Source organism: Thalia democratica, chromosome 2 (genome assembly GCF_965202585.1).
Source record: "Thalia democratica chromosome 2, ktThaDemo2.hap1.1, whole genome shotgun sequence".
NCBI lineage: Eukaryota > Metazoa > Chordata > Thaliacea > Salpida > Salpidae > Thalia > Thalia democratica.
The window spans coordinates 96289913-96434091 of record NC_139166.1 but is presented as its reverse complement, the minus strand read 5'-3'; the positions used below and the strand labels follow the sequence as shown (position 1 = coordinate 96434091).

Below are 144179 nucleotides of genomic sequence, written 5' to 3'. Positions count from 1 at the left end.
AAATACATTACTTCTCCTCCAGCAGTTGAGATCTCTCTATTTGTTTTCTTAAAACAAAAAAAAATATAAAAAAATACTTAAAACATGCATAACGATTTTTATTTACTATATCAATAGAAAAAAGTGTTTCTTTTACATTAGATGCAAGCTTGTTCGAATTTTAAGTTTAATTTGTTTTAAAACTTAAAACATCGTTCTAGAGCTAAAAATATATGATAAATCTTAGTCGAATGTTGTTTTTTATATATAATATTTTGTTGAAGTATTTGATAGCTATTAACTATATAAAAGGTAATTTTAACATTGATGTGAAAGACTACTTTCAATTTTCTAAATAGTTTTCAACTACTAACAGTGATCGTTGATTAGTAACTTGACTTTTTTAATTTACGTTTAAGATTAAATTTCTGATTTTTTTCATAGAGTTAAATTTCAGTCTTATTATCATATTGTTCAGTAAAAATAATAAAAATTATGATTTTTGTCAACATTAGTGAAACGAATTTGATTTTAAAACATTTTTTTATTTGTTTTATTTTCTTATACTTTCAAAAACAATATACTGTTAAATCATTTATTAAGTTAATAAAGATATTTTTCAATGTTTTATAAATTTTTGTGTATAAGCATGTGCTTCACATAACTAAACCAAATTTTAGATTTTTTTTTTCATAGATGTTGTTATAAACTAACAACGATCATTTTTTAATAGACGTATCTAATATTTGATTAATTTTTTTTTTGTATTAAATCAATCCTAACTATCAACTATTTATTTTTATTGTTATAATAGAATTAGTGAATGGTTTATAATGATTAAGATTTACCTTTTATAGCTATTGTCGTAATATATTGTCTTTAAATTAAACTAACAATTATAACTTTAATGGTATACAAACTATATATTTTAAAAATATAAATGAAAACAGCAGTTTTAATAAACAACTTAACAACATTAAACAAAAGCAAATCTTCTATTTCAGTTTAATTATAAAAGATTTACATATTATACTTTTAAACATTACAACTGAATTCCAACAAAAGGTTTTTTGTATGTTTTTTATACTAAAACCGGTTAAAAAAATGTTGATCTGATTTGATCATAAATATTTGTACTGCGCAAAACATTTTGTAAAACTTAGAATATAAAATAAATATTAGTCTACAGAAAAAAAATAAAATGTACGATTTTTATTAACAGTTATTTTTCAGCTTTACCTACATATATTAATCGAAGCAATTGTATAAGATGAAATATTTAAAATATATATCCTAGTGTAAAACAATTTTATGTAAAAGTGCTTTAATTTTAATATCTTAAATGTTGTAACCGATGTCATAAAAAAATTAATATTTAATTGACCTCTACAAGGCAAGTATACTTTTATAATACTAACACAGCAATAATAAATCTATAAAATTATACTTCTGTTAAATGTGTAACTAAAAAAAACAATTTTGAAATTGTTTTGATATATAGTATATAAAGAAGTAAATAATAAATCTGTAGAAATGTCTGAAAAATCTTTGTTGATAAAATATAACTTTATTTAAAACAGTTTAAAACTGTTTAATCTATTATTTAAACGACATATACTAGATATGCAAGTTTGTAATGACGTATTGTAATAAAAATTTTGTAAAACTATAACAAAAGTTCTAAGTTTACTTTTTTAAATATTTGTGACAGTTATCATTTAATTTCCGTTATCAAATGGGTGATATTTGTACCGCATTAAGCGGTTTTATAACTGATTACTTTAAAGCTTAAGCATTACGATATGAACTGACTACAAAATATATTCAAAACTTAGTTAGAAGTGGTTTTTTTTAAGAGAAATAGATAATTAGTTGGATAATTAAAGTTATGTTTAAAGTTGTATATTTGTTGCTATTTATTTAAATACATGCATGTTTTATTTTTATGACTTTTAATACGGAAGCTTAATATTGTATAAATTTCAACCTCAATAATGATATTTAAGTTTAAAATGAAAAAAACAATAAAAACGAGCATAAACCTTGTTTTTCTAAAACAACTTACTAAAAAAAAAACCTTTTTATTTTAATTATCTGCACTGTATATGTTGTATTAAATCTGTAAATTATAGTTTTAAACATACGTATAGATTAAACAGTTCTCAGCTTAAATATTTAGTTTTAGTATATATGTTTATCTTAGTTTCAGTATATTTAAAAATAAATGTATCATTTTTATTGAAACAGGGAGCATTTCACAAGTTAAAAATATTGAACATTTTACCAGAATTTTGTTAGTTTTAAATGGGTAAGATTTAAAAAAAATGAATCAAACGCTTTCCAAGGGTAAGTTTATCGAATCTAAACATTTACGTTTGTATTGCGGAAAGTAGTTGTCTAAGAACATTTAGGAAACTGAAAATATTTTATTTTCATTCGTTTGTCTTTTATAATTCTTTGCTTACCACTACAAAATAAGTGGTAAATAAAACAAATTTGTTAATATCCCTTAAAATACAATGATAAGCAAAACTTATAGGTAAATATAAACACTAATTTGTTATTATAATATACAAAAGCATTTGGATATAAATTGATGACGTAACATGAAAATAAAATAAAATTTATTTGCATGGTTATAGTTTATAAATCATCTTAGTTTAAACATTAATGTATTGTTCTTTCTAACAAATATTTGTACTTTGCAAAGCGGTTTTTACTAACAAAAACTTAATTGTCAAAAAACTAACATTAGAACACGATTTCAAAACATAAAAAGTTTTCTATCTTTTTTTTGTATTTTCAGTAATTAATTAATTGATTGTATGTGTAAGCTTTAACAATAACCTAGTTTTTATAAATTTATTTTACAGTCAATCAAAATGCTTGATTTTAAACAAATATACTATGAAATTAATATAATAAACACATGGACTAATAAATCATTTCAATTCTTTTTTACAAACTTATTGTAATAAGCTTTAGAATAAGATTTTTATATTTGTTTATAACTTAGATTGTAAATATTTTTTCTAATATGCAAATTCTTTGTATTTAATATCTGTACTACTAAAATTGTAGTTTTAGGTGAGCTAATATCTAGGTAAGAATTCGAGTTAAGCTTTGGTAATAAGAAAAAGTACTATTTTGTTTTGACTTTGAGCATAATTAACTTCAAATTAAAAAAATGTTTGCTTTTACAAATATTAATGTGCTTTGTTTTTAGAATAATACTTACTAAACTTTATAAAATTATGGTAGTTTCATATTCGGTGTCTTGCTATATTTTCTTTTATTTGTACTGTGCAAAGCAGCTTTGATTATAAACATTGTATTTAGATTAATACTCACTTATAAGACAAAGTGATTTTTATAGTATTTGTTAAGTAAAATCTGTTTATTATTTTTAATAAAACATATTGTCAACTATGTTTTTAATGTAAATATTTGTTATCTATTAGTTCTTCACTAATGTTTTTAAATCAAAAATACTGATTTCGGCTAGAAAATAAGCAAAATATCTACACTTTTTTTATATATAATATTTTGTAATTAGAAAATTATTTTATTTTGTCCTTATAATATACATAAACTTTTAGTTTACTATAATGTTAAGTTATAAATCTGTTTTAACCTTAACTCATCTTTCTAGTTTACTTTAACTTTCTGTATTAAATAACAAGGACTTTCTTTTTTAATATTCTGTATACTAAAAAAAGTATTTTTATAATTTATAATAAACTAAAGTAGACAATCAGATAAAATAAAAATTAATGTAGATATTGTATATGTAGTAATTTTTTTTGTATTAAACTAAAACTATTATCTTTATAAATAATTCGTGATAATACGATAAAGTTAGATAACTTTATTAATATATTTATATAAAATATTGTAATGTTTATCTTATACAATATCGCCTATAACTTTTATTACCTTTTTAGATTTTTCTTTAGTTTTTATCTTTAACAGTAAATATCGTCCATATTAAGTAATTTTATGAATACCTATTGTAGTCTACATGCTAATACTTGGTTAGTTTTAAGCTGCTAATTTAGAAATATATAAATACTGAAAAACATAAATCTAGCTTTTAAGTAAATTGTTTAGAATTAATAAAAAAAAGTTGGAAATGTACTGAGGTAAATTTGTTGCAACGTCACTGAGTAGTTCATTACAAAAAATTACTATTTTGAAAAACGAGTTGATTTAGAAACTGTTCTGTCAAAATAAAACTAAAAACGTCTTTTAAGTTATAATTAAGATTAATAACAACAATTAATGAAAAATTTTATAATTTTAATATTTTGTGATTTATAATGTTAACAACCCTTTTAGTCATTGAAAACTACAACCACTCTAAGACATATCTTTAAGAAGTACTACACTATAAAAAAAGATGTCATAGTTTGTTATTTTAATATAAAATGTGTTCAGTAGAAGCTTATTATTGCTAGTTTAAAAAGATTAATACTAAATTTTCAATTTTTATTGATCCTTTTTTCAAATGTATTATTATTAAAGGGATAATATAATTTATTTTAGAATAAAACTTGAAAATATTTATTAGTAATATTCGAATTTATAATTCAGTGTTTACAAGTTTTCATAAATTTGCATAGTCATCATTTTACAATTATTAAGTTTTTAAAAAATCATGCATAGTAAAACAGAGCTAAATTTTATTATCATTTTCTAATCTAGCCTCGTTTATTTAGTTCGTGCTTCATAGCTTTACAAGTAAGTTAGTTTCCAAAGCGCTTTACGCAGTACAAATATCTTAAAACACAGGATTGATAACTTTGTGAATCTATTAAGCTTAAAGTAAAGAACTAACAAAAAGCTTTTTGCGAGACTTTTATTAAAACATAACTGAAGTTTTTACAAATGAAAAAGCTTATAGAGTATAAGTTTAAATCATATTAAAATTGCAAAAATCAATTTATATAAATACTATATAGTGACGTAACGCAAGTCACACTGTAAACATTTAAACTAAATTTTGTACATTAATGTTAGCAGATTAGTAATAAAATAGTACTAACTTTTATTTTAAAGTTTGTACTGCGGATTGCAGTTTAAAACTCATATAACTTTAATTACAGGCTGAGTGTCGCAGTGATGTTTTTAGAGCTACCGCTATATAACATTAAACATATAAATTTTAAAATTATTAGAAAATAAATATTTGTGTAAATCTTGAACTCAATTGGTGTAAAAAAAAATTAAAAGTATTAAAACTCAAATTATATTTGTAACAGATTCTTAACAAGTTTAAACAGCTTTGATAAAAACTTTTGCCTGAGACTTTAATAAAGCTTTGTAGTAAAAGTTAAAAAGAACTTTGCACTATACTTATTTATAATTACTATCTAAAGTTATACTAACGAGTTTAGTTTGTTTACGTTTTTTTTTTAATGTTACGTATCTTATTTTTATCAGCATCTGACTTCTTAGTTGATTGTTGAAAGTTTGGTTGTTCTAATAACTAAAATTTCTAATGAGGTTGATTGTACATTTAATTTATTGACACTCTTTTTCGTAACTTAATCCTAAATTATTTAATAACTATCTGACAAATACTAGATTCTATTTGAGTGAACTTTATAAAAATTATGCAATACAGTTTGGGTGATAAACCTACTATAAAAAAGAACCACACAATTATATCAGTAAATTTCTATTTCGTAAACTTATGGTATTTTTTATATTTTCATAAATCAGTTGCAAAAAGTTCAACTTAATAATTAATCAAGCTTAGTGCAGAAAACTTTAAAACAATTAAAGAACTGGTAGCTATTAACATCTAGTCAAAAAGACTTAAGTCAACTATTTAAAAATTAAGTAAAAACTTTTCAAGAGCAACAAACTATAAAAGGCTTACTAAATTATCAGTCATGTAAATAAAGCTAAATTATTAAAGCATTTTGAAAATTAAAACCAGTTTAAAAATTAACATTATATCTTAACAACCCTTACAATTATATACTAAAATGTTCAAACAGGCTTTTTCAGTTGTTAAATCTTCAGCAGTTCCTTCTTTTAGCTACAGAAAAACACTTAACTGCACACATAAAATGTATTTGTTATGTTTTTTTATGAAATATTTCATCATTAATTAATTTTCGTTTTTCATTAGCTCATTTGGGTGCATAAAGATTTTGCTTCCATATTAAGTAATTATTGTCAAGCTGTGAATCAGGGGCAGCAAACTGCAGAAACGATTTTCTTCAAATCATGGTTTTGTAAAATCAATTTGAACATAGTTATTTATTTTAGTTTGTCTAGAAATTTTAGCATGTTTACTTGTTTTACACAGATAAAATCAAACAAATAAAAAATGCTCAGTTTTAGAGCTTTCAATCATGATTTACATGCACTTTTCAAAGAAAAGCTCTTCGAAATAATACATTAGGACATAAAAATTCAAGTACTTGCTATTCTAAATAAACCAAGTATTTGAAAATTTAAAGTTTACTATTAGTTTACAAAATATTTTGTCGTACAAAAAATTTTTCTTCAGAAGAAAGAAAAGTACACCAGTCAAAATATTTTGTAGAAACAATTATATTGATATTAACTTTTTCTACACTTTGGTATAAAACATATATTTAATGAGTTTATAAATCATCACGTTTCACTGATTAAAGAAATCGTCTCTAATGATATTTATTTTTAAGTTTTAGTGCAACTAACATAAATAAACTGTAATTTCAGCAACAAACATATTTTGTCTATTTAATAAAAAACGATTTTTGTGTTATAATAAAGCATTGTTTTTGGATGTCTACTATTTATACCCATCTAAGTTTATAAACAAAAACTTTTTGGCACAAAAAAAAAACTTAATGACTTAGGTGTGAAACTCACGCTAATTATTTTTCAAAGTTTTTGGATAGAGATTGTAAGTATTAAAAAATTATTACCTCTTTGTAACTTCAAAATATTTGTACTGCGCATTGAAGTTTATATGAATTAATACTTCACTAGAATTAATTTTGTGTATAAACGTAGAATCATTGAAAATATTTGTTTTACATTAAATCTGCTAAATAACTAGTTTGAAAATTACAAAGCCATTAGCATTAAATAAGTAGTAGTTGTTGATAAACTAATGTTTTATACATTTAAATTATAATTATTCCTTGTAAAGTTTATATTTAATTACATTTTTATTCATATGAAATATACAATATCTATTCAATATTAATTTATTAGTTTAGTTTTAGCTAAAATCTCCAAAACTTTTTGGTATTTTACTTGTACTTGTATTAATTCATTTGACAAAATGTTTAAAAACAATTTAATGTAGCTGTTAACAAAGCATAATTGTGTTTTTTTGTAATAAACGTTTTGCTATACCTATTTAAATGTGTTGAAAACTTACCTCACTAAGCAGTACATGTTGACGAGTGTTAAATAGATTTAGTACTTAAATTGTAATCTAAAATTAATAGCAGTAAGGTAATACCTACAACTAAACCTACTGAGCTAGTTAAAACACTTTTTGAATCAGTTTGAAGACTCAAACTTTAAATGTGAATTCTACTTGTCATATAGTATTTATACAAGTTTTTTTTCATGTTGTTTAGGAAAAATTAAGTTACTTACCTACGTAATAGACTTAATTAATTTCAATTAAAAGTAATTCAATAAAATAAATATAATAGTTTTTGAAAAAAAACAACTTGCTAACATTTTGATTTTATTTAAGTAATAGTACTTAGTTTCATGAATTAAGTTTAAATACATTAAAAACAATAACGACTTACATTTAAAGTATAAACTTAATAAAATATCCTTTACTAAGTAATAGTTTTGTTAAATTTTACTGGTTGAGATTTTTTTAAACCATTTTTTAGTGGTAAAAAAATGAGCAGCGTACTTTTAGTAACAACATAAAAAGTAGTAATGATTTATCTAATATATTATTTAATGGCATCTTGTTTATTGTGCTTAGATGAAAATTGATTTTAATTAAATTTATTCAAGTTTTACTTTAGTTTTTTAAAGTTTTTTAATTTTTGTCGAGGTTAAACAAAATAAATTATTTTCTCTTTAAGATTTTTCAAACTAAAGCACTGTTTGAAAACTAAAATCATAGTTGAAAGTAATAAAATTAAGAACTTAACCTGCTGCAAAGTTATTTTTTATTTAACAAAACATTGTGTAAATTTCATAGTTTGATTAAATATCCAATATATGAACAGTTTAAAAAAATTGCATCTACAACATTTATGTTGCTTTACTGTTATGTACTAACTGTACTTTACTGTACTAACATATAATAAAATTGATATCAAATTTATTTTATACTTACTATACTTATTATAAAGTAGAATTTTTGAAGATATTTCAAATTTTCTGAGTAATATAACTTAATATAACAATCAAAATGAAAAAAAATTGTGTAGTTATTTAAAATTGATTTATAATTACCATTTAGATATCAATTTATCTATTATAGATTGTATACATTTAAATTTAATAGAGTTATTCGATACTGATTTTCTTTAGCTATTTGTATAAAAACTAGCTTCCAATTGGGTAGTTTTTATTGTGTCTGACACTTCTTAAATGAGTATAGTTTGTTTGTACTAAAGTAGTAATGCTTGTTCCTTTATTGATCGAAAACCAAGCTTAACTTCTTGAAATATATTATTACTAGAACTATGTTAAAAAAAAATAGTTAGCTGTTTTTAATAATTTTTAATTAATCTTTTTAAAGTTTATTATGTAAGTAGGTCAAAAAATAGTTTTGGTAAAGATACAATTAAATAAATTAGACAAATAATATATATTAATTATCATAATATCATTGCATTATACATTTAAAGTCTCATATGTTTTATACGTTGTAATTAGAATCAAATCAGATTAATTTTTTTGTTATATTTACGCACGAAAACTTACTAGTGACGTGAGAACAATATTCTAATTTTTTTTTAATTAAAAAATTAAATAATTTCTTACGATATTTTAAAATTTTGATTGAGACCATTGTATAAATTTTGCACAGCATGTAATGTTGTTTTAAAGTGACTCGAAATTGAATGTCAATAATAAATAGTTTAAAATCATAGATATATCATTTAGCTTAATTATAACCCCGCTAAAAAAATTTGACAATTATAAAAATACACAAAATAATAAAAATCTTGCAGCAAAAAGTCGGTACTCTTGAAAAAAATTAATGATACTCTTAAATGTTCGCATTCTTTTAAAAATTATTCTTTGTTATTTAATATCAAGCACTCAGTGAATTATTAAGTATTAACTGTCGTTCACTTAAGGCATAATAAAAACAACGTAGAAGATAATATAGTCTAATCTAACTTTATAAAAAGATTTCACATGTGAAAGTAAAAATAACGTAAAAACTAAACTTTAAAATAATTTTATGTTTTTTATACTAATTAAGTAATTATACTTTTTGAAATGTCGTTCTTTTCTACTAATTAGTATTTGTACTATACTGCGCCAAGCAATTTGGGATTAATTTTATTTTCAGTTAAACGAATTTAGAACTAAAATGTTTTTAGCTTCTAATTAATTTTCATTAGTATAAAAATCTAAAGCTATAAAAATGTAATTTTGTCTAAGCTATAAAAAAACAAAAGATGTCTATAACTTCTGTTTAATCAAGAGTTAAACGGGTCTAGCTTATGACTTTTGAACTGCATTACTATAAATTAATATTTTAGAGTATAAATAACACAAACCTAAATACATCACTTAAATTCCTTGTGTGTATTATGGTTTAAAATTAATCTCAATTTTACGTGCAAGTGTTGTAGCGCAAAAGTTTTTTAAACTGGTTGCAGACTTGATAAAAAATTAAGTTCTGAAAAGTTTACAAATTTGTTTATTCTGAAACACTATAGTTTTTTATAAATGCTCTTAATAGTTTTATTAAACTATAAAATAACCTTATGCAACTTATTTTATAGATTATGTCGTATACTTCGTATTGGCGTATGCACTAAACCTACAACTATTCAAGTAAATTTTTATCTTATATATTGTTACTAGTTTGGTTTTCTCATCAGATCGATTATTGTTATCACATGAAAATGTTGTTTTAATGATTTAGATCAAATTTTATCTAATCGGTTATTACTATGGATAAAATTATTAAGGGTTTATTGATAAAAATTTACTGTTTTGTTGTTTTTCAAAATAGATACTTCGGTTTCTATTATACACGAGATACAATATCAATAGTCTGTATAAAATTTAGCATTTAAGATTTTAATGTTTCTAAAAGCCTATAAAATATTGTCTGTTGTAACAAAGCATTATTCATAATCAAAAATACATTTTTTTAATGTATCTTAAGTGAAATAGCTATTTTTTAATTTAAGAACAAAGCAGTTTATAGCTAATTAGCTTTAACTAGTTTCTAATTATCAACTTTATCTAATTATCTAATTTACTTTAAACTTTTATTTGATTTTAGAAATCAACAAACAACTATAAAAAAACTGATAGATTTATAATAAAATTTTAAACTAATTTTAAACCACAGTTACATTATATATTTGGATTTAAAACATTCCAAACATTTTTTATACGTAGCTACTCTTTTCTATGAAAACGTGTTGCAAATTTCTTAGAAATTTAAAACCTAAGACATTTAAACAAAGACACTTGTTCATTTATGGTGTGTGCTATTAACACACGAAACAAAAGCGACTAGACGACTTTTACACCAAGCGACTAGACGACAAAAAATATAAGTTATATCACCAAACAAAGTTGTGGTTTTAATTTGATTTATGTAGTAATTAGGTTAGTATTTACAAACTTTAGTTGAACTTTAAATAACATTTACCAACTTGAGATAAATATTAGTTAGGTTTTTGAAACTTTATTTTATATGTAATTAGTTTTGACCAATTGTACACACTAAAACTTCGACGATATTTTCTATTTCTCTCTTTTGATTAGATATTAATTAGTAAACTTTATATTAGACAGTATTTATCTTCAATGTCTTCGTAGAAAAAATACTATGTAAGAACTTAACAATATAAAATTTATAACGTTCGGTTTATTTTCAATTGGTTGTTAAATGTGTTTCTAAATAATAAACTTTACTTAAAAAATAAAGTTGTAAGCTTTTTTGTTGCATAAGCTAACAAAACCTTTTTTGTAGTTTATTATTTTATGTTTGTCAAAATTAACTTTAAAAATATCATGTCAGGATTTTAATTACATATGTGAATACTATTCACCCATTTACAAAAATGATTATTTATAGTTTCAACTTATAGAATTAACTTCTACGATGTACAGAAGTTTTAACAATTAAAAAAAAACGATCTTTATTTATTGCTATGGTGATGCTTTATATTAATATTTTTTGAATTTTAAGAACAACTGAAAACAGTTTTATAAATGTTTCACACATAGCTTTTATTTTGAATATAAAACTGATTTAATCACTTTTAATTGAAACGCACTTTACTAATTAAAACTACTGGAACAAAGTTTAGAAAATAAGTTATGTAAATTTTATTTATAAACATCTTTGTTTTTTCATAACATAAAATATTAAAATCGTAACTAGTTAAGAAATAGTTTTTTATTTTATCATAAAAGTACTTTGTTCAAAGATATTTTGTTTTTTTTTGTAAAATACGCTGCTTAAAAACAACTACTAAAAAAGTTGCAAGATATCCTTTTCATAAATAATTATTAGATTTCAATATTAGATGAGGTGACCTCTGCGAGAAAATATTCGTACCACATATGTAATTTTAAAACTACAACATCCAAGCTTAATACTTTTATTAGTTTTGTATTTATATTATTTTTTTACAATAATGGGTTTTAAATTTGAAATAACTTTTGAAAATCTAAACTTTTTATAGTATTATTCAATATAAAATATCATCAAGTTGTTTAAAAATTTTTTGGATACGTCATAAAAAATCTTATGTCGTAATAAATCTCAATAATTTGTTTTTCATTAAAATTATCAGTAGAAGTATTGATACTGTAATATTTTTAAAAATGTCAACTTAAATTTCAAACATTTGATGTCATTTTTCATTTAAAGTTAACCCTGTTTTGTTATTGCTCTACTTTATCACATTTCAAAAATTTAACTTAACAGTTTTAACAACTCTCTTTATAAATTTAAATAATTTAAATTAGGACATTTATGTGATTTTTAAATATTACAACCTAAACTTTGTATGTCGAGAACTAAATAAAGTTAAAAAAATAAAATTATATATAGGACATAGATAATTGTTTAAACTACGGTTGTTGTGGTTGAAATTTTGATTATAAATGACAGACTAATTTTTTCATAAAATAATAGTTTATGCGAAAAAGTTTCATTAAAAGCATTCGGAATTTCAATTTTTACTTCACATAAACGCTGAAAACAAAAGTTTTTTTAAAACACACTAGCTTGATAAAGTACTAAGCTATTAAGTGTTTTTTCTTAACATAGTCTTCTAACAATTGTTCACTTTTACAGAAAACTTTAGAATTTTAAAGATTAACAATTAATTAGTTTTAATCTAAATAATGTTCTTGTCGGGTAAAAAACTAAATCGACTCAACTTTTGTTTAGAGATTTTTCGAAGAAATTGAAAGATTAAGTTTGATAAAATAATATTATCTCGTTTATAATACGGTATTTTCCAAAATAACAAGTTGTCGTTTGTAGCAAATTAAAATCAACAAGTTTAAAATTAAACTTTTGTAAAAAGTTTTCAGTGCTTTTATTTAAGAACAACTTATTTTTTCTAAGTTGTAAAAAAACTTCACGAATAAAAAGGTGCATAACATAAATCTACGGATAATTGAAAGTAAAACTTATTAAGTAGAATATTTTATATTGAATGTACTAAAAATATTTTTAGCTTTATTTTTTATTTACATTTTGTTTCATTATAAAAAACCCTGCACATTTTATCACAAGTCTTGCATCAATGAAGATAAACAATTAATACTATTTTTTAACAAACATTCAAATTAGAAAAGTAAATCAATAACATTAAATAAATACAAGTTTACAGGTAATACAAAAAAACTTGAGTAATATTTACTTAGTTTAAATTTAATAGCCAAACGACTTAAAACAATGCCTTATGGTAATTGATTTGATGGATATTTTAAACTGCTTCACGCAGTACAAATGTTAAATAAGAAAAAGATTTAAGTACTTAATATACATGTAATAATAAAACCACAAATGCAATGTAAAATATTACTAATTTAAAATTATTACGTCACTAAAAACTTAGATGTAAAAAAACTTGCTTACATTTTAATCTTTAGTAAGGAAGTTTTTCTACATCTAAGTCTAAAAGGCTTTAAGTAAATTGTAGAACATTGTTAGTTATAAGTAATACGTAAATACATCTATTAAAACAATATATATGATCGAACTTTGTTAACCGGAAAAACAAAAGATTAATCAGTAAATAGTTTTCTTTGTTATGCCACAGATAATGTAGTGAAAATATTTGATCTAAACGAGAAACATATTACTTTAAAACAAGATTATTTATAAACAATTTATTTTCATCAAAATAAGCGTGGTAAGTGTTTATACGTCACTAAATCATGATTTGCAAAAGTAATTAATATTTATATTTTAATAATTTAACTACAAAGCAATAAGCTAGATTTGAAAACAAAATTAAACAAACTTTAATTTTGTTTTTTTTTACCTACTAATACTTTTGCTCGTGCAGTTTAGTTTAATAAAATAAAAACATCAGTTTTAAAACAACTGCAGTCAAAATCATGTGTTGTATTTAAAAAAAACTTATTTGTGAAATGTTCTTTTACACTACTTATGTATAAAAATGCTAAATAAGAAAAAAACTTTCACTCAAAACATAAGCAATAAGTATATAAAGCTAGTACACATTCATAATTTATTATAAACAAACATCAAATTATTAGATACTGGGCGCCTTTATTAAAATTTTTAAAAAATAATTAAAAAGGAGATAAAAAAGCAGTTGTAAGAATTATTTATGAATATAAATATAACAAATTTTAGTTCAATGAAGATATTTATATTGTTTTTATTATAAATAAGATAGTAAAATATTAAATTTATTTATACCTATTTAATAAATCTACCTTACTAAAGCAGTTAGTAAAACTCTGTAAAATAAAATTTGTTTTAACTTTTTAAAACATAATTAAAATATAACAATTTAGATTAAAAATATGTGTTTTAGTAAAAGGCTAAATGTTTTTAAATTTATTTATCTCGCCTTAAACAATTAAATGAGTAATATAGCAAAAAAAATATGTAACAATAAACGTTTTTTTTATTTATTTCACTAAGACACTATAGATTTCAAGAAAGTATCATTTTAAAATTAGACTAATTTAAGTATATTTACAATATAAATCACAGTTGTACTAATATAAAAATTTTTTGAATTGAATAACTTCGTTTAATGGTTGACAAGTAAAACTAAAATTTGTAATAAACATTGAATAAAGTTAAAACAAATGCAAAGTGGAATTTTCACACGATAGTTTGAAATACTTTAAGTTATTTAGGTACTACGTTGCTAAAAAAGAAAATGTCTAAAGAGTTTTACTTAGCAACCCCAAAAAAAAGCCTATTTAGAGCTACTTTCATTTTGTTTGAATTCAAATATGTAGTAAAGCTTTTTATGAAATTTAATTATTAAAGCTATACTTTATTTAAAAAAAATATTCTATTTAATTTCAATAAATTTATTGATGAGGTGATAAAAACATTCAAAGTTAGATTGAATGTATGATTTATGTTAAAGTCACATTCATTGTTTTGCGAATTATTAACCTTGCTATCTGAAGTTGTTATCAAATAAAATAATAAAATACTTTAAAATGTCCAACTAAAATGTTTAGAGTTTTTTTTTATACGTCACTAAGAAGATTTTAAATACTCATTATTAATTTTTATTGGTTTATGACATCAAACATATATAATCTTAAATAATACAATTTTTTGTATAACTTTCGGTTTTAACAACTAAAACAAAAATTTTAAAATCAAGATGCATATACAGAAAGTTATGAAAACTTAAATACACCTTTGAATAAACTATATAGTTTTGTTTATTTTGATCACAGAAAATTAATATATAGTAAAAGACTGTATATTAATCTTTGCTAACTTTGTTAAGAGATAAAAAGAATTATTTCCTGCAACCCCTAACAAAACGACCACGAACTCACAAATTGAAAAATGAAAACAAGAATTGCAAACTAACACGGAAAATACTAGAAAGGGAGAAAATCTAAACCAGGAACAATAACATGCATGTTGTGCTTAAAAGAAGCTTTATTTACACTTGAATCTGGTACGAATTGCTTCATCTAAAGAATAGAATTAATGAACTTATGCAAACATTAAAACAATTTTCTATTAATAAACTTGAAAGCAGACAAAACTTAAATCAGATTACAATACTAGTACAAAATAGGTTTTGACTTTTTCATTGAGTTTTGTTCATATTTGGTTTGAATTAAAATTTTAATATAGCTCTTATTTTTATATCAGCACAGATAAGTACTTTAAATTTTATAATGTTTTTAAATAGTTCTTAATTCCCTTTAAATTTTGACTGTTACATTAACTTTATAAAAATTATTTTTTGAAATATTCAGTGACTCCGTGTTTGTTAAAGTTTTGTTCCTACTTGTCTTAAAACTCCAATTTTATATCTCAGATGTGTCTAATAACTTCTATTTAATTATATATAATTACTTACTACAAAATCCTATTTAAGTTTATCACTTATCTATAAACATTAGAAAAGATATATTTTTTTTTTTCGACGACGAAAAAAACTTTGGTATTTTAGTTAGTTATAGTTTTTATTTTTTACGTTTAAATTTAATCAGTTATATTTGCTAGGTGTAATTGTCAAAAGTTGGACCAAAGAAGTCCTTAATAAAAGTTCAGATTTTATAGACAGTTTTTGATCTTTCACCATTTTATAAATAAATAATCAAAAACTTTTATATTATTTTCATTTTCAAGGGTTTAATTTAAAATGTAGTTTAAATATTTTATTTTTAGTTATATAATGTAATTATGAAAATAAATTGTATTAGTATAAACAAACTTTACATTATAAATAAACATTTCATAGTTTTACTTTCATTTTAGTTAGTTATAAACTGCTTTGCGCAGTAAAAATAATATTCACACTAATCAAGTATTTTTTCAAAATTTAATAATACCAATAAAAATATTGACCAATAAAGTTGCAAAAGTTTTGTTATTATGTCATTGTTACTTCTACATTTAGTAGTTTTTTTTTTGAGTTAAATTTGACTAGGCTTCTCTATTGATATATCAAAGTTTAAATGTATTTTGTAATACATTTTGGCCAAAGACAAATAAATAGTTAGTTATTTACAAAAAACATGCTTATTTCTTGAAAACTAAGAAATTATTGAAACTTGATAAAATACATCTAAAACACTAAATTATGTTTCTTTATAAAAGTCATTTTTAGTAAAGTGTGCATTAAAATGTCTTTAAATATTAGTTTAATGATACACTTTAAATAAAAGCTATGTGTAAAACATTTGTTAAAATATATCTGTTTCTTTAAAAAATGTAGTGGAGCTTAGTTTGGAAACTAGCTTATAAGGTGCTAGTTTGGGTATATAGTACTTTTAAAATAACATTTTTTGTAGTACAAATATCGAGGCGATCAAATAATAAAAAAACTGTAATATTGAAAGTTTGTGGGAGGAACTGCAAAGAAACCAATTTTAAGTAAAAAAATTTCGGTTTGCAACGAAGAATAAAAAAAAATATGAGGTAAAAGTCTCAGGCGATTTAATATAAAACTGAAGTTTTCAAAAATATTAGCAATAAACAAAATACTTTTATCAGGCTTTGACTTTTTACAGCAGTTTACAAAAAAAAAACCAAAGTAGTTGCTTAAATTTAAATTCCAAAAAGTAAACGCCTTAGATCAAATATTAAAATTTTTTTGTCTCAAATTAAACTTTAAAAAGTAATTGACTAAAATCAACCTCTAAAAAGCATTGCCCAAAAAAAATCTTTAGGAAAAACTTTTCTAATATCAACCAATCAACCAAAATTAATTTAAAGTTACTTGCTTAAATTATACTTAAAAAAAAACTTGCTTAAAAGCGTGTTTTAATTTTTCTATTTCTTATTTGATCTTAGCATTATGTAAATATTCTGCAAAGTGCGCAGCTAAAATTTTTTTATTTTTGCATACTTTAAAGACGTAATGAAAGATTTTTTTTCTGTATTTGTTTTGTATAATTTAAAGCAATTTTTTGAAGATAGATTTGTTTTTCGTACCTCCAAATATTTTCACCCCTGATTTAGCCGCTTAAAATTGATTCCTTAAATCTTGAAAGTATAAATTAGTTGAGTCAAACATATTTTCAAACCAAAGTTATGAAGCAGCTTTACTTGATTTAATAATATTGTATGATAAACAATTTTCTAATTTGAACAGCTTATTTTTACTTAAAAAAAATATTTGAATAGTCTATAAATAACATTTATTTTTAAAAGTTTTATACTAGTAAAATAAAACATTTTAATGATATTAAAAAAAACTCTTATAGAATTAGAAAAATTATACCGTACATTACCTTTCACTCGACATATATATTTCTATTCATAATTATTTAAACAGCTTAAAATGTGAATTCAATTAAAATTTTTAAATGTTTAATTACAAAACTTTATATTAATCAGTATCATGCGTTCAAATCTGTACAAGAATTTCATAAGAATAAGAAAAATATCATAACACAACAATTCAGGTATAAAATCCAAAATTTTAATGAACCAAATTCACTCTAGTCTTTCTAGATTATTGTAGAAACATAGTTGTTAGTTTGAACGATTCTGTTAGTTTCATCTACTTGTATTTTTGATGCGTAAATCAGTTTATAATATGTCTCGCATAAACTAATAATAAAATTTTAGCATGTATTTTATTAAAACGTACGGAAAATTCAAAAGCTTACTTATGTTGATCTACTCACATGCATGTATTGGAACGATGAAAAAGTATAATCAATTTTTGTTTATTAATTTTTGAAGTCAACAATTTTTTTAATTTTTTTTTAAGGAACAAAGGTAAACTTTGTTGCTTAAACATCTATAATTTACACTTTGATAAAACGCTAACAAAGTATTGAGATAAATACGTGTAGATATATTATAATTTTAATCTGATTGCAATTTATTAAATTAGCTGTTTCAAAATAAATATAATTTGTTCGTTTTATACGGAAATATTGATTTTAAAATTACTTATAATAATTATTTTACATTTTTAATACTCACATTTAAATTAAAAACAGCTTTCTTGATCAATGACTTATTCCATATAAAATTTCCTGAAAACAACTAATGATAAAAAATAGAAATGAATTACTCACATATGTACTACTTTCTACAATGCTAATACATTATTATTTTAAATTTGTAACTTCTAGATAAATAGAATATTACAAAGAAATTTTTATTTAATAATGATAATTGCAGCTTCATAATGTTTATGTTTGAAAAAGATATTCAAAATACAAACATTTTTACATTAACAGTAACAAAGTATTTTTTAGTAAACTAAGGCAATGATTTTTCTCGTAGTTTACTAGTGACGTTATAAAGTAAACCTTAAAACTTTGTAGAAAAGTTTTAAAATATAATATAAGTAAAACTCTTAGCCATCTAAGTGAACGTTGTTTGAACAATTTTATCACGTAAAATTGTGGTTTAAAAATAAATCATTGAATAACATTTATCTCAGGTTTGTAAGCTACATTAAATTGTTACTTTAAGTTTTTTAACACAACCTAATATCTTATTTAAGCTTTTAATCACTGAAAAACTTAATTACCAAAAAATTCGTCTTTATTAGTTTTTCAGTAATTAAAAGCTTCAATAAGATATTAGGTTGTGTTTAAAAATTTAAAGTAACAATTTAATGTAGCTTACAAACTTGAAATAAAGGTTTGATAGTTTTTAAAACTAAATAAAACGTTATATAGTTTTAACAAACTTTATTTAGTTATTAGATAGTTTAGATCCATTATGAATAAAATATCAAACACGAAATTAGCTTAATAAGCCAAGTCATAGAACTTGTAACATTTAAATTCTTGATACAGTTTCGGGTTTTTTAGAATTATTATCCGTAACAATCATATAAAAAAATCTAGCATTCATTTAGAAATTAATATTAAACGAGACACAACTTTAACCAATGTTTTTACATACATTTATAATTAAACATTTAAAGTAATTATTAAACTTTAGCAAACCGAAAATTATCAAACTAAATTTAATTGAATTATTAATTTTTTACGTCAAATCAAGATAAGACCTTAATTTAATAAACAGTTTTAACTTTAGTGAATTAAGATAATAGTTATTCGATATAAGGTTCTTTTTATAATACGATTTTTATATTGCGAATTCAAAATCTATACTAGAACTGTGTTAAATAACAATATGTTTTAAAATAAATTATAACTTTTGGAATTTTAGAAATTTTTGATATTGTTACAAAATTTTGATTATACCATTAAGTATATTAGTTAATAGTTCAATAGTTTAATAAAATAATTAAATAAGAAAGTTTTTAAAAGTGTACACTTTGTTTTAAAATTTGAGCTTTTAATTTTTTTTATTTCAAACAAGTTATAAAATAACATGGACAAAAATTGCATTATATAATTCTTTATTTACCATTAAAAATCTGTGAAACAATCTTATGAATATTTTTTTAACACACAGTTTCAAACAGAATGTTTTAAAACGTCTAATTTAACTTGTTTAGTGATTTAAATTTTTAGTTGACATTTACCCTAACGTTTTATTATGATTATTGTTAAAAATATAGTGACGTAATAATATATTTCGAAAAGTTTCGATGTGAACGTTTTTACTTAGTAGTTCTAAGTTTTAACTAATATTATGTTCGAACTTGAATATTTGTACTATTTAGTGGTATTACAATTTATTTAGATTATAGAAAAACAAAAATATATTAAAAATATTGCCTTTTCCGATATTTTACATTTAAACACATTAAACATCAATTATTATTATAAGTCTAAATAAATAAAATGTATGAACGATAATCAGTCGTTTTTTTTCTACTAATTGATTAAAATAGTAAGTTCAGAAAACTTAGGAACTTAAAAGAGTTCTTAGTAATTTTTATTCACATTTATAATAGTATTAGAAATACTATTACTGTAAGTTTTATTAAGACTCGTTTTGAACATATCTTATGCTTACATGTTATTTAAAAAAATATTTCTAATTGGAGAAAAATTAAAAAGATTATTTAGTTGTAGAACTTTTATATTTCTTATTTATTGTATTGTTTGTACTAACTTATAATTTTAAAGCATCAAAAGTATTGAAATTAATAAGACTAATAACTATTAATTTACCTATTATATACCGTTGTCAAAAAAAAAAAAAAGATATATAAAAAATTTTAATTAAACAATTTATTACAACATTGCTATGAAAAATTCCTCTGACGTAACACCTTCAACAAAGCAATTAATTAGACAAGTTTGAACATAGATACACATGAATGTTAAAGATTCACTCGCTTTTTGTTGTGCAATATTTTACTGCTGATGCAGTAAAAAAAAATCACATTAATTCATCAATGTAAACTGTTATAAGTTTTTTTTAATTAAAAAAAATATTGTTATTTTTTACTTTAGAAAGTAAACAATGAAATTCGAAAACTTGTACACTATATAGACGATTAATATCTTGAAAATAAAAAAATTTAATTTAACTAACCTCTAAAAAGTTTGTTTTTCAAAGATTCATCGATATATATATAAATACTGAGTATAAGTTTTTAGCTCAATAAATGTTTTTATTATTTTATAAAAATACATAACCTACCTTGTTTCAGTAGTTTTATAGTTAATAATAAAATTTAATTATTAAATATTAAAAATTGAATAGTAACACTCTTAAACTAACTATTTATGTTCTACTGTACTAGCCTTTAACCTTCAAGCATCAAAGTTACTTCTTTTTAGTAAATTATCAAATATTAGTTTACCTATTATTTTTATTTGTTCAGTAAGAAAAAAAGAACTTTACTATTACATATTCTTTCAACGTTACTATAATAAAATTATTCATACATAACACCTTCATTTCCAAGCAATTACTTAGAAAAGATTGTGTATAAGATATTGTAAATTATAAAAATAATACTTAACTGTTGCTCTTCAATATTTGTACTGCAGATCTAGTTTGGAACTTTTCTATTCTTTATTAACATCAACAGTTTTCAGTCATTTTGTAATAATTTGTTTTTTTAATGCTAATATTTCTTTTAGAAACTTAGTCAAAGTTAGATAATAGCACTAAAGCATGTTTTATGTGGTATACTGTTTCACCAAACAAATACTGTTTTATTTTAAATGTCCGGTTTTCAAAATTATGGTTTATTTGTGCAACACTACGTTTTGATTTACTGTAGAATTTTATTTTATCACTCCGAGTTTTATAAAGTTATACGTAAAATGAATTGTGTCGTAGATTTTAAAACTAATTTTGTCTAGAATTGCTTTATATAAAACTGAAAGTTATTAGTTAAATTGTTATACATTTTTGTTAAAATTGATTTGTTAAAATTGTTACGTAGTAACTGGCATACTAGTACTTGTTAAGTAGATATATATTAAAAAATATCAGTGATTATAAAAAATAAATAGTTCTTACTGTAACAACAATCAATGTTAATGATTGTGTAATGGTATTAAGAAAATTAGAAAAAAAAATCTAGTCAAAAACACGAACAACAAAACTTTTGAAAACATCTATATAAACTCTTACCAAATCGTTAATATTCACTCTCTCAGTTTGTACCACATAAAAAAAGTCTAAAAAAAACTATTTAAGGCAATTAAGATCATAACAAGTAGATGTTTGATGAAAATAGTCATAACTACTTATTCCAAGTTTTGACATAAAATCAGGACATTGTTTAATCATTCTTTCAAAGAACGCATCACTTTACTAAGATGAGGATTTACAATAATTTGTAACAAACTAATCTTTGTTCGCTCGGTAGATTTCTTGCAAATGGAAAATTCCGTGTACTATTCAAATGCTTTCTTAAATCACTAGCATTTTTTTAAAATACAAAATACTTCCATGTATTTGTATTTGTCAGTCAGAATTCGAAGCACTTATTTACCAGAATAAAAGAACATCTACCTGAATAAAAACCTGAAATTAAGACAAAGGCAAAAAAAAACGCATCAAAAAGATTATTTGCCAAATGACGTGTCACCAAAGGATTTTTTTTCAGTTAATTAGATAGCTTTGCTTATTTATTTATTGAATTTTAAGTTTTTTGCTTAGTTTAATTCTAATTTTAAAAAAGGAGGTAGCATTACAGGTGATAATTGCATATTTATAAAGTCAGCTTTTTTATTTCAAAAAACTATTATTTTTTAAATTTGTCTATTGTTATGCACAAAAGTGATGAAAACATACTTAAGTAGTTAGTAAAGCTTAAAGATATATGTATCTGTTTTGATTTATTTGATTAATAAATCAAACTTTTCTTTAAAAAATATAAAAATATTCTTTGTATCAGAAAAAAAATAGATTTTTTAATTTTCATTAGTATTTTAAGTCTTATAGTTATTAGAATTCCTGGAAGTTTTATAGTTTCACTCAAACTATCAGAAATAATGCTACTATTCATGTACAGTAGAGTTTTAATTATTCCAATTTGGGCATTTTTTGTCGATTGTATAAACCGCTAACTCTATTTGTAGGTTTTTACAATCCATAACAGGATAAAACTTGTTAACTGCCTCGATAAGGTCACAAAGAAAATATTTTTATTAAAGAAAACGACTGGGATATTCTTTAGTGTGCTGGAAAGTTGAATTGTTTAGCAACATTTACCCTTCAATTGTCAAAAACTTCTTCTGTGGAAGAAGAGATTTTTTCATTATCTTTAATAGTACAACTACTAACTCTATTTAAAAGTATCCTGAAAGTTTTTCAACTATTATTCAATTTTTTGGACAGTTATTTTAGTTCTTTGCATTACATTATACAACATCTACATCAGGCATAAGCTCAAAAAAAACAATTTGAAAAAATAATATTTTTTTTACTATGTTTCTACAGCAGCTAGAATTGAAAGTCCGTAATAGTCAGTATTACTAACAAAATATTTAAACCTTGTAAGTAAGTAGTATATTTTTTAACTTTGCAAACAGACTTCGAATCGTAGTTCCATCTAGTTTTGCTAACATAAGAAAAATTCACTAGTTTCTAAAATGCTTTGAAGCCGCTGATATAGCAGTAAAAATACTGTATCATAAAAAACAAGTCGCTCTGTTAAGTGTCTAGAATTTATAACTAAGGATTGCAAGAAAAAATACAGAATTTTTGTTACCACATCACTACTACTAAATTAGTTGCACAAGTAACTGAGTTATAATTATTTTTTACTCAATTATGCAAATTTTTTTTTAATTTATAAAAATAAAATACTGCTGTGCTTTCAAGTATTATTGCATACAGCTATATAAATGAAGAACAATTTTTAAGTCTAAAAAGGATTTTTAATATAAATTTTAACAAAGTTTATTTGTATGACTTTACAAATCAGAATGGTAAGTTTATTTTTAAGTATTAAATAAGTAAGTAATGTAGCTTATTTATCATTTATTTTTTTTTCCAGTTTTTATACTATAATATAGATTGTATATTAATTTTTGTGGCAAGAAGTTCTTTGTTACTTGCACTTATGCTAATTTTTAAAATATATAGTATAATCTTTAAGTTTAAAAATATATCAAAATTCATAGTTCATAGAGTGTTAAAAATCAGTATTAGTAAAGTATAGTTTAGAAAGGTAGATAAATATAAATAGATATACTACTGAAATAATTTTTCACAGGACAGTTTAAAGTTTAATCTTACATTAGAACTATTATAAAAAAAATGCCAATACAATTTAAAGGTAAATTTCAAACAAATACTTTAAAATCTATAAAGTTTAAACAAACACTATTGAGTAGAAACTTTATTTATTTTTCTTATTTTTTTCTTAATTTAACAAAATAAGTCAAAACTAAAATTATTAAAAACTATATGTTTTAACTATGGTGAATATGAATGATAAGAATAATTTATTTTCTTCCATGTACAAATTAAGCACAACAAATACTGAAGATTTTATAAATTTTATTCATAGTTAACTCTACAAAAGTATTTTTACATAACAGAATTGTATTGACGTAATTGTAGAAAAAGAATATTGACGCGAATTTTAATTAACTTTATTAAATATAAATTTTAAATTTATGTAGAAGATTATCAACTGTCTTTTTAGGTTATTTCTACTGCGCAAAACAGTTTTAACAAACTCATAATGCAATTTAAATATTATTATTTAAGCAATTCAATGACTAATTGATTTTATTATCTATACTTAATTAAATAGTTGCTTAAAATTTAAAAAAAAAATTTCAGCAACTTTAATTAAAGTTTAAAAACAATTATATCACCAGTAGACTTTTATAAAAACTAACCAATAGTTTTAAAGTTTGTTTTTTGCACAAATTAACTAATATAATAAATATTAACTATTTTAAGGTCATTATATAAATTTGTTATTAAAACAGTATCTAGTCATAAAAAATTACTTTAAGCTTTAAGCAACTTATTTATATATACCACCTAAAAATAAAATGTACAAAATACATTAATTGCAATGTGAAAAGAAGAAAAACAACGAGTTTTTATTTATTTTAATTTAGTTTTAAAACATCCATGTCTAAGAATACTGAGATGCGGGACCTAATCAATTTTTTTTTTTTGTGAGAAGCAGCTTATTCGGATTGTCATTTGCCGAAAGAAGCAGGGGTTTTTACTGAAAAAGAAAACAGTTTGCGGATTTAGAATTAAAAAAATATACTTTTAAAAATATAAGCATAATATGAAAATATTTATATAAATTTTTAATTAAAATTATAAACAAATGAACCACAATCATAAAAATTTAACTATAAATTTTAGCGTCTTATAAAGTTTAGGTAAAACTTTAAAAAAAAAAAGTAAATAAACATTTTTTTGTTAAACTTAGCAGTTGTTGACATCAAGAGAAATGTAAAGTAGGTTTAAAAGAGGACATAACTATTTACATTTTTATTGTCTTATTGGTTTGTTTTAAGGAGAATATGGTTTCAAGTTTTTAATAGATAAAATATTTGTTGTTGAAAAATTGCCGTGTTACAGAAACTAGAAGTAAACAATACATTTTACTTCACAAGACAGTTTATAAAAAAAGTTTAACAGAGTGCGTAAATTTATATTTTTAAATAAAAAAAACCATTAGTAGCAAAAATATACTATAAGTGTTGTTGAAATTAAGTGATAATAGCTTAAACTTTATCACTCATTCTAGATAGAATTATACACTTTTACTATGTTATTTTATTGTAAAATTTTTAATTCCACACATAGTATATTTGCTTACAAAAAAAAAAAACTAAATTTATACTATTTTGCACTAAAGTTACCTTTTTGTATTTTAAACAGTTTTAAATTCTAATATATATTAAAAAAATAAAAGTATGTTTACTAAGGTTAATTTTTATTCAAAGTTAAAGAATTAAATTGATAACAATCAAGTGTACCTAGAAATTTGTGACATATTTATTAAAAAAAAGAATTCCTCTTTTGAAAAAGATTTATACTAAATATTAATTAATTTTTAGAATTATTTCATTTGTAGAAAACTTTTTTTTTTGCAATAAGTTAGTTAAAATTCATTTATAAATTAGAAAATTTAAATCAATTTTCTTAATAGTTGAATAAAATTGGTTTTCTGATGACAAGTAAAGGCTAAAAACATGTAAAGTATCTAAATTATATTTCAATAAATGTTTTAACTTCAGCTAAAATTGTTGTTTCAGTGAGTCAACAAACAAAACTTAACGTTAATATATAGTAATAATAACTAATTAATAATTAATAAATAATTAGAGATAATATAAATTTGCTACTTTACATTTATTTGTTGTATTGAACTTATGAGATTTAAAATGGTCCTCAAATCAAATCAGTAGAAAAATAAACCTTTTTCTAGATATTTATTTTTTTGATTATAAAATGACCTTAAAAAAGTATAAGTAAAACGCAAATCAAAATATTCTTAGCTTTTATAATTATAAGAAATTAAAAACTATGTGTTGATTTTTTGTTTAAAGTTAAATTTAGAAATTAAGAATATATATTTTTGCAAAATTTAGCTTTTATCTTTGTTAAATTTTGTGCCCTCGAACAATTTTTTCCATCGTAGAGTTTTGTACGCTTGTTTTGTACAGCTATCCATCAATAATACTACATAAGCATATTATTCAATTTCAAGCTAGTTAAAATGATTAAGTTAAAATGATTAAAAATGATTAAGTATTATATTTATTTTAATAAATATTACATTCCATTTCGCCCTATTTGTATTCAATTTGTTAAAAGAATTGTTAAAAAGGAATTGAATGTTCAAAAGAAACTTTAATTTAAACACATTAATTAACTTTTTAAGTTTTATAAACTTTATTTAAAGCTTTTTAATTACAACACCAAAATAAAATAATTTTTGAACAGAAAATTTAAGTTTTGAACAGAAGTTGTAAAACCTTCGTATTTCATTTTAGTTTAAATTAAGTAAATCGAAAAATAATCTTTATAAAATCTTTAAAAAAATAATCTTAAAAAAATGTTAACTATCTCTTTTGATTAATTTATAACAGATTTATTATCACATTATCAAAAAAGATTATATTGTTTCACAATATTTGAATCTAGATGTTTTGGTATTTCAATAAGGTAACTGTAACTGCGATTTAGTAGGTAAAGTGTTGTTACATAAACATAATCTATGATTAATTGAAACTAAATAAATCCGTTTAGATAGAAACACTAAACATAAACAACTTTTAGTTTTTGTAAAAATATTAATAAATATTTTTACCATTAGCGCTCAATAAAATCTTCAAACATGTTTGAATTCCATTAAGTTTTATTGTATTTGTACCACAGCTTTTTGTTTTAATATACCAGAGCATAATTAGAAGAAAACTTTGATCTAACTTTAATTTATCCTTACAAAAGCTCGTTTTTATGTTTTGAATTGTGATAATATTGTGAATGTTTTGAGTTTGATACGCTTTGATGCACTAGCCAAACAGAATCATCTGACATGTTTCAAACTAATTCTGATACAACTAAACATCAGAAAATGACAGTCAGTTTATTTGTAAGCAGTTGGTTAGTTTGGTGTGCAGTTGGAAACAACAACTACCTTAAAGCGATTTGTGACTGTGTATTGTAAGTATTGTTTTGTTTTAAAATTGAATATTTTAACTGGTATTTAATTGTTTAAATATTTAAGCCAGGTTTATAGTTAAAAGTTTATTCTTTTACAGTATCTTCTTTACTAAAAGTTTTATTTAAATTTTAGTTTATTGTTTAAAGTATTTTAAATAGATTTAAATAGGTTGTAGTTTCTAAAAAGTTTGTCATAGTAATTTATAGTTTTGTATAGACAATTATTTCTTGTTGTGTTTTATATAAAAGATTCATCACTTAAAACTGTCTGTCTGATTTATATAAAGTAGCCTAAAGTAGCTTTGAGTGTTTTATATATAATGTCCACTGACAATTACAAATTAGCACTTATAAATTAGTTATAGTACTATGTCCAACTTAGAGAACATTAATGATAAGTTGCCTGTAGCGGGTCCTGAAAATAAGCCTGTTTGAAGGTCATCCCGCTTGCAGGAAAAATATGAACAAAAAGGTCAGGTTGACTATCTGCCCACAGTAAGTCACCCTGACCCAACTGAGGCTTTAGATGTTGGGTCACCAACATCGATAGCCCACAATGGCGTCCTTTTAAATGTGAGAACTACCGATCTTTTAACCAATAGTTAAACAAGTCAGAATGATAAAAATAATCAGTATTCTTATATGGGTAATTACAGTCAGCACACTATACATGAAAATGTGCAGGCCAATAGACAGAAACAATCTGTAGATTATGAAAGTTCACTAGAAGTGAAAAATGTTGATATAGAGGAACTTACAAAACTAGTAGCCCAAGCTAAAATTTTAGGAAAAAAGGCCATCTTAAAAAAGGAATTAAGTTCTATTTATAATAGATTAGATGAAGGTCAAAACAAATTCCAAAGTAAGATAAGTTATAGTGGCAGCAGTCAAGTATGTAATTCTTCCCACACTGTAGGGGCTACATATAACAGCAGTTTAAAACAAAGGACTCTAGAAAATTGCAAACTATTTTGCCACATTGAGGCCATAAGGGACCCTGTCATTGAATTAAAATTTTTTGAGGAAAGGTGTAGTACTTATGGCATTAAAGTTTATACTGAGAAGTTTGAAACACTTCAAAGAATACTTCAAAGGTAATAACAGAACAGTAAAACACTGTAAGTAAGCAATGACTAAGACTAATTCAGTACATTCAACCAGAAAGGCACAAAAATTTAAACCTAAAGCTCCCAGAAAAATTACAGCCTATGGAGTAACAGGCCGAGTTGTGTGGTTTAATGTTAAAAAGGGCTATGGATTCATTCATTGTGATAATAAGGAGATTTATGTTTTGTTCATCACGCTGTAGTCACTAAACCCAACCCTAACAAGTTTTTAAGGTCACTTGCTCAAGGTAGGATGTTCAGTTTGATGATGTAATAAATGAAAGAAATTTACCAAAGGCTGTGAACGTAACAGGTCCTAATAACAAACGAGTTAAAGGTTCCAAAAATTCCCAAGACAGGTGGTCATGCTATAACCAGAGCTTTTAAAGGCAACAGAGGCCTCAACAAAAATGTTATTTTGTCAGTGATTGTAAAGTAAGAGACAAACAGCAGAGAGAAAAGCAAAACAGTTATAACATAAAACACAACCACCAATTAACCCATCGGGTTAAAGCAACTGATTATAGAAAATTTGCAAAAGGAAGCACTCATACTAATTCTCCAAATGATTCATTAAAAATTAGCTCGACAGGCTACCAACCTATTAGCAATAAAAAAGAACAGGTTGAACCTCAGAGTGAAATTTTAATTAATTTCAGAAAAAGATGAGTTAATTAAAGAAAATGTTGAAAGTATTAAACTTAAAATTGACAAATTAAGAAATAAAGTATTAGAAAGGCTGACTTAAAATTCTTTGTATTCTAGGGTTAAGTTAGGCATGACAGTTGAGTGATGATTCTATATGACTAAACAAATGTTTTTTTTTTGTGAAAATATTTTGATTTTAAAACCAATTGATACTATATTGCCAAAGATCTTTTTTTTTTTTGAGTTTAATATTTTGATTAAGAGTTGCTTATCTATTAATAGTAAAAATAATATTTTGAATTGTAACCGTAAATTTATTGATATTTCATTTTATTTATTGTGCAAATACTATAATGTTAAAACCATTTATTTTTTTTTACCATGTTGTCTAAGATTTTTTTACTGAGTTTGTTATTCTGATAAAACTTATGTTCTTATATAAAAAATTTTTTTTTTGATATGTGAAAACCAAATACTTGAATTTTTTTTTCCTAAAAATATTCTACTTAAGTTTGATTTTTAAACTAGTTCATGACTATTTAGAATTTATTTGTTCTTTACACTGTTCCTTTTATTTTGATTTTTGCTGTTTACCAATTAGATTTAGGTTATCATCACCTTATAATTCTGCTAGCAGGAGGCAAGCAGAGGATAAAGTGATAATCCTCTTCAAAAAAGGACTACAAGAGAAGATGTAATGAATACGTGCATTATTCATTATTCAAATGTAATCTCAGAGAATATTTTGAGTTTGATACCCTTCATTGCACGAGCCAATTAGAATCATCTGACTTGTTTCAAACTAATTCTGATGCAACTAAACATCAGAAAATGACAGTCAGTTTATTTGTAAGCAGTTATTCAGTATTGTGTGCAGCTGGAAACAACAACTACCTTGAAGTGATTTTTGATTGTGTATTGTAAGTATTGTTTTGTTTTAAATTTGAATATTTTAACTGGTATTTAATTGTTTAAATATTTAAGCCAGGTTTATAGTTAAAAGTTTATTCTTTTACAGTATCTTCTTTACTAAAAGTTTTTTTTAATTTTTAGTTTATTGTTTAAAGTATTTTAAATAGATTTAAATAGGTTGTAGTTTCTAAAAAATTTGTCATAGTAATTTATAGTTTTGTATATACAATTATTTCTTGTTGTGTTTTATATAAAAGATTCATCACTTAAAACTGACTGTCTGATTTATATAAAGTAGCCCAGAGTAGCTTTGAGTGTTTTATATATATTGTCCACTGATAATTACAAACTAGCACTTATAAATTAGTTATAGTACATTGTCCAACTTAGAGAATATTAATGATTAGTTGCCTGCAGCGGGTCCTGAAAATAAGCCTGTTAGAAGGTCACCCCGCTTGTAGGAAAAATATGAACAAAAATGTCAGGTTGACTATCTGCCCACAGTAAGTCACCCTGACCCAACTGAGGCTTTAGTTGTGGAATACCAACATCGATACCCCACACATTAACACCATAAAATATTTTTTGCTTGAAGGCTTGCTTAGACAATGTTAGCATTTTTCCTTGTAAAAAACTCTATTATAATTGTTATAGTACTGTGGTGCACTACGAGACAGTGCACTTTTTGAGTCTTCTTGCTTTGAATGATAGGGATTTATAAAAAATTTATTCAAGGAGATATTCATCAAAGCCAGTACAAAATTATTTCCACGTTACGGAACCAAGCTATTTTGTATTTGAAAGTTCGTTAAACATTTTGAATATTGCATAAACATAGTTGAAAAAATAAATTAAACCAGGGAAATAAAATTATTAAAAGCTAAAGATAATATACTATCTTTTTCAAGTGACACGCATGCACCAATACACCTTCTAACTTTACGCCCTTGCTTTATATATTTTAAAAACTATTTTACCAATCAAAGGGTTTAGTGATGAAATTGTCATTTTAATGTCAGTTTTAAACCGCTTTACGCCGTACAAGTATCAAGAAGGTAGTGATATATGATTTAACTATTGGAGAAGTTTATATACTAAAAATTATTAATTTCTCTTACTAAGGTTGTTGATACGTCATTACAACTTTTATACTTCAATACTATACTTAAATTTGTTAATTAAACTGTTTATAATAGTAACTATTCTGTGTTTTATTATTATAACTTAGATGAGTAGAAAAAAAATGATAGACATTTTTTTTACAGGAGAGCAATACATAGATTTTTTTAGTTACTATATTTGCTATACATTAAATATTTTACAACTGTTGATTAAAAAATAAGATGTTTTATTGCAATTTTTCAAAGGATAAATATAAACAAACTTTTTGTTATAAATTTTTTTGATAAAAAACAAAAAAACCGAACCTTCTGAACATAATAATATAGAGTTGTAACATCAATCAATATTAAATGTTTCAGCAAACATATTATAAAAATCTTAAGAATTTTGTAATAAGTGGGAATAAAAGTTTTGCTTGTGAAAGTCTTGTTAACCAAATTTGGTCGGAAAATATTTAAACAAATATTACATTAACATGTTAAAACTTTTTTACAAGTTGGTTTTTTCGTTTAAACTTTTAAAAAGTTACCGTCTTTATCTATAAACGATTAACTAGATTATGTACTTAATATTATTGTTAAAATAAATTTTATAAAACTAAATCCTTATCGATGTTTTAAAGATTTTTCTTGTTATTGTATGATGTTTTTTAAAACTACTTTGTTTTTTGGTTCAGATATTAGAATAAATAGAGTGTCTAACAAAATTAATTTCTTACTAATATAATTAAGAACTTTAATACGACAAGCTTATTTTGTTTTAAAGTAGTAATAAAATATTACTTCATTTTAAAATAAGATATATTATAAACTTGAGTCGTCTCTTAATCAGTTTTTGTATTTTTTTTGTTAATATGTGAAAACATACTACTTTTGTTAAAAAGTGATTAAAATTATAGTTATTTATAAGTATAGCATTAATATAGTTTTTAACAACTTCTGAAATAAATAAGGTATATAATAAATCTGTTAGGTTTCATAATAAATGTTCAAAGAAAAAAAAATAAACAGTTGAAAAAATATTGTATAAAAAATTTTATTGTAAACTGATAAATCTTTTAAAACTGCTCTAAGCACTAAAAATTTTCAACAATGCTTATGATAGCATCTTATTTAACTAAAGTGACATGTATAGAAAAATTGAAAATATTCGTATGGTTATTATATTGTTACGTAAATTTCAAATTTCTAATTTAGTTTATGTTATAAAAACAGCAGTTATTTAAGTTGTTAAGTTTGTACATAATAAAAATTAAACTGAACTTAGCTGTGTGAACTAAAGTACGAATTTAATACTTATTTTCCTGGCAATTATTTAAAGAAAGTTTTGAAGTATAATTTAACTTTATGAAACTTTTCTTAAAATTTAAATGGGAACATGTGAAAATCGCACAAAGACAAAACTACACGAGGTTACTAAAATGCTCGAGGACACTAAATTGCAGGAGGGCACGAAACTTTACAAAGAAAATTTTGCACCAAGGGTCAATTATGCACCAGTTACAATTTTTCATGGACGGTCGTTTATGTACGAGAGTAAAAAAAAAGACTGAAAAAAAGAATTAGTAATAACAAGTTGAAAATGGAAATACTTACTTCTTTCTAGTTATTGTTGTACCACAAAATCGGCAGCTAAAGAATTTGACCAGAATCTATCAATCACACCAGGATTTTCCTATGTGAACGATATCGCCCATAATGGACATATTGGCTACCACGGCCAAGAGTTGATGACAAATCTAAAACGTATTTAAACATTTAAAGGGAATTATTTAGTAATAGGAGGCCAATTGTTTTTTTTTTTACCAATGAGACGATTAAAAAATATCAATTTCTAATCGAAGCTCGAGAAGTGGAAAGTATTGCTTCCTTAGTTTTTAGAGAGAAACAATTAGTATGAATGCAAGAAAGTAAATGGGTAAATAACAGAAAAGAGAACTATTTCAATAATGAGGATCGAATATTAGTTAAAATCGACTATTTAAACGATTTTGATAAATTATTTGGTAAACCCTTTTATTTTATTAATCACTCTGAAATTTTAGAAGTGTTAAATATAATATGTAAACTTACGCAGCTGCTACTTATGGTTTTAAAACTGTTTAAATTTTACTAATTTCAAACTAGATAATTGATTAGTCATGGTTATTTCGAAATCTTAAACTTTTAATCACCATATTTTAATTTTATTTGAGGTTAATTTTATAAACATTATCTAGATATTAATTGAGCAATAAACTTTAAGCCATACTAAAGGTAAATAAATTGTTTGCTACGAAAATGGGAAAATTTGTTTAAAACTTAAAATATGTAATTAACTCAACCTAATAAATATCTTTGAAATTTTAAAACTTTCATGACGTAATAACAAAATAATAGCAAAAACTAATTATATATTTTTTATATATACTAAGAAAATTTTCATATATTTATTATTTAACTCTTTTCCAGGTATTTGTACTGCGTAAAGCGGTTTTAAATTTTGTTCTTAAAACTGATACTTCATATGCTAAAATCAACTTATAAACCCTAAATTTAAAATTCATAAACGTAGTTTAATAAAAAACTTTTCTGTAATAATTTGCTTCAAACAATTTTTTTATTTTTCCTTTAGACGTTTTTCTTGATATCAAGAAAAGTTTAGTAACAACTTCAAAAAATCGTTTAAGATACCTTTTAAAAAAATACTAAAATATATTCATACATAAAAATAATGAGTTAAACAAAACTAGTATTTTAAGTTAAACAAAACTCAAAACGTGTTAATTGTTTTGCTTCTAAATTTTATAAACTGGTTGAACGTTTTTTTAAATTAGTCTTTTAATTTTTTTGGCAATTTTCAATTTTTAGAATTTTTGTTTATTTGTTGTGTCTATATTCTACTGATAAATTGGCTGCTTTATCACTTCTACTTTCATTTACATTAAAATCACATATTCAATAAACTCACTTCACTAAAGAAATCATTTATATTAAGTTTAAACCATACTCATTAATTACTAAGTTAAACCTTATGAGTAAGGTGAATTCTGTAAAAGCCTTAAGAGCTAAACTCTCAAATCATTTAGCACAAAAAGAGGACTTCCCTAAGCTAAAGGTAATTCCTACCATAGGCCTAGGCCTACATTATAGGATGCAAGCCTCTAGGCTTTTTTTAATGTTTTAGCACAAACCTCACTAGTATTGTAATAAAATAAGTAAACTCTAAAAAACTTTTTGTTGTATTCAGTAAGTTAGAAATGGTACTAAAAATGTTGTTTATTCCAAAAACATTAAAGCATTGATAAAATATTTATAAACCTGTTTATCAATTTTATTTTTTTTTTAAACTTTTATTAAAAAAAGTCGTATTATTTAAACTTCAATACAATTTGTTTTCTTTCAAGATTTTACTTGTATAGTACACTATAAAATTTAAAATAAGCATTTGAAAAAACATGCAGTAAACTTCTCTAAAATATCTAGACAAACGGTTGTAGCAACAATAAATTAACAAGTTTGCTACAACTGTTTGTCAGGAAAAATAATTTACTTTCTTAATAGCATAAGTCAAATAATTGAAATAAGTTAAACTGTAAAATTTAAAAATGTCTACATAAGCTAACAAAATAAATTAATTACAAACATTTTAAAATTTTTTAAATTTAGATAACAAAGCTTCAAAATATAATTTTGTTGATATTAAATTTGATAAATTCTAAACCTTTTCTTTTATAAATAACTTTAGAGTATTTTTTCCACAAAATAAGTTATACATTTTTTTCTACTATGATTATTTTTTAGTGATACAGTATATAATTTGATTTTGTAGATAATTCATAAAAAATTAAGCTATTTAACTTATCTAGTCATTTGTTTTCTTAAATTAGTACGAAGTAAACCACAAACTATTATCTAAACCTATTAGTATTATAACACAAATTAATATAACTAATCACAACTAGTATTTAAATAATTTTTAGTTTCTGAAAATGAAATTCAGTTTTTAATTTATTTTAAAGTAAGTTACTTTTCTAGTAAATTATATTGTTCACCATTAATGTTTATACCATGAGCTCAACACTAAGTAAGATACTAAGTGTAAGTAATTAATATAAAATTAAAGTTTAGTCAGACTTTGATACGAATAGACAAAATTCAGAAACATATTATACTATAATTATTAGTTGACTAACTGCGAACTAAGAAATTAAAAAGTTAAAAAACACTTTAAAATATGAAATTTTAATTTAAATTGAACTTTTACTTTTGTATAAAAAACTCTAACATTAAAACACACATAAACTTAACTAATAAACTATATAAAAAAGTAAAAACTAGTCAGATTTAATTTTAAGTACCCAGAATAAAAAAAATCGTATTAAAAATTTCTATAATTTTAGCTAAAAGTATATTATCTATATTTGATGCATTAGTTAACTTTAACTTTTTTAATTTTACAGTTGTATGGCCAAAAATACAGGTTTTAAAAATTCTTAAACACAACTAGCATAAATTTTAGCTCTTACCTGTTTATGTTTTAGTCATTAAAGTACTTTTACTTAGTTTTTAACATATTCATTTAAGATAAATTTTAGTTTAAGAAAAAAAATCTTAGTCGTAGATGTGCATCGAGAGTTTCTTAAAATTTAAAAGATATTCTGAGTTTTTGTTTATACATAACTGAGCTGTATTCAGTTAAGTTTCTTTGTTAATAAGTTCTTTTGCATGAAATCTTACTAGTATAGCAAAAAAAAAAAAGATTTAACATTTAAGCTAAACACATTTAAATATATTTAGGAAGAGTTTTGTAAACAACACTTTGCATATATATAAGAATTTTGTCAACAAAATTAACTGATTTGATTTAATTTTAACATAAAATAATTCAAATAGTTAAAAATTATCATAACTTCTTACATTAAAGTTTATATATGTGAAGTTACTTTTGGATAAGTTTACTTTATTATAATTAGCTTTGCATTTTAAAAAATAATAATGACATGGCATCAAAAAATATGACATTTTTGCATTAAACTTTTCACATATATTTTTACTTAATTTTAACAAAATCATTCAAGATCTATTTCAGAAGTTTGTATCACAGATAGTTGTGGTTTCAAGTAAGTATTTCAAAGTTTGCACTAATTTCAGTTGTGCCTAAGCTAGTACTAGAACATTGGTCACGTTAACAAACTTTTTGTCAAATAAAGTTGCTTCTAAAACTTTATAAACTTTTTTAATTTCTAATTTAGATATATATGGATACGAACTTTTTATCTTCTTCAAAAGAAAGAAAATTAAAGTTAATAAACACTACTTTAACAATACTCAAATAGTGATGCAGAGTTTTTTGTCACTTTTTTTTCAGATAAGAAAAAATTTTACCACCAATTTTACCAAGTTGCTTAAAATTTTTTTTAAAGTTCTAAATAGTTAAAAAGTGACAAAAACCTATAAACATTATTTTTGTTTCAATATTTGTTTCAAAAAATAAAAAAAAAAGGTTTTTTATAACTATTTAAGTACTTTTGAAGTAAGTATAAATTGTATCCGACTAAATAAAACTGAGTTAAACTTTAAATAAAACTAAATTGTAGTTTAAAGTTTTAAGATATAAATTAATGTAGTAATTAAGTTTAAAAGTTAACTAAATGCTTAACAAGGAAAAGAACTTTGCAGTACTAATAACACTTGTTAGGTTAAAATTAAACTGAAATAAAGTTACCATTTTTAAAATTTTACGAGAATAGTACTTTAACTTAATCAATAAAACAAAATTAATAACTAAAATAGCATTCACGAAATATTGTTATTTCTAAGATATTAATACAGATATTTTTAAGTTTTTACCTACAGTTGATTGTTTACTAAAATTATTAGTGCATTATTAACGAAAACTGGGTCTGAGTATATATGTATATATGCTCAAGTTTTTGTTTTAATATGTTCATACTACTACTTATTTTTTACAAATGAAAAAAAAATTAAAACTTAAAACTTTATTTCATGCTTATTAAATTTTATTTAAGTATTTTTAAATAGTTCATACATAACAAATGATTTTATTTAAGAACAATATTAGTATTTGTTAGTTATTTGTTGTTGTTACAAAATTATAAATAACAACAAAAGTTAGTTTTGTTAAGGTTACGTAATTTTTTATGCGTAATCAATAACAAAAATTCAAACGTAAACATCAAGCCGGTTTTAAAAACAATGTTAGGTTTTTACCTAACTAACTAATAATTTTATATAAGGTTTTGTGTTAATTTTGTTAATATGAAATCTTTTGTCGGAGCAAAACTACTTGTATTTTTTATTTAGTTATTTTTATATATCGAAATTTTTATCAACTTTTGTCATTTTCTTAGTCTAACGTGCCTTAATTGTAACAAATTACGTTTAAATTTATAGTTTTTAAGTATTTTATAAAAGTATTTTCTAAGAAGTTATTTTCTTAAATTCTATTTAAACTTTTAAACTTTAAATTTATACATCACAAATTAAAAACATTTTAAAGTTTGTTTATATTAACCAAAGCTTGTTTTATGCATTGTAAGAACTTAAAATAGTGGAAATTTTTCGCATACCAACAATTTAATGACGTAATGAAAGAATTCCTGAATTTCTTTTTAAACTAAATTTTTTACATTTAAAGAATTTTAACTGTTACAGCTGGCGTTTACTATATCTACTTTTTCACTGCTTAATAAGCGGTCTAAACAATGTATAAAAAATTATGAAAATCAAAATTGTAAACCTAAATTTAAGTCGGTTTTTAATAAAAATTAATTACTACACAATACCAATTACTTATTTATAAATTTTTGTCTTAATTTTAATACAGATTTTAATACAGACTTTTCAGTTTCACGTTTCTAAAATTCAGTGAATTATAGTACAAAACTTTACCAAAATATTTATCAAAACCGCAAGTTATTTAATAATAGACTATTATTAAATAAAGATGCTTTACTAGTAAGTTATCAATTTACTGTTTGCCACTTCTATTATTTATTGCCTCCTAAAAGTCAAAATATAACCAAAGAAAGCTATGTTTTTTACTTTATAATGTGGAAAAACGACAAGAAATCTTTTTTTTTTTTTTACAATTGCCCTCTCTACACAAACTTTTTAAGCATTTACCACGTTTATATTAAATCAATACTTTTTTAACATATTTTATCTGTTTATATTTCTCATCAACCTTTGCTTTTTATTGCAAATGTAGCAATATTTCTGACTTCTCGGAAAGTCGGTTATAGATTTTACGCTAGTTTCTGTTTAAACTTCAAGTCACTTATAAAGCGGTACAAATACTTCAGACCAGCGAAGGAGGCTTTAGAATTCATACACAATAGCTTGATAAAAAGTTGTAGTGTTTAAGTTTAAACATCACTAAGTTGTTAATTTAAAAAAAAATAATTAAAAAAAATTAGTTGTAAAAAATATTTTTTATCAAACTGAAAACTTACAATTATTAGAAAGTTTCATAGAGAAAACCTGAAAAAATATTCAAGTTTACTAAAATAAGTTGCTAAATTTAGTAGGTAAAAGCTTATTTAGAAAATAAAATACACTTTAATTTTTATAAAACTTTGTGCAAAGTTTAATTAAAGTAACAATAAGGTTAAATTATTATTTATCTTAAGTATTAATTATAATTAAAATTGAAAGTTTATTAAAAACCACAATTTTATGTGGTACAAGTATTTTGCTTACTTGGAGATATGAATAGAAGTAAAAGTTTTAAGTATATATAATATTGTTTTGAACAAAAATAACGATATTTAGCTTACGTCACTAAGCTGTTTACATACAATAGTTTTTGATTTTTTGTTTTTGTTTTCAAATTCTAATAAATATTCTTTAAATATCATAGAGTTTTACTTTAATTACAATAAATTTCTATTTAAATAAAGTCTACCTGACGTTATGTTACAAATTGTTTTTTCAAGGCTAATAAGTAAAATAAGATAATTAATGCATTATAACTACTAAAAAGACCAATTTTTCTATAATAAGTTATTTGCACCGCAGGCATCAAATACTTAAAATTGTTGTTAAATTAAAATTATGAAATATTGTTTTAAACAAGAAATATGAAACATTAAGCTTAATAAAACAGTATATTTTCCAAAAATTGCACTTAAAAAAAATATGCCGAGCAATATTAATTTCTATAGGCGTTACAAAGGTAGATTTAATTGGACATAAATCAGTTACCGTAGAATAATTTGTTATAGAAAATAGTTCGGATACTAAAAAAACTTGAATTTGCTTTGAACCTGATTTGGACTGAATTGTATTAGCCGGAAAAGCATTTTACAAAAGATAGGCCAATGTTCCTTGCCGGCCGTAATTACTTAAAACAATCTAGTAATCAACGAACAAAAGTAATTTAGGTCTAGAGTTTAATAAAATAAGCATTAATATAATTTTCAAATTCCAAAGTTCTTCTTAAAGAAAAATATGTTGTACAGTACTATATTATTTTGTTATTTTAACTAAAATATAATTAAGTGTCAATGTCAAATGTTCCAACTCTTACAAAAAATAATAGTAGGACATAAATTAGTTACCATGATAGAAAATGGTTCCAATACTTAAAACTTATTTATTATTTAAACCTGATCTGGATTAAACTTTAGTAACAATGGTAGCATTTTACAAATAACAATAAAACTTTCTGTTGATCGCAAGTCGTAATTATTTAATTATCGTAGTTATCAACAAACAAAAATGATATTAAACTAAAAAAATGATAAAATAAGCAACAGTAACAATTTTAGATTAAATAAAAAAATCGTTTTTACCTTACTAGTTTCATATTTCAAATTAATTAAAAAAATAAAAAAACAAAAATTTCAATGTGAGATCCAAACGTATTAGAATTTTTTATTCGTACATGAATAAATATAAACGGGTTTGATAATATACTGGGAATTAAACGGTTAGGAGTTATGTGGATGGGAATTGATTCAGGTGGGATTTGATCGGGTCGGATTTGATTTGGGTGGGATTTGATCGGGTGGGATTTGATCGGGTGGGATTTGATTCGGGTTGGATTTGATCGAGTGGGATTTGATTAGGGTGAGAATTGATCCGGTGGGATTTGACTCGGGTGGGATTTGATTGGGTGGGATTTGATTCGGGTGGGATTTGATCGAGTGGGATTTGATTCGGGTGGGATTTGATCGAGTGGGATTTGATTCGGGTGGAATTGACCGGGTGGGATTCGATTCGGGTAGTATTTGATCGGGTGGGATTTGATTCGGTAGGGAAATGTTCGGGTGGGAAATGATCAGGTGGGACTTGATGCGGGTGGGATTTGATTCGGGTCGGATTTCATCGGGTGGGATTTGATTCGGGTGGGATTTGATCGAGTGGGATTTGATTCGGTCGGAATTGACCGGGTGGGATTCGATTCGGGTAGTATTTGATCGGGTGGGATTTGATTCGGTAGGGAAATGTTCGGGTGGGAAATGATCAGGTGGGACTTGATGCGGGTGGGATTTGATTCGGGTCGGATTTCATCGGGTGGGGTTTGGATTGGGTTGGATTTGATCGGTTTGGAAATGATCGGGTGGGATTAGATTTGGGTTGGAATTGATCACCGGGAATTGTGCGCGGGTTGGAACTGAACGGTTTCCCTTTTTTACAGTGGTTGCACAATTCTCTATTATTTTAATCTAGGTACGCATTTCTTAGGTATGCTCTTGTTTTTGTTTGCTTTATGTTTTTTACTTAGAAGTTTAAAATTGAACCTAAATGTTAGTAATACAAAGGATTTTTTTAACGTATAATACAGTAAATTTATTTAATAAAACCCTAAAAAAACTTATGCAGTTAATGATTGTATACCAAATCCTAACAAATCAAATAATAATAACTAAATATCACTTTTACAAACAAACTTATTTATCTATAAGTTCAAGACATACTTGAATAAAAGTTTTTAATTTTAAATTTTTTTTAAATTAGTTTTTTTTTTGTAGGTTAATACCAAAAACCTTAAATTTTACTTCTAAAAAGTATTAAATATACAAAATAATAAAAATATATTTAAATTATTTAAATGAGTAGCCTGATGGTATATAAGTTCTTAAGATGGTTTATAACATTTTCTTAGTTAAATATATTAAAATCTAAACCCTGTGATCAACACATATACCAAAAACAAAACTTAAATAGTAATGTTTAAATGTTATCAAGTGATAATTTTATCCGTTGCCTTTCTTTGCCTTTAAAGTTTTATCCGTTCATTCAAAATCAATATTTAATTTAGACATTGAAAAAAAAAATAGTTAAGTTAAAGTTATGAAATAAACCTATCAATAGTTTGAATTATAGAAGAAAAACTATGTATTATTTATGTTTAATAAACTTTAATAGATTTCATATTTGCAAATGGGAATATGCCAAGAGTTTGTTTTCACGGACTAAAAATTAATTTATTTTGCGACAATATAAGAAAACGTATAGTAACTATTTATTTAAAACATTTTTTCTGTTTATAATTTGTTAGTGTATTTGTAAACAACCTCGTTTAATTTTCTATTTTTCAAACAATTTCATTTCATTTTCTATATTTCATCTGTGTGAAAAAAATAATAGTTTAAATATATCTTTTTGCCAGAAAAAAGAATGACAAACATTTAAACCATAAGCTAAAGTTACTGATTAAATATAAAACTAGTAATTGGTTAACTTGTTTTATGATTATTTTAATTATAGATATATTTATGACAAAACTTTCAACCACAATTAAACCGTTTAAAATAACTGAAAAGAATGATTATCAATTTAAATTTTTTACCAACTAAATTATTTATTTCTTAAAGTGAAAGTACATACTAACTTATTAAAGACATATATGCTAAAGGCATTGTTTTGCTTTATTACTTAATTTTGTTTATATAGCTTTGTAGTATGAATGTACTTTCTACATCTAAATGAGTTTTTATTTAAACATTTAGTGCTTTAAACAGTGCAAAAACAAAGTTTTACTAACTAAAAGATAATTTCTACAAAAGAACAGCCGTTTTCATAATATTAATAGGGAAATGTACTTAAATGAAGCTAATTTGGTTCAAGTTATATGAAATTGTGTGTCGTAAGCACATTAAAAACACGATGAAAGAATGTGGTTAAAGATAAGCTTATTAAAATTTAGCTATTTAATTTTGATATGTTTACTATGTGTTATTTAATTTTAAGTATATTTGTACAAAAAGATAATGCTTTGCGTATAAATTATATTTTGCTTGTTAAATTTTTTCGAAATAAAGGAAGTATTTTTTATTGTGTGAAGAAAACTATTTGATGAAAAAAAATGTTATAAAGTTTTGTTTAATAACAACAATAAATGACCGGCAAAACAACACTAGTTTAAATTTCCTCAATTTTGCAGACAATTTCTTATTAGAATATATAGGCGTAACTTAATCTAAATAAGTTTTATTAACAAAAGATTTATTAAAACAAAACATAAATTGATAACAAGAATATTCTGAACATATACTTTTAATTAGAGTTTGTGTTCTTAGTATTAAATTTCACCATATGTATTTAAAAATACTTAGTTTAAAACGAAGAAACTAGTTTTTATTAGAATAGTGCTTATTATAGATAAAGTCGATTGAATAAAAAACTATTATTGTATATTAGATTTGTCCACAATCAATTAGATTTTGTGAAAAAAAACAAGGTTTATTTAGTGGTGGAATGAGTTTTTAAAACAATTGATGTAGTTTAAACTTTGGTCCATTTTATCTAATTAAATATGACCTATCGGTTTAAATGAAGTGTCTTAAAAACTTTTTTTTAAACCAAGTTGCTTTCACAAAAATTTTATTCTTGTAAGTTTTATATACGTTTGATTTAACTTATTTATGTGTTTAGCTAAAAAAATAATTTTTGACTTAATAATTAACATAAAATATTGTTTTTCAACTATTTGTATCTTCGAAAAGCAACAACAAAAAAAGTTTAAATTTAAATACCTTAATGCAAAATAAAATAAACATATAAAAATAATATTTAAATAAATTAAATGTTATTTAATTCATTTAGTACGACTTATATTATAAGTTAAATGAATTTATTTTATGAGTTTAATGAAAACTATTGTAATTTTTTTTTTCTATTTAAAGAAGTGAATTTTAATTTAACTGAACTTAACTTTTGTAAAATATGAAGATAAATACTGTAAAATTTATGTTTTTATTAAGAAAAAAGATAAAAAACTATAGTAATTTTAACAATAATGATATTAACTACAACAAATTTCCTTCTATTTTAAAATACTATTTTTATTTTTATTTTTTCTGAATACTTTTCCTAGTCTAAAACTGTAATAATAGAAAGCAAGCAAAATTTTCAAACAAAAAAAGAAGAAATTTTTCTTTTATTTCCTCAAAAAAAAAAATAGAGTTTGCTTGGAACAGTTTACTATTTTACTATAAATTAATCCTAGTATTTTAGTACTAGTTCTTCGCAAATTACTTTATAAAAGTAAGTTTTAGATATATTTTGAACAAAAAACAAGCAAAAACTAACATATTAAGAATTAAACAATAAATTTTTAGAGAGTTTCACACTTTAAGAGCGTTTATATGATTAAACAAAACATTAGTTTTACTGAGTTTACTGCATTAAAATTGTTACTCACTTACACGATAATCACAATCTAACAAACTTTCAAGTACCAATTGATAAACATTCTTTGCAGTTATAACTGAATGGTTAGAAGATAAGATAATTAAGTGATTTTTTTTAAACAACTTTCTCATATAATCTTGCTGCTCTCCAGTAAAGATTTACAAACTAGTTTTTATCTTTCATGTAAGTTTGTAAGTTACCAACAAAAGTACTTTACTATATATGTTTTTTTTTTGTGAAATAGTAAAAAAAATACTAATGTGTTAATTTGATTAATTACTAGTTTTTTATTAGCTAGTTATTAGGGAAGCTGTCTAAATTGCGCGAGCGTACAAAACTGAAAACGAAAACAAAATTGCACGAAAATACTTTTGCACGAGGGGACAAAATTGCACATGGATACTTATGCACGAAGGGTCACTTTTGTGCGAAGACATTTTTGCACAAGACGCTTTTGCACTAGTCGTTTTTTTATTTTTTTATTTACTAATTTTCTTAAAGTGTTTTATTTTTAATTTTAATTTTAATTATTTTTAATATTTTTTGTTCTATCAATGTTACCCCTAACCCTTACCCTCAGTTGATAAGTTATTTTTTTTAATTCTTCATTTATACTATCACTGTTATCCCTAACCTTTACCCTAAATCGGTTGCTTATTTTTATAATTATTTTTAACTTTTTTTGTTTAACATATTTTTATTATTCATTTTTCTATTTTGTTTTTACTATACTGTCACCTCTAATACTTACCCTCAAAAAGTATTTTTTTTCTATTTTATTTAAATTATTTTTTATATTTGTTTTCATATTTTTTAAATGTTTTCACACGTGCAAAAATGTTACTCGTGCAAAAATTACCCTTAGTACAAAATCGTCTGCGTGCAATTTTGTTCCCTCAAGCAACTTTGTGCCATTACAACCTATGTAACTTGCTAAAATAATATTTTAAGTAACACTTAAAATAAATGCAAAACCAAATGTTGAAAGGTACAAGAACATAAAAGTATATCACTTATGTGAAAAATGCTTTATATTAAACCGCTGTTAAAAATGATATTTTTAAATCACTTGTTGAAAATCAACAGAGCTATAAATATGTACAGTAAAAGATATACAAAACTTACTTTAAATAACAATCTTAAAATCTAACAAATACAATTTTAATTATTTAACTAAAACTTTATAAAACATATCAATACCAATATTTAAGTGTATTTCTTGTAAACAATCTTTGCAACTTCTGGCGGTTATAAACACAACTCCGTCTGTCCTATCAGCTTGCGACCAAACATTACAAAAAAATATTTCGTCAGTAAGTTTTGATAATACGTCATAAAAGAGAAATGTGCTCTTATTCTAACTTTTTGTTTTATCAGACTTGCCCGGGAAAAAATTATAACTGCAATAAACTCTTAATTTTCTAATAAAAACAAAACGGTTTTCAAGTGAGACTTGGAATAGGCGTTACAAAAAAAAATATTTAGTTACATCATATATCTTTACAAAGCATAGAAATTTAAAATTTAGTTACTATATTTGCACTTTAGAAAAAATCACCAAAACTATTTCTAAACTGTCATATCTTTTTGTAAAGAAACAAAGCATTAAATCAAAGTTAAAATTAATTATAATCTTAAAAAGTGTTTAAGAATTAAATTAAGTGTCCTTTATGATTATAGTTTATTTTTCTTATAATGAAACTTATACAACGTAAAACAAAATGTATTTAAGTACTAAGTGTTTAATGTTAGGAATTGTTATCTTTAATGTCCTTTCTAATTGTTGATTATAACTTGTGTTTAAATTAAATTTAATATTTCTTATAAATATAAATAAAGAAACATTAAAAAAAAGACATGAAAAACTGTTGTTTTACTAATGTAATTAACGAATCAATTTTTCAGTTTTATTTATTTTTATTTTTTAAACTTATATATCTTACCTATATCTTTGAAAAACTAGCAACGAGTAATTCATTCATATTGTTTCTAAATTATTCTTAATTTTTAGTATTTTCTTATTAATAGTCTAAAGATAAACTGATTTGCGCAGTACAAATACAAAAACTTTGACAAAATTAAAAGCTTAAGTACTGACACGAATTTTTTTAAATAATTGAAACAAAGTTTGCTATAATGATGTCGTGACGTCATTAAAAATTTTAAACATAAAACTAAATTTTTATTTTGCAGATTACATAGTTAAATAAAATAACCTTAATTTTTATACAATAAACTAATTTAAATATTTATTATGTTAAATGCAAATAAACAAGTTTTGTTTGTAACTTTAACTTTAAATGATTAGTAAATAAATGAAAAGAAATTAAAAAAGTAGTATAAAAAACCTGTTCAAACAATATATATATAGTACTATTTCGTTTAAACATTCTCTAAATTAATTAAAAAATGTTAAGAAAAAAACTTCAATTTACTTTTAGTTATGTTAGTTGTTCAGTTTAGTTATGTTAAACACCTACTATGTGGTTTAAACTTTGGAACAATTTTTACCACCTTTGACCGAGATCTTACTAACTTTATAAAAACCTAGTCAACGTCAAAATAGTTTTTTTTTTTTGTGTAAAATTAAAGTTTCTTAAATGTATTATCACCGGCTGATAAAATAACTGGTATAGTTGTATAAAAGGTTCCACAACTTTTACAATTATCATTTATTGTTTACAACTAAAAATAGATAAGTAATGATTTCTCACTTAATTGGTTAAAACTAATTTAAAATATTTTAAAATATTTTAGAGTTTTATTTGTTTTTTTAAACAAATATTAGTTTACTTTAAAACAATTGTAGTCAAATTAAATTCATTTCAAATTTTATATAGTTAAAATAAAACATCTATAAAACAGAACTTTATTCTTTGTTTTTTCATGTGAGAGTGATTTTAACGTAAAATATAATAACAAATCGAAAACTATTTTCGGTTTAAATTAGTAAGACTTTAAGAAATTACTACTTCAAAAATAAAATAACGAAAATTAATGGTATTTTTTTATTATCTTATTTCTTTAGTAGTTTCTGCGAAGAACTAAGGCATTTAAGAGATATTAATTACGATAAGGTACTTTTAAAAGAAAACTTGAAATACTTTTTATTAGTATAAATATAAACATTTTATTTAAACTAAATTAAATTAAGTATTTTTTTATATAATGAAAAGGATTAGTGTAAAAGAAAGCTTTAAGCAAAACTAAATTCATCCAAAAGCTAAGTTTTCTGGCTGTACTGTTTGATATTAATTGATAAAACATATTTAAAATTCTTCTAATCATTAAAGGCTTAAATAAATATAATGAGATTCGATTTTAGTTTTAATAAACGTAAATATTTTAGATATTCACTTGTTTGGGTGTAACAATATTTTGAAACTTTGAAATTAAATATACTTAGCTTGTGCTAAAAGTATAAAATTTTCAAAACAAATAAAATTTAGTTTTTTGATACTTAATATTTCAAAATAAGCTTTTATTTTTATTTTCAATTCAAAGTAACACTTCCTAGATCACAATAATCATTATCCTAGATCACGATAGATCGTTTTTATAAATTTTGCTCGAGAAAGAAATCTAAATTTTTTAAAACTAACTTTAAAAATTGTATAACAATCTATAGCTCATCTTTCCTTTATATAAACTAGATAATATGGTCTAAAAATGATTGCTAAAAGAAGCTCATTAATTTTAAACTTAGTTTTTTTTTTTGACTAAATCGAGTTATTTTTTTAAAATTTATATCTTTATTCTAATAGCTTTTAAAATTGACCTCGCTTTTTCAAATAGGTATTTGTACTGCCAGAAGCGGTTACTAACTAAAATCAATCATTTAATTGAAATTTAATCACCGCAAAACTAAATTGAACGTTCATTTTTTTTCAACATTACAAACTTTTTACAAGTCTTTGTTTTCATGCATAATAATTAGTGGTGTAAAATAACAGATAATGTAACACTTAAATTATTACAGTTATATTCAGTATTTATTCAAATATTTTGTTAATCACACTAAAAATATAATTTTAGACGACTATAATGTAGATATACATATTGATTTATATTATTAAAGATGTTTGGATTATTAACCAGATAAATGTTAATGGTTTCCAGTGCACTTTTTTCCTCGTCTTAAATTACATGGTGTTTATGAACCTCTAACTTTTTAAAATTAATTTACCTAAGGAAATCACCAATAAAATATTTATTTATAGCTTTTATGCTAGTTAAGTAAATAATTAACTTAATAACTTTGTATTTTAAAATAAAATGTTAGCCCTTTTTTTTATTAAAAACGCTTTTTCTAAGTTTTTTAACAGTGTTTTAAAATAACAATGTTTTTAATCTTTAACTTGTACAGCAACTAATGTTTTTAACTTAGAGTGCGAATTTGTAAGAAATTAACTAATGTATAAGTCTCATATTGACGTAACAACTTAATGTTGAAACACTGTTTTTGTTTGATAAAATTTTTTTTTATAAATCAAGTCGATATAGATTGCATGCATTTTTAGTATAAAACAATATTTGTCAGTGTAATACTACAGTTTTAAACTTTTACATTATTTTATCAAATGAAAAATTAAGCAAATAGTAATTAGGTCTTATTTTTAGAAGTTATACTTAGGTCTTAATATTAGTGACAAAATGTTAGTATATTAAGCACGTTTGGTTTCAAAGATTTTTTTCTTTTAAAAATTTGCTACCAATATATCTGTTAATTTCATTTAAGTCTGTTGTAAAAGTAAACAATAATTCGTCTAGCTACTCATGTATTGTACTAATATCACTATTAAGCAATGTTAGATATGGCTTGTTGTGTTTTTGAGGAATAAATGAAACATGTATAAATGATATCAACGTTTTCATACACAGAGCACTTTGGTGCATCCATTATAAAAATCATTAGCAGTTTATAACAATTTTATTAGTAATAAAATATTGTCGAGTATTATAAATAACAATTAACAAAAATTTTTATCTTATTTTGAAATTTTTTTCTCTGTTTAGTAATTAGTTATAGTTGTATTTCTCCTTTTGTTTAATAGATAATTGTAAGCCTAGTTTTTTTAGATATAAGAATCAATTAAAGGAGCTTGGTCCAACTTTTTGGCCAATTCCTTTAAAAGTTTAATTCAATAGTTCATATCTGAGTTTCGGTTCCAACTAATAATAAAAAAAATATTAGTATTTTAAGAAGAATTTATGAGAGTGAGAAAGCAACTGTTAGTAAAATAAGACTGAGAAAATAATTATATATTCTTTACTAATAATAATGTTCTAATAAAACTTTTCTTTAAGTGTTAATCAGTATCTAACGCAGAATTACAAATATTACTAATATTATATTAATAATAATTACTTTTAGTAACATTGTTTAAATATAGTCTAAAATATCGACATTTTTATTCAAAATAAAATGTTTTTAGTTTAAATTTAGTATTAGAACATTTTAAGTACAATTTTTAACAAAATGATTTTAAAAATTGACATATAATGTTGTTAAATGTAAAACTAAAACACCTTGTAAGTAGCGTTCTACTTAAAAGTTTTTTATTTGATCCACATAACAATACAAGTCTGTTTTTACAATCAATTCTAAACAAAATGTTAAACATGAAGTCACAGGTTTAGGAAGTTTTATAACTGTATTAGTATGAAAACATTAAGCTTAGTACTTTTTTTTTACAGATAAACTAATTATAATTTTTTTTCATGTTTATAATGACTTTAAACTAAATCATATACGTAATCAAAAAGTCTTCGAAAAAGTTTCGTTTTTGAAAAAGTTTCGTTTTTGAAAAACTAATTAAAGTTAAGTTAGTCATAAAATAGTCGACTAATAACCTTTTTAACAAATAGTTGTCGTAAAAAAAATTCACGTAAAAAGCTTTTGTAATGCTAAGGAAAAAATGTAAGTTACAGTTAGTATGAGTAGTATGATGCTTTGATTACTAGACAGATGTTTATTGCTAATAAAAACTACTTTGCGCAAACGTTTAATTATTTTTTTGTTTTTTTAAAACTTATCTGTCAATCTTTAACATTTCAATTAAAAGAATTATATCGAACTTAACTACAGTTGAATAATTTTACACCTCTAACTTAGACTAGATTTTTGGAAGATAAAATGATTTTACAGTAGACAACATGATTTAATACTATTACTTGTAACCATGTAAATGATACAAATTTACCGTTTTTATTTGACTATGAACATGTATAAAAGCTATAAAATAATGTAATATCAATAATTAACAAATTTTAATTTTGCACTTTCATCAGCCAGTTTATTTAGTTAAAAAGAAGTACTTACTGTTATAATGCAAATTTATTGTACAATTTATTTGAAAAAATATAATATTTTCAGTTTTTTCGAATTTTGTTAAATATTTCTATACCATTTGAAAAGAATTAGATAAAAAACATATAACACTTTTGAACTGAAATCAACATTTAATAAGTAATTAATCTCAAGTAAGAATACTTTTGTATTAAGACAACTAAAGTATTTAATTAAAATGAATTGTGACTTTAAAATATTTTTGCAGTAGAGTAGTAGTTTGTTTGTATAAGTTTTTTGTAATATATTAAATGTAGTTTAAAAACAATTTAAAAGTAGTCATTTATAAACTTCTTTATGCAGTACAAATATTGATTGTTGAATTCGAAAAAAAACTAAGTTATAATTATTTATAACGAAAATAGAAGATAAAAATTACAAGTAAATACTTTGTTACATCAACAAGATTTTGAGATGTTAAATATTTTTTTCTTATTTCAATAAAAGAGTTTAAACAAATAACATAACTTGCTGTAGTTTCATACAGTACGTTGTTAATAAAAAAAAAATTGTCTATGTTGTAACAATTTTTACATACGATCAACTTATCGCTTAAAATTATTAAATTATATTTATTCAAGTTTTAATTATAAGATTTCAAAATTCTTACTTATTTAACTGCTATATTGATATGTCATGAGACTTTAAATTTATTTTTTTAAAAATATACTAGTTAAATAGAGGTGTGCTAATTAAATATAATATTTACGCCCCGTATACGATGACAGAAAAAATTGCGACCTCTTCAAGTGAAAAGTATTAAACTCTATTTATTTTACATAATAAAAAAAAATTAATTAATTAAACAGTATAATCCTTTATTTTACTTAAAGAGGTCGCAATTTTTCTGCCGTTGAAACCGGGAAGTAATTAATATATTTAATTTGCACACCTCTATTTCAATAAGCTCATGACATTCCAGTAAATTGAGCGATTTTAAGTTATGACAAATAAGTATATAAACTATACACTCGAAACATATTCTAATTATTGATCACTTGAATAAAAGTAGTCTTTGTAAATTGTGAAATAAATACAAAATAAGAAAACAAAACATATAATCCTAGTTGAAATGTTATATGAATTTACTTTTTTTAATATAAAATTAAAACTCTTAGTCAAAGATTTCGGTATTTGTTATCATGTACTATAGGATTAAGAATGTTATACCTGGTTTTATTCACTATAATTTATTTTCATATGAAAATGTAGTAATGACGTAGTTTTTAAAAGCCTTAAACAAAATTACTTTAAATTGGATTGATACTGACTCAGGTCACACACTACAGTAACTCGCCAACTTGGTTTTACGAGTTGGCGAGTACTGTAGCTTAAGAAAAACTCATGCAAACTATGCTTGACATGAGGTAGTATCTAAAAATCTTAAAAAAATTTGAAAGTTTTTTTATTAGGATTTCGTTTTTTAAACACTGTACTTTTAAACTTTTAATGGGTTAAATAAAATCACTTAAACTTATTTTGTATAGGTAAATATTAAGTTCACGTTAAAAGTATTGATAAAATAATATATTAACTGCTGAAATGTTTTTATTTTTTATTTTTATTAATTTTTTCTAATATTCTTATTCGGTTGCAGCATATACATTTGAATTATTTTTACATTTTACAACAAAATTTAGTTTTAAGTAAACTCATAATTCTTTTTCAAATTTAACTATTAGCTTATAAACGTAATAACTTTTTTTTTAACTATAAATTGCTAAAATTACTAAATAAATCGATTCTTAGATAGTTAAAGAACTTTTTGAAACAAGAGTAATTTTGGATATTTTTTAGTTTTCCACAACAATTTATATACCGCAACATAGAAAAGTCAAGAAAAAAACTACATTATGTTCAATTGAAACAATTTGTAATAGTAGTTATTTTTTAACAACAGAATATTTTTGAGCACCAAACAAAAATTATAACTATCTACAATATAATTTCTTCCAAACTTACTAATACAAGCAAAATTAAAAAATACGTAAAAGCACTAAACTAAAACTTTTTTGTATAACTTTTACGATAATCAAGTAAAAAAATTTTCTTCGATCTCAAAAATTTTTATTGTGAAAAGCAGTTTTAATTTATAATAACCTATATTTTAAGTTAATAAATAATTATTTTGTTTATTTTTCATGTTGTTAACGTGTTAGAAACTTTATTTCCTCTGATTTGTATCATTAATAACACCCTTACTTTTTATAAAGAAATAATAATAAGAATCTACTAGAAGTCTTTTAAATTCATGCTTTAGTAAGTTGTTACTTAAAAAATTTAATAAACAACATTTTAATTTCTATACGGAGATATTCGTTTGATATTTAATTTATAAACACTAAGAATATTTTTCTTTTATAATTAAACAAATGCACATGTCTTCTTGTTTAAATAAGATTTTAAACATCAGCGTACAATATAAACATAACATACTAATCAAAAAAACTAACAAAAACGTTAGTTGTTTTAATGTTATTTATTGCAGAACTTATTTTAATAATTTTAAAATAGACTTATTTTGATATTTTATATAAAAATTTCAAAGCTTGGTAGTTGTAAACAGGTTTTTGTCATTCACTAATTAGTTATTTTTTACTAAAACACTTATATCCCCCAATGCTTTTAATATACAACATTTTCTTATTTTGTTTTGAAGTGTTTAGTGCATAAATAATATTTTTGCAAACACCTTAGTATGAATAAAATTTAAAAAATAAACAACATTTGTATATTCAGTTTTATTTAAAATATTATTAATAGTATGTTAATACAGTAGTTGCTGATCAAAGTTAAATTAAGTTGATGAAAAAATAAATCAAGTACATCAAACGTGCCACTTTTTTTCAGTATAGACGGTATAAACTGCTTTAAGCAGTAAAAATACTTTGTCATGTTTCACAACTAAACTTTAAAACTATCATTGAGAAATAGATAAGTTGAATAAGTTCAATAAGTTCAAACAGATAAACTGCTATATCTTATGTGATTATGATATTCAATAAAGTCTAGGTATGCTTTATTTTAAACTTATTACCATGTTACTCAATAACTAAAACGAAGATAGAAAAGTAAAAAATGTAAGTTACAGTTAGTATAATGATTTGATTACTAGACAGATGTTGATTAATAATAAAAACTACTTTGCGCAAACATATGATTTTTTTTTACTTTTTGTTTTTTAAAACTTATCTGTCAATCTTTAACATTTCAATTTAGAATACTATATCCAACTTAGCTACAGTTGAATAGTTATACACCTCTAACTTAAACTAGATTTTTAGTAGATAAAAAGAGTTTACAGTAGACAACTCTATTTAATACTATTATTTGTAAACATGTAAATGATACAAATTTACAGTTTGATTTGACTATAAACATTTATAAAAGCTATAAAATTATGTAATAAAAACAATTATTAAATTTTAATTTTGCATTTTTATCAGCCAATTTATTTTGTTAAAAAGAAGTACTTACTATTATAATGCAAATTTATTATATAATTTATTTGAAAAATATAATATTTTCACTTTTTTCCTATTTTTTTAATTATTTCTATACCCTTTGTAAACCATAAGATGAAAAAAAATATAGAACTTTAGAACTGAAATCAACATATAATAAGTAATTAATCTCAAGTAAGAATACTTTTGTATTGAGATAACTAAAGTATTTAATTAAAATGAAAATTGACTTAAAAACAATATCCCGTAGATTAGTAGTTTGTTCGTTTGAGTAAGTTTTTTGAAATATTTTAAATGTAGTTTAAAAACAATTTAAATGTAGTTATTTATCATCTTCTTTTTGCAGTAAAAATATTTATAGTTGAATTCAAACCAATATTTGAAATTATAATTGTTTATAATAAAAACTATGAGATAAAAATTACAAGTAAATACTTTGTTACATCAACAAGATTTTGAGATGGTAGATATTTTTTTCTTTTTTCAATAAAAGAGTACAAACAAATAACATAACTTGCTTCAGTGTCATACTGTACGTTGTTAATAATAAAAAAAAACTGTCTATGTTGTAACAATATTTACTTACGATTAACTTATCGCTTAAAGTTATTAAAATTATATTTATTTAAGTTTTAATTATTAGATTATAAAATTCTTACTTATTTAAGTGCTATATTGATATGTCATGAGACTTTAAATTTATTTTAAAACTATATACTAGTTAAATAGAGGTGTGCAAATTATATATAATATTTACGCCTCGTATTCGGTGACAGAAAAAGTTGCGACCTCTTTAAGTAAAATAAGGTGTTAAATTTCATTTATTTTACATAAAAATAAAATAAAGTATTAAACAGAATAATCCTTTATTTTACTTAAAGAGATCGCAATTTTTCTGCCATTGGGTTGTAAATAATATATTTAATTTGCACACTTCTATTCAAATAAGCTCTTGACATTCCAGTAAACTGAGCAATTTTAAGTTATGACAAATAACTATACATACTGTATACTCGAAACATATTCTTAAACTAAATGATCACTTGAATAAAAATACTCCTTGTAATTTGTGAAATAAATACAAAATAAGTAACCAAAACATATATTCCCAGCTGAAATAATGTATGAATTTACTTTTTTAAATATAAAATTAAAACTCTTAGTCAAAGAATTCAGTAAATATTATCATGTACTATAGGATTAAGAATGAAAATTTCTTTAAATAAAAACAGTTATACAAAGTAAATTGATATAAAAATTGATTTACTTAAGTTACTAAACAAAACTTTTTTGTGAAGAAACTGTAATATACATGAAAGTTGTCAATGAGTACTATAAAACTATTTGCTTTCCGTCATAAAATAGGCTTCAACTAAAAGAAAGTTATTATAATCCATTGAAGTATAATAATATGTAAAACAAATATGTATATATTAATTAACACATTGATTTGTTATTATAACATACTAACGTATTTAGATATAAATTGTTTTGGTGACGTCAGATGAAAATAAAATAAAATTTATTTCATAATTACAGTTTATAAGTCATATAAGTTTGTTTATTAGTGTATTGTTCTCATGGCAAATATTTGTACTGCGCAAAGCAGTTTTTACTAACTAATACCTGGTACCAAGCTTAATTGTAAAATGACTAACATTAGAACTCGATTTCAAAACTATCATAGTAACATTTTGTATCTTTTTTTATGTATTTTAAGTAAATAACTAATTGATTGTATGTGTAAGACTTAACAGTAACTTAGTTTTAATAAATAAATGTTACAGTCAAGTGAACAACCATAATTTTTAACACATGTCCTATAAAATGGTTATAATAAATACAGGTGAATTATAATTAAAAGTTTATAAATAACTAATCTCACATTAAATAAAAATAGTTTAAAGCGTAGTGAAGTAACTAGATCATTTAAGCGAACTTTTTTGTAAGAAATTTACGATACAGTTTGTAACAGTTTTTATGTTCAGTTTCAGCTCAACTTTTTGTATTTATACTGTGCAAAGCAGTATAACTAAGATTTTTTGATTAAACTTAACTGTCAATATATAATTTAATATAATTAGCTTTAAAATAGTTAAGTTATACTATCTATTTATAAGTTACTTACATTTTAAAGAAAAAAAGACAATGCATTTTTTTTTCTACTTAAAAACTATAGTTTAGAAACATTAAGTGAATTAAAAATTACATAATGTTATATATTAACTTTTTAAAGTAATTAGTTAAGTATAATATAAAACACAAGTAAAACTAATTACATTTTAAATACATACCTGGTTTTATTCACTATAATTTATTTTCATATGCAAATGTAGTAATGACATAAAAACAATAATTGCAAAAATACTAAAACTCCTAAATAATTCTTAAAATATTTTAGTTGTTGTATTTAGAATAAAGTTTTTATATAACTTCAAACTAATGTTTTAAGTTAGGGACTTTTTTGAAAAGAGTAAATTCTGCCCATCCCCTTATAAAAATACCACGCTAGCCACTGGTCCTTAGCAAAAAATTTTGTCAAAGAATTTAGTGGTTTTTGAAAACCTTGTAAAGTTAATTGTTTTAGTTAAAAGTGAATAAATTAAACTGTTAACTTTTTTTTTATTTCTAAAGCATTAAACACTCAATAGAATCAAAAACAAATTACTTTTTCAAATTTAGTTTAAAAAACAACTCATAAGAATTCTTATTTTTAGTCGAAAAATTTAATTAATGGTACTGTTATATGATTTTTTCATTTATGTTTTTGAGTAATAAAACTTTTGTATTTTATATATTATTCTAGTTAAATTCATCTATACTAAAAATTCAAGTAACCATAATTGTCATACTATTGCATCTTTAATTTAATCTGTGGAATAAAAAATTACTTAAAATATTTAATTTTAAACTTGTATAAGTTTATTTCGTTTAAATTATTTTTTAATTTTTTAGTATATAAAAACCTTACTTTAAAAACCTAAAAATATTAACTCAAATACTAATTGCTTTTTAAAAAATTTGATTTGATTTTTACGTATAATAAAATTAAAAGTTTATCTAAAAACGGCCTAAAAATTACACAATACTGAATTCATGAAGAAGTTCAATTAAAGCCACTTTTTACAGCAGTACAATTTTTAGTTTTGTAACTAGCTGACATCAAAGTTCAATTATTACACCAATTAACACAAGTTAAAACTTTGTTGTTATAAATTAGAGAGTTATTATTTAAACTATATAATATACACTTTATGTTGTTACAAAACGTTTGCTTCATTTTCTTCTGCGCATGCTTTTACCTTGAAATGAATATTTTGACTTATTTTTTAACCATTAAAAGAATGCAAATAACTTATGGTAAATTTTAACTTCATAAATTTTGTTTTAAAAAGCAAAACCAACTAGTATTTACTATGTAAGTTAGATAGTTCAAATCTTTAAAGAAATATTTAAAGAAAAACATAAGTGTTTTCAGATTTAAATTTAATATTCTTATCGATGAAAAATCTTTACTAAAAACTTAAAGGTGATAATACCTATTTGTGTTATATTATAACACCTTAAAACTGTAGTTCTCTTAAAAATAAAAATAAAAGATTTTTACTATATATTTAACTACTTAATTTACATAAAAAGAAAAGCAGCTAATGTATACTTAAATTATATTGTGCGTTTTACATTAACAAGTATTACGATCTGTGTATGTATTTTATAAATAGCCTCATATTGACTTCTTTAAAATTGTGTAAATATGTAAATATGTAACTATAAGCAATTTTATTGTGGCATAACTCAATTAGTTCATTTGTTGAAAAATAAAGTGTTGTTAACTGAAACTCCCCAGTTTTGTATTTTTTTAATTACTAAGCTGTTGTTTTAAGTAGATTGTTAAATACAAAACTTAAAATCATAATGTTTAAACAAAAATTAATAAATTTGCTAGTTCCGTAAAAAGTTTTCTTTGTAACCACATTTTAATGGTACAAATATTAAGGACAAGTTATAAAGAGCTAAGAAATATTATACCATAAATATAATTATAAATTTTAGCAAAATATAACTTAAATTTCAGTAATACGTCAATACTACTAGTTTATGTTAAAATGATTTTAAACTAATTAGCTTTATCTGAGTAATAATAGTAATTTATTGAGACAAAATATTTATTTATAATAAAAGAATATTTTTTTTTTCAACCTGCTAAAATGTTTAAATGTTAAGATTTTATTAAAATAAAAACAGCCATTAAAAGTTTTTTTTGAGAATATGATTCTCACAAACCTGTAAACTTTATTATTATAGTTTTAATTTAGTTTATTTCAACTTTATAACAAAAATCATATTAGTTTTTATTAGTTAAGTGTTTGAAATAACGTAATCAGAAGTGTATTTCAAAGTGAAATTTTATATAAAATAGTTTTAAAGTTTTATTTAAAAAACATATTCAAACTAAATATTAGACCATAGTTGTTAGACAACAGTTTCAAATTTGAAAATTGTTTTATTATTAAATCCAGTAAAGCTGCCTCGTAATTTTGCTGTTTGGTTTGTAAATATGTTTGACTGAACTAATTTATACTTTCAAGGTTTTAGGATTCAATTTAAAGCGGCTAAATCAGGGGTGAAAATATTTGGAGGTACGAAAATCAAATTTATCTTCAAGAAATTGTTTTAATTTATAGAAAACTAATACAAAAAAAAATTATTCTTTCATTACGTCACTAAAGTATACAAAAATAAAAAAACTTTAGCTGCGCACTTTGCAAAATGTTTACATAATGCTAAGATTAAATAAGAAATAGAAAAATTAAAACACGCTATTAAGCAAGTTTTTTTTATAAGTATTATTTAAGCAACTAATATAACTAATTTTAAATAGTTGATTTTAGAAAAGTATTTCTAAAGCTTATTTTTGGGCAATGCTTTTAAGAGGTTGATTTTAGTCAATTACTTTTTAAAGTTTAATTTGAGGCAAGAAATCTTTAATGTTTGATCTAAGGCGTTTACTTTTTTGAGTTTTAATTTAAGCAACTACTTTGTTTTTGTTTTTTTTGTAAACTGCTGTAAAAAGTCAAAGCCTGATAAAACATTTTTGTTTATTGCTAATTTTTTCGAAAACTTCAGTTTTATATTAAATCGCCTGAGACTTATACCTTATATTTTTTGTTTATTCTTCGTTCCAAACCGAAAAACTTTTATTTAAAATTGGTTTCTTTGTAGTTCCCGCCCACAAACTTTCAATAATACAGCTTTTTTATTATTTGATCGTCTCGATATTAGTACTACAAACAAATTTTATTTTCAAAGTACTATATACCCAAACTAGTACCTTATAAGCTAGTTTCCAAATTATGCTCCACCACATTTTTTAAAGCAACATATATATTTTAACAAATGTTTTACAGATAGCTTTTATTTAAAGTGTTACATTAAACTAATATTTAAAAACATTTTGCTGCACAATTTACAAAAAACAATTTTTATAAAGAAACACAATTTAGTGTTTTAGATGTATTTTATTAAGTTTCAATGAATTCTTGTTTTTCAAGAAATAAGTATGTTTTTTCTAAATAACTAATTATTTATTCGTCTTTGTTAAAAATATTACGCAAAACACATTAAAACTTTAATATTTCAATAGAAAAGCCTAGTCAAAAATATCTCAAAAAAAAAAAAACTGCTAAATGTAGAAGTAATAATGACATAGTAACAAAAGTTTTGCAACTTTATTGGTGAATTCTTTTATGTTGGTGTTAATAAATTTTAAAAAAACACTTGATTAGTGTAAATAGTATTTTTACTGCGCATAGTAGTTTATAACTAACTACAATAAAAGTAAAACTAAGAAATGTTTATTTATAATGTAAAGTTTGTTTATACTATTATAATTTATTTTCATTGTTACATTATTAAAGTAAAAAAAAAATATTTAAACTACATTTTAAATTAAACCCTTGACAATGAAAATAATATAAAAATTTTTGATTATTTTTTTATAAAATGGTTAAAGATAAAGAACTCTCTTTTAAATCTGAAAGAAATTTATTATGAACTTCACTGACCCAACTTTTGACAATTACACCTGGTAAATATAACTGATTAAATTTAAACGTAAAAGATAAAACTATAACTAACTAAAATACCAAAGTTTTTTTTTGTCGATGAAAAAACAATACAATCTTTTCTAATGTTTATAGAAAAGTGATAAATTTAAATACGATTTTGTAGTAAGTAATTTTATAAAATTGTATAGCAGTACAAATATTGAAATAAACAAGAATAGAAGTATTTGGCATACATGTAATATTATATAGACAAGTGTAATATAAAAAATTACGAACTTTACATTTTTACGTCACTGAAAACTTAGATGTAAAAAAATTCCTTTCTAATGTTTAAAAGTATATGCAAATTTTAATTCACTTAGAGTTTATTTATGTTTCGAATTAGAATAAATTAGATTCTAAAGTTTTAACTAATTATGATACATAATACTTTTAAGCTACTTAAAATTATTACAGCTATTTAAACAAACTATGAGGTTACCAGTAAAAAAATCTTATAAAGTATGGTGCTTTACGCAGCACAAATAGCAAGACTTATTTTTTTTTTCATATCACTGTTTCAATAGAAATATTTACATAAAGCTTTTAGTATTAATTTGTGTTTGCGTGATTACAATTTGAAATTTTAAAACTACTTATTCATGTTACAAATAAATTATAGACAATTAATAACTATTAGTTGTTATATAATGATAATAATAAACCGATCAAATCTAATGTGCCACTTTTTCAACATTAGTGTAATCGGTTTAATATGTTTAAAGAAAAAAAATATTTAACTCTACATCCTTCTAATAATTGAAAACAATCGCTAGATATACAGAAGATTTCATATTATAAGTTTTTGATAAGGTTTTTATTACGTCATCACAGATTTAAAACTTGAAAAAATATTTTAAGATTTAAACTAAGTAGAGGGTATAGGGTGTATTAATTTTTCTTAGGTTATAAATTAAGATTATCTAATTACCTAATTTATGTGATACACGAACAAATTATTATGTCTACGTCCATTCAACTTGTATACTTCAATTATATCTATGTTTAATAGAAAATAACAATAAAATAAGCGAGCTTAAACGAAACTTAAAAAACTATTATAATTTAAATATTAAATTTTACAAGATAGGTTACTAAATGATGTCGTTACGTCATTACGCTTTCAGATGTAAAAAAAATATTTTTTAGTTTCAAACTACACCGATGATTAAAATGAAGTTTGCTTTTGTTTAATTTAATGTGTTTTTAGACCGATGTACTGACATTAAACATAGATATATTTTATCATTAGTTTAAGGACACCGTTATCTTTATTCCTGTATAAGTAGGTTAGATAGTTACAACATTTAGATGACTTTTCAAACATTTCAGGTTAAAATAGTTTCTCTTTTATACCTAGTTATAAGATTTATTTTAATATAATTTATATACAGCAACTCTAGCAAAATAAGTATGAAGTCTACTAAAATACCATCCGACTCACAAAATTCTCCATTTTAGAACATTAATGAAAAATATAGTTTATTCTAACCCTGTGTTGTATAAATAAAAATTTATTTTATGTAAACGGATAAAAAAAGTATGATTACCATTTTAACTTAAATAGTACAATCAATATAAATAGATTACAGTTAAAGTAGAATTAAATAAGTGAAAAAAAGTAGTTTTTTATTTATTAACTGTACATTTGATGCATATCAGAACAAACAAACATTGAATCGAATTTTAAATAAGTAGAGATAAAAAGTTTAACACAATAACTTATGCAGTACAAATAATAGAATCGTTTTTATTGTGTCAGTAGTAAGTTTTCATGTGTAATAAACTTTGTATGTATACGGTTGGTTTGATTACCAGTACTTTTTATAAAACTGTTGAAAAATTAAAATAAAATTCATTAAATTTTTTTTGTTTAAATTTGTATCAATATAATAGTGTCTTATAACAATTGGATAATTAGAGTAAGTGTATTAACGTTTTAATTATTGTTTGGCAGTGCAAAATATTAAATAAACAACCAAACTTATAATTTTTTTCTCTAAACATTAGTAAAGAAGCTACGGTTTATAAAATATTTAACTAAGCATATTTTGATAGTTTAATTTTTTTTTAAATTAATTAACAATAATCCGTTTATTTGTTAAATAATCTATGATTGCATTGAATAGATAAAACATATTTTTATGAAGTTATGATTTTTTATTAATAAACATTTACAACATTATCTAATTTTACTATTAATCAAAATTTTTGTTTTTTATAAATGTATGCTTCAACTGAAAATAATGTTTAACAACAATACTATATATTTATACTTAATTCTAGTCAGTTAAGAAGTATGTTTTTTCAACAACGGGTGTTGTAGTACAAATATCAAACAGAAAATTAAGTATACTAACATGAAAACTGACTTAGATTTATAAAATATTTTTATCAAAAGTTTCTTGTATAAATATGCTTACGTCATAAAAAGTTTTTACCTGTGTAAATAACCAAGTAAATCCAGTTTCTATAAGGTGTATTATTTTTTTTTTAAACTTTATCAAAACTTTTAAATCTTCTAACTTTTCAAGCAATAATGTTAGCAGGTTGTTTCAGAAAAGTAAAAAAGCTTAATTATCTTAACAAATATGTTTTAAAACCAGTTTAGAATTTGAAAGTTGTCCAGAGTTTTTTGTCATACACTACATATATTTTCAAGTTTTTTAGTTGTATATTTGAAAAAAAATCGATTATAAGTAATTTATAAGTAAACCATCATGTTTATTTTAAATGAAAAGTAATTTTGAAAAGAAAAATACAATAGAAATATATATCATTAATAAACTATAAGCTTTATATAGCTTTTACTTTCAAGAAATATATTTAACTTTTTGTTAATGAATAAACTTTACATTTTTTCTTTGTAAACTTATTAAGTAGATATATAATGAATAGGCTTTTTTAGGACAGTTTATAATATATTTTTGACCTGTGTCGCTTTTAAACTTTTAAAAGTATTTAATAATAGCATTGCTTTTACTGATTTTATTTGTTCACTTTTTGTTTTAACAGAAGTTTTCAATAGAAACTTATATAATATTTTGCTTTATTATCTACGATAATTAATAGATACGTGTACACAAGCAGCTATATAGTAACGATATCTAAACTAAAGTAAACTGTATGAATACTTGTTTTGCTAATTAATTAGTTTATATAAATTTAACGATAAGCTTATACATTGCTCTTTAAATTAGTTATTCATCTGTTTAGCAGGTTTGGATATCATGCTGCGTCAAATACTTTTAAGATAAAACATTAATTTTGTTTATAAACTTAACTCTAAATGATTTAAAAAGTTTTTGTTATAATTTATAGAAATCATTAAGAGATTGAACTTAAGCTCAACTACATCATATCGTTCTACAATTCGTAAGTAATTTAACATAATTTGACTTGTAAATTTATCAGTTTTTTTAATAATACTAGCATAATGCTACAGTAAAATTTGCGCAACACTAGTTAATAGTTGTTTTAATTAAAAGTATATGTTTTTTTTAAAATGTAACAAAAAATTAGACCGAAACAATAAAAATCTATATTATTTTTATAACATACACAAGTGATTTTACATGTAAAAACTGTAATGACGTAACAAATAACCTTTTATAAAATTAATCAAGTTTTTCTATAAATATCCTAGTAGTTTCATAACACAGTATAACTTTCCCATACATGTGTGTTTGTACTGCTCAAGGCAGTTTGTTCGAAATTATTTATTTATCGGATTAAGTAACCCTAAAAATAGAAAATTTTTGATTATTTTTTTAACATTAGTAAGTTTTTAAGATTTTGTCTTCTTGCAAGTATTGTAGTTAAATAAATTTCTTTTTTGGTTAATTTTATCATCAACAAATAACCAGAATATTAAAAATTGAAACAAATCAAAACATAATGAAAGCTAGGTAAATTCTTATACGGAAGTGATACATTAAGAAAAGTATTATTGTTTAAAAAAAATTCCAATATAAAAAAGAAAAAACAAAAATGTTACTATGTAAGAAAGCCTTCTAAATTTCTAAACAGATTTTTAAAACATTATAATAAACACGTTAGAAATTAAAAGTTTTAGGATAAGTATAGTAAAAATAAATCAATAGATTAGTTTCAATCAAGTAAACTGGTCTATTAATCACATTAGTAATAATTTTTTTCAACTTATTCTCTTTCTATATTTGATTTACAGGTTGTTCATTATTCTCTGAATTTTTGTTTATGTAAATTATCTAGCAAGAAATTGAAGAATAGCTCCTTGTCAATTAAGTTTAATAATTTATTATCAATGTAAAGTATGAAATGAAAACAAGTATAAACATAAACATAAAAATGAGCTATAGTCTAATTATTCTACATCCCCTCCAGCTCATTAAAGATGATATCAAGTTTAAAGCAATGACATAGCTCGTCAAGAGGGGATTTAAATAACTAACGAAAATATTTTACCAAGATGAAACTAAATTTTATTCTTTAACAAAGCTCAATTAACTTAAACAGGGGATTTGTTTGAGAGAAAAAAAAAAAACTGCAATAAAACGCACTAAATAAATCCTAAACAATTCAAATTCATGCAATTCCACGATGAATCCTTCCTGGCTCAGCAATTATCACTATCAGCAGCAATTGAGCACTCAGCACCAACTGTTGTATAAATAGGAACAAACAGACTTCACTTACGGTGATTTCTACTTTGGAGTACTCCAATCTCAAGCTTCTCTGGCGCATTGAAGTCTTTCAACGTACGCAAAGCAAGCGGCACCTTATTAGTTTTGGGAACCATATGAGCAGGAATGTACTCTTCCTCAACTTCTTCATGATCCGCTTTAACCTCACTGGTTTCACCAGTATTGGCACCGTTGGAATCCTCTGTAAATCTTCACAGAAGAATCAGGACGTTGATGATCAACATTGCACTCATGTGAGCTTGGTAGATTACTGCTCCAACCTCGGGAAGTTTTTGCTTCAATGCTTGTTGAGGCTGGGTTGTACATCCTTAAAAACTTTCTGTTCCTCCGAGTAAGTCTCCGTGAACCATCAACTCTGACTACATACTGATCATGTGCAAGCACCTCCATTACATTTATCACTCCGTTTGGCAGGTTCCGATATACTAGAGCACCTCAAGGCTTTGTATCATCTGATGATGGTAACAATCGACGACTTGCAGCTATCTTATCTGATTTTGAAAGGAAGGAGAGATGTGTTGATGACACTTCAATTTTTTGATTCAGATTTAGAGTGTCACTGGTGGCGAACAATAGATTTTCTGTCAAAAGTTGGCAATGCAGGTATCATTCTAAATGCCAAAAAGTTCCGGTTTTGTCAAAAGTTCGTTGATTTTGCTGGATTTAGAGAACCTTTGCTCAAATATCTGGATTCCATTCGCAATTTTCCAACCCAAAAGTCTGCCACAGATATACGTAGCTGGTTTTGTGTGATAAATCAAGTCGCAAATTATGCTAAATTTTCTAAACTTATGGCACCGGTTAGAGATTTTCTCAGTCCAAAATGTAAGTTTATGTGGACAGAAAAATTAAATGGTTCATCATAGTCCTAATGTAGGTTCATAAATTCTGCTCTCTTTACACCAATAGCAACTTTTATAACTGCAATCGATTTTATTAGTTTAGCAACGTAACTTTCTGATTTGGCCATCAGTCGAGGATCACTTGCTAACATAAGATTGCCAAGCTTATCCTGCGCACACTGAAAAAGCTATATGCTTGCATTTTGGTTGCTTATATTCAAACCAATCTTGAATGCCTCCCACCTCCGAATAAAAGCAAGCCATGTCTTTTGGCTGATCCCCCGGTCAACCCTTGGTCGTATCAATTGAGGTGCTTTTGGCATTACTCCATTATTGGATAACCCAGAATCATGCTGATGCTCCACTTTGTGGAGATTGAGAAGGGTACTCACTACATCACTGGATAGAGCTGGCGTCTGGAACTCACATCCACGGATTGTGCACTTTACTACAACCATTTTACTTTCTCAGATTCTTAATATAAAAAAAGATTTAACATGAAGAATAACTCCTTGTCAGTTTAGTTTAATAATTTATTAACAATGTAAAATCTGAAATGAAAACAAGTACAAACATAAACACTAAAATGAGCTAAAGTCTAATTATTCTACAGAAATCACTATAGTAAACACGTTTAAATCAAATTATAAATTTAGATAAGGCCAGTCTGAGTAATAATCTCTAACTTGAGGCAAAAAAAAGCAATAAGTTTAAAAAAATATATAAACATATTATACACAAAATAGAATCATAAAAATAATAGTTTCATTGTATCAGTGGTTTTATAAAGTTATTTCTGCTAGATTAGAATTAATTAACTCTGCTATTTGTACAAAAATAAAATTAAACTGTTGAAAACTATCATATATAGAAACTTATTAGTGACGTTAAAAAACTAATTCAATTCTTCGCTATGATTCAATATAATTTATAAACAATTACCGAAGCGAAATAAATAACAGCTTAACTATTTGTACCACATAAACTTGTGGTTTTTATGTATCTTATAGCATAATTAGCTGCTAGTTTTGTTTGACAAACTTTAATATTAAATGAATAATATATATTTTAATTGAATAAGTAAAAATATTTCTGAAGTTTAAATGTTGACGTAACTAACCCATGACATTCTGCATCAAATTTTAAAATATTCATGTAACTTACTGCAACCTTTTTGTTATGAAGCATAAATTTTTAATTAATTCTTAATTTATAGTGTTAAATTTGTATTTGTACTTCTTAATTGTAATTTAATACTGTGAAAATCAATTTACATAATTAGACTCATTAAAAACTTAATTTTGTAAGCAAAAAGCGAATACTATAATTAATTTTAAACAAGAAAAATTTTTCAAAAACTAAGTAAACCACTTATTTATAGACGAAATCGTTTAATGTCTTCATTAAAGTTTTAACTTACAGTTTTTGTTAACTATATATGTATATACCCTACGATATGTAATAATTTTACCCGCTAACAAAATTCATGCAAAAGAGATAAATAATATAAACAGTACGAATCGTTAACATTACTTTTTTATAAAAATAAACTATGAATAGATAAAGTGTGAAAAAAAAATTTTAATTTAGTAAATCTTCTTCAAAATTAAGTAAAATAGAAGTATTAAGTGTACAAAATTGATTTATCTATCATGTCTCAATACATTTCAGTTACTAAAATGTCCAATCACGAAGCCTTGTTAAGCTTTAAAGATAGTAAAAACAAGGAAACTCGATGTATGGAGCAAATGCTAAACTTAGATATATAAAAAACTATTTCTAACATTTTAAAACGTTTAAGATTTTTGTTTTATACTAAAATTTTGTTAACAAGCAGTTAGCTGTAAGTGTAGTTTTTTTAAATCTCATAAAAGTAATTATTTTTTATAAACTTAAAGTATTTTGCTACGAGTAAATTTTCCACAAGCATATCTATCATACATTTCCTGCTTAAACTTAAATATAGGTTTCTAATAATTTAAAAAACCAGTAATAGTGGTTTTATTACTTGAAAAAAAAAATCACAAATCGATGATAAATCTAGTTGTGTTTTCTACACCTTAGACATTAACTTTAGCAAAGTTTTTAAATTAAACATTAGAATTTTTTTATTTAAGTAGAAAAACTTTAATGACGTAACAAAAATTTTTTTTTTTTGGAAAAATTCTATAAAAACCCTGATAGTATTTAAATTTTGTATAAGGGGTTGCTGTAACGATTTTGTACTGCGTATAGTAGAATAGAATCAAAAAAATGTTTAGAATTAATATTGTGTTATGATTTTACTTTATTTTGTTACTACAAACTTTATAAATCTTGTATTTTAGGAAAATATCGTAGTTGTTTAGCAACATATGTAACATTAATATATTTGTATAAACATTATTTTTTGTCAGTCACCTTTAATAAAGTAAAAAAACAATTTTCTGATGCTTATACGACTTTAGTTATTTATTATGCTGAAAAAGTTTTGTCAAATATTTCTATATTTTAATATATAAACACTTTAACTATAAATCTAACAGATTATTCTAAATTTTCTAACAATCTTTAAACAAATATTTCAAAAGTTTTACTTTTTTATTAGATAAAATATAGTATGTAAAGCAAATCAAAAACTATTTTTCTGTTATACAATTAAATCTAAGCGAAAGAAAATACACTTATATGCTAATTAATCTAAGTAGTAGCTTATAATTAGTGATATTTAATTTTAAAGATCGTGCACTCTTGATTCTTTAAGTTTTCATATATTTCTTTTTGCTTTTAATAACAACCAGGTTTTATTTTGCTTTAACAATTTTTTATCCCTTACAGTTAAACAATATATTTGATAAAAAAAATCAGTGCTTAAGTTTTACTTAAAAATAACTATATATAGGTATTAATTCATAACATACAACAAAATACATATAGTGTTTATCGTTCTAAGAAAATCTACACCAATCCTTTTTATATTTTTTTTTACATGTAAACGTAGCAATTACGTAGTATCAAAATTCCATCAAAATTTGTATTTAAATTTTTCTGCAAAGCTAGCTTAGTTTTGTGAAACTTGTCCAAGTTTTTTAATTAATTATTTGTACTGTACAAAGCAGTTTTAATATGATTACCTTTACATTGAAATTAAAATAGCTTTATATTCTTTTTTATTCACAATAAGATTCGATCTCACTTTTACATGGAAAATTTTATTTAGTTTCTATTTTATTTGTAAATTTAGTTTTAGCCTTAAGTTCAGACTTAGTTAGTTTCTGTTTAATGTAAGATTTTAACTGTTTTACATAGTACAAGTATAAGAATATAAAAAATATACAATTATAGAATATTGAAAAGAAAATAAACAATAACTTTAAAAGAATTATTTTATAAAATGTTGTTAAAACTTTATTGAAACTTGTATATTTTAATACTATTTTTAAGTTGTAACAAAATTTTATTTCAAAATTTTAATCACTTTTGCATTTAATTGTATACATCTTTGAATTTTAAAAGATAAACTAAAAAATTTTATTCTAAAAATAATTACATGTAGAATAGTATAATGCAGTTAAAATATGTATAATATTGAAAGCTTCTTTGGTATTAAAAGCTAATGTTTTGTCATTTTTAAACACTATCATAACTACCACATTTTCAAGTGATTTTATAAAGTTTTAAAATGTATACCAATTAAACCAAATATATTATTACTTTTAGACTATCAATTTTTGCTCAGTGGGCCAAATTAAAATTTTTACTCAGCAGGTTTAATATATTAATATTTTCGAAAACACAAAAAGAAAATTTTAGTGTTATATTTAAAGAATATTCTATCGCCAAATTTTTTTTTGTTCAAAAAATTTGTCTTTAAATATGTTTTTTAAAGCACATAAAAAAACGTTACTTTTTGACCTGCCGACACCTGGTTTAGGTCAACGGTAAGACATATTTGTTTACCAGTAAAGACTTGTTTAATTACATAGTTTTTTTTCTATAAAATAGTTAAGCAATACCAAACAAACTTTATTTTTTTTTCTATCAAATGCTAAGTTGATTTCGGTGTTAATTGTTTTCATTGAATTTTTTTAAACTAAAGTTTTATTGTTGAGCTACTTGTCTCCTTTGACTGTTTTATTTCCTAAAAACATTATTAATGTTATTTTTTAACATTAACTCTTTTCTTTTTAACATATCAAACATTAACATTAGCTAAAAAACTTAAAATAGGTAGACTACTAAAAGTAAAAATAAGTATTTTTATTATTTTTATCTAATTATAATTTAAAATAAAAGCTTGCGTATTATGGTTAGATTAGTGAGGACAGACATTAATAAAAAAAACCTAATTTAACTATAAGAGTTTTTAATTCGTTTTTAAACAGCTTTACGCAGTACAAAGTTTAATGAAGTCGAAATAAATGCTGAATTTAGATTAAACAAAGTATTTATAATAAACAAATCACAAATTTTATGTTAAAGTTGTATAGTTACGTCATTGATTTGTTTACTTCTAAGTACAAAGTTGTTGTATAATTTTAAAACTTATTGTTTAGTTTTTAACATTTTTCAACTTACTTAGTTTCAAGCTTAAGTGGTGAACTTTTTAATTGAACATTAAACTTAGTAATTTTTACCAGAATATGTAACGAAATAGATTGTCGATTTCGGTGTTTTATACTTTTGCGCTAGTTGGATCCGGTGACATCAACTCAATACTTATTGCTTTCAAATGAATAATTTAACATTAAAACTTTTTATCTCGCTGAGCCTGTGTCACCGAGGAAGCATAAAACCACCGTTCTGAACCTAACATCTCTTACAGCACATTTAGAAGTCGTGAACTGTAGAAGTCTTCCAAAGTAAATTAATGTAACGAATGATTACTGTGTTTGTAAATTCAAGTTTTATTAGAGCCTATATAACCTTTTAATTTATATTTAATTTTTTTTTTAATAACATGTTTCTAAAAGAAAAAATGAAAAGGTTTTAACCTCCAACTGTGTCGCTAACCGAGAGTTTGAAAAAAAAATCAAGATTGCCAATTGCAAGAAACAACTGCGATTCTGGCTCGTGATCAAAACTATTGAAACCGCCAAAAACCTGTTACAAAAGTAATTTCACATAAAACTTGAAAAATAAGTAGCTCGGAGAGCATCTTATTTTTTTCTACTCTTGAGTATTAATTAAACATATAGTTTCAAACTTAAACTACCTCTCACTGGGTTGCATACCGAGAGTTCAATGAAAAAACAAGATTGCCAATTGTAAGATACAATTGCGACTCTGGCTCCTGATCAAAATTGTTGAAACTGACAAACCTGTTACAAAGGTAATTTCACATAAAACTGAAGAAGCAAGTAGCTGGGAATGCATCATAATTTTTCTACTCTTAAATGTCAATTAACATATAATTTCAAATAATTTACTAACTAGAATATATAATGTAAATGTTTGAACCAGATCAAAACAAACTATTAAAACTGGTTTTATGATTTAAACAAAAGTTCAAAATAAATAACATTTGTTTTTGTTTAATGTTGTTCAGTTGTTTTTAAAATATGCAATTATCTTATATTAATATCTTTTTTAACCGTTGTTTAATTATGAAAAGTTTTAAAAAAGACACTAGAATAAACAAAAACCGAGTATTTCTAAATGATTAATATTTCGTAGTATATCTTTACCATGTTTTTTCAAAAAAAGTTGTTTGTAAGTGAACTTATTTCTTCGAAGATTATACTTTATAAACTAAGAGGATCAATGAACCAAAAAATAGTAACGTCGTTATTAAATGAAAAGGTTCAGTAAAAAAAGTAAAGCATCGTAAGAAAAAAAAAAGCCCGAACTTTCTAATTTTACAATTAAAACACTATTATCACTTAAGCTTTATGATTTAAATCATAAACTCTCTACCTAGATACGAATTTAATTAAAGCGAAATATATTGTAGTACAAATATTAAAACTTTGATAGATCACTAAAGTTTACAAATGTTAAAAATAGTTTATTTTTTTGTTAACTAAAATACCTTGTGTTTACATACTATGCCATAAGTAAGTTTTAATTAAAGTTTATTAAGCTACTTTTTTTAAGAAATGGATAATAATTTTTAAAAGTCTTAAAAAAAACTTCAGAATTAAGGATTGCTACAAACCCAGGTTTCTGTAACATGCCAACTAATTATCGATTTTTATTTTTCGAATTTTAATCAGTATTAAAAACTAGTGCCAATCATGCTTGACACGAGTTAGTACAGTTTTTAGTGTCACTTTTCGTAATTAAGCTTTAGATTGTAAATATGATCTACAGATTTTTCAGAAATTTTTTCAATTAAGTTAATAAACATAAAATCTATGTCTTAACTGATAGAAAAACGTTTGTCAGAGCTAACTAAGATAATATTAATTATATGCTACTTAAGCCTATAATTCATTTAAACCTCAGTTGTTGTGGCGCAGAATCGAAGCTCTGGGCAGCATACAAACTGAAAAATTAGTAAATAGTTATAGAAATATATTTTTTTAAATTTGGGGTATTGGTATGCCTACGTTGTAGAAATACATTAACTTTCTTTGTATAAATAGTAAAACTACTAGGTAAACTAGCAAAAAAAGTTTTTTTCTGATATAACTAATCATTGATTTATGATTTTCTACCAGTGATCTTAAATTTTACTATTAATATGTAAACTCAATAGCTATTTTATTTGTTAACTACAAACTATTAATAAAAAACTTTGGCTTTTACATATTAAGGTAGTTTGAATAAATTATTTAATAACTGAGAAAATAATAGTTAAAGCCACTAGCAAAATTAATTAGTTATGTTGAAAAAAAAATATCAACTTAATAATTATTTTTGAAAAATAAAACTGATATGACGTAGTCAGAAAACTATTAAGAAAATTATTGCTTGTTTTTATATAAACTTTGAAAATTTATAATTATATAGTTTGATCTATGCATTTTAGATATTTGTACTGAGTAAAGCGGTTAATAAGATGTTTATCAAACCTGATATTTTTTGAGCATAAATCAAGTTGTTTAACGTTAAATTTGATACTAAAATGAAAGTTTTATCTTTAAACTGTAAGTAATGTAACATAAAAAAATATTATTAGATTTTGATTACGTGAATTTATTAAAAATGACTAAAGAATGTAAAATAAATAAAAAATCAAAGTGGGTTATAAATGGGACATATACTTAAATATATATGTGGGTTTTATGTTTTAAATTCATTAAGTTTTAACTAATTTAATATTTTTAATCATTTCAAATTCTAAGTTTTTACTAAGACTTTAAAGTTTCGTCTGTATTAATTATTTTTTTACTGTGTTAATTTTCCCTTAAGATATAATTTTATATATCAAAAATGTTTTGTAACTTAAGCTTTCTTATTAATAAAAAAGGACTAACCTGTACTCATACGTGAAAGAAACGATTTAACCTAAACTAGTATGTAAGCAGCTAATCTATTTTCAGAATTTATTTACTATTTTGCTGATAAATTACTTCTACTTTTAAAAAATGAATGTTTGTTTTTTAGATAAGTCTTTTTTTAACAATTACGACATTTTAACTTTAAAAACTCATTTATAATATGCTTAAAAATACTTTTTTGAAAATTCATAAAGCAATTAAATTAGTTTACTCATTACCTTAAGTTGAAACAACTTTAGTATCTTGTTACAGAAAAAGAAAAAAAATGTTTAGAGCTTTTTCGAAACAATACTAAAAAAACGTAAGTAAAAATATTATTAAACGAACTATTTTGTTCTGTAAAAATAACATATATAATCGATATTTTAAAAATAATTTTTACAAAACCACGTTAATGCTTTTTTTTTAAGTTGTTGTTGATTAAATTTGTTTTTTACACAAAGTATGCGTTCTTACAATCAATTAGTATATATACTATCCAACAATTTTTTTTATTACAATTTCAAATTATTAAAGAGTTATTTAATACCACATTATTTGTGATACAATTGACGATGAAATAACTTTAGAAAACGAATGTATTTAGTGACAATATACCAAAAACAATCTTAGTTATAAATCTCGAATTTAAAAAAAAGGTTGATAATACCAATTCGATTATTAGACCACAGGATTAGGTAGACCGAGGTAGCTAAGATTAAAAAACTATTACTAAATTTATAAAAAAATTAACAAAAGAAAATTGTGTAGTTTTTCTATTAATGTTGTTACTACCTTCACATGAACAAATTTTTTATTAATAGATAGGAAAAAATTTTCTTAAAATTTATTTTTTTTAACTATTTTGTTTGAAATCAATATATAGTTATTTACTAACCAAAATTTACACACACAATAATTTTTGGCAAAACTTAAAAAGTATTTTGTGTTAATATATGAGATCGTTTACAATTCAATATTAAAACATGTTCGTTATCTTCTCTCAAATATAGCCAAAAATTTCAAGTATTAAATAATCTATAAAGTAAAATTTTATTGAATTAGAGCTACTTTGAAGTCTAACAAGCACAAGAATATTGTGACTTGTTATAAAAAACTATAAAAAAAACAAAAAAAATAAACAATTCTAGATGTGCTTCTTTTAACGTTTTTAATTTAGAAAAATGCTAATTTGCATTAAAAAAATTGGAAAAATTTTGCGAAATAATCCTTAAAATCTTTGATTTTTAAAAACTTTCTATTTTAATTGAATCTTGTGCTTTTTAGATGCCAGTGCTTATTAATATATTTTATTTTTTAGAGAATGATCATAAAAGTTTAGAGATGTAATAAAGCTAGTTTAAAACAATTTGTTTGGTATAAATACTATGTTATTTCAATAAACTTTTATCTTAACCAGCTATTTTTTGTATAAAGTAACTTAGCTTTATATTTAAATTCTTTAAATATACTTTTTACTTGTGTAATTCTATCAACTTCATATTTTTTTTAAGATATAACATCAATTAAGAATTTATAAATCCTTTTGTATAGACAGTGTCTTAAATAATTACGATTAAAACAGCAAAAATGTAGTAAACATGCAAACAATACTTAAAAATTTTATATAGATACTTTTTTAATTTAAAGAATTAAAATTTAAAGAATATTTTGTGTAATGGAAGCTTTACTAGATTTATAAAAATTAAATCTCATGGTAATATTTAAACACTTTAGAATTTTAATTTCTTATAAACAAATATTTTATTCTTTTTACTTTATACTTAACAATTTAATATTAAAGTTTTATTTGTGTGAATCAAGTACTAATTGTTTTGTTAATTCATATTCTTTTTTTCTAAATATTGATTTTTTTTAAAACACGGAACTACCTTAGTAAAAGTAAATCTATTATTATCTTTAAAATTTTTTACAGATATTTTTTAAAATAATTTGAGTGTAGTACTTTTAAATTTCTTAATTATTCTTCTATTTTTATAAGCTTATAGTCTTGAAATATCAAATGAAACTTTACAAAACTAATAACTATCTATTTATTATCACATCAATTGTGAACAAAATGGAAAATAAAAGCTAAAGTAACTTTGATTATAGATATTTATCTAACGTTGCTTTATAAAAACTTCTGACGTAACAAATTTAACAAAGAAATTTAGATAAGTTTGTATATAAATTACTATGATTTATGAATATTTACTTACTTTGAGATGTTCAATATTTGTAAAAGAGATGCAGTTCAAAACTTTCACGTTATTTGATTTCATTTTTGCATTATAATGTTTCTTACATTAATGTTTAATCACACAAAACAGTGGATTAAAATAAACTTAATCCTGGCATGTACTTTATTTTAGTTCAACCATTTTTTGTGCTGAAATAGAAAGCTTGAAATTTTTATTGAAAAATGAGTGTTTTTGATTAGTTACAAATGTAGAGTAGGCTAGTACAGTAAAGAAATTAATAAATGCTTAACTATGATTACTTTTTAATGACTTTCTTACTAAGGTTTGCCTGAATTTTAACAGTCGTGCACTCAAATAAACAGTAGAAGTCCTAAGTTCATTATTATGATGTTTTTGTAAAAATTTTTATTATGTTTTAAATTTATGGCACGAAGAACTTATTTATTTGAAAAAAAATACTATGATAGCTAAAGTTTTATACTTTTTATATGATTTCAACTAAATTTATTTTTAATTTAAACATTTTTTTATTTTTTTTTCAATTTTGAATAATTTTTTCTAAATAATCTATCAATATACATTTTTCATAAATAAACAGACTATTTAAGAATAAATTTTAGATTTTACACAATGTAAATTTTTCTAAACTGTGTACTTAAAATCATTAAAAAAAAAATTAAGCGAAAATACATTATTGACGTGACAAAGGAACTTTTGCGTTTTTTTCCTAAGTTTACTATAAATACTATCTTAGATTTAAACATAGACTTGGCTTGCATTCCAATATTTGTACTGCACTAAGCAGTTTATAACAGAATAAATTTAAACTAAAATTAAATCAGTAAAAAAACTGACGACAATTTTTAAACTTTTTGACTATACAAAACTTTTAAAGTGAGAATGAATTAAAATAATAATTTCATTTTGATTACAAAAAAAAATAATACAATTCTAGATATAATTTAATAACTAAATAAAACGGATTAATATGTACGTAAAAAATGTTTTCAATTAATTTTAAATATAAATTTTAATGGGCTTAAACAGATAAAAAGCAATAATTTTAAATGGTTAAACCTTAATTTGTTTATAATGAAATGTTTTTCAAATTTTCAAAGAAAGTACAAATAACAAACTATTAATTTTTTTTTTTTATTTATGCATAACTCATGAGCACAAAACGTTATTTTTAAAACAAACGCTTTGAAATTTTCAAAATTTGCTCCTTCTTTTCAAGTTAAAACTCAAACTCATCCTCTTAAAAACAACAATATGAGTATAAACCTTTCATATACAAGTAATAAAAATAACTGAGTTGGTACATGCTACTTTAACAACAAAAAGAATTATTCGTATTTAACAACAAATTGATTTTCTGAAATATTTTTGCAGTAAAACTTGAACACTTAAAAACGTTTTAATGTCAAAATAAACTAATAATGTCACAAAAAAAAAATTCTAATAAAATTTTCGAAAACTATTTACATATATTTTATCTGAATCGTATTAATGTTCTAAACATTAACTTATCAATTTGTACCACGAGAAGTTCTGATTTAGAACAACTTTGTTACTAAACACAAAAAAACCTTACCAAAATATTACGGTGAAATTTGTACTGCTAAATGAAGTTTAAAAAAAACTAAAATTGAATTTATCACTAATTTTTTATAGTCTTTTGAACTAAGTTAAACTATTTTTGATTAAGTATATTGTGACTAAAATAATATTTTTTATTTTTAAACAGAATAGACTGATAAGTAACAAATAGTAATTTATTATTACGATCCTAACTAAGTCATACAAAATAAAAACTAAAAGACTAAGTTAATAAAGTTATTTAAACACAGTACTAATCTTCTTGATAATTCATTATGTAGGTACAAATTTTCTGTTGAGAACACACAATTAGACTGTTTTAAAGTAAGTTATAAAAAAAAAATTAATAAACTACTAAATACAAAACAGTTCGATTTGTAAATTTTAAACATAACTCATAGACCAAATTATAAATTGCCTAAATAATTACAGTTTATTACAAAACTGATAAAATTTATTTGATATTAAAATTTTGGTTGTAGCAAAGTTTTAACTTTGCTATGCATAATGGGAATTAAATTTAACTAAAAATATAGTGATATAAAGTAAAAAAGAATTTTCAGTACTAACATTACTAACTAACTACTGACATTAGTAAATTATTTAAATTGTTTTCAACCGGAGCACTTAGGTCAAAGTATAATAAGTATTTGTTTTGGTAATAGCGTATTTAACGTCATTATTTTACGTGGCAAAAACATCTTACAGAAAATCATCTCGTAACTTACATTATCAATAAAAAAATATATGAAAAAATTCTTAAAATTGTTTTGAGTTTTGTTAAAACGTCAAAAAGAACAATTTAAGTTAATATGTTCATAAAAAAATTATCTAATATTAATAAAACTTCATATATTATTGATATTAAGTTAATAACAACTTTTATATAAAACAATATATTAGCTTAATGATATGAATTCCTCATTTAACATGAAATATGAAGAAAAACTTTAAAATATGAAAAAGTCGTAAATACTATGAATTATGCATAAAATCACCTAAAAATGTTTTTCAACCTCGCTTTTTATAGAGAGTTAAGCTGTAAGTAAAATTGTAAAAATATTTAACTGAACTTATAATGTGTTAAAGGTGGTACATTGATTATTTAGACTTAAGTATAAAAGTCAGTGTAAATTATATTACAACAAATATAATTTGAATAGGCATTCTATGTGAAGTTAAAATTCATTCAATATAAAAAAATTAATTGTGGTAAGACTTTTTTTGTGAAATTAAACTAAAATCAAAAATTATTTAAATGTCATTAAAACGAAATCTGCGGCCCGCGTATTTTTGAAGCTTAAATTTCGGCTTGCAAGCACCAACTAGCTGCTGATTCCTAAAATAAGCATGAACAAATAAAAAAAACTGTAATTGTTCTTCGTTGAAGTGTTTGTAATCAAAGATAGCCGAAAGTTATTATGCAGATTTTTATAAAGTTTTAAATAAATTTGAACAACTTTATTTTTGAATTATTTAAAGTATTAATTTATAAAAGACTACTAATCTAAAAAATGACATGACTTTGTCATGAAGTAGCAAAAAGGTTTACTTCTTTATATGTTTAGAACGTTATAATAATTGAATTTTTTAAAGAAATGGTCAATTAGTAAAACAACTTGTAGTTAAGAAAAATTGTAATATTTTAAACTAAAACATTGTTTTTTATGTACAGTTTGATGACGTCTTAACAAAATCTTAAAATTTTTAATGACGTCTTAACAAAAATACTGCTAAACTTAATCTATTCTTATTGCATAATATTAAAACAAAAATTTTTTATTACTCATTGGAACTTCGGATAAAATTTTGACTGCTGAATCAGCGGTTCTAAACTTATTTGTAAAAAAGCATAACAAATACTCTTTACTACTGTAGTTTTTAAAACAACATACAATATTACAATCTTATTTAATGTAATAATTACTTTGACATTGCAGATACAAATTGTTTTATAAGATTATTGCTTTGAGTATAAGGGTTCTTTTTTAATTGTTTACACATTAGATGTAAATAATTTTAATTTTTGATCATTCTTTACTCACATTTAACAAATATAAAACCATAATTTTCAAAAACTAAGACTGTATATTACAGATTGATGATATAAAAAGTATAAAGCTTTATTTACAAGTTATAGCAATAACTTTTTTTATCATTTTAATTGAGTTTTTTTTAATTTTTTTAATTTTAGTTGGTTTTTTAATTTTAGCTACAATCAGATTTTTTGTAAAAAAAAATATTCTTATGATATGAAATTAAGTTCGTAATTTTTAAAGTATACCATTTATATCAAAGTAGCTAATTAACTATAATTTTTTAGATTTAAACTAAATTTTAAATTTAAATATACTCTTTCTGTACAATAACCTTTATAACGTGATTCCTAATTAATCATTATATAACGTGTCTTATACAAAAAAATTAATCACGTTTTTAAAAATTTTCATCAATTTTTTTATAGATTTTCATTTTAATATTTTATTTTTGCAGTATCATAGTTTGAAAATTCGTTTTGCGGTGATTTTGAGTAACTGTAAATTCTTTAATTAATAAATTAATAAATATTTTAAGCAGTGTTATGTTTAATAATACTGTTCTAATATATTTCATTTAGGAAATTTGTATTTCAAGTGATGTTTATTAGATTAAATTTTTAAGGCATTTTTTACTAATTTATTTATTATTATACTATTATCTAATTGATGTTACTACTATAAATAAGTTAAAACACAATTATTTTACTATACGATTAGACATACTAAAATTAAAGTTCATAAGAAAGTTTTTACTTAAATAACATTAATTACGTGCAAAAGTGACCAGTTATATACATTTTGTTATACACCCAAATTTAATCTTAAAATTTTAAGTTAGTAATGACGTAACAGAATTGTTGCTAGAATAACTTGATTTTTTTTCATTTATAATAGTTGTAACAATTTTGTTTTTGACTTCTTTGAATAGTTTGTTATTATTTGAATATAAGTTATTTTGTTTCATATTGTGTTGCTAGTAAAGTGTATAGAATTTTTTATCTTTTTGTGTTAGCTTATCATGATTTTCTCATATATTTATTCACTGAAAATATACATTTAACTTACAGACTCCATTTCAATTATACATCAGTTTAAGTTCAAAAAACACTTATACACATATTAGAACGATAGTTTTAAGTTCAATAGACACTTTATAAACCTACTTTCATTTAAACATTAGTACAAGTTCACTAAACGGTTTATAAACCTATCTTAAGTTAAAAAGTATTATAAGATCTATAAACACAATTAAACCAATTAGAATAATAGTCAAGTTCATTAAACACTTTATAAAACTACTATTTAAGTTAACTAATTAAACAATAGCTTATGGACTAACCTATGATTGGCTCGTAATAGTCAGTAAACCGCTATACCCGCGCTACATATATATCCAAGCAAACATCTTAAAAAGTTTAAAGTTATAGTTTAAATTTAAAGGCTATTTCATTTTTTTTAGTATTTAATACCTACAGTACCGTATATACACTACATGCTAGAAATACTGCTAAACTAAGTGCTGGCAATATGATTCCTCTTAATTTTTTTAAGTATTTTTTTTATGTTTTTAATTTCAAGTTAAAATGTATTACTTATCAGTTTCCTTAGAAAGTTAGAAATTTTTTAGAGTTTTAATCATTTAACGCAGTTTAAAAGAAATCAAAATTATGCTGAAGATAAACGTAAGTTGCTTAAAAATTTTAATTTAAAAACCCAATTTTCTGTAATACAAACAGTTGAAAATGAAGAAGCTTGATGTTAATGTTTAAAAAGTAGCCAAAAATTTAATAAGTATTTTTTCAAAACTTGAACGATTTATTATTCATACGTAACAAAAGATTTGTTGTTCAAAAGTAGGTACTATTGTTTTAATTTTTCTGTAGAGCGATAAGCTAGGTTAAGTAAGAAAACAATTTTTAATATCTTCTTTTCTTTTACAATTTTGTGCCTAACTTTAAGCAACAATTTTTTTATTGATTGAAATTTATTTAATCAAAACTTTAATTAATATAAGAAACTGCAAACAAATATAAAACAAAGCAGCAAATAAAAATAAAAAAATGAATCCGGTACATCTTTTGTAACTTATCTATTAATGACAGACAAACCAAATTGTACCCATTAAAACATTTGATAAATTTCTGTTTAAATTAAAATTTTTCAGGAAAATATTTTGTTATTACAATCTCACACATAAAGATTTTAAAAACTGACAAAAATATTTCTAAAAAATTTTTATCTAACATGACAGTTATACAAGTTTGACAAGTATCAGAAACAGTCAAGTTTTATGATAAACTAGTTTACACATTGTTTCGTTCGAATCTACACTTTTTGTAATAAATTAAATAATTTTCAAACTAAAGCCCATTAAATAAAAACAATTATGATCATAACTGTTGAGCTTTGCCCAAAAATCTGAAATACAATTTAAATGTGATTAGTTTACTAAGAAGCTTTAAAGTTTTTGTTTTTCATTTGGTAAACTTTATAACATAAGTAAATAAAAACTAATTAGGTTACCAACAAGTATAAACAGTTTTAACTGCTATGAGCTATAGTAGTATACATAAATCAACATAATGAAACGTGAGTTGTTGTTAAAATTATAACTTAATTTAAGCTTAGGCTTTAAAATTGTTTTACAGCAATTTCGTTGCTACGCCATTGATTTAAACGTGTAAATAAAAGACTTAATGTTTCATGAAATTACTTTTAAATTTTTTCTCAAAATAAGATAAACAGGATCTAAGATTACTATATAAGTATTTGTAATTTAAATTAAATCATTTTAAAAAACGTTATACTAAATAAGATTCAATGCATAACGTCTTGAACATTAACGTTAAGCAATATCCAAGTGGTGAAACGACTATCGAAAGATTTTTTAATTCAATTAGATCGTAAAGCCAATTATTTTGAGTTTTTTTTTAAATTCAATGGACAATTGACTTTTCCGAAATACAATTTGTTATAAAATATAAAACGTCATTTAAACATAAATTTGCTTTTTGAAGAAATTTGTTTGCTTTTTGATAACGACTGTTTTTTATTTCTTAATTTACAGAAAATAAGCGCTTAAATACAAACTAGCATAATCATTATAGTAAACCAAAAGTTCAAAATTTTACAAGTTCAAATTTTTGTAGACACCAAAACTTTTAACTGTTTAGGTTTAGTTAAGGTCGCAGGGGTGCACGATAGTTCTAATTCTGACTATTATATTTAAACAATTAAGATTCTGATATTTTTTATAAATGGACGAAAATTATAAAATAAAAATTATTGAAAAAAACAAACGTATGCAGGTTTAATAAATACTCCTCACCATTTTTATTTTATTTTTCAAGCAAACAATTCAAATGTAACATCTATTTAGTACTAGTTAAGGTTTATTTCGAGTTTTTGCTTATTACGTTATATTTTTTTTAAACCAAAATTTTATGTGGTACAAATTTCGTGTATATTTGTGTGAGTAACATTGATCAAATTTAGAAAGAATTTATGTTAAATGATTATGAAAAGTGATTGAACTGTTGATACTACGTTATTAGTAGTCTTTAATATAATAATATTTATAAAAATAAACTTATTTGAAAACCCCTACCCAACGTATAAAACTAGTGTAAATTATTAGGAAGATAATTAATTGTTAGTTACGTTACAATAACATAAACTAATATTTTTTTTAAACAAATTAAATTTACTTGTGCTGATTTTTTTTTTTTTAAATATATAGAACATATCAAACGATGTTGATCGAATGTGTTTAAGTTTGTACATTGCTTCACTAGAAGTTATTTTGTAAAAGTGTTAACAAACAAAGCAACTTTACGTAAATACAACTACTTTAAATATTTTCATAATGTTTTTTATTAAGATTAATGTTACATCAATAGTATATGACGATACGTTTTTAAACCTAAATTTGACTTGTTTAAAACTTAAAGTTTTCTAATATAGCTAAAGTACAAACAAAATATAAGTACTTCAATACTAGCTTAGATATAAGTAGTTAGTTGTATACAAAATACATAATATATTTAATATTTATAAGGTTTAGTACAAATTAAAATTAAATTGTTATTTATAGATACATATAATAGATTTACTAAGTAAGTATTATTAAAGTTAAAAAAATCAACAAGTTAAGTAATATTTAAGTATAGTTTATAACTAAAATATATGGAAATATATATAATCAAATGGTTTATTTATAGTGGATTATAAACAGTTCTTAAAGTTTTAGTTTATTTGCTTGCTAATAAAGATTTTTAAATTACTTTAAGTAGAATAACTTTTAGAATATAGGCTTAATTGGTTTTTATGCAAGTCGTATCTTTGATTTTAAATATATATATATTTAAAAAACTTCATTACATGTGGTTTAGTAAAGTTTATTCTGAATCTAGCCTCGTAATTAGGTTAGTATTTGTTTATTTTGAGGTTTAAATTTTATTAATTACAAATTGCTTTACGCAGCACAAACACTTAAAAATAAAAATTAACAATGCTTTTAAGTTGTTAAATTATTATAAAAAATTTTAAAATAGCTTTAAAATTATGAATACGTAATTACATTTTTAACATAACAAAATGTTTTTAATTAAATTTAAAGTTTAAAGGACATTTTGAATAACCTTTTAAGAAGATTATCTAAAAAAAGATCAAAAATTTCTTTAGTTTTTGGTAGTTTAACTGCTACTATTTTGCATCATAGTATAGTTATTTTTCATAGCATTATTAGCAACTAAATTTATTTTATGTAAAAAAATGTACCGCACAGATTATTTTTAAACTTTAAGATACGTTCATATGGTTTTGTTCAATGAACAGTAATAATTAAAAACTTCTAATCATACAAAATTGCAAGAATAAATTTATATAATTACTTTATAGTGACGTAACGACTGTCATACTGTAAACATTTAAACTAAATTTCGTATATTAATGTAAGCAGATTAGTAATAAAATAGTGGTAACTTTTTTTTTAAAGTTTGTACTGCAGATTGCAGTTTAAAACTCTTATAACTTTTATTACAGGCTGATTGTCGCACTGATAAATTTAGAGCTACCGCTCTATAATATTAAACATATAAATTATAAAGTTATTAGAAAATAAACATTTGTGTAAACTTTAACTTTCTTAAACTCGATTGTTGTTAAAGGAAATAAAAATATTAAAACTCGAATGATATTGATAACAGATTTTTAACAAGTTTTATCAGCTTGGATAGAACTTTTGTCTGAGACTTTAATAAAGTCTGGTAGTAAAAGTTAATAGAATTTTTGAAACATAATTGAAATGAAACACTATTATTTTATGATTACCATCTAAACTCATACTAACAAGTTTAGTTGTTTTACGTTTTTTTTTATAAAGTGGTACGTATCTTATTTTTATCAGCTTCTGACTCACTTAATTGATTGAATTTTATGGGTTGGTTTTTCTAACTGCTTTGGATGTTATATAAGGTATGGTCGATGGTACATTTAATTCATTGGTACTCTTTATCATAACTAATTCCTAACTTATTAAATAATTATCTTATAAGTACTAATTTCTATTTGAGTATAGTTTAAAAAAATTAGGCAAGACAATAAATAAATATTTTTTTCTTGGTTGAATTTCACAGTCTAATTACAAGAATGATAAAGTCTGTAATACAAAACATAATTAAAACTAGGTAAATACTTATACATCTCCCCACAGATTTTATCTACGAAGGAGATAAAAAGATAAATTTACCTAGCAAAATAAAATTATTATAAAACCATTGGTTACAACTTAAACACATTTTTAAGGTCTAAAATTCAACGAAATTAAACTCAAAAACACAAAAACATTAAAAAAATTACGATTAACTTAGTTCACTATTAAATTATTTTTTTAAACAAACTACATCATAAACAAACAAACTATAACAAAAAGTTTGAGACTTAATCTTTACTTTTCTTCACTCAGTTGCTGAACACAAGCATTCAAAAACATAATTGCTACACCGATTTGAACTTTTCAGCTTTGAAGAACGAAACCACACGCCATTCATCTAGTTACCTTGAAACTTTACTTAAGTTGCCGATAAACATCTTTCTCATAATTTCTACTTCAACCAAAGTAGAAGGTGCATTACTGATAGTATTAAACACTGAGGAAATACTGCTACATTTGTTTTCAAAATGCTCGATACCAACCAACATTTCGAATTTTTTAAAGTCAATCTCTGCGTCCTCATCCAAGAATACTTTGAAGAGTAGCTCTTGGACAAGTCTGCTGCTCTTTTTTTTCAATTAAAATAATTTTTTATACTAAAGTCTTAAAATATTGTTTGAGAAAACATTTTTATAAAGTTAAAACCTCAGAAAAACCTTATAAGATATTCATTAAAAATAATAAAATAAAACTGTAGTTCTAAATATATTTTCTCGCGACCTACTTATCTCTCCTATTGTTTAAGCCTCCATGTCAGCGGCTTATTAATTAGCCAGAATCTAGCATGAAGTCAACACCCGATATTTTATAGAGTCAACTTATATCACCTATTGTGGGGGATACTTGCAATTACGGGGATTAATTACTGAGAAATTTAATTAGCAAATAGGTAACTAAACTGTTGGGTATTGATATTTAGTTTAAACATGCCAATGGCTTTATAAGTAAAACATTTTTAAAAGAAAGGATAATGATTTCTACTCAACGCCGTATATCAGAAAAAGAAAAGTATCGATTCACTTTGTTTAATTTTGGGTAGCAGGGAGCAAAAGATTAAGTATATAACTAATTAGTGAAGAGTTATATCTCATTTTCAGCTGCGATATTTCCGTTAAATTTTTTCAAATGGAAATAATCTTAATTTTTTTTACAGATACATAACTCTACTTGTGAAAAACTACATATTTTTGAAAATTAATCCGCGAAGTTGCGCAGCAGGATATTATGTTTACTTAGACATATATATTTGTGAGTTAAAGGCAAATTTGTCAAAATTTAATTCCTAAATGCAAATATTTAGCTTATTTTTGTAATAATAAAATAAATTTATTTAACTAAAAGTAAAAAAAAAAGTAAAAAAAGGTGTTGGTATGATAATATAAATTTATTATAAAACATTTAATAACTTACTTATATAGCATATGTGATTTTCGTACATACAGACTTTTTTTTTTTTTGATTTATTGTTTGTATAAATTCAACTAGAAGTTTTGATTTCAAGTATATTGTAACGATGTGTTTTTCCACGAATCTGTGGTAAACAAACTTTTGCTCAAACAATTTAGAAAAGAATGTCCCTAAATAAAAAAATAAAATATTCTTATATGTTTATTAAATCAAAACAGTTTACAGTAACAATGTACACGTCAACGAAATTATACAAAGATACGTTTGTTTCTTACTACAGTGGAGGCTAGTAATTTTTTAGTGTAATTATCTAAAACACAGCGCTAAACAGAAACAAATTTTATATCTCGATATCTTGAAAACTTTCCGCAATATTTATACGAAATTAATTTTAGTTTTAAAAAAAATTTAAACGAGCACTTAACTTTAGTTAAATATTTGATCTGATACATGTTTTTTCGTTATTAGCATAAATTGTTATAAAAAGAGTAAAATCTTTAATTCATTCATATAACAAATGATTTCATATGGTTGCAAAATAAACAAATTTTTTACACCTACTTTCTTATTAAAATAAAAATATTAGTGACGTAAGTACAATATTCCAGGTTTTTTGATAAAAAATTTTAGATTTTTTAAACTAGGTTGTTCTAACTAGTTTTTATGTTGATATTTAGTATTAGGCCTTAGCTGAAAACAAGACTTAATTTATACTATAATGTTTAAAATAACAAAACCTTACGTAATAAAATTTAATTTATAGTTAAATTAAATTAAGAAAAAAAATCAATGCTAAGTAAACACTGTTAAGGTAATAGATTACTAGTTTTATATCTAATTTTATAGAAAAGAAAAAAGAGAATAAAGTATACAGAATACTTCTACCACATTAATGCTTATTTACAATACTAATACAGTGTATAGTGCTAGCTGTTTAACATGTGTTTTGAACTTTTTTTATAAGAGTATTCGTTTTAATTTATAGAATTTAAATAATAAATAGATTAACTAAATAAATATCATTACATGCTACTTAATCAAACTACGTGTCTGCTTTGAAATAATAAAACAAAAATAAAATATGAATTAACGAATGTTTTAATACCTTAAAAAACCTAGTACAATTAATTTATACTATTTGTTAACTTGTATAGTAAAATAAAATTAAGAAGTTATAAGTAATGAGTGGCCAATCGTAAGTATTTAATTTAGGTAGCATGATCAAAATATATGAATAGTTGTACAATAAAAAATATAGTAAAAATAAAAAGAAAAATGACTAATTGTTTAATTTTATTCTTTATAAGCATTGTGCACTAGTGGCATATCGTGGTCTTATTGTTTGGGTAATGCAGATTGACATGGGCAGTTTAAAAAAATTTTTAGTTTGAAATTCTTTTGTGCTATATATAATATGTTAGCTTATAGTTTTTATCGAAATATTGTTTATATGTTACTTCTTCTATAAACAAAAGTTTACTATAATTAAATATTTAATTGGTTTATTGGTTAATCCAAAATAAATTTATATATATATAACGTTTACACATGTTTTTTGTCAAATAAAGTTGACAATAGATATCAACTGTGTTTTAAAAAAATTGGTATTACACTAAATTATCTTTTGATGTTTTTTTACATTTATTTGATCAAAAATCGGGATTTTGTTATGTTTGAAATCGTTTTTAGTAATTTGTTATGAAAATTATTTAGTTTTGTAAATTCAATTGATCGTAAATTTTTCAAGTAAATATTGATATAGTGACATAAATAAAGTCACATAAAGATATAAAAACTACATATTTTTCTTTAGAATTCCATTTAGTTTGGCATTAAATAATCATCATATAAATTGATTTGTACTGCTAAATACGGTTTTGAACTGTTTCTATAACTCAAAGTTAAAGTATGTGAATTAAGAAAGCATGAAAATATAAAACTGTTAATAAAATAACGTTATCAAATAATTTTTTTGATGTATGAGTTTTGTGGTTGATTAACAAATCAATATCTGTAATTTTTTTACAATTAATTTTATTTAAAAAAGACTATTATAATATATTTTTCTTTATAATGTAAAAAGGTTTTTAAAATATGTTTACATACAGGTTTGATTAATTTAATTATTTATTGTCACTCTCGTGGTAATTGTCTCTCATTTACTTTCTTCTTTTTCCTTTAAGCGCAGTATAAATTAAAAAAATCGCACGTGATTTAAGCTTTTAGTTTCTACTGCGCTGCCGCAAACTGAAGTCATTGCGGCTTTTCGCTGCACTTAAGTTGTTAATGGTTTTAATGTTGTTTGTCGAGTTTATTTCGATTTTAGAACACTTTGTTGAGTTTGGTTTAAACGTTTAGTTTTTAGTTTCTTTGATTCAAGTATTTTTGTGTTTTTAAGAATTGATAATTTGATTTATTAGTTTTATGTTGTGCATTATTTTATCATCTTTTCGTTTCGCAATTTCATTGTAAATATTATCATTACCACAGATTCGAACTACGTTTAAATTAACATAAATAACTTATTTTTTAAACCTTTAGTAAATAGTAAGTAAGTCATATTAGTTTATTTACGTCAACTAAAATTTAAGTGTTATCTTGGGGCATCTATTATACAAGTAAAAGCGCATATTGTGTTATAAACCAGGCACGTAATAGTGTATAAGTAGAACGCCCCGGTTAGCGACATGGTGACCCAGACGGCCAGTTAGTAATAGCTTGAAATAAATACAGATACCTTCATTAAAAATTTATACGTTTTGTAGATGGTGGTTTAAAAATAGAGTAGAATAAATCTGATTTAATAGTAGTATAAATTCGATAAACTTTATGGCATTTATTTTACCTAGTCATCAGGTCTGTAAAGTTTATAAAAATAAGTTTAAATTTTCTAATTGGTAAAATAACCAAGTAGTTCGAGATTGTGATAGATTTTAGTTGTTTTTTGCAAATGGTAATTAGTTTTATTGTGTTTAATTTAATGTTAAAGTGGTTTGGGAAAGCCTAATCAACATGTGTTAGAATTAAAAACTTTTTGTGGTGTATGATATTTTTGCAATTCATCGTTTAAGCGTTTTTTTAAGGGAATTTTAAATCTTGTATGAGCAAGTTGAAGCAAAAGTCTTGTTTTCAAGTTGTTTCGCCGTCTCGTCAAATAAATTAATCATCTTTTTATCGTTTTACACATTTTATTTAAAGAGAAATGTTCACTAAAAATTAGAATAAAATTAAAGGCTTCTAACAATACAACTTTTCTTATAACATAAATAGTTTTAAACGTCTATAAAAGTTGGCAACTGTATTTTGAACTCAGTACAATTACAATAATAAGAACCTGACAACATAAACATAAACTTGATCTAATAGCTCATACAGTTGTAGTCTACACTCAATATGTTGTAGTCTACCCTTGTTTTATTCTTTTAAAAGGGTTGTTACTAGTTTGTATATTACAACTTTTGTTTTAAATTACAGTTAAATATAGATATAAAAAGTCGATTGTTTTCAATATTTACAAAGTTTATAGAGCACTTATCTTTAAGTCTACGCTTACAAATTAGTACATCAAAGTTAGCAAGTTATAACAAAGATAGTAAAGATTATTAAAAGTTTTTTTATTTTAAGATAAAACTAATCTTTACAATATTTTTACACATATAAGCTACATAATTTAAAAATAAATATGCTTTTACCATTAAAACTTGATTAATTGTAAAAGATAATACATTGTATGAACAAAATCTTCAAGTAAAATTTTATTAACCAGTTTATTGTAAATAAACTTACTAATGTAAACAAAGATAGTTATTTATCCAATGACTTCTTATGTTTTAGTATTGAAAAACGTTTGTGTGCCTAGAAATTTTAAATTAATACTAAATAATCAACTTGAACCGCTATCAGCAGTACAAATACTAAAATTTATACTTAAAATAGTCTTTATATTTATAAATGTAAATTTAATACAAAATTTACAAAATAATGCGAATTTTCTTTTGATACGTCATTGCGATTTCACCATGTTTTAAGTATTTTAATTTATAAGTATATTTAGTTAGATACTTTTATTTTATTTTACAGTTTGAGGCTTTAATGAATTAGGCACTGTTGAAATTATCGGCATTAGCGACGAAAAAGTATTTATAATTTAGTCAAATTTTGACTGCAAAATACAGTCTGTAATAATATTCTGTTATAAATGAGTAGCACTTTATAAATCAATATAGTGAAAAAAAACTGCATTAACCTTGATACTTTAATACTAGTAACTTCTTTTATTAAAAACTTTATTTAAAGTTATCTATAACTATGTTCTCAAGTACTAAAAATAAGTATGTCGTTTTATTAAATTTTACAGCATTAAGAAACAATTTGAAAAAAACTTTTAATATACCACAATGAAATTTATACTTATATATAGTTTCTTATGTCAATATTGTAATGACGTAATTACAAAAATTACTAAGAAAAAAATAATTGTTTGTAATGTGCAAAAAAGTTTACATCAAACTGATGTTTTGCTTAAGATAATTTTTGATTTTCAGGAGGAACAAACTAATAAAAGTGCCAAAATAAAAAAACTAAGACAATATCAATTAGAGTAAATTGAATCAAACCACGGTTGTTGTGGTAAAAACTGGGATTATAAGTGCTGACTAAAGTTTTTAACTAAATAAGAATATATACAAAACGTTTTCAGCAAAAGTATCAAGCATTATTTTTTACGTAATAAAATTGTTTCAAGTAAAAATTTAGTTTTAATCAAACTATCTTGAATTAAGTAAAATGCCTTTATACAATTACTTTTATTAAAGTCTGATAATAATTGTTCATTTTTACAATATAATACAAAACTTAGATAATTAATAACTGTTTTGTGTTAATTCATTTAATGTTTTTGTCAAGTAAAAAATTAGATGAATTTAATTGTTTTTCTTTTACGCATTTAAAATTGCAAGTGACATTACAAATTTAGATAGAATCATAAAATTTTGAATAGTTGTTATAGTTTTTTGTTGATTCAAAAGTTTTATGTTGAAAATCGATTTTTAGGTTAAACGTATGTGCAATGTTTTTTTATATAGGTTTACTATGTAGAAAATTAACAGCACTTTTCAACGTCATCAAGCCTGTTGATAATCTTTAATAAAAAAATCAGTAAGCTAATTTTCGTGGTTTTAATATTTCAACACATATAAAAATAGTTAACTTCAACACAGTAATTTTTACCACATTTTATTTTTTCAGTACAATCACCAATAAGTCAAAAAGAAACCGCTCTGCGCAGTACAAATACTTATAAAAAATACAAGTACAATGAAAAAATTATTAAGGTATTTATTAAAAAATTTTCACACTTATTGATAAAAATGTTGTTGGTACGTCATTACACGTTTTATTTTTATAAAAATAATTTTTAGATTGTAACCAAACTGTATAAAGTAATATCAGATCCTATTTTAGATGTTTTTAATTTTTTATACGTTCCTTGTCATAATCAATATAACAAGCAAATGCAGTATTAAACTCTTTTTGGGGATGAGTATTTGTGTTAAAAGTTAGTTTTAGCCTTGTCAGTCAGATTAGACTTAGTTAGTTAGTGTTAAATGTAAATTTTAAACTGTTTAACGCAGTACAAGTATAAGTATACAAAAGAAGTACAATTGTAGAATTGTGAGGGGAAAATGAAAGAAAACTTTATAAATTATTTCTTTGTGAAAATGTTGTTGAAACATCTATGAAGTTTTTATAACTAAAATTGATTTTTGACTTGTAACTAGATTTTTTTTCACAATTTTGTTTACTTTTGCATTTACTTGTATTACAGCTTTGATTAGTAAAACATAACTACTTAGGAAATTACTAAATAAAAACTACTTAAAAGTATACAAGTAGAACAGTATAATGCAAATATAACATGTATAATAAAAGTTTATCTTATATTAAAAACTAATAGTTGGTAGATTAACTATTTTAACTACCTCATTTTCAAGTGATTTTATATAAATATAAAATTTATACCAACTAAAAGCGATAATATTATTACTTGGAGCTTATCACTTGACACTTTTTTTTTAGTTATAATTCGCGTAAAATTAATCAATTTTTCAGATATAATCAAAATTTTTATTCAGCTTTTTTCTTTAAACAAATAAATTTGCACATTCTTTGTTTCAAAATTATGATAAACATTTTAAAATTTGCGTGTATATCACGCTTACTATTCATTATTTCTTAAAATTTTTTTTGTATAGTTTCTTTTTATTAGTTTCATGTTCAAATTTGCTTTGCACGGTATAAATATAAGTTTAATAAGACAACACTAAATAAAAACTATCACATTTTAGATAAAATTATTTACAAAAATAAGTACTTATTTTAAATAACGATATTACGGTTTCTTATTTGTTAATTCAACTTTTTAAGTTGTAAACTACATCGTTCAATTTACTATTTTTGCTGGTATTGAATACTGTGCCACAGGAAAATTAAAAAAAAACTAAAATTATCTAACATATATTAAAAATCATTTAAAAAAAAAAAGTTTTTTAAATTGAAGAGTTTTAAAATTTGAATAATAAATAAAAACTTGATTAAGTTTAATACTCTGTTATAATTTTTTAGATGGATCACTGGTTTAATGTTTTATTTCACATGGCGTCACTGCTTAGTTTAAGAAAATTTAAATCATAGTTATCACTACGCAAATATTGTTATGATTACTAAATGCTGTAAATTTTATAAACTGCCGTTTTAATTTTATAAAGAGTATCTATGAGGCTGATTTAATTCTGGTAATTATGCTATGAAGTGAACTGTGTAATTGAAAAATATTTTCAAATGTCTCAATATATATACAATTATAAAAAGTTAGAAATTTTTTTGAAGTAGAAATAATACTTTTTAGAGCTAAAAAACAAACTAACCTAAATAACTAGAAATAATAAGTAAGTATATGAATCTTATATTTGAGCTTATTTCTGTGTAAAATGTGTTTCAATTACAAATTCAATATAAAAACACACTTGTTATAGAAACAAAAAAAAAATTTAATAATTAGACACTGAAAAATTTTTTCTAAGTGTATTATAATAAAAATGTTATTATTTGTATCAAACTGTTTTGCGTAGCATAGATAAATAAGAAAAAATTCAATATTACCTTACCAAAATATCAAAACTATACGAAAAAATCTACAAAATAATTTACTGGAATTTAGTTGTGATCTTATTACGGTTTTATTTGTAAAACGGATTGGTTACTCTACAATAAATAAATTTAAAGTTATCAATATTTGCTTAGTTTAAACATTATGCTACAGGTAAAAACAATACACCTACCTTAATTTAAAGTACTGTGAATTATATAATACCTGTAATATTTTAATATAGGTTGATAAATATTTGCCAAAACAAAATAAGTTTAAACAAAAATATATACTGGAATGTTTAAATTTGTGTTTGTTTTAAATTGATTTTGTAACGCTAAAGTAAATAAAGCAATGTCTACATCAGTTTAGAATAGGGGTGGGCAACGTAAATAGTTAAAGGGCCGGATCCAAAAAAATTAGACCTATGCGGGCCGGAGCATTTCGAGTTAGTGATCTACCGGATTCAGCTGGATCCTTTTTAAGATCCGGATCCTAATTTCAAAATCTTAACCTGATCCGGCTAAATACTAATTTTAGACATAGATCCGGATCCGAATGGAAGCTAATTTGAAAAAGATTTAGATCCTGCTGGATGCTTATTGATCGGGTATTTCTGAATTTTGAACCAATTTTTTAATTACCAAGGTTTTTTAGTATGTAAGTTATATTGATTTTTATTAAGTATTCATAACTCTATATTTTTTTTAACTATGGACCAAATTAATACTAGTTTGTCGTATAAAAACAATAACTTACTTAATAAAAGTTACTAGCGCATTATATTTAAAGCTAAACATCAAATAATTGTTAACTATTCGAAATTATTTAACTTTAGCAATTCTTGGCTGGAGTTTTCATTAATAATATTATTTAGAAGTTAATTAACATTACAATATTAAACTACTACCTTTTAATTCGAAAAAATTGATAAAGATTCATTACATATTTTTGCACGTATATAAGAAACAAAACAACAAATAATTCTGATATAATAAATAATTTACCATAAAAGCGAAAAAAAAATTAAAACATCTCGATGAAACACTTAAGGTTAATCATATATTACAGTTGTTTAAATCTATTTGCATGACGGTTTGGGAAAATCTGCAAGTTCACTGGAATATTGATTAGGTTTGAAATTAGCTAATCCTTGTTGATGTTTATAGTCGGAAATATTTGTTTTCAAATGTACGAACAAAACAACTAGTTTCATGGTCATATTTTGAAGTTGAGAAACTTTTGCTCGTTCAATCATACATAAAATCTTTCTAAAAATCTACTAAAATCAACGAAAATTATATGTAAGATTTAAATTTTCAAATCAACATAAATTAAAATAGTTAAACCTAGATAAGAAATCAATTTGACTAAATATTTTAATATTTTTATTTTCAAAATATCAAACAGTAATGGTCAACTTATGAAAACAAACTGAGTTTTGTACTTTAAATACTATATTATCAAACAATTCATTTAAAATACTTTTATAAAAGTACAAACAAAAAATAACGAAATACTAAAATAAAAAAGAGATTAGTTTATTTTAAACATGATAACCATATAATTTAATATACTCTTATATTAAGATAAATTTGACTAATATAAATATTACTTAACGAAAAAATGACATACAAACTGTCATATATTATTTTAAATATAAAGATTAAAGAGTTAGCATGAATAATTACACTGAAAATAAGTCAATAAGAAATTTGTGGATCATTAAAGTTTTAAACAAATTGTTTGAAATATGGAAGTATATTTGAAGTAGATATTCTCAGTAATGACTGCAGATTGGTATCAGTAAGGTTTGAACGCAGTTTACTTTTCTTTATATCCATGGTTGAGAATGTTTGTTCGAAAATATATGTAGACCCAAAAGGAACAAGTAACTTCATTGCCATCTTTTTTAAATTAACAAACTTTGACTTGTTAACTAGGGCATAAAATCTGTCAAGTTTTTAAATTTAGAACTTTTCTTTTAGTGTACTGTCACATTAAATTTTAACAGTTCTAAGTGTATATTACTAAGTGCGTTTTCGGTGTCAAACGTCAACTATGATGATAAAATATCAAATTCTTCTATTAGTTGTTTAAATTCTGCAAAACGACGACCAAACTGATTATTAAGTGAAACTATTGTCATCAATTGGTTACTACTAAACTTAACCATATAATTAACCAAAAAAAAATTAATACAAAAATCAATAGCAGAAAAGAGTGCAAATTGTAGTCTTAACTTGAAAGACTTTACTAAAATTTAATGTTGAGCAGTTTGAAAGAAAATAATTGTCAATGTTTAAAAAGATTATTTTCTACTTTTTAAACAAGTATAAAAACAACTATCTACACATCTGGGAAAGAGAGCAATTTTTAACACGTCCATTTTTTATGAAAGTCATTATGGTAGGTAAGATCATCAAAATTAATTCAGCAAACAACTGTTTTTGGATAATTTGAGAAAGGATTACTTCAACTGATTCAAAACAGAAAAAGATACTTTAACAAAAGAGTTTTTTTATCACCTAAAAAATAAAAACCCAATTTTACAAACTTTTTCAGGGTCAAAGTCTTACATTTTAGTTTTATGAAAATAATTCTGAAAGGTTTTGTACAAGTTTTGTAATATTTATAATGGCTGGCCGGATTTCATAAAAATTTTGAAAAATGCTTAGCGTGCCGGATCATCTACTCGCGGGCCGGATCAATTTTGTCCGCGGGCCGGATTCCATTTAAATTTTAAAAAGGTTTGGGGGCCGGTCATTTTCACTCTGCGGGCCGGATCCGGCCCGCGGGCCGTACGTTGCCCACCCCTAGTTTAGAAGGATGCTGTTATGAGTAAACCTTTTTGTTGATATATGTTTTTGAATTTGTGATAGAACAATATCACCAGGCATCTTTTGAATATAATAATTAAAATTTAAGCTTAATATCATTAAATAAAAGGCGAAAATAAAATAAAGTAATAATAGATAATTTAAATATTAATAACTTTATTAAAAGTAAAACACAAAAATTCATTGCAAAGCTGAGAATTATTAACAATACTATCATAATTAAGAATAAAATATTTTAGTAGCAAACCTAATTTTACTTATTTTCACTGTCTTAATTATGGGTGGGTGTCAATTTTGCACGAGGGAATACTTTTGCACGAGGTTCACTTTTGCACGAAGAGTCACTTTTGCACGAGGGGACACTTTTGCACGGCGTCACTTTAGCACGAGAAACACTTTTGCACGAGGGGACACTTTTGCACGCAGGGTCACTTTTGCACGAGGGGACACTTTTGCACGGCGACACTTTTTCACGGAGGGTCACTTTTGCACGAGGTGACACTTTTGCTTGGAGGGTCACTTTTGCACGAGGAGACACTTTTGCACGGCGACATTTAATCACGATGACAATTTTCTACGGTAGCATTGTTGCACAACGTCACATTTTTACGATGAAATTTTTGCACAGCGACATTTTGGCTCGATGACTTTTTCGCACAAAAAAACAATTTTGCATGCAGGCCGATTAAAAGTTTTTTTAGCTACTACCAAGTCTGTAACATAAAAAGAAACTGAAAACAAAATTTTTGGTAATATACCTATACTAAAGGCAAAAAATGAAAGGTCTAAAATCTTAAACAGTAAAAGTTAATGTTAGAAACAAACTCACGAAAAGATAAAATAAAATCATTTTTTAAAGATTCATACCAGGGACAATAAAGTTAATTCATTTAAAAACTAGGACAAAAAATACTTTAAATGTAAATAAGTTTTTCTAGTTTATTTTTAATTTTAAATATTGATAAACAACTAAGTCTTTTTATATATTTTACTATACGGTTACAAGTTTATTGTTCATATGATGAACCTAGGCATCAAAACCTAGACCACTTAAACTGGAAGACAAATATATAAAAGATAAAATAACACATATAGTTTATTCATTATCACAAATATAAAATCATAATTTGATATAAAATTTATAGCTTAACATAAAAACCAAAATTTTAATCACAAACTTATATTGATTTACGATTTGATGTGGAACGATCAACATCAAGTACTTAAATGCATTGACTAACAAAAAATCAAAATACTAACGCTCCAAGGACATTAACATTAGGCTCTCATCGGCTTATTTCATGTTCATGGAATGCTGGTGTAAGCATCTCTTGATATTTTTGATGAACATAAGTTCAAACTTCCAAATGTTACTCTCTCATTGGCTTATCATGATCATGCAACATTATTGTTATGAAATAACCTAAGTTTAAACCATGAAAAATGCGCTATTTTATTGCTTATTTTATTCTCACGCTAAATTAAAAAATAAAAATAAACAACAAGTAAAATCTGAAATACCTTTACACTTCATAAACTAACTAAATCTTTGTTTTTTATTTAACTATTGTTTGAAATTAAATAAATTTAAAATATTTGTTCAACAACTATATCATGCTAATTATAACATTAAGTGAAAACAAGTAAAAAATAATATCAAAAGTTCTAAAGCCTTACTAAGTTAAGTTTATTTTCCTGTTTGAAAAGTAAAAAAAATTCAGATTATTTTCATTTAGTGTATTCAAAACTGTTTTTATTAAAAATTAAAAATGTGTATTCATCTAGTTTATTTAATATAAGCTAAAAAATATAAATTAATGAACTGTGGTACGTTATTATATTTTTCTACGTAAAATTTCAAACAAAGTCTTTGCATTAAATTTTCATTAAAAAACTACCATATTTTATGTTTTCAAAACAACTTAAGTTTAAAAGCGAATTTTATTCAAGTAAAAAAAAAAATAATTTTTAATTAAATGTCGCCGTGCAAAAATGTCACCTCGTGCAAAAATGTCACCTCGTGCAAAAGTGACGCCGTGCAAAAGTGTCCCCTCGTGAAAAAATGACGCTCGTGCAAAAGAGTCGCCGTGCAAAAGTGTCCCCTCGTGGAAAAGTTACCCTGCGTGCAAAAGTTACGCCGTGCAAAAGTGACCTGTTCCCCTATATTATAGCAGTTGAATTAACATTCAGCTTTTTGCAACTTCCACAAAAAACTCTTTAAGATCTAAAATTTTTCGTGCCTTAAAAAGAACAAATACATTAATTAGAAAACGCTTGGCGCAGTACAAAAAATCAAAATAAAAGTGGCAGTGTATTCTTAATATTATCAAAGTGTTTGCAAAAAAGTATCAAATTTATTAATAAAAATGTTGTTGATACGTCATTACAAAATTTAAAAACAATGAACTTTTAGGTTGTGAAATAATCTGTATAACGTATTATCATATCCTTTTTGATATGTTTATAAATGTTCATACATTCTTTGTCATAATAAATATAATAAGCGTATGAACTAATTCAAATTTATGGGATTGAGTTTAGTTTTTGGTTAAACAATAGTATAAGTACTATTTAAAAACATACTGTTAGAAAAGTATAATGCAAATAAAACATTTATAATATTAAATGTTTCTCTAATAATAAAAGCTATTAGTTGGTCGTTTTTTTTAACTACTTTAATCACCACATTTTCAAGTGATTGAATATAATTATTAAAAGTATACTAACTAAAAGCGATAATTTTATTGCTTGGAGTCTATCACTTGACACTTTTCTCAAGATGTAATTTGTATGAGATTACTCTAGTTTTCAGATATAACAGAAAAATATTGTTTAGCTTTTAAAATATTAAATAAATTTGCACATTCTTAATTTACAATTGTTATAAACATTTTAAAACTTGCATAAATATCATTCTAACTTTTCATTAATACTTATAATTTTGATTATAAGTTTTCCTTTTATTAATTTTATGTGTGAAATTACTTCAGACTACTTTACGCAGTACAAATATATTTATTTTAGATGTGTAATCATAAAAATTTATCAAGCTTCAAAAAAAAACTTACCGAAAATTTTTGCGATAGTTTTGTTACTACATCACTGTAATTTCTACTACTTAGATTAACTGGTTAAGTAAGTTTTGAACATTTACTAAGTTTTTTTTGTAAAAGTATTTTCAACTCACATAATACTCTTTACAATCTAAACAGTTTTTGCTTATATGTATGAAGATTTAAAAACATCTCAAAGAATTAAATACCACTTTATACAGGAACATGTCTAAATTGCTGGATGAGAAAGTTAATGCTCGAGATTACTAAATCTCACGGGGGGACAAAATTGCACGAGGGAACAAAATTGCTCAAATATAAATTTTCATCAAGTCAATTTTTCACGATAATATAAAAAACCGAAAATGATTGAAGAAAAAATAACTAAAAGAAAATTAAATAATACTCACCGAGGATAAGGATTAGGGGTAATAGTGACAGTAAAACTGAAAAAAACTAATAAGTATTAATATATAAAAAAACTAGTTTAACAAAAATAAATTAATAAATTAAATAAAACAAAGCTACTGACCGGAGGTAAGGGTTAGGGGTAACAAAGATAGTAAAAAAAAATCATTGGAAGTTAAAAAAATAATAATAATAAAAAATAAACTAAAAAAAAAAAAGTAGAGAAAAACATAAGAATTAAAATTAAAAATAAATAACAAAAAAAAATTACCCCGTGCAAAAATGTCTCGTTAATAAAGTGATTCATAGCCGGAGATCTTTGGGAAAATTGGTAGCTATATATAAAAAATGAGAAACTTTATTCGTTTCATTTAGTTAATTTTGGTTTTCAGGGAAAATTAACAGCACTATCATATTAAAAACTTTAGGAAACCCGGGAAAATAAACGTATAAAGTTAGTACACAGTCATAACTGTTAATAAAAATATTTCAATTTTAATTTAGATTTTAAAAATACTTAAAAGAAGGACAAAAAACCGTTATAAAAAAAAATTTAATGAAAATTTACAAAAAACATTAAGGTTTAAATTCTCAGGTCATTAGGGCTCCAAATTTGTTTTATATGAAAGACGAACTTTATACATTTTTTAATCAAAAGTTAATGATAAAAACTTTTCAAGTAATTTAGTAAAAACATTTATGCTATCAAAAATATTACTTAACTAAAAACAGCCTTAAAACTATACTCGTCAGAAACTTTCTTTAATTTAATGCTTACTTAAAAATGTTATCTACTAATTTTTTTATTGATTAAAGCATGCATTTTAATGTATAAATTATTTTTCTTTTTTAAACATATAATAATTTTCAAAAAAAAAAACAAACTACCATGTAACTTGCATTTTAAATTTAGAAACATATACGATAGGCTTTTTAAAATATCTAATCTGCTTATTTTTGGCTAAAATGTATAATAAACAATGAACTTTACCGCAAGATCAACAACAACAGCATCCGAGACAATCCTACGACCGGTTTCGTCCTTATTAGGACTCATCAGGCAGGAATAGTCGCGAGAAACCGCTATTGTGATCTTAAACAAGCGGGCTTAAGTACTAATTACTGAAGCGAACGTTTGTGGGTAAAGTTGAAAAAATGACACAGCTATATCATTCACAGCTCAACGTCTCAGACATTGTCAGCTTGTTGTGAGATTGTAGTCTGCGCTCGTTTGATCAGTTTTAGCCAATATTTATTTCGGCCATCATCAACAATGTTGAGATGTTTTATGCCATCGATAATAAACAATGAACTTTACCGCAAGATCAACAACAACAGCAAACAACGTCTGAGACGTTGAGCTGTGAATGATATAGCTGTGTCATTTTTTCAACTTTACCCACAAACGTTCGCTTCAGTACTTAGTACTTAAGCCCGCTTGTTTAAGATCACAATAGCGGTTTCTCGCGACTATTCCTGCCTGATGAGTCCTAATAAGGACGAAACCGGTCGTAGGATTGTCTCGGATGCTGTTGTTGTTGATCTTGCGGTAAAGTTCATTGTTTATTATCGATGGCATAAAACATCTCAACATTGTTGATGATGGCCGAAATAAATATTGGCTAAAATGTATCAGTTTTGAACTGTTAGGGCAGTATAAATACAATTACAACAGTCTAAAGCTTAAATTTACACTTTTTATATTTATAAACAAAATTAAAGTTAAAAAAAAATATTTTTTTTCACTACTACATCATTACGATTTCTGTTTCTTAAATTATTTTTTTTAGATGTAAAATACATCATCTAAAATAGTTCTTTTGCTGGTGTTTAATATTAAACTTTAAATTTGCTAAACAAGTAACAACTTTTTTGATTTTTCCTAGAAAATACAGTATTTAAAAACATCTAATTTTGATATTTTTTATAACTTACTTAGTAGGATCATGTACATTAAACATTTTTTTGATTACAAAATGATAAATACTGTTTTTTACAAGACTACTTAGTTTTGTTACTTATTAAAAAAGCTTTTATTAATTTTCTAAACATTAATACTTTCAAACAAAGTTTTGTATATAATTATTTATTTTGCAATAATACATCTTAAAGTTTATTAAAATTTACAAAGATTGTGAAATTTTAAAACTTATTTAGAAAAAAAAAGTGATAGTTTAAAAATAAAGTGTTATTGTTTTTGATAACATGTTTAAACTTTAAAAATTCTTTGATACATCTATTTTTTGAAAGTTTCTTATTTTGAACAGTAATATTTTTAAAAACAAAAAAAAAAAATTTTAGGCTAATAATCTATCCAATTTTCGAGCATTAGCCATCATTGTTTATTATATAAGCTTAAATAAAGTTTTGTTTATTTATACGAAAACAAAAACAAGTTATTTTTATGTATAAAACTATTGCTTTAATTAAGAAAACTTTAAAAACATTTTTTAAATTGCTAAGCATACTGAACGAACTCAAAGAGCAAAACGCAGTTATTTAAATGAGTGCATAGAAAACAAATGTTTTGACCGTAGTTTATAAAACTTCTATGTCAAAAAAAAAGATAAATATTATTTACAGTAAAATTTTTGCGTCATAATGACGTAAATGAAAAAATCCTCATATTTTTCCGCAATTTGTTTAATAAAATCTGTTATAGATTTTAATTTCAAGCTTTGGTGTGCTCATGTGTATTTGTACTGTTCCAACAGTTGTATAATATATCAAACAATAACATTTGCAAATATTAATGTTTAATGTATGTTTCTCAAATAAAATATTAAACGAGATTTTGCAACGACTATTATATTTTGTTTTATATAAACTTTATTATAAAAATTCCTTTTTTTTCGTTAGTTAATGTATTTAATATCATTGTCTAACCAGATTAATAAACCGTAAAATTTACTTTTGAAAAGTACAGTTTTTTCGTATCGTTTTACATATGTTTTTATACACATTATTTACAACTAATCGTAAAACCTGATAGATTTTTTAAACGTAAAAAGTAGCTTAGTAAAAATTTCAGTTAAATATAGTAATTCAACATTTCAAGAACCACTACTATTCATAATCATAAAGTAGTGATAAAACTCACTATTTATTTTATCAATACGTCATTATTAATTTAAAATGACATTACTTTTGTTTAAAAAGTTGTAACGTTTTAGCATTTTTAAGGTCTCTAATTTTATATTCTAATCTAATGTTAAATAATAAAATATATATCGTAAAATGTTAATAATTAACTGTTCACAAAAAGATTTTTTTTAATCAAACTTTTTTAGATCTTAAAAGCCTAAAATGTGTTTTAATATCTTCCTTCAGTAACTGTGTACTTATTAAATATTTTTTTTGAATCTTTTAAACAATAAAGCAGCAGACTGATTTGTTTACAATTTTTATGTTATCTTATTTTTTAAGTAAATCAACTTGTAGTGATAGTTTGAAGACTTTAAAATTTTACGAGTTGTATTACTTTTTTGTAATCAGTTAGACTAAAGTAAACTCTATTATTTTCTAAATAAATATGTGCTAATTTAAGTTTACTTATCTGTGAATTATATAAACTTTATGAGTACTTTAGTTTTAAATGAAAACGATGTTTAGAATGAAAATACAATGACAAATAAAAGCTTAATTTAATTTAAAGTAATTAATTAAAAACTATTAAGAACAAAAATTTTTGAGTGATTAACAAAATTTAAGATTTGATTTAAATAAAGCATCACTTATTTAATAAGATAAGTTGCTATTTTAATTCCATCTTTTAATAACTGTTTGCAAACAAAAATATGTTAAATTTGCTTGTAGTGAAAATAGAAAATTTTAAGATTAATATATATGTTAAAGGCAGATTAATGTTAAGTAATAAATCAGATTGAATTAATTTTACAAAATCAAATTATAAAAGTTTTTTAACTATTAACTTCAGTGATATACTTAAATATTTGATTTTTACATTTTATTGACATTTTAAGATTATTCATGTTTTAACTTACTTTTGTTTTCTTTTTTTTAGGCCATGACCAATAATGTCGACATGTTTTGCTCTATCAATAATAAAAAGAATTATAGTTAGACTTTTATTAGTAAAGTTTTTTTTTACTAAGTGTTTATACTTTTAGTTTTTACACAACAATTTATAATTTTTTAATTTACAGACTCTTAATACATAATGTGTAAATTAGAAAAAAATAATTGAACAAGATTTATTGTTTTAAAAGTTTTACTTTTTTTTAACTGATTATTTTTAAAACATATTAACCAAATATAAATAAAAAAATATTAAGAACATTTTTAGTTAATTAAATAGTACTTTTAAATCTATAACTAATGCGACAACTACAAAATGTTTAAAGAACCATAAAAATTTAAATATATATTTCATAATACTTCTTATACTTTAAACACAAAATACACTAACAAATTTTTTTTGTATATTTTACTTAGTAATAAAGGTCTAAATTTCAGTCTCTAAATTTAATATACTGTTTCGTATCAATACTATAAGGTTTGTTTTATTAAATAAAAAAAACTAAATTTTTAACATAGCGTTTTTTAGTTAAAAAAGCATAACATATCATACTGTATTTTCATCAATTTATAAGTCGAAAAAATTATTATACAGTTTAATAACTATTATGTTATTATCCACGATATTTGTGGTGAAAATTAGACTTTTAAAAACATCGCATTTTTACATTTTTTAATTAGACTTGTGTTTTCAATTTATTGTCTAATAATGGATAATAATATTTACATATTATATATTAATTAAAAATATATTAAGTTCGATTTATTATAAAGAAAGACTAAATCATTTAAATAGCATTTATTCTTAAATATATAGATCAAACAAATTAAAAAATTATAATCAAAGAAATAAACCTTTAAAACATTTTTGTTTTATAGATAAGTATAGATATTTTCTTTTAATATCTATTACTAAGCTTTAATTTAATTTTTTTTTTATCAAATTTAATAAATAAACTTAATAATTAATAAATTATTTAGTAAAAAAAACTTAAAAACTGTTTTATCAAAAATAGTTCTAATCTTATCAATAATGTTACTAAGATTGCAAAAATGTTATGAGAAGTATAAAATGTTTATTGCAGCAATAATTTAAATACGATAAATATATCCGTAATCTACCTTTATATTTGGCTACTTTAAGACAAAAGTTATTTTTAAAATATGAATAAACTTATTTGTTACGTCTTTATAAATTTTTCAAGCTTTCTTGTGCAATTTTTGCACTAATCATATTGTGTTTTCTAACGGTTAAAGCCTTTAAAAGAGCTTATAAATAGTTAAAAATAATAAATAATAATTAATATCTTAATAATATTTTTTTAATCTTAATAATAGATTAAAAAGATAAAAATATGTTTGAACTGCTATTAACAGTACAAACTTATAATAAGAACAAATAACAAATATTGTAGTCAAATTATATTTCCCCGCAATAAATAATGAAACTATCTTAAATATATTACGAGATTTAATCAATTACGTCATTGTAAAGTTTTCAGTTAACTTATTAATACTTATCGACTTACTCAACTAAATCTTATTCAAAATCTACTAAAAAGCAAACTTGAAATTAACAAAAAAAATCTAAAACTGTTCTGAGTTTCTTACATAAAAATAAACTATCCTGAATCAACCTGAATTTAAAAACAATAGACTTTAAAGTATCCTGAGTTATCCTTAGCTGTAGTAATTCATACTAACATTTACAAAACCAAAGGTTTTGATAAATAGTTTATTTACAAAATGTAAGCAGTTTTACTTTTAAAAAATCAATCATAGCTACTAAAACCTTCGGTGTACTACAATATCTGCATTTTTTTCGAGTCTAAGTTCTTATGAATTTTATATGATGAAAAAATCTTATTAAGTTTTTTATCAAAACCGGTACCGATAATCTTTACGCACTAAAACCAGGCTTTGTATTTTTTGTATTAAAAAGTTGTCTAACTTTTTGAGTAATATAAAAACATACTTAGAAACAAATTAATTAAGCAGTGAAACTAAATGTTTTAAGGTTTAAGATAATACATTCTTTTTATTATCATTATTTATTTAGAGTTTATTATAGGTTCTACACATGCACTAGTGTCCTTTTCTGGACACTGGTATGATTTTTAATCTATAGTTAGACTAAAACAAAACATTTTGGTGTAAGTAATATTAGTTTGCTATAACTTTGAAATAAACAGTTAAAATTGATTAAAAGAAAATTTAATATCTCTTATAAAAAACATAACTTATTAGTTTAATAAAAATTACGTTTAACTTTTAGTATTTTTGGCCACATTATATGTGGTACAAATTTTGAATCAAATATAAACTGCAGTTTTCCAAAATAATGTAAGATTTAAATTTAAACACTTTTATCGAAAATTCCCTTAAATGTTATGCCTACGTCACTAACAAGCTTTCATGTGAATTTTTCTATATAGTTTTATGTTGTTGAAATAATCATACTAATTACTAATGATAAACTATTTTATGGCAGTTTAAAAAAAACTTTAGAGCAAACAAATGCACTCTAAACAGTTTAGGGTCTTTTACATATCCCTATAGAGTTTTTTTTTTTTGTAGACTATAAGAAATAAGTATTTAAGCGTAAAGATATTTTAAATTTATTGCTAGTTATTATGGGAGTTTATTTAGAGCCACTATATTTCGTTATACTAATGTAAAAAAAAAACATTTTTCAATCAGTTTAAATAATATTAAAGAAAATTATTTAAGCGAAAATGTTTGAGATATACTTATTACGTAAAATAATCTAAAACTTCTTGTGCAAATATTTCTAAACAAATTATGATGATTTAGTTACAATTAATTCTCTAATATATTAACTATTGTAACGATTTGTATTTAAATATCTTTTGAAAACACGGTAATGATTTTTAGATATTATGTGTACTTAAGAACATAAAGCATAATACAAAAATAATCAAGCTTTTTGAATTTAAAGCTATTAAGCTAAATCATGACATAAAATTAAAAGAAAACAGTTATAATTTGAAAAGCTTAAAATTTTTATAAGTTTATATCTAGATTCTCTACTTTATAATTACCCTATAACTTAATAAAACGTAAGAATAAATGTATTTAAAGTTGTTTTGTTTGATAAGATAATTTGTTTTTACGTATAGTTTAATATTTTTTCTATTTTCGACTTTCAAATAACTAATTTTTTGAGTAATTTTTACAAGTTATTATTAATGTCTAAAAACTGTTTGAAGCATTAATCAAACAAGCATAGTTTATAAAGTATTTTATAAGCAACTAGAACAATAAGTTTAAAGAGTCAGAACTAAACATATTTTTTTTTTTCCAAGTATAATATTTCGAGCTTTGAAGTAAGTATTTATTATTTTTCTTTAACAATGTAACAAATAATAGGATAAGTAAACTATATTTATAATAATAATAAACATTAGTTCTACCAGTTTAAAAAAATAGATACTTTAATAAAATCTAATATTTGACAAAATATACTACAGAAATAATTCTAAAATATACAATTTATGTCAATCGTAGTATAAAATAAATCTAAACAAATAGTTGCACTAACAATCACCTCAACCTTTGTACCTATCATAAATGAAGTGTGTATATAGTATATACTACATAGCAGAGTTATCATAACTTAAATTATGTTAATTTGATTAAGAGGTTATAGTTGAAATGTTTTAAATAAGTAAACTAACATGCATCTAGTAATAATAAATTAGCTGTAAAAAATTAAGAGATATCGAACGGCAAAAACTAATGAGGCTTAATTTATTAGTGGTTCTGTTTAGAAACAAGGTTAATAATTTTTGCTAATTGAAATTTATTATAAAGCGATTTTTAACTAAGGTATATGATAACATGTCTTTATTTATTTACACATTAAGCATAATATTAAACTTCAGTAACTTTATTTTATGACATAAATTAAATTACTTTATTTAAATCTTATAACGATTTTAAAAGTTTTATATTTAATTTATTTAGTGGTTATATAAACTAATTTTTTTTAAGACATGCTACTTTTTAAAACAATTTTATAACTCTAAAAGTTTTATTTTTCAGTTATTTTTGCTTAGAAAATGACATATTTCAACATTCTACATCTTATATTAGTCAACTAAAAGCAAATTTTTCTATACAACGTCATTTAGCTTTCGAAATTCAAAATTGTATTTATAATAGTTGTATGGAAAGTGTTGTTAATCTAGTGTTGATGAAAAATTTTATTGTGTTTAAATAAAATATTTAGTTTGTAATTAGTTTTACATACTTTTTTGTAATGACTTTATAAGAAGTCACCAAGCTTTTTTTCTGATATCCTTTTACATACATCCTTACTGCATTTATAAAGGAACTCCTGCACATTATTATTTTGTATTTTTTTCCTAAACCGCGTATATATAACCAAGCATGTCTCTTAGATTGGTTAAAATTATGGAAAGATATTACCTCTGATTTTGAACTAAACAAAATATTACTACAAAAATGGTGTTTTTATCATTATACATAAATTAAAATTTAATTTTAAAAAAGTATTCCTTTTCAATTCTTTTTCAGTCAAATTCTTACAGTTTTTTTTTTTTTTTTGTAAAACTTTGATATAAAGTGTATTAAAAGTATGTAAATGTTAACTTTAGTGGGCCGGTCATTTTCTCTCTAAGGGCCGGATCCGGCCCTCAGGCCATTAATTGCCAACCCTACTCTATAACAAAAGGAGATTAAAAGCCAAAATAAATTTGAATTGTTGTAGTTTGAAATATCCGAGTTTGAATTGTCGAAGTTTGAATAGTCTGAATTCGAGTTGTCGGAATTTAAATTGTCCGAAATTGAGTTGTCAGATTTGAAGTGTCCGAATTTAAATTATCCAAATTTGAAATGTTCGAGTTTGAATTGTCGGAGTTTGAATTGTGGAATTTGAGTTGTCGAAATTAAAATTGTCGGAATTTGGAAGTCGTATAACCATAAAAAGTTTAATTGTCCACATAACAAGGTTAAGATATAAAGTTATAAGTTATAAGATATAAGGTTAAAAATAAGTTAGGTGTTCATTAAATTAATAACCTAAACAAAACTACAAATCCGTACCTTTTAAAGTTTTTAATGCATAAATAAATTTATATTAACTGTTTATTATACCATGCTTTAAAATTGATTGGTTAAATTAAACGATTATTATTTTCTAGTAAAAGATTTCAATTCATATAAATGTTATAAAACTTTTTTGGGCAGGAAAAATATTTGATGACGACTCAATTATGTTTTATTGAAATTAAAATATTATTTAAAGAAAAATATAATAACACAAAAACAATAAAAAATCTTTTGTTAGGTCATGACGATTTAAGTAAACATTAAATTTTATAATTAATTAAAATATTAGTTTATGTTTATTTAAGTTAAGTTCTATGCTTTACCATTAAAAAAAAGGTAAAAATTTAATATAAATACATTTTTTATGACTGTAATAATACTAACATATTGTAGTTTGAATCGTGTTTATAATAAAAAAATCTATAATGAAATACAAATTGAATTCAAAGATACTATTTTTTATAAAAGAAATTAGTTTTAAGTCATTAAGCATGTTTGAACTATTACGCAATTAATTTATGCAACATAAAATCGTAATTATTTTAAAAGGTATGATATGAGACGATAAAAAAATTAGTATTTGTATATTTAAAAATTAAGAATCTTTTATTTTCTTACAACAATATTTTGTAAAATATTTAGAAATTAATTTTTGGTTTTAGCGTATTATACATAAATATTTTTTTTTTTTTAATTTTCATTTATTAAGAGCAAACCAACCGAGTGCACTATTGTGTTAAAACAATTTTGACCATTGATAGTCAATATCTTCCATACTAATCAACTTTTAGAACAATTATTGTACACTTCATGCTAGTACTTGGTTAATTTTAAACCGCAAATTTAACGGTAAAAATACTGAATGAGTCAATCAAGTTTTTATGAAAATAGATTATAACTAATATTAAATTTTTTTAGAATATACTGCGTTATATTTCTAATTACGTCACTAAATAGTTTAGCACAAAAATGTTCTAATCTAAAAAACAATTTATTTAAAGTTTTCGTTTTTAAGAATCAAACAATAATATCTTTTAAGTTACAAGTAAGCTTAAAGTATCAACAATTGATCAGAATTTTGATAAATTTACATTTTGTGAACAGTAGTTAAAATTATGGGAAATTTTTCATAAATAAAACCTTACAAATATCAACGGTTTTTATATTTTTAATTTACTATATTTAATTCTATTTATTTATACGATTTACTATACTTGTAAGGTTTAATTTATGTTAAGTTTCCCATAATTTCTGAATACTATTCACAAAATGTAAAATTCTCAAGATTCTGATCAAACGTTTTGTAATTAACATACAAACACAATAATTACACTTTAAGTTAAAATTATCACTAAAATATTTATAGTGAAAAATGGTTTTTATGTATTAAAAATTTTGAATCGTTGTTTTAAGGCAAATATCGTAGTAATGTAGCACCAAAAATAATATTTTTTTTTAAACACAATACAAAACTAAGTAAGTGTTAAAATTTTTACTGAATAAAAATATATCAATAAATACTAGATTGTTTGTATCATATTTATATTGAGTAATGTGATGATCAGTTGGCATTTTAAGTTTTTATGTACAATTGTAATAAGTTGATTTTATTTTAAATTTCTTTAGTTAACTAATAATAACTAATTCTTAATAAAGGTTTAGTACTAAAAAGGTTTTATACTTTTTGTAATCATTTACAAAGAATAACCTAGTAATTACTACTTAACAATATTTTTTTAAGTAATTTATTTTTCTGAAAATAAAGTAACCGATCTAATTTAAGCTACCAATGTTTAACATTCATGTTGATTATTTTTAATCCACCAATTTATCTAAAAGGGTTAATTTTGAATTTTTTTTATTTTTTATTTAGAAATTAACCTATTTGTAACATAATATTTATTTATTAATTTTTTTTATACCTATGTGTATTGATAAAATTTGTTTATTCAACTTTTAACTATACATCAAAACTACACATTAAAACAATATCATAATCTTAGACGATCCATAAACAGATTAAACAAATTTTAAATAACAATCAGTGTTTTAAATTTTTTTTTTACAGTAAATATAGAAGTTTCATCAAACATTTTTATAAAGTAATAAAAGTTTAAGAAAAAATTATTTTTAATTTATGCTTTCTTTAGCAGCTTTAATAATTAGTTTTTATTTAATGTTCATCTGAGTATTTAACTGTTTATAGTTTGTACTTTGTAAAAGCAAATGTATCTGATAAATAATGTTTAGTTTAGAATCCAAAAAAAGTTAGTATTATAAAAGTTTTAATAACCTTAGAGCAATGATTTCACAATGGTTTCTTTATATACCTTGATAGTTGTATAATTTAGTTGCTGTTTTGCTCTGACAATAATCAGTTGTAGAAACTAAGTACAGTAGATGATAATAGTAAGCTTTAAAATCTACCTTAACTTAATCAAAATATTACTTCAACAGGACCAAAAGTTGTTTTATTATTTTTCATATAAAAAGTTATTATTATACTGTAAAATAACATTAATGCCGATTTTTTTTAAATTTACCTAATAACTTTTTCAACATGTAAAGTTAAAGCCTGATAACAACTTAAAAACAGTTAAAAACAAAATCTATATTAATTGACATCAACTTCTAAGTTACAGGTTGTTACCAACTAATTATTTTTACACTGCATGTTGATTTATGAAAACAAAACTTCTTCACCTAGTAGTATAAATTCAATGTAAAGATTATTTAAAGTTTGGATACACTACCTTTTATTTATTACGGTCGGGTGGTGAAAACTATTTTTTAAGTTGTTTTGAAAGTATTTAGCTATCTTACAAGTTCATTTATTGATTTATAATATACAAAATTATAATTTAGATAAAGCAAGTAAAAGTACGAGCTTCTGTTGGTTGGAAAATCAAAATAATAAATTTAAAAGATTAAAAACCTTTACCTTATTTTATTATATAAGCTATCAACCTAAAAACTTAAGAAAATATTCCTAGCTTGACTAAAAAAAAGTTTTCTAGACCAAGTATCTAGGTTGAAAATATAAAGAAAATTGGTTATTGCAAATAATAAAAAACTTTTTATTTAAACCGAAAAAAAACTTTACTTTAAAAACAAATTAACTTTGATTTGACCAAAATATTGTTTATAGAAAATGTTGTTATGAAAATATTACAATTTTAGTTATTATATATACATTTAAAAACTTTTAAGATAATTTTACCCTAAGATTATTTTAAATATTTTGTTGTTACCTATACAAAGAATATAATTTAAAAATAAATAAAAATAGTTAAAACATTAAAACTTTTTTTTTTCACACCAAAAAATGTTGATGACTTTTTTGTCGTATACTTTATAAAGAATAAATCATGTTTATATATATAAGATGTAACGTTATAAGGCGTTAAATCCTGGAGATCCTGATAAGCTAAGCTTATCGGAATGTATATCACAGATGTTCTTGTGCTAAAACTTTATTCCGACTAACGGCGTTTCACTGCTCTCAAATAAATTTAAGAACAGATCTACGGAGTCTATAAAATGTTAACACACATTAGAAAAAAAGCAGAAAAAAGCATGTATAATTATGTATAGATAAACACTATACATAATTATACATGCTTTTTTCTGCTTTTTTTCTAATGTGTGTTAACATTTTATAGACTCCGTAGATCTGTTCTTAAATTTATTTGAGAGCAGTGAAACGCCGTTAGTCGGAATAAAGTTTTAGCACAAGAACATCTGTTTATATATATATTTAATATGGATAATCCTAAAAAAAAATAGTAGTTGAACATTTAGTAAAGCTATAAAAACAAAAAATTCTCGTAACAGTAATATTTTTATTTTAGTATTTAACTTTTAACTTAGAAGTCTAATTTTAATTATTTTATTAAAACGGTTTTGAAAAAATTAATCTTTAGCGCAGAACTAACACTTGTTAGAAAAAAAATATTTCGATTAAATACAGTCTTCATTAACATAAACGATTTTAAATCTAAAAAATATAATTAGTGATACTATAAGCCTGAACTATATAACTACTGAAATATACCTCCTTAGTGTTTAAAGCAGACGTTTTAATTAGAACGATTTTATACTGAAATTTTATACTAAGCTTAACTACAAAATTATTAACAATCACACTAATATAAAAAAAAATTATGTATACACTAAAACGTCTTAAAATTAAATATTAAGGATATAAGTTTATAAATTCGTACAGTCAAACTAAATTAAAAACTTTAAGATGCTTTCATTAAATTTAACTTTTGTCAGTCGTTAGTAATTAAGTTTAGTTTTTTAATTATTTTGCTGTTATAATTTACTATATAAATTTAGAAACATTTGAAAATAGTATTAAAGCATACTTATATATTCCTAATTAATTAAGTAAAAAAAGCAATTATACTTACTTTTCCCGTATATTAAAACTTTAAATTTATTTATGCAAGACATAACTAGAGTGTACTATATTCTATTTAAATGTAATGAAATAAAAAGGTTGTAAGTTAGATGGTGTTTTTAGCTGATCTTATATCTAATTTTACCTAGAATTTCTATTTATAAGTCATAGTAGTATAATTTTATTAACCTGGTCTAAAGTTAAATAATTCAATTCTGAAATGGTTAAGTAATCATCATGAAGTAATCCTTACTGGTGTAAGTATCTGACTCATTTCTACACGAATATAGACAATGTGCCAGAAAATAAATGATGGTTAAACTAGATTGAATAAGTAGGTTTACTATTTTTCCAACTGTTTATAAAACACGATGATATTAAATACAATCAAATATTAATCTTATAAAATAATATTTTTGCAGTACAAAATTGTTAGATGCTTAGTATAGTTTTGTACACATAGTCAAATGCCATATATTTTAGTTTTAAGGTTATGGTATTTAAACTGCTTTACGCAGTACAAATACCAGGATGTTCAATATAAGTAATTTTTATAATAACTTTAGAAATTTTATACAAAAATTTGCAACAAGTGTTTGTGGTGATTATTTTGTTTTGTAATAATTTTTTTTTTCTACTATATGTATTTTTAATGATTATAGTAGTATAAATCAAAACTATTTTTAACAAAAAAATTGTATTTAATCTCTCATGCAAGTTTATATATGATTATTTTAAGTTTCCCTATAAAAGTGGTTATATTTAAGAGTATTTTAAATATTTTTATTTTATTTAAATTATCAATTAAAATATTTAAGTTAAATACCTGATATATATATCGAAAAGTGTCTAAATAATAGCTACTTTTTATGATAATTTAATTATAAATATATTAAAACCAAATTTAATATTACAATTACGAACATTTGTTGCTCAATTATCCTGTTGGTAAGCAAAAAAGCGTATAACAATTGGAAATTTATATTAAGTTTAAGTTGTCAGAAAGTGGTACTTAAAAAACCGCATAACTTTTGTTATAACGTTATTTAATAAACTAATGTTTATAATAAACTAATTTATTTCATTTTATTTCAAAGTTCAGTTATATTTATTTAAATCTATGTAAAATAACTTGTGTGAATTTTCTTCTACGTCATTATAATTTTAACATTTAATTATTTATTGTTTATTGTAAATTGTGAAATTGTGTAAACTTCCTTTAGGATACTAGTTTACAAAAACTCTTTTATTTAGAATACACTGTATAAATCTACAAGCTTTACATGATTGAGGTTGTTGGTGTGTCAAGAAATGTTGTTACGTTTTTTAAGTCGTCTAAAGTATTACAAAATATACAAGATTTGTTTTATTGTTAACCACGTTATGTATGAAACATAACTATGCTATATGTTTTGTACACTTTTTGACAAATCAGAAAAAAAAGTTAACACCTCAAAATATTTGTTGAAGGAACAAAGTATCTATTTATAAGTTTTATCTCATATTGTTTTATATAAATAATTATAAATTAAAAATTAGTTTTAAATTAAACATCAATATTTGTACTGCAAAAAGCTGTTTATAACTAATTACATTTAAACTGTTTTAATACTACATTTAAACTAGTATAAAAAACTTACAAAAACAACCAGATTTTTCTTATGCTGTGAAATGCTTTAAAGTTAAATTTTATTTTAAAAATATACTTTGTTTGCTTTAATACAACAGTATTCTTACTTAAAACATACTACTATAAATTTAATACTATTGTTGCTACGTAAATAAATATCTATCTTAATGTAGCTTTAAAATGTTTAATAATGATGGTAATTAAATTTAAATCTTAATGTAGTAAGTTACAAACTGCTTGTGCAGTAAAAATAATAATATTGAATGTTATAAGATTACGTTAACATTCATAGCTATTTTTAAATAAAAAAATTTAAATAAATTTGCAAAAATTTTGTTGTTACGTCATTAATACGTTTTTATAAAACATATTGGACTAGCTTTAAGAAACAATATTTTGATATTCTTTGTTTTATGGATTAGATAAATACTAATAAATATTATAACTTTACAAAAAGATAAACACTAGATATTCTTATTAATATGCTTGTACTTTCAATGTGAAGTTAATGAGAACTACTTAAATCAGAAATAAAACTTGACTGTTGTTATATTACAAAAATACCTCAAAACTCCTAAATTTTTATTGTGTTTATTGTATATTATCGTATTTTATGTTATTGTAGTTTAACTATCAGTACAAATGTGCTCAACTTCAAAGAAAAAGTCAAAACAAAAAAAAAAACTTTATTTTAAACTAATTTAAATGAAATGCTTTAGACAATTAAATATTATAAAACAGTTCTTGAAAGATAATGAATTTAACTCAAAAATATCAATTAATGCTCTTCTAAAAAAATTTCGTTATTTAATTATTTTTTATACTAATGTACTTTATAATAAAAGTAAAAATAAGTAATAAATACAATTTAGAGTATAAAATAAATAAAATTTTTCGAATTTTAAAGATATAGTGACGTATCAAAAAAATAATTTTATAAGTGAAAAGTTTTTTTTTCTAATAGTTACAACAGTTATATAATCATGTTGCACTGATTTTCTGATGTATGTACTGCAATAAGCGGTTAAACAATGTACTTAAAAAATAAAATATGTTGAAATCAAATTAAAGACCAAACAATGTTTAACTAAAAGATCAACTTATATCTAAGTTTTACAATAAACTAAATAAGTCATTAATAATACTTAGAAGTATCATTGATCAAATAAAACTAATTTATAGATGATTCTTAACAATTGTTAAAATTATTTGTTATTATATATAATAATAAAAACCCTTCGTTAATAATTAACACAGGTATTAGTATGTAAACTTTTTTATAATTCAAGTAAGCCAAATTGTTTGCCTTATTATTAATATCATATTCAATTTAAACAGTTTGTTTTAATTTAAAAAAACAAGTTATTTTACTTTACACGTTTTTTAGAAGCATAAAACTACTGTTTATTTAATTTTTGAAATAGAAATATCAAATTGTTAAATATTGAAATTAATATGTGCACTTTTTTTAATAAAAAAAGTTTGTGTAAAATTATTCGATTGATTAAATACCCAATAAAATAAAGTATCCAAAAGAAGTATTTCTACTGAAATTGTGCTGCAAATGTAATACACCGAATATATAAAAAGAATTAAATAAAACTTTTTAAAACCACTATGTTTAACGTTAAGGCCCAGTTTCTTAAATTTTCACCACAAAAACTCTAGATTTATTTAAACTAATTAAAAATTTTTAACTATAAAAGGCCGTATATAATATTTAGTACTCATACTTAAATTGCTTAAAAACCATAAAAAAATAGATTAACTTATGAACTATTTTTAAGTTTAAAGTTTTTTTCATATGTCTATAAAAAAATTTAGATTTGTATGATCAGTCTAATTTGCAAGCTTTTTTGTACTTTTTAATTTGATAAAGTTATTTTGTATCTAAACTTAGAAAAAACAGTTTTTTAAGTAAAAAATGTATTATTTAGATAAGTAAATTGTATGTTTTCTTTTTATTCAGTAGATTTCGTATTTCTTTTTATTTAAAATACAAGTTTATCATGCTCACTTCTTTTATATAACCTTGTTTTTAAGAAATAATTATGATAAGAAATATATGAGTAATAAAGGGATAGAATATACTATTGTCATATTTTTAAGAACATTCGCCAAATTTATAAATTTGAAAAGTGGTTAAAAAAGGTTTTAATTAGTTTTGTTTAAAAACATAAAATTTATGTCTAAAATTAATTTTTATATATAATATTATTGAACTTCTTACTGATTTACTTAGAGTTTGCCAAATACTATTAAGTAAAAGTTAGCACACTATAACTTATAAATACATAAAATAAACTCAATAATTTATTTTGTAAAAATACATTGACGTAATACCAAAATTTAGCATAATTTTTTAATGTACGTTTTTTAATAAAAAATTGACAGTTTGTCAATATTACTCAACTTTTTTGAAAAAACTATTTGTACTGCCTAAAGCGGTTAAAAATTAACCTAGATATAAACGTAAACAAATCTAAATTAGGTAGGTAATATTGAAATTTAAGCTTCATTATACAGGCAAGTTTTGTAATATTCTTATTTGTTTTAAAGTGATGCGACTCCTTAATTGTTTTTGTCCACTGTTTTTATTTGTAAACAAACAATGGACAGGTTTTTTTTATTTTTTTATTTTTAATTTTTATTTTAATTAATAATTTTATCACTGTGATATTAAATTTTTAACTAAAAGTTAATAATATAATAGTTTTATTATTTAACAAATGTTGTTAAAGAAGTTTAAAAAAATATTTTCTATTTTTACACAACATATTAAATTTATTTTATAGGAAAATGTTATTAAAAGTATTGTAGTAAAAATAACTAAACATTAGTAGTTAAGTTTTTGGTAATCAGTTTAAGATAAAACTGAACTATCGAGTATAAACTTTTGACTTAACATTATAAGCAGTACAACTAGAACAAACATTGCATTTGTACTGCTTAAACTTTCTAAAACTATATACTGAAAGCATTTAGTACGTTTAATCGATGTTGAAAAAGTTTTTTATACTATGACAAATTCTAGTTGTTATTTAATTGAATTTCCTAGTTAAATATCACTACTAAAACTGGTTAGTACATTTTTGTCGTTTCTTTACATGGAGGACTTTATATACTTATTTTGAGCAATGGTTTCTGATAAACTCGTTTTTTTACTTCATTTTATTTTTAAAATTAATAAAATTGTTAATTTGTGTTAAAAATATTATAATTAACTACTTTACTGTGCTTACTTACTTTTATATGTAAATAATTCTATACTGTATAAATTTGTATACTTTTTAAATTTAACTTGTCAATCATTTTTATGTGAACTTTAATTAAAAGAAAAAATCCTTTATAAGTAAAATTATTTATTAGTTTATTTTTTAAATTTTACTGTTGTCCTGATTTATGTCTGCATTGTTATTATTAAAAAAAACTGTTATCGAACAACTGTTTAATTATAACAATTAGTATTTTTTCTATTTAAAACTTTTCTCTTTAAATTTGTTCAGGTTTTCAAAATAAACTATTTTTTTATACTGTCTTCATTGTATAACAATATCAATTAAAAATAAAAGTTAATTTATAATCTTAAAAATTAGTTGTGCAATAAAAAAATTAAATAACTTTTCTTTATTCCATGAGCTAAAGTATAATATGATACAATAATTCCAATGACCTAGAAATAGTTATATTTACATTGACGTAAGAAAATCAATAAATATTTTTTCTTTAATATTCTAAAAGTTATAAACATAATCAATAACAAATTAAGACTCTTCTGCAGTTTAAACTTTTTTTGTTGCTTTATTAGCAGCTTTAAACTAATTTATCAATATTTATGATTGAATTTACCTTTCTTTTAAGTTTCTATCAAAGCAAACATACTTCATATAGTTTCTTTAAAAAAATTATATTCTTTAAAATATAACGAAGATGAAAACAGTATTTTCATACTTATTATAACTTTAAAACGGTTTAATTAGATTCGTCCTTAGTTTATTTTTACTACTTAAACATTATACTTACGTAAATAACAAATATAGTAAAATATTCTTTAGATTATTTTATTTAAAAAAACTTTAAATTTAGTTATTTGTTTCACAGGTAATCTGTTTGCACTGCTTGATAAGTTTTTAATTACACTAAAACGATGCACTTTAAGAAATTAAAAATCTTAATATTTTCTTTTCAAAATTTTAACACCAACGTTAACAATAGAAAATTTTATACATTATTTTGTGTGAAACAAAATATACATGAAAAAATGTGACAATACTTGTGGTTTCTATTAAAGTTTGTTTTTATCAAAATAAATAATCAAAAAATAAAATGTCTGATTATAGTTCTTAATTTTATTGTCAAATTAATTTTAAGTATAATACATGAAGTTCTATGAGAGGATATTCTTATGAGCATTGACATTAATTATAAGCAATATGTATTGATCTACCAAATCAAAGATTTGGACACGGATTCGGATCCAGCCGAATCCTAATTTAAAAATGATATTTGAATCGGCAAATTCTTAAATTTCAAAAAAAGACTTCGCCAAATCCGAAATTTTCGACCGGCTTAACCACTTTAAATTTTTTGAACTTTTAATTTTTAACAGTTTAAATTATATAAACTAAAATAAACATTAAAAATGCTGCCTTAAATTAGAGAATTAAAGATCAAAGTTATTATTTTTTTTTTACAATGCGCTTGTATAACTCTGTGGTCTTAATTTTAAAAATTGAATTGCACTATATTATTAATGAATTATTAAAACTCTTAAAACTAGTAAGAACTCAATTGAATTCATTCAAATTGAACAAGCTGTTTTTTTACTTGATAAAGTGTTGTAATTAAACAAAAAACTTGTGACAAAAAGCGTGTTCTGTACATATTTTAAAGACAGCTGAAAAACACTGTTACGATTTTAACAACTTCTCCTCAACTTTAAATAATTAATTCACTGTCTAAACACATAGTTCTCATCTATTTTTGACACATTGAAAAAACGGTAAAAAATTTATCCTAACACTAATTAAATTTAAAACATCATTAAAACACGCGTTAATAAAATATTATATAAATATATATACTGATTAAAAATTAAAATCAATATTTAGTCATACAGAATAGTTTTGCTTTAAAGTATACAACTTTTAAACAAATTCTGAATCAAATTTCTGTTAATGACAAATACATTTCGTAGTTTTTAATATGTTTTTAAATGCATACCTACTAAAAGCGATAGATTAACTTTGTCGTAATACGTTACTTTTTTATTAGTATATAAAACATTTTACATAAATAAGTTAGTTTTGAAACTTTTTCAAGAATAATAAGAAATTTCAAATCAGTCTTTTATAATAATAATATTTTATAAAATTCGCAATGCATTATCTTCCAATTAATAAATATGAAATAAAACTTGCTTTTTAAATGAAGCATTGGTTTGATTGCATTTGTTTCTTATATAAACTTATTTATTTAGCTAGCGCTTTTTTAGTTTTGTTTTAAAAGTTACTAAAACACGCGTTACGTAGTAAAAATAGTTTATTCCAGTAGCTAACTAGTTTTGTAAAACTATTAACCTTGAAATAAAATATTAATTTTTTATTCGTTATTTGTTTGTTTATTGAATATAAATCTTACTTATATCACCAACTTTTGATTTTAAAATTAACTGCTAAAATTTAATATCTAAACTGGTTGAAAAATTAACAGTAAAACTCAACAAAACTCGTTTAAAGTCAGAAATCAAAACAGATTGGAATTGAAAAGAAAATGCTCAAAACAACTTTGACAAAATAACAATAAGATTTAACATCACTAGTTTAAAATTATAAATCAGTAAATAATTATGTCAACAAATAAAATTTTTCTTTATAATTTACCTTAAATTTGTTGTGCTTATAAAAGAAATGTATTTGTGTGACGTAGAAACACCATTTGCCTTAATGTTTAAAAACAACTATTTCTATAAAATATTTACTAATTTTGCAATTGGTATGCTGTGTCCAACTTAGATTTTTGCACCACAAGAACAGTGGTTTAGAATGAGATAAAGGTTCAAGTACTAAAATATTAGTATTATCTTAATAAGTTCTCAAAAACATTATTTCATTAGTTAAAACATAGATATTTTGTTTATTAACTTAACTTAAAAACTTTTTGAAAAATTTGTAGGATACAATTTATATTAACTTTTTAAACATAATTGGCATGAGTTTTTTTCAACTACATTTAACTCGTAAAAAAAAAATCAAGAACTAGTTAGGAGGTTGCTGTAATTTGTTATTTAAGTGTGTAGTAAGCCTAACCAGAGTAACCTTTTTTTAGCTTTAGAATTTTAAAAGTTATTTTTAATTTCTTAGTAAAACTTAGTTAATAAACTTTTATTGAAACTTACTTGCGACGCAGAATAAGCAATACTAATAACTAAATAACAATCTAATAGAAAAAGAGATCATTAAGTGATTCTGAAAAAAAAAATCTTGATGCAGACGCGAGACGCAGGGAAATCGCGCATGACGACGCAGAAACAAGTGGAGCAGGCAAAGCGAATTAATTTGTATTAACAATTACTTGTTTTAAACTTCTTTTAACTACTGTTTTTATTTATTTTAAATATTTACATTTTTAGGAGCATTTTTCGAGTTAACCACTCCAGTTTTTATTTTAATGTGCAAACATCTAAGCTGTTTAAAAAAAACATATGCAAAACTTTTTAAATGTTGATGTCTAAACCGTATATACTTTTTACAGTAACTTTCTCTAAATGTATCTTAACTTTAACATTTTATTTGGATTTGTTAAAACTAATATTTATATAAAAAGTATATAGTGTTGATGATTAACTGTGCTTAATGTAGTTAAACCAAGAAAAGTTGGTAAAAATAATCTGATATTTTCTTAACGACGTACTGGGAAGACTCCAAACATTTTACTTAAAACTATTTTGATATAATGTTGTTAATTTAAAAACTAATTTTGATGCGAGGACAAAATTTTCACCACATGAAATGTAGTTTTAACATACAATCTAAATCCAATCTTAATTAGAATGTGTTTAGCACTTCTATAATATACTATGTGAATTTAAAGAAACTTATTTTATGAAAAGTAAACTGTAGCTATAGTTTAACTTCATATAAAATTAATTATTAGAACTTAAACAAAATGAAGGTAGCTTAGAGTGTGCAATTTTCTCAATTTTGCTAAATAAGAAACTTTAGATGTTTTTATTTCTTAGCAACGTAATATTTCAAAAACTTGAGTTAAATTAAAACTATCGTGTAAAAAATTTGATTTTGCAAATGTTTTAGCTTTATGCAATGTAAATTTAAAATTTCATTTTTATTTTTAAACCATTAATCGCAGTTGTTAAAGTTCAAAAAACTTTTATATTAATAGAACAAAAATCAATTAAGTTAAACAAAAGTCAACTTGCGATGTCATTTTAGAGAAGTTTTAAAATCAACCTCTGGTAAACATTTTTTCGTCTGTAATTGTTTTGATTTTTTTTTGGTACTACTATAATTTATTGTCGGTAAAAATAGACACTAAAAGGCTTAATTTTATGTATCTGAAAAGCTAAGTGTTACCTATAAATTACTTATAACGATATCCATATGTTGCGAATTAAACACATGCAGTATTTTTATTTTTTTAAGTTTTGAATCATTGTTCATAAATAAATAAACTACATAACTTATAAAAATTGTGTTTCGCAGTCCAAAATTGTAAAATGCTTAATGTAGTCTTGTACACATTGTCAAATTTATCATTTTAAAGTTATTATTTTTAAAACACTTTACGCAGTACAAATACAAAGATAACTCTTATGAAGTAATTTTTATTAAAGCTTTAAAGAAATTATACCAAAATATGCAAAAAGTGTTTGTGGTAATTATTTTGTTATGGCATATTTTTTTTTCATCTATATGTTTTAGAATTGGTTATAGTAGTATAATTCAAAACTACACTCCTTTCGGTTATACTATAAATTTTTAAAGACAACTCTCATAATAAGTATAAACTATCAAACAGTTGATATTGTTAAAAAATAATCTCAAGACTTTACCTTTTATAAATGTTCCTACAAATATGAACATTGTGAACGTAAATTTACAAACTTATTACACTTTAATTATACGTTTCTAATAAACAACAAAAAGTTTAGAACTTCATCACAACAACAATCGCTTCTTACATCAAAGTAAAAAATCATGTTTACTAGTTTGTAACGTAGTATATTACACACTGTAATTATTTTAACAACCATTTTGTTTTAATTTACAATAATTTTACTGTGTATAATTGGTTTTAATTCTTCTACATAATGTTTTGACCAGAAACCTAGCAGCTTTAAATTTATTTAAATAAAAAAATAAAAGTTTCTAAATTAGTTTGATCAACACCAAATGTTGTTTTTTTTTAATTTTTACTTGAAGTTGTAAAAAAAAAAACAAAAACAGTTTTATTTTTACCTAAACTATTACTGATTAATTACGGGAATGAAAATTGATTTAAGCTAACTTTTAAAAAAATTTTCATACAAACTAATTAAGATGGTTTTATGACATAGGCAAACTTACACTATTATCTTTTAATTAATTAGTTATATCTTTTACTAATTTTCAAACTTGAAGAAAGCTCTAAGGTTGAACAATTGTACCACAACAACTGCAATGTTTAAAATAAACCAATGGACTAAATTTCAAAAAATTAATTGCATCTTAATTAGTTCTGACCAAGTTAACATAGTCAGGTAATAAATCAGACACAGAATAATAGTGTACAACAGGGACGTAGTTTAGTACGTCTGTATACTTATGTGCGAAAAAACTTGCTTTTATATTTAGCTTGAAAAGACTCTGCTTTCTTACTTTAAGTATTCATTTATACCTAGTTACGAACTCCTGAGAGATAATTTTGACAAATATGTACTCTTTAGGATTTTTAGTTTCGTAAAAAATTTAACGAATTATATACATCCGAATTGTAAAATTTAGCGCGTTAAAGCTTTAATTTGTCAAAAAGCTGCATTGCAAAATTGATTCTAATGAAAGCTGTTGCTTCAAAAATCAAAATCATACATTTTTTTTTACAAAAATTTGCATAACTTGATGTTACTATTGACTACGTTAAATGTATGATTTTCAAAACAATACAAATGTTTTTGAGTTAAATTATGATTTCTGTATACTTTTTTTTAATGAATGTTTTCCGGGTTTACCCAAGTAGCATCACAAAAAGATTCATAGGGGTTGTCGAGCAAAATAAATTGCCTTGTATACAGTTATTACTCGTACTTCAACATCCCATTTTTTATGTTTCAACTGCATATTTTCAGATTAAATTCAATAAATTAAAAGTAGTTTAAATAGCTGTGTTGCCGCTAGGACGTTATCACGCGTAATTTCAGATGTTTTAGTTTTTGCAGATTTGTAACTTTTTTGAGCTAGCTACATCCTTGGTGTAGAATATAATTTATTTTGTACACTTAGTTAACCGAAAGTAACACTAAAACTATTATGAATCTGTATTACAATCAAAATTGATACATTGTAATGTTTAAAACTTTGCAATGAAGTTATAAATACAAAATTGCAGTCACATTTCAAATTTATAAAAATTAGATTCGATTATAATTGATCTATGCTAACTAGATTTTTTTATCAATTACAAGAAAATAATAGGTTTTAAATTAATACAGGTTTTTTTGAACACGATTTGTAAATGTTTGCTGGTTTTTAATATGCAGTAGTTAGGAATTTTATTTTTGTTTTAATTTACCAATGAACATAAATTTAGAATATTTATAATTAAGTCATTTCTCATTTTTTTAACCTCATAGATTTTTTATCTTTACTTATCAAATATCTTTTTGATTTAGAAAATATGTTTATTCTGACTAAATTCGTTTAAATGTATATCAATTATCATTTTTTACATGTAAAAACTTCTTAAGCCTTCCAATTTCGGTATATGATCCAGTAAATATAAACTTGCTGCTTGTGAGACTAATTCGTTAACTTAAGAATAGTTTGGAGTTATATATTTTAAAACAGTATTTACTATATCTCCCATTATTTTAAAATTTGAAAAAAAAAATTGCAAAATAGACCGACAAAACTCTAAATTTAACAATTAATAAGTTTGTATTTGTAATTACTAAAGTTAAACTGTTTTATCATTGTATATGTCAACTTATAATAATATGAAGAAAATTGTTTAGTTTAATATATTTAGAAAGTAGTTTTTAGTCGAAAATTTTTTTAACTTATTAGACTTTAAATTTACGTGATAAAAAATTACAAAAAATTTAAATTTCATCACAACAACAATCGCTTCTAACATTAAGAATTAAAATTAGAAAAATATATAGAATAATAAGTAACGTAGTATAATACACACTGTATATATTTTATGCAATTTTTTTAATTTTAATTTATAATAAATTTACTGCCTTTAATTAGTGTTGACTCGCCTAACTAATGTTTTGACTACAACCTAGCAGCTTTAAATTTGTTATGAGGTATAATATATTTAATGACTAAATACTTTAAAATAATCTTACTTTTTATCATATTGTTTAAATTTTTAAAATAAAGTAACAAGAGTCATGAACCAGAACCATGTAATTTTACCACATACAGTTGTAGTTTTTATGTATTTCATATCTTGAATATAAGCAATATTTATTCTAACTTAAACTGATTCTGACGCCCAGGTTATTTAAAACTTTAAAATACTTTTATGTTGTTTTGTTTTATGAACTATAACAGTAAAAATTGAACATTATGAATCAATCAAAATTAGAACAAAAGAAAATTCACTTAAATATTATAGTGACGTAACAGCTTGAGTCATTTAATTAAATTAACACAATATCGTTATTTAATTTAGGCAAATATTCAATAATTTCTGTTTCATTTCTAGAGTAAATTTGTACTGCTTTTCGCAGTTTTAAATCTAACATATTTTTTAAAAGCAAAACATATTATTAATAAAATGCATTTTTTGCTTGAGGTTTTAAAAGTTTTATTTATATTGATTGTTGTTCTCGCTGATAGTTTTTATTTATAGTAGTAAATTTTCATTAATCATTTGTTTAGTGTTCTTATATAAGATTATTATTTTAACTTCATTAAAATTTCACATTCATTTTATAAAAGATTAAAAATTAATTTTTATATTGATTTTATTGAGTAGTATAACTTTTTTTCATGAGAATATCGATTACTTCAAACTCAAAAGAGACTTTTCTTGAAAAAATTTCTGTAATTATATGCATAAGTTATTTAATAACACTTCAAAATATATATATATATATAAATATATACTTTTTAATCTGTATTTAGTTTAAGCATACTATGACTGTTCTTACAACTCTTATAAAGTTCTTTTTATTTTAACAGAACAAAATTTTTTAGTTACTTATTTATATAAAATTCTGTAAAAAACTATGTTCTTTTCATAAATAATATCAAATGACATATATATTAAATTCTTTATGGTTATACTCTACGCCAAACTATATCATTTTTTAAAAGCTCTATAAATGAAAGGATAATTATAAAAAGAATTGACCCCTAAGGGGTTATGACGACATTTTGGGAAAATACAAAGTAGTTAAAGATTCGAAATATAAAATAGAAAGAAAATTAGATAAATTCCAATTAAATTACTTAAGTACCATTGAATACACAGTTAATAAATGATGGCAAGTTTTAGAATAAAATAAAATAGTTATTTAACTTTTGTCGTTTAGTGTAGGAAGCTACATTTAAGTTTAACTAATTTAGTTAAAGTAATTGTATTAAATTAATATGTTAAAATTTATGTTAACAAGTTATTAATGTAGTATTACATACTATAGTTATTTCATGCAAATTTTGTTCTGATAATTTAAAACAAATTTTACTACGTTTTATTGGCATTGACTCGCCTAACTAATGTTTTGACCGCCAATTTAGCAGCTGAAAACTTATTTAAATTAAAAATTTTCCAATAAATTTTTTGACCAACGCTTATTGTTGTTCTATATTACTTTTTACTAATAGTTCTAAAAAAGACAAACTGTATTCTAGCAAAAATATAACTGATTTTATACGTAAGTTAAAATCAATTCAAATTATTTGTTTAAAATGTGTATATAAAAACTAATTAAGCTATTTGTGATGTAAGCACATAATATATCGCAATTTTAAATAAATTGTTTGAAACTTTAAAAATTATGAAAATTTTAAAAAGCTTTGAGGTTGAAAATAAGTACAATAACCACAGTCCTTTAATCTAAGTTGCTTGCCTAACTTGCAAAAAAAATATAGCATCTCACTTGGTTCTAACAAAGTTATATTAATTAGGTAACAAAAAGTTGCACATAGAATATTACAATAGAATTTGTTTCTTTTAAAGGTTTACCGAAAGAAGCTATAAAAACTATGAAGAATCTATTAATAATCATAAATAAGACGTTATAGTTTTTTAATCTCAGTCACATTTTAAATGGAAAAATGTTGTTTACTTTTATATATTCAGAAAAAATTAATGGCTTAAACAATAGTTCTTATATGAATTAAAATCCATTCCGTTCCAATGATTCTAAAAAGGATTTGATATAATTTTAATTCATCGAAGGTCATTTAAAATTCTTTTTAAAAGAAAATTTTCAAATAAATTACTTATTAATTTTAAACATCTATGTTGAAAATAGTCCAAAGTTTTTTTTTTAATTTTTAATCTAACTGCATAGTCAGCCACTGTTATTTGTATCACAAAAAACTGTGGGGTTAGAAGTAATTTTTTATTACACAGCCAAAAAATTTGCTTCTAAACTATTCTTAATAAAATAAAACAAATTTAATATCAAGTACCTTTTCATTTTTTTTTTTGTTGTAGAGTAAAAATAAATAATATTGAGAACAGTATAACACTATAGGTTTTGTTTAAATTTAAAAGTTAATAAAAAATAATATTTATTTACTGAGATTCAAAGTTCCTAAATTTACAAAATAAGTACAAAATATAAAACAATCTCAGACAAGTCTTTAATATTAAAATGTGACTCAGTTGAACTTATATGTTAATTAAAACGTAATAAAATAATACTTATAATAATAATGATTAAATAATACCAAGATGGTAAAAGCATTCTAGAGTTTTTTTTTTGTTGACAAACCACAGCTAATGCCTGGACTTCTGTGTGGTATCAAAAAGTTTGAGTTAAAATTTATTTTGACTGTTAATATTATCAATTAATTACATAGTATATTTATTCAAATCAATCGGACTTTTTTCTGAAAAAATTATGGTTATATTTATAAGTTGACAGCCTAATATTTGTACAATAGAAGTTAAGTTTCAAAGTTTCATACTAATGCTTTAAATTAGGTCAACATAGGATTTTTCAAAAACATGTAAAACTAGTTTAGCAACTTTATGCTATAAGTTGTTGTTTTGCTTCTTATAAATCAAAAACAAACTATATTGTATAAAATTTGGTAAAGTAAACGAAGTTGTTATGTAGAAAATTACATTCGTGCTTAAGCCTATTGATAATCTTCTGAACTAAATTTAATGAAACGTATAAATGGTAAATTTGAAAGTTCTTTATGAACTTTTATTCATAGACACAACAAATAACATTCTTATAGTAAAAGTACTGTTTTAAAATTTTATTATTTTTCTTTTTTTTTTCTGTATTTTAAATGGAATATAAATTTTTGATAATTTTTTATTTGATTAGTCTATGAAAAAAAAAACTTAAGATTTTAGAACAATCAAATATTTTTTTATCATTTTTATTAAAGTTTTAAAGCTATTCTTGTACTAGGATTTAAAAAAGCTTATAAAGTTTTGATCTTAGTTAAATTAATGTTACTTACGAATGGAGTATAATTCAATCCGGACTTTTGCTGGTTGTTTTTTAATTCAACGACCGTATAATAAAACATTTAAAGCAATATGTTTCAAACTTTTGACACAACGTAACTGGTATGATTTCTCAGCAATAATTTTTCAACGAATAAACTTTATTTTAGTTTACTTACATGAAAAATCATTATAAAAATAACTTGAACAAAAAATTGTTTTAGAACAAGTAGATGTATGTTGGTTAACTTGTCACAGCTGTTATTCAGTGTTTGATAATAGAACTAATTAATTAAAATTAAGCTGAAACATAAAAATTGTTCGAAAATTTCCTAACAAACATACTGCAGTTTCAACCTTTTATTCCTTATCAAAGTATTTAAACTTTAAATTCAAAGTTATTCATCTAAAACCGTGGTTAAAATAAGTTATCTGAAGTTTTTGGTACAATTCATTATAAATGATAATCGTTGAAAAATAATAAAGAAAATTTTAATGAAGAATTACATATAACTTTTATTAACGTTAGTACAATATTCTCAGATATTTTTAATAATAAAATTTTAAATAAATTTTTACTACTTTTGTACAAACCAATATCAAATAGCCAATGGCATTAACTTTACCACTATAAACGTTGTTTTACATGATTTGATATCCATACTAGTACTTTGTTTAAGTGAATTTTTTAATTGACTCTTATTAAATGAGTTTAGTACTAAAAATTAATTTTTTTGTTCTTTTAGTTGCATTTAAAACTTAGTTGCTTATAATTTTTTACTTAATTTCTAAAAAAAACAGAATTTTAGCAATAGGTTTATATTGAAAACTTGATATATCATTTTGTTTTCTAAGTATTTTTAATTTACTTAGTTTATATTTTTTATGTAAGTAACTGCTACAATTGTTTTTTTTTTACTTTCTAAGATAAAAAAAAAATGATACAAGTTTACAGATTATAAGAAGCCTAAATATTTCAACATTTTTTTTATTTAATAAAAGTTAACGATAATTTTAAAATTTTATTTTGCTTATCATTTTTGGCTTAGTCAACGTAAAAAGTTTTTTTGTAGGAAATAAAAGTAAGAATAAGTATATAATATTCTACACAATAATTTTAATTAGGTTTATATGTTCAAAAAGGTTTGAATGATTGAACAAATACTTACGTTTATGTTGCTAAAAAAATGCACTGGTTTTAAATTTCCTGAATATGTATATTCAGGGATAGTTATGACATTTTAATTTTTGAAGACATTTGTTAAATAGATTTTTGTAAATTTTAAACCGTTTTTTTTTTCAGTATCCAAGAAAATAAGAACTTCTTTGTTCAGACAGCAAATAATAATTTATAGGTATAACAAAATTATTGTGAAAAATACAACATGGCTTCTACTGTCTTGAAAATGAACAAACAACACACTTTCAATTCACTAGTACTTTCGTTTATTAAAACATTATCGAGCGATAAACGGCTGAAAATATAAAGACAATTAATAGTAACTTATATAGAAAACAAAATCAAATAAAAGTTAAAACCTAAACTTTTAGACTCTATAAATTTAAAAATATTTTATATTATCAAACAATTAATTATCATACAAACTTTAATTTTAAACTAAGATTCTACTAACTAACAACTCTTAAATGCATACAAGTAAACAAGCCAAAACACAATGTACAAAAATGCTCTTTTATAAAAATCCTAAAATATCAAGTTCTAAAATATTAAATCTTTATAAACTGTTTTATTTAAGTTAATTTTTCCATTAAAACATTTTCACTGGTGAAAAGGCGGGTTTAAACTTAATTAGAAAAAGTTTAGACAGTATAATTTACTGTAGATATTTTTTTAAATAACTTAAAATGTTAGACTCTTATTAAACGTAATTATAAGTTTCACAGTACATATACAAGTTGCTATGTACGATCATTATTTAGATTAAAAGGGCTCTAATCTATTTTATTTTCTTGATGAAATTATTTTTAGTTATTTAAAATTCGATAAGTCCATACTAGCACTTGGCTAATATTAAACGATAATTTTTCAAAACAAGTCTTTATCTTAAAAACTGTATCTTTTAAAAGTATAAAGCTTAAATAACATAACTTATAAAAATGACTTTTGTTCTCTTCTTCATTTAGTTTTTATGATATTCTTTTTTATTTGAGTCGCATTTTTATTTTTACTGCAAACATAAAAACATTGTAAACCATTAAAAAAGTGTCTTTTAAATTCTTCGTAATTAAGTTTATTATTGCAAAAAATTTGCAAACTTTTACGAGCTATATATTATTATAAGATTTTCATCTAATTTCCTACTCTTAATTTTATTAAAAAACAATTAAAAACAAGTCATAATGTATTTTTCGTATTAAAATTTTCTTTATTTGTGTTTAGGCTAGGTTTAAAATTATGTTTAAAATGTCGTCCTGATTTTTCAATCTAGTCGTTTTTATTTAAGACCATTTTGTTAAAAATAAAAACTTATTCTAAAGATTATTTTAAAACTTTTTTCGTTCAATGATCTAATAACAAAAAAAAAAGCGGTAAACAACAAAGATATTGTTTTTATAATAATTTTTACATACTTTAACAAATTTTCATTTAAATATATTCTCCCTGAACAATAACCTAATTAGCCTAATTCCCAATTAATGATAGTATGGATTTTGAATGTATAAAAATGGATTTGAAGTTTAACGATAAGATTAGCTACAAAGTATATATGGCTGGCCGATTACTTTTACTTTGTGCAATCGTTTAACGTTTGTACTTTTTGAAAATCTTATTCATTTATATTTTATTGATAAAGTATCTTTGATTATGTAACTAATTATAATGTTACGAAAAAAAAACGTAATTTTTTGCATATTTTTCAAATAACATAAGTTTCTAAATTAGGTTACTATTTCTACAATAGCATGTCGCTAGTAGGTTTTTTAGTACTTAAAATTTAAAAAATTTTTTGATTTTAAAAGAGATAGTAAAGTAAATTACATTATAAATAAATTTTTCTATGGTGTTGGTGTTTCAATCCACCAGTTTAGTCTTTAACTATGAATCAGAAATTATTTACTAGTGATGTATTTTTAAGATTTCCATACAACTTTTATGAAAGTATATGTTGCATATTGTGGATAAGTTGTCTAGATTACTTAGTTAGCTCCAGGTTGAATTTGTTTTACATAAACGATATTTTTTATTAAACAGATGGGGACTTTTAACAAAACAATCACTCTGGTTAAGTTTTTCGACAGTTAATCTTTATACTTAAATATGTATTCCGTTGGTTTAACTAAACTTTTTTTAATTAAAACTAGAACTAACTTAATTTACTAAAATTGAAAAAACTTTTTATTATTTTTACTTAACTGAACAAATATTATTTCTATACTTCTATTTTTTATTAAAATGAAAATTCTACTAAACATGTTTACATTTTTTTTTTTTTCAAAATTAAAATAAAATAGTGTTTTAGTAGTATTCGGTATAATAGATTCTATAAAAATTTAATTAATTCGAAATAAGTTTTATTTTTTCTAAATCGTGTTAGTTCTCCATTAAAGATTGATTTTCCAATAGCTTTGAAAAATAACTTAAAATGAAGTTAAAGTTAAATACTAAAATATAAATATTACTGCTCCGGAATTTTTATTTTATTTTAAAGCCCTACTAAAATGTTTAAGTACTAATTTTTTTACAATTCTCTTATTTTTAAATAGTTATAGTTAACTTATTTTTTTTCATTATAAGCAGACGACAAGAATTTTATCAATATGTTTTTATTATGACAAAAATAAATCCAAGTTTCGATATTTAAACTACATGTAAAGATTTTTTAATTATTTTTTTTACTTAAGTATTAAGTTTTCAAAATAATATATAAAATAAATTCATGATAACTTTGTATATAAACATTTGAAATGTACATGTAAAAACAGAATTTTTATCTCTTTCATTGCAAATCTTTTTTTAACATTTTTTTTTGCCAAATTAAAGTTAGTTTGTTTAAAATTATTTCCACTAGTAATATCATAGTGACGTAATAACATTATTTTCCTAAATTTTAATAAAATTATTTTGAATATATTCACAAAATTCTTCAATAATCAATAAATTTTATATTTAAACATTTTGTACCGTTTAACTGGTTTTCTTCAATTACACTATAATAAGATATTGTTTAATAGAAAAAATTCTGTACTTTGATAGAAATGCATTATGCATTTGGTTTAAATCACACTAGTTATGTTGTATATATTTTTGTATTAACTTTTAAAGATGTAGAAAAAAATGTTTATTATATCTTTTTTATTAAATTTATAACAGAATTATCATATATTAAAAAAGATAACATCGTTTCACAATATTTCAATGTAGTTAATTTTGTATTTTAATAAGGTAACTGTAACTGTGATTTATAAGTTAAAGTGTTGTTACATTAACATAATCTACAATTAATTTAAATTAAATAAATCTGTTCAGAAAGAAACACTTAAAATAAACAATGTTAAGTTTTTTAAGAAAAGGTAATAGATATTTTTACTATTAGCGTTTTAATAAAGCCTTAAAACTTATTTTAATTGCATTAAGTTTTTACTTTGATAGTATTTGTACCACAGTTTTTTGTTTGAATGTACCTCGCATAATTAGAAGTTAATTTCTGTCTAATTTTATTTGATCGTTAGAAAAAGCTCACTTTAAAACTTAATCTAGTTTAAGGTTTTATATTAATATTAAGTAATTTGTAATTTTTTCAATGTATAGATTTAAAGTTAAAATTACATAACAAAGTTCTCATAATTTTAATGATACATAACATCTTTAGTACATTTACATTTTTAACAGAAAATCCTTAGTAAATAAACATAAATGTAGTTATAAATATTTTTTTTCTATTCTAAATTAGTACTGTACTTTAATATTTTAAATTCTTAACACATTTATTCAAGTCAAAAAAAATAATAAGCTTATAACTTTATTACATTGCTTAGAATAAACTCAAATATTTTACTATGATACTTAAAATCAAACTACACATGTAAAATCGTGTCAAAATTTAACAGCTGAATTGTCAATAAGCTTATTTTTAACTTGTTGTTTTGGTTGCTTTGGTACAAATGTTGACAGGTATATCTATAAAACTAACATTAAAATTAAAAAGCAATTAGTAAAAATATTTTCATCATGTTTTAATGTCCTTACGATACAAAATTTTTCATAATTAGAACCAACTTAGTTTAATTTAATTACAAATCCCTTAACATAATAACATAAGTAATTCTTTTTTTTAATCATATTTAAGTTTTTAAATTTTTTTTTCCACTATTTACAGCTATAATTAAGTGATTAGATATAGTTTTTTTAGATGCATAAAGTACATTCAAACTACAAAGCTAATAATAAGTTTATCTCAGTTTGTAAGGTGACTTAATTGTCAAAGTAGGTATATTATATAATGTTTGTCTTAAAAGTATTGCTGGAAAAAATTCTTTTTTGTCTTTTTTTTTTTCCTAATTTAAAACATAATTTATTCAAAAATCAACAATAAATACATAATTTCTTTTAAGATTGATTCTATTTACATCATAGTTCTATCATTATTTTGTATTTCTAAAAAAGGAACTAAGAATGTGAACTGTAAAGCTTATAAAATATCCAAAATAAAACTATTTGCTGTAGATTTGTAGCCTTTTCATAGTATACTTGTAGAATATTATATTAGATATTCGACGAAGATTTTATTCCAATATAAAGTGTATGCTATAAATAATATTTTTTGCTTTTGAAAAAATGTTTTTCGACTACTAAACTTTGATTTTTATTTTAATACAACTAACTAGGAGCGATAAAACTGTTTTAAATATAGTATTAAGTTACTTTTGTTTTATATTTAAACAAATCTATTTTGAAAGGTTTTCTGATAAAATAAAAATTTTTTTCGAATTTATGATTGTTTATAAAACTTTCAAGTGCATCACTTTGATAAAAATAATATAATAAAAAACTTGCATGTATAATGGAGCATATATTTCATAATTACTTATCTAATATCACACTTGGTTCATTTATATTTAGATTTAGTTTAAAACCGCTTTACGCAGTACAAATAACCAACCAAAATTTGAAATAGTTTTCAAAACTGTCAACTTTTAAGTAAAAATCATTCAGTAAAAAAATTTACAATAAATTTGCTATTACGTCATTGTTTTTTTTACAAACTAAATTTATTGATGAAAAGTTTTTTTTTAGTATTTAAAAGTTTTATTGTGCTAAATTTAATAGTATTTTAGTATTTTGGTACAATAAAGTAATGTTTAGTTAAATATTTCTAGAAACAAGAAATTTGTAAAGATTTCAAAAGTACACTGTAGCATATTTATTAAATTTTGTTTAAATAATTTATTATGAAAAGTTGATTTAGAAAAAGTTTGTTATTAAACACAAACAAAAACTAAACTAAATATTTATGTAAAATATGTATTGTTATAAAGTTTAAAACCTAAAATTGAAGTTATCGTTAATTTCAATTATTTACAGTCGTTTGAATTAATGTAAATTGTTCATATAACTTGATGTTAGTATTTATTATTTAAAATTAGTTGATGTTAAAAAATAGTACTGCACCATGTTAATTATATTCCACACTAATTATGTAAAGAAATTGCAATCATACTTTTAATTCTTGTTTATTATAAATAGACCTTTATCTATGCAACACAAGAATAAAATAAACTATATACTCTATTTAATTGTTATAAATAACCAATTTATAGATAAGGTGACTTTTAGCAGATTTTATAACTAAATTTGCATAGAATTTCTATATACAATTCATAATAATATAAATCATATAACCATGTCAAAAAAAAAAAATTAACTTAAATGGTTTAGTAATTACCTGACTGTAGTAACTGCGTGTTTATAAAGGAATATAGACTATGTGTAATTAACATTTTGTCGACATAGATAGTATAAATGATTTCTATGTCTGTCCACCTGTCTATAAAAAGATATAATATTAAACACAACACAAAGTTATCTGACACAACGACGCAGTACAAAACTAAAAAGTTGATTTTATTTTAAATTAGCTTGATTACGTAACTACATCATTCTAACAATTTCGTTTGTAAAAGTTTTTTATAAAAATCGTGACAGTATTTAAGGATTAGGTAATGCTCAATTATTTGTATTTGTGCTGCATAAAGTAGTTTAACTAATACGATTGAATAAAACTTAACTTGATTTTATCAAGCTGAAAAATTATAAAAATTAGTTATTCAGTATTATTATTTAATTTTGTTAAGTATTTGAAAAAATTAAAATACAAGTTTCTTATTTTTTTTCAATTTTTAGCCTATAACTATGAAAAGTTAATGAGTTAAAGTTTTCAACTTTAATTTATACCAGTATGGTATAGCTAATCTCACTGTTTTTATTATTTTTGTAAAATTTAATAAAATTTTCAACTATTTGTTTAATAAAATAAATCTATGTATTTATATATAACAATCGATTATATTTGTTTATATAATTTTTAATATGTATAAATAAAGGTGATATAATTTAAGAGTTTATTAGAAAACAAAAAAATACAATCAACTAGTTTAATATACTATAGACTGTTTTTATGAACTTAAAATATAGATAACTGATAATATTTACATTTAGAATATAGATATGCTCTGAATTTACTATAGTAAGACAGAACAAACTTAGATTTACTTAAAGTTAAAACTTTATATAATTTATTTAAAACCACATTAAATGTAGTACAAACTTCGGAATTATTTTGGCAATGTTATACAGGCAAATTCGTAAAAATTAATATATTTGTTGTATGAAAAGTTTTGTTGTTACATATTTTTACGTCATTAAAGTTTTATTTTTTTAAATTAAAGTTTGAATATTCAATCCATTTATCTTATTAAATTCATAGTTTCCATTGTAAAAGTTTATTTTAACTTTTTTAATTTAACATTTGCAGAAATGTGGGTCTTCCAATAACTAGGTATGATTTGATCAAAACATTTTACGAAAAAAGATTTAGTAATTTAATGACAACTTTTAATTTTTTATTGCCGTTTTGTATTTAGTAATTTTAGTGTGTTCTAATTGCCTTGATTATAAGTGGTTACATTTTGGGGTAAAAAACCGTTATTCATTAAGCTACTGAATTTTACAACAAAGTCACTGAAATGGTTAACTAGAACTTCTTAGGATGATTTTTTATTTGCAGAAAATATTTTCCATTGGTGAGTTGCTAGTAGTTGATGTTATAATAGAAAAATATACAATTCGTTTAACTATTTTATAATTAACAGTTTGTTTAAAGCAGTGGTTCCCAACCTTTTTGATGTCCCGCACCCCTAAAATCTCTTAATTTGATCTCGCACCCCTAACACTATATGCTTAATTATATATTAGTAATTTTAATATGAAATCATTGATTTCGTTAATTAATAATTTGTATTTTAATTTTTATGATAGTGTACTATATTAACAAAAATAAAATACTTGGAAATTTAAAAAACATAACAAACTATATTCGAACAAGTTTTATCTATTTTTTATAAGGTAGAAAACATAAGAGCTCACTCTTCCCTTCGCAACGATAAACGTTTTAAGAAGGTCAAGCAAGTGAGTTTGGAGCTCATCACTTGTAATTCTACTTGCTCATTTTTAAACAAACTAAATAAAATTAATTACTTTTTAATTAAACGAAAAAAAAAACTAATCTATCTTTATAAAAAACATTTTTTTTCAATTAACATTAAGAAAAAACTAAACTAATCTTATGTATTTAATAAAAAATACTAAATGACACCTCGTTATACTCACAAGGTATTTAACAAATTAATAAAATACTATTCATGCAATATTATTTTGAAAAGATTAAGAACTTAATTTTAAATTTACTCTAAAGTTAATGACTTTTTTGTTCCTGTTTATTGTACAAAACTTTCTGAAAACGTTGCATTTTATTGCTGATGGTAATTCGCATGTCTGCCTGTGCATTCAAGCGGTTTCTTGATTTAGTTATTATAGACAAAAGAGTACTAAATCCAGACTCACACAAGTAAGTCGTCGCGAATGGAATGAGAGTACTTAGTGCTTTTTCACCAAGTTTTGGAAACATATTCATTGAACAACACCAATATTGCTCAAGAGTTTTGCTTTCAAACTGCATTTTGAAAAAACGGTTCATGCATAATTCAAAAAGTTCATCTTTTACCGATTTATCATCGGACATGTGATTCAAATTAAAAGAGTTATTATCCATTCTTCAGAAATTTCCAGTTCTCCTATTTTAAAATATCCGTCAAAAGACTTAAATAGTATTTCCAAATGGTTCATAATTTCTTCACACACACTTGGAACGAAACACTCATCTTCATCAGTCACTTCTTCGAGTAATGGAAAATTTGATAAATTGCCTCTTTCAACTCGTCAAAACCAGAGATTTAACTTTTTTAAAAGCATTTTTCATTTTACGACATTTTAAAATATTTACATTTCTCCCTTGCATGGAAACACTCATGTCATTCAAGCGGCTGAAAATGACACCTAAGTAAGCTAGTATTTGAATAAATTCTTTTGACTCCGTTTCTTTGAAATGGTCATAGTCACGTTCCCTAAGTAAAGCTTTTACTTCTTTTCTCAATTCAAAGAGGGGCGTTAAAGCTCTTCCACGTGATAGCCAGCGGACCTCCGTATGGAAAAGTAAAACTGAATGTTCACTACCATAATCTTGACACAAGGACTTAAAAAGACGGTGATTAAGAGCACGACCTCTAATCCAGTTGATTATCCTTACACAAATATCAAGGACATTTTTAGATTTCGAGGGCAATGTTTTTGATGCCAAGGCATGTCGATGAAGAAAATAGTAAGTACCCTGCAAATGCGGAATATCCTGTTTTACAAAGTAAAAAAAACAGATTTATTTCCCAACATAGCAGGGGCACCGTCAGTACATACAGAACCAATAACTTACATGTCTAAGTCATGTTTCGCAAAAAAATTCTTGACACATTGAAAGATGTCTTTTGCTTTTGTAATTCTTTTTAGATCTTCATCAAATTAAAAAATCTTCTTTTATCGAACCATCATGCATATATCTCACTAGTACAATCAATTGACTGCAATTTTCAACATCGGTTGATTCGTCCAACTGGAGAGAGATTTTTAGTGAACTAGCTTTGATTTCAGCAATGACTTGATCCAAAACATCCGAACTTAAATCTTTATTTCGACTTTGAATAATATTAATAGATATCGGCACTAACTCAAGCTTTTATGAAGCTTCTTTTCCCAGAACATCTTTTGTCATTAGTAACACACATGGCTTTATCAACTCTTCAGCAATTGTATGAGGCAATTTGGATTTAGCTACGTTATACGCAACATGGTAAGAAGCCAATAAAAGAGGTTTGCCAGCAGATACAAAACCGAACTTGGGAAATGTTCCTTGTGATTCATAGCGGATCCTTTTAGATTTCAATGACTCAAAATCATGACCTGAAATATCTGCTCCACCATGTTGTTTGTTAAAATGTTCTTGTAACTTAGATGGCTTCAAATTTGAGTTCGAAAATACAATGTTACATAACATGCATTGCGGTTTTCGCAGGGATTCAACTGTTTCAGTGCAAGTAAAACCAAACTGAATATAATTTTCTTTCCACTTCCTTATCTTTGACATGATTGAGTACTAATTAAATAAACTGTATTGTAAAAAAAATAAAAAAGTCAATTACTAAGACTTTTTTTTCATGAAATTTTTACTAAAATAATGCTTCAGCCTATGACTTCGTCATTTAGTCTTTTAAGATTTGAAAAATATTAGAAGTGAGGAAAAAGCACTAGAAAAGTAATAAATATTAGGCTTAAACTTAAAATTAAACTTTTTATACATTTTTTTATGAATATATGTACTTCTTAAAATATAAAAATCAGCTGTTCTAAGTTAAGCTTATGTAATGTAATGTTTTATTTTCAAAACTATTGGCAGCTAGGTGGTTTTAAAATAATAAAGGTTTGAGTTAAGATATTAAAAAGTTAAAAGATATTGAGTCTTAAAATGTCAAAAGATATGTATAAAAGCAAATACAAAATAAGTTGGTATGCTTACAACATAAATAATAAAAGTAGATTGAAAAAGGTAAACGGTTTAAGTTCAAAAAAGGTATGAATAGAAATAAAGTTGATGCATTAAATACTTTTGCTGATCTAAAAAAATTGGTATCACTAAAGCTAAAAGCAAGTTTTCTTAAATGGTATAACATACAGTAGTTGCTGTTAACTTTACAATTTATTGATGTTAAATCTTTAACCACCACTTCCTGCACAACTAAGCTTAAATAAATATTACATTTTTAATGTAATAGACTTAAAAGAACCTGTTCTTAACAGCTAATAAAAAACCTGCTGAAGATACTAATTTTTATCTAAGTATTTCAATTAAAATAGATGCTAGCTCATTAACTGTTTTAAATAAATAATAGCCAGTTAAGAACATAAAATATTTAAAGAATAGATGATTAAAATTCACAGGTGTAAAACTCTAAAAAGCTTTACTGAAATGTTAATTTTAAACTAACAGCTATTAAATGAAACTAGTTAAAAAAATTTACTTCTAGAAATTCGCTCTTGCTGTATGACGTATTAATAGAATTAACTTATTCAGAAAATTAGCGCCAACTTTTTTTTATAACAAAATGTACTTTTCAACTTTATAAACTTTATCAGAGAGTGAAAATCTCTTTATTTGTCATACAAAAAATAAAAGCCATCTCGCACCCCCTGGAATGCTGCCTCGCACCCCCAAGGGGTGCGAGCACCCCTGGTTGGGAACCCCTGGTTTAAAGTATTAATTATAAAGTTGCTTTTAAGGAAGAAAAATAACAAGGTTTAAAATATCCTTCTACATCAAAAGTTAAATAATTTAATAAGTTAAAATTAGTGTATTAAAAATTTCTACTTTATGTTAACTAGAAATTTGAATTTAAATTAAACTATATCATAAAAAAAACTTTTTGTTCTGTTTTTATTCTTTATCTCTATGTGCTTTTTTGTTCAAGTAAAATAGGCTTTAATGCCTCGTTCCATTGTATTGAGATCAAACTATAAGTTTTATATAATAAAATATAAACAAAATTACTTAAGAAGTCTACTAAAAAGTCTATCTTACTTGTAGCCTTCATAATTTTAATATCTTTCAAAAAAATAACAGTCAATAATTACATTACATAGAATAAAGGTTTGCACATATAAAACTTATGTTTAATAGACGAACATAAAAATTACGATACTTATAGAATTGAATATTTGACAATATTAAAATACCCTTTAGTGCTAAAACTACAACAGAAGTAATAAAAAAATTATTTGATATTACTATAACATCTCTAGTAAGTTAATAGAATACCAATCTTAATAGAATTACTTTTAATAAAAAATTGTATATATTAAAAAATAAAATTAAAATGTAAAACGAGTGGTTCATTCATTAATGAATATAGATCACTGTTTTCTTTAATCATAGTAAGCTGTTACGTAACTTATCATATTATAATAAAAAATTTAAATAATTGAATAAGAACTTAAAATTACTAAAATGTTACTTGCATAAAATTAAGAGCAGCCAGTTCAGCGGTACAAGTATTTTTTTCTAAAGCAAGTTTGTAAATAAGTTTCTAAGCTAACTTTATCAAGTTTGTTTAGTATAAGTATAGTTATCAAATAATTGCATAAAAACGACTCTATTATAGTTTCTACGTCACTGTGTAGTTTATAAAAAATATATATTAATTCAAAATTCTTTAGCTGAATAGAAGTAAAAGTGTTAGTTTAGTTAAATTTAATATTTTTTGTTACTTAGTGTAATATATAAATAAACATGAAGCACTATAAATTGTACAAAGCTTAAAATAAAATCCGTTAAAATAAGATAAATAGTAAAAAGTTTTTGGTTATTTTAATAAAATTTCATTTTAAGCATTTTAGTAATTTTTTAAAGCTTTTAACCCGAATATTTTTATACACAGTAAAAATAAAGAGATCAAACATTTCTATTAAGTTTTGTATTTACAAAAAATAGGCTACTTTATAAGTACATAAGTTGCTAAATCTTTATGATACTTGGCTGTATTTAAAGTACTTAAAGTTTGTAATTAACAACAATAAATAATTAATTGTAATATAATATAGATAAAAATTTAAAATCAAAACTGCTTCCTGCAGTATAAGTATGCATAATATATCCTTGCAAAACTTAAAACCTTGGTTATTTTATATATAAAACTTAACAAAAATAAAAAATTGTTGTTACGGCGTAGTCAAATTTATTTATGAAATTAGTGTTGTATATTGTAAACTTTAACTTTAATACTAACAAGTTTTAATAAAGTTTAACATTGGTCTAAAATTAAAATAAAAACAACTACTTTCATCATCTACCTTAGTATAAATGACTGTATAAAACTGATTTCCATTAAGCTTGACACTGTTGATACATTTTTGTTCAAATCTATATTTAAACAAAGCTTTATTTACTTTTGCAGCTGTATATTTTATAGTTTGGTTATAGGTGAATGTTGATTTAAGTAAGCCATGTCGTGTACAAACTATAAAACAGCAAAAATTATAATAATGTTAACATTAAATGCATTAAACACTGTTCATAATTTTTTTTAATAATCAGGTTTAGTTGGGTACGGTTGGATGAGATCACTTTTGCATGATAAGTAATTTTCGCACAAATGCTAGTTTTTGAACGAGAGTTAAAAAATTTAAAAAAAGTAAAAAAAAAACAAAACAATTATTTGAAAGGATTAGTTAATAAAAAAAATAAACAAAGGTGAGGATTAATGGTAGAAGTGTTCGTAAAAATCAAAATTAAATAGGAAAAAAAAAACTAATAGAAAAAAAGAAACAATAAAGTTACCAACAGTGCGAAAAGTAGTAAGTGACAAGATTAAAAAAAAATATATATATACATACTAAACAAAATTAATTAATCAAAAAATAACAGAAAAAAAAGGAAATATTAGAAAAAAAAATAACTCTTAAAAAAAATATATGAATATAAATTTTACAGACCGAAGATAAAGGTTAAGGATAATAGTGATAACAAAAAAATACTTAGGTTGAATTTATTAGGAATATATGATAAACTTTTAAATTTGTGCAAGAGTTACGTCGTACAAGACTATCCCCTCGTGCAAAAGTTAGATCCTGCCGGTTCCGGTTATTAGTATTTTTTAATTTTGACTATTTTTCTAACATTTTTAGGTAGATACATAATTTACTACATCTTTTTACTATTTTTTGTAAAAACTGTATATTCTCAAAAGAACGGCGAAACTTTTCCTAAAATTAATCATTGATAATATTGTTAGAAGAAAAATGTGGATAAATTAATCATCACAATAATTTTTCAAAAGTAACATTTTAATCAGAATTAGAATGTTTTAGTAGCGAATTTTATCACATATACTTTAAAGACAATTCGTTATTTTCAATCTTCAAATTTTAAATGTATATAAAATTATTTAAACTAAATAAAAACATAATAATATGTGCATCTACAAGCGCAAGAGATGAATCAATTAAATTCAAATTAAGAATTACTTAAAGTTAGTCGTTAATTAAAGTTTATGAGTATGTACTTAGAATTAGTTAAAAAAACTAGGAATGGAAAAGAAACGATGTACATTTTATTTAAGAACATTAGCAAATATAAAACACCATGTACAAAATCAAAATTTCTTTATTAATTTGCATGTTATCAAAAGCTTTAAACACTTATAATTTTCACAGAAAGCTGTTCAAGATCATATAAAATAATATAACATTTAGTACTCAAAATGTAAATTTAAATACTACCTATAACAAATAACATTTTTCACAAAAGAACTATACAATAAATAACAAGTTTTACAAATGTCTATTTGAACTTTATTTTAGTAGCAGCAAGGTGGTTCAGATGGGTTCACAGTACGTTCTTATGAGTATTTATATATTGCTGTAGTATGCGTTGTACAACCATAACTATAATAAAAATATACTAGTTTAACATAATCATAAAAATATTTTTTAAAGAGTATAAGTTGAAACGAAGTAATCTTTTATTTGCTAACAACAATGTCTGTTTAAAACAAAATTAAATGATTGTATTAAAATCTATTTAAGTATTTTACATGAAAAACATACATTTGACACATGTAAATTAACTACAATTGTAAAATTTACTCAAACGTGTTTAAATAAAATGCTTAATTTATTTATATTATGTATTTATTACTTTTTTTTTCTACCGAATTTTACTACCAAAGTGTTACTTTGGTTCGTAAACTACTTAAATCAAAATTTAAGTTAAGAAAAAACACGTAAATTTGTTAGCCAAGTTAAGCCATAGTTTTACTTAATTAGTGACATAACTTAAATCCACAGTTTTATGCGGTACAAGCATTGAGAACGTTGGAGTAAAGTTTTAAGTTAAACTATTCAATTAATAACCAAATAGATAATCTAATAATTTGCTAGATTATTTAGGTTACGTCAACAAGTAATATAATAATTATTGTAATGAAACTGCACAAAAATTTTGGTACTTTGATAATGATTCGTTTTGGTTGTAGTATATTTTTATCATAAATATTAACCATAAATTAAATGTTTCTTTAACCTAGCTGTTTAATACTTAAAGCTATTTCATAAATGTAAAGTATAACAATGAGTTGATATATTTCATATAAAAAGAAAAGATGTAAACATTTGAGTATTAAGAAGTTTTTTCTTTAGAAAATAAGTTAAATAATATTAAATATGAGAGATTTATAATTTAAAATTGACCACATGTAAATTAAATCAAAAATCATTTAAATAAAAAAGAAACATTGCTAAATAAACTTTAATATAAACAAAAAAAAACAAAAACTAATAAGTCGTTTATACATTTAGAGAATGTATATGTATGTATGCAAAACATCAAACAATTTATATTGGACATAATCAAATATTTTAAACACGAGAAAGGACTAACGTTCAAAGATCGCAACACAAAAC

General features: G+C 23.0%; 1 protein-coding gene across 1 annotated transcript; it reads right to left on the bottom strand.

The window, feature by feature from the left end:
- Positions 1–71666: 71666 nt before the first annotated feature.
- Positions 71667–138813, bottom strand: LOC145829138 (protein FAM200C-like). The gene is made up of 6 exons (XM_082936866.1): positions 138512–138813; positions 138235–138364; positions 137623–138024; positions 137071–137292; positions 84559–84779; positions 71667–71721 (listed from the first exon to the last, which is right to left on the bottom strand). Exons 1-6 carry the CDS (start codon positions 138811–138813, stop codon positions 71667–71669), a joined length of 1332 nt encoding a protein of 443 aa, XP_082792992.1.
- Between the last annotated feature and the right edge of the window lie 5366 nt (positions 138814–144179).

Bases quoted from the DNA above. Each gene is read 5' to 3' on its own strand.
- LOC145829138 (XM_082936866.1), bottom strand. From the start codon at position 138,813: ATGTCAAAGATAAGGAAGTGGAAAGAAAATTATATTCAGTTTGGTTTT. The intron at 138,025-138,234 runs GTGAGATATATG...TTTGTAAAACAG, and splicing joins GCAGTCAATTGATTGTACTA to GATATTCCGCATTTGCAGGG. The intron at 84,780-137,070 runs GTTTTGTACAAT...TTGAAAAAAAAG, and splicing joins AAATGCAACGTTTTCAGAAA to AGCAGCAGACTTGTCCAAGA.